Genomic DNA, 144,179 nt, shown 5'->3' on the forward strand with positions numbered 1-144,179 from the left:
CCTAATTTTTTATATTTTCTATTGTTTATATTTTTTATGTAAATTGGGAAAGGGGGTGATTGAAAATTTTATGTTTAGGTGTTTTTTTTTTTTTACTTTTTTATTTAATAACCATTAGCCTCCTTTTGGGGCTAGAACCTGGGATCTTTTCATCTCTTGTCCTATTCACACTAATAGAGATCTATTAGAGTGCATAGGATCTAACATTGTCCCTGCTGTCCTGTGCTTTGTGCACACGGCAGCAGGGAGATTATCATGGCAGCCAGGCTTTTAGTAGCGTCCTGGCTGCCATGGTAACCAATTGGAGCCCTGAGATTTCACTGCTGTGGCTCTGATCAGAAGCTGTCACTGCACCACTAATGAAGAGGGGAGGGGACCCTGTGGCCACTGCCACCAATGGTTATAATACTGGGGGGCTTGGGTGCACTGTGCCACCAATGATTATAATTTATAATACTGGGGTATGGGAGGGGCGCACTGCGCCACCATTGAATGCAATTAACCTCATAATACAAATATAGACTGCGGGTGCCATCCATATCACACAGGCGGCACTCGGCCTCAATGACAGGGATCCCGCCGAACCGTGCCAACTAGCCCCTAAGGTGCCGCATTTGAGGGGTAAATTGCCTTGGTTCACGGGATCGCCGCTTCCTGTCATTGAGACAGTCTATATTTGAATTGAGGGTAATTCTCTTTGGTGGTGCAGCGGCCACAGCCCCTCCTCTCCTCCTCACTATTACCTTCTCATTGGTGGCGTAGTGGCAGCTGGATCACAGCGGGGAGGGACTCTCTCCTTCTCCACTGTGCCAGCTGTAATGTGCGCCGGACGTTTTAGAGGCATTCAGCACTATGATGTGCTACTGCCCCTATGACGTCACTAAAATACTGCTGTAATTAAGAAATGGCGATATCACCATATTGCCGTTTCTTAATACCGCGCTATATCGTTAATACCGATTTATTGCCCAACCCTAGGTCAGAATTAATGTTGCTGTGAACAGTTAAGCAAGTTGAAGATGAAATGATCTCTTATTTTAAGCCAAAACTATTTTTTATTTTCATCTTTTACATTTTCAAAATAACAAAAACATGCATAGAAACACAGGACACCACCTTATCCAGAATAAAGGAGCACTGTTATCTTGGTATTATAGACATTTAAAGTAGAAAATAAATGGTTATCCTCTTCATAATACTAGCTTGAATACTGGATAGTGGATACCTTACTCTGATTAAGCAGTCAGACATGACTAGGAACTATTGACTCCTTTGTTTTGACATAAATGTACAGTATGGTCTGCAGGGAACTGTGTTTGGCAGCTTTACAAGTATTACTTTTATATTGTAATTACTGATACAGCTTAACCAGATGTACAAACAGATATACGCCACTATTTCCCCTTTTCCACCACTCACGCCCGATTTAAAAAAGACAGTGTGGCGTGGGTGAGGAAAAGGGCAGTCTGACAGGCCCGTCTCATTTATCATTTTTTATGCCTGTTTTAGGCAGAGAAAATTGTCTAAATCTATGCCAGCAAGGGATCTGGCATAGTTTTCGACAAGTGTAAAGTTTGCTTAAGTTATGTAGAGGCCGGCACCTACACATAACTTAGGCAGATGAACTGCCAGCGCAGGAGGCACGAAGATTGGCATCTAAATTGCTGTTCTTCATAAATAGTGTATTCCCAGTGTAAAATTATTAAAAAACAACATGAAATATTTTATTTTAACTTAAAGGGAACCTGTCATCAACTGTATGCTGCCCATACTAATGGCAGTATAAAGTAGAGACAGGCGACTTGATTTCAGCAGTCTGTCATTTAAAAGTAAGTGGTTGCCGAGAACCAACATCACAATCATTGCAGACCGGGCCTGGAAAAGAGTCACGGCCATCTGAGAAGAGTCCTGGTTATTCATGAATTCTTGCTCTCCCTGCCCACCTGCTGATGACTGATAGGCTTCTACCTAGTTTTCTCCCTGTCTCTCTAGGAGAGAACTGCCAATCATCAGCAGATGGTCGGGGAGAGCAGGAGACATGAATAACCATGACTCTTCTCAGGTAGACTGGACTCTTTTCAAGGCCCTGGCTGTAATTACTATGATGCTGGTTCTCAGCAACCACTTACTTTTAGCTGAAATCAGCATTTCTGTCACCATTTTATGCTGCCCTCAGTGAGCTCAGTATAAAGTTGATGACAGGTTCCCTTTAAACCATACAATTCTAAATGACTTTTTTTTTGGGATATATCAGATTTTCATATAACGTTAACATTTTAGTTTATATTGCAATCATTTCTTTTCTCCAGTACTGTATGTAGAACCCCTATGAGAATACAGAAAGACAGCAACAAACATGTAGAAACGTTAGAAGCCAGTATAATGGTGTGATTAGCATGCACCATAATACAAATAAAAGATTCTGTTATAATAGGAGATTTCATGCAGATCTTCTGAGTATGCTATGCTAAGTAAAAGAAGCATATTACAGCCACTCTACTCCAACGAGAACGACATGGCACAACATACATGTGCAGTTTGGCTAATAGAAGGGATACAAGAGTACAGCAGATTGATACTTATCAGCCAGTGTATTTATTAGGGGAGTGCTGCCCCCTCCACCTCCCATTGTACAAGTCCTGTCTAGGCATTCACTCCGCAGTCTTCCAGTTATGGGAACACTCTCCTCATAAATACACAAGGCTCAACATGATGAGTCTGATGAATGATTTCATCACTCCTATTAGCCAAGCAGCTCTAAATGTTTAATGTGCCATTCTGGCTACTGGGAGTATGGACCTTTATCTGTAATAAGCTGCCTTTACATAGGACAGCATACTCAGGTGACTGATCTGCTTTAACTGATTCAATTGAACTCTATTAATGTTGCTATAAAATACTAAAATTCTGAAAAAGTTGCATAAGCCTACTACATACAGAAAATAACACAAATGGATTCTACAATATATGATAGATAAAGCTAATGGGAGGGTTTGGGTCATCATTGCGACATATATGTTTCCAATGTGCATGTCAATAACAATACATTATTAATAGCATTAATTCACTTTGTATCTTCACAATTTTTCTTGAAGATTTTCTCCAGGATTGAGTCCATAGGTTAATATATTGTTTTCAACACTAGCCCATGCCATTCTTTTTGTGGTAAATTTTGCCGCCCATTCTCCAGACTTGCTGACAACTATTAGTCCTCCTCTGCCATGTACCTTGTTCTTCATGTATTCCAGAGCATGTTCTGCAGCACCCTGTGGAGTCTCACCTGATTTAAATAAAAGAATTAACATTCAATTTGAAAAAAACAAAACAATAATTGCCTACATCTATTCCATGTATATTACTAGAATAACTCTGCAGGGGATACTTATCCATTGGGTCTGCTGAGTACTATGGGGGTCATTTACGAACAGATACAAGCCATGTTTTGCGGCGTCAAGGTTATTTTTGCTGAAATCTGCGACCTTCTTTCCTTTTCCAACGCTCACACCAGGTCTAAAAAAGGAGGTGTGGAGTGGGCAGAAAAAAGACCGGGGTGGTAGTCTCAATTATAATTTTCTAAGCTGGCGTATCTTTAGACAAGTGTAAAGTCTGCCTAAGTTGTGTAGAGGCTGGTACCTCCACATAACCTAGGCGGATGAATCACCAGTGCAGGAGGGACAAAGACCAGTGTCTAATTAGCCAGCCTTCATAAATGTCCCCCTATATGTTCTACCCCCACTCTTTGTTAATTGTAGGTCATTACATTTATGTCACAGAATTGTTGCATAAATGATTTACTTTGATTTAGGGTCCATTCACACGTCCGTGTGTGTTTTGCGGATCCGCGAAACACGGACATCGGCGATATGCGTTCCGCATTTTGCGGACCTCACATCGCTGGCACTTAATAGAAAATGCCTATTCTTGTGCGCAATTGTGGACAAGAATAGGACATGTTCTATTTTTTTCGGGATTGGAATTACGGACACAGAAGTGCGGTCCGCAATTCCGGATGCGGGCAGCACATCGTGCTGCCCCATAGAAATGAATGGGTCCGCAATTCCGCTCCGCATAATGCGGAACGGAATTGCTGGAGTGTGAATGGACCCTTAGGTACAGTAGGTGTGTGCAATGATGGTAGTGGTTAGAAATTCTTTTTTTTACCTAAAGACACATAGTTGGGTCTAGAATTGTCAGATAAAATGATATCATGACTTGTTTAAATGCTATTTCTATGGCCAAACTAGGATTTATTATAGTGCAGAAAAAATGCAATGGTAAGCAAAATAAAAATGATTTGTTTAACATACAAAGACACAAAATATTAATATTTATTTTATTGTGTCTAATGCCCAAAGCCTTGATGTCATCAATATGTAATATCTATCTTGGTATTATTTTCAACATGAAGGAAACCTCATTAGTTATACAGAAATGGAAATATGGGCCAACATATTGGGCCAAAACAGCACATCAAGAGATGGTTTGGAACCACTGATATATGATTCTTAAGGGTAAAAATGCAATGCATGTGAAGCAATATCATTTTTTTGAGGGGAAGTAAAAATATTAGAAAGTTTTTTGGTATAAACGTTTATTATAATATGTATCTGTATAATAATGGCTATACTAGCAAAGGTCTTCGTTTTCATTATGGTATGACCTACAGTAGTCAAATATTTGACAACTATAATATTTCTCCCAAAATTTGGTGTATTAATTTGCAGCACAAGAGAAAGGGACATTTTGTGGGTTCACAGACGTAACTTTAATGAGATTGTCCAGTCCTTTTATATTGATGACCTATCCTCAGGCTGACAGGGCTCTGACACCCCGCCAATCAGCTATTCTGGAGTAGTTCTAATACCTGAACAACACAGCTCCATCCGTTGTGCATTGGATGAAGCTAGTTACAGCAGTGCAGCTATTATTTGGCACTGGAGCTACTCCTGAACCGCTGATTGGCCGATGTGCAGGGTCTCTTTGCCCCACAAATCAGATATTGATGGCCTATCCTGTGGATAGGTCACTAATATAAAAGGAGTGGACATCTCCTTCACTCTCCTGGGTGTCAATGCTAAATAATAGGGCTCCCACTAACATTCGCTATATATAATACTAAGGTCTTCATTCATGGCCAAATGAACTTTCGTCCCCCTCAAGCACAAGGGTCTGGGTGCAACTGTTACCTCTGAACCACCAACAGCCACACCCCTATGTGGGTGAAAATGTAGCAACCGACTCTTATTTGCTATCTTATGGGTTCCTTAACATTACAAGGTCCATCCAAGAAGAATTGCCTTTTGAAATATTTTTAAGGACATTAAGGACTGTGCACATAATATTAGTGATTACACATACAGGACTATATGGATTTAGCTTATGGATAAAACAATAATGAAGACATTCCAATGGCAGTGGTGAAGGGGCTTTCCAGGACTAATTACCACTCACGATCTGTCCTTAGGATTGGTTATTAATATCAGATCAGCAGTAGTCCGACTCCCTGGACCCCTGCTAATCAACCGTCCTGACTAGCTGCGACGTTGGGACCAGGTATCAGAACTATACCATTGTATTGGTCTAATGTATTGACTAGCTATCTGTGTTATTTCTGAATATGCTTCCAGTTTAAAAAGCCTAAAGTAATTAAAACCAACAAAGTATATGCTCAAAATTAAAAAATTAAGAAAATAAAGGTATGTAGATATATGTCAAATGCAAAGTACATTGCTGCAGTAATACAACATGTATGAGCTTCAGCTGGGGCTTGTTTCTGGACTCACCTTGAGAGAAGTATATAATAATTGATTGGTATATTTTATGCTGACTCTGGAATGAGGTGTCTGATAGTAAATTGGAATCCAGTAAAGAACAATATTAGGTAAACTATTATAAGCAACATGCATTTTGAGAATGCCAACATACGCACACACATCATCACACTTAACTTGATAATGTCATCATACTGTGTCATGACTCATTCAACTTATACTCAAAAATGCAATAGAGATTTTTTAAATAATTTATTATGTAGTTCTGCCATAATTTGTACTGCTTTACATCAGTTCCTCTCCAGTGGAGCTTAGAATCTAATGTCTATGCCCCAGGAAGGCCGGGGCCAATTTTCCTGACAGCAAAATCAAAATTAGAATGCACTTATATATTGAGTTGTTTGCTCCTATGATTGACAGGGAATAGTCAACCAAGGACACCTAATAGACCAGTACTGCCAATACCGTTCCTGCTGAAACAGAACACATGCACTAATAGAAGTAAAAGCAATTTCTATATTTTGCAGAAAAAAAAGTAGTACTCAGGGAAAACTACGGGCACAGAAATAATTGCAGGAAATAATAACTATAATGGCTTATTATTAGTTTAACAGAAATAATTACCTTTTTCCATGTTGAAAAGTACTTGTCTTGCAAGTGTAACTTTCATGATAGACTCTCCATGGCCGGTTGTAGACACAGCCCCAATAAAATTGTCTGCATATGCTCCAGAACCTGGAAAATAAAGACATAAATTGATAAAACTACCGGTATACATATTTACATTTTCATTTTTTCCCACAAATTCTTATACCAGTAGATAAAATGTATTATTGTATACACACCAGGAACAAATTGCTCTACATTTTGGTTCTGGTGGTTAGGTCACTTTGATTTCTGGGATCTTGGTTGCAGGAGCCATAATAGTGATACGTTTTCATTGCTCATTAAAATGAAAATTAAAAAGATTATAAAAATAATGCAAAAAAATGAAATGAAAGATACATTATAAGTAAACACTGCCTTCCCACCAATTGTTATAGTGCTATCCCCAGCCTAAATTGGATATGTGAGATCATTGTGTGACATAAATATAAAGGGGGACATTTATCACTCCAAAAGTGGTGTAAAAGTGTCACAAGTCTTGGCACATGGCTTATGTGCTGTAAAACTTGCGACTTTTCCTCACATGGCAAAAAAGGGGGCATTGCCTGGGTGATGAAGTGGGTGGACTAGCAGGCCAAGCTCATTTATTATTTTCCATACCGGTTCTTGGTGTGGAAAATGGCTTAAATTTACCCCAGCAAGAGGGCCGGCGCAGAGGTTAGTCTGTCGCCCGACAGAAATAGGCTAAACTTATGTAGAGCTATGCACCGCTACATAACTTTGGTGCTTCCTCCGGCAGCGTACACGGGCTTGAGACCAGAAAACTCTGGCCTTAATACATGTCCTCAAAATCTTATTTATATATATGCTGTATACTTGATTTGTCGCCCCCTGCTGTTATTGTGATTTCTCTCAAAATGTCCACCCAATGTGTCCAGTACTGCTGAGAAGAAGCCACTTTTGCTGAGAAGAAGCCACTTTATGTCCTTACTGTAAAAAAATATATATGTGGTAACCTTTTAAAACATTACGTTTATTAAATCAATCAATAAAATAAGCCCCACCACTGTGAATGGTGAATATGAGTACCAGTAGCATACAAGGTGCGTATACACTGTTAATGTGAGACCAAGGGAGGCATAAGAGGTGAAAATGGAAAAGATACAGGATCGGGTCTCTCAGACCTGTAAGTGCCCTGCATCTACCTTATAAACAACCCCCTCAATCTCTCCCTCAGACTGTCCCTGAGTGCGGCGCCAAAGTGGGCTGCCCGATCATTCACCCAAAGCAAAAAGAGGGACAGTAAGATGGTAACAACACTGAGCCGTTAAGGCCTTGATGCTCAGGTACACTAAACAATGAACAAGTAACGTCCCAACGCGTTTCTTAAGCTATATGCCTATTCATCAGGGGACCATAGAGACAATACAGTAAATAATTAGAGCGCGCCTGTAAAGGAAAGATAAGTAGAGAACAGTCAGAGGTTAAGTCTCTCTTAAATACTTATCAGTAAATCCCAGGCCGAGCTCTCATATGGTGCGCAACAGGGAAGCAATGTCCAAATGAAATGCGCTCACGGGGCCTCAACAGTAGTACACCGGAGTTGCCTGTTGTGCTGCATACGGCAAACAAAGTACAGGATCCGCATTAAAGATCAGTGAGCAGTATTCAAACATAGGTGGAGGGAAAGAGGTCTGGACCTAAAGATCTCAAGACCCACCCACTCTATGTATCAATTTTTTTTAAATATCGGGGCAAAAAATTTATAATCGCTACCCGAACATAACTAGATGGGTAAATGGCAGGAGTAAGTATAACGCAAATAGGAAGAGGGAGCAGAATAAAGGAAAAGGTCTAGATGTAACACCCAAATAGCATTTGTTCATTCAGGCCATTAGGGACAAAAGTTCTCAATTCATAGATCCACCACACTTCACGCTGCAAAACTTTTCTCTCCCAGTCACCCCCTCTCACTAGGGGGGTACTTGTTCAATGCCTATAAACCGTACCTTGGAGGAGTCCCCATTATGCATCACTCTCATATGGGTAGCTAGGGGACTTTCTCTCTGGTGCTTGATGTCACCCAGATGTTCCCCCGCCCTCCTCCTTAGCTCACGAGTGGTCTTCCCTACATATTCTAGGCCACATTCACAGGTGGCTTTGTAAATGACCCCTTTGCTGCGACAGTTTATGAAGTATTTTATGACATACGTTTTACTTGTAAGAGCATTGGTGAAACTGCAACCTTGAATAATGTTTTTACATGCAACGCATCCGCTACAGCGGAAACACCACACCACTTGTGGAAGCCAGTTCTTATTATCAATAAGTGGCTCCTGAATGTGGCTATGTATCAGGCGGTCATGCAAATTTCGACCACGTCTGTATGTGATTTGGGGTGTCCCTGCAACAACTTTGCTGATGTCAGGGTCCATTTTAAGGATATCCCAATGTTTACCCAGCACCTGTCTCACTTTGTTCACCGCTATATCATACGTGCCTACTAGTCGAATTAGGCCTAGTGTAGTCTCTCTGCGTTTCGGGTGCAGTAGAGCAGAACGGTTACTACTGCACGCCCTATGATACGCTACAGGAAGTGTAGAGTCTGGATAGCCTTTTTCCAGAAAACGTCTGCGGAGGTCACACGCCTGTTCCTGGAATACTGTATCATTGAAGCAATTTCTTCTCATTCTTAAGTATTGGCCTGTTGGGATTCCTCTTTTCAATGACAACAGATGATGGCTATTCCAGTTCAGAAGTGAGTTAGTGGACGTTGGTTTCCTAAAGGTCTTGGTTTCTAATGGACCTACACCATTTCTAGTGATTTCAATGTCTAAGAATGGAATGACATCCCTCCTAAATTCAAACGTGAAGCGCATGCCAATGTTTTTGCAATTCAATTCTTGCACAAACCTCTCAAAGTCGCATTTCTCACAATGCCAAATCAGGAAAATGTCATCAATGAATCTATTCCAACTAATGATGCTTTCTGTCAGTATTTTGGGGGAATCACAGAACACTAGTGTCCTCTCCCACCAGCCCAGGAACAAGTTAGCATACGACGGGGCACATGAACTCCCCATCGTGATGCCCCTGAGCTGGTGGTAGTAGGACCCTCCAAAAACAAAGAAGTTGGAAGTCAAGGTAAAGTTAAGTAGTTCCAGCACAAATTTTTTATGTGCTCGATGTTGGCAGCCTCTGGTGACCAAAAAGCTACTGACAGATTCTAGGCCCAAGTGATGGGGAATAGAGGAATAAAGAGCCTCAACATCTATGGAAGCTAAAGCCATATCCTCATCCAGCGAAACTCCCTCTAGCTGTGCGACCAGATCAGATCCTTTTGATACCTCGCAGTAGGATCTGATTTCAATCTTTCATATGTGTTGCGATCTCGAAGGAGATCAAGGCACATGTTCTTGTAGTCAATAGTCTTCAAAATCACTATATTGCCCCCCTTATCGGAGGGCTTAATAGTGACTTGTTGATCTTTTTTAATGGAACAGAAGGCATCAAATTCAGCTTTGAAGCAATTGAACACAGGTTTCCTCACTGTTAGTTCTTCCAAATCGCGTGAGACTCGCGCAACAAACACTTCTATACAAGTGGGATCACCCTGTGGGGGCATCAAGGTACTCTTAGGTTTAAAAGTAGAGAAAGGACCCTTTCCCTCATGTGGGCCACTCTCACTCAAATCGTACAAGAGATGTACATCCCTCAGAATCTCAAGTGGTACCCCTAATTCCTTACTCTCACGTTTGTTCTTCAGTGAAGAAATGTAAGTCTTTTATCCAGTTAAAAAGGTTGAAACTGGATGTGAGGACAAAGGAAAGGCCCTTTTGGAGGATACCCATTTCAGATGGTGTGAGTAATTTATCACTGAGGTTAATTATTTGGTTTGTGCTTCCTGGGTCGTGTTGGAGTGGGCGGTTGATGTCTTCGGCTGATTTCGATTGCACAGCTAATATACACCCCCTTCTAAAAAACGTTGTTCCCCTCCATCCCGTCTACCTCTGGACCCCCCCCCCCCCCTCCCTTACTGACTGTCATCACAATAGCAGGATCCACCCATGTACAGGAAGGAACAGAGTATGTCTGTCCACCTGTACTGGGAACATTCTAAGAAGGAATCAAAAGACAGCCAGTGGTGCCATAACAAATGTGTAACAAAAATATCTAGACATAGGAACATGTTTTCAGTTATTCCAATATGTTTTTCATGTTTTCATGATCTGACAGACCAAATTAATATGCACAGTACAGACCAAAACTTTGGACACACCTTCTCATTCAAAGAGTTTTCTTTATTTTCATGACTATGAAAATTGTAGATTCACACTGAAGGCATCAAAACTATGAATTAACACATGTGGAATTATATACATAACAAAAAAGTGTGAAACAACTGAAAATATGTCATATTCTAGGTTCTTCAAAGTAGCCACCTTTTGCTTTGATTACTGCTTTGCACACTCTTGGCATTCTCTTGATGAGCTTCAAGAGGTAGTCACCTGAAATGGTCTTCCAACAGTCTTGAAGGAGTTCCCAGAGATGCTTAGCACTTGTTGGCCCTTTTGCCTTCACTCTGCGGTCCAGCTCACCCCAAACCATCTCAATTCGGTTCAGGTCCGGTGACTGTGGAGGCAAGGTCATCTGGCGCAGCACCCCATCACTCTCCTTCATGGTCAAAAAGCCCTTACACAGCCTGGAGGTGTGTTTGGCGTCATTGTCCTGTTGAAAAATAAATGATGGTCCAACTAAACGCAAACCGGATGGAATAGCATGCCGCTGCAAGATGCTGTGGTAGCCATGCTGGTTCAGTATGCCTTCAATTTTGAATAAATCCCCAACAGTGTCACCAGCAAAGCACCCCCACACCATCACACCTCCTCCTCCATGCTTCACGGTGGAAACCAGGCATGTAGAGTCCATCCGTTCACCTTTTCTGCGTCGCACAAAGACACGGTGGTTGGAACCAAAGATCTCAAATTTGGACTCATCAGACCAAATGTCACGGAAGGTGTACAGAAAACTAGAAGACACAAAATGAAGATCCGACTGACTGGATCCAAAACTAAGGAACAAAAGGGAGAGCCCTGCATCAGACCTGGCTCTCTCTCTAACTGCTCAGCCTATGCGAAAATCCCAATGGTAGATGATCGCATATCCTCGTACCTCGACTGTATAACAACTGAACACCCTATAATAGTGAGGGGACACGACCACTGGCTCCCTACACTTGATACGGAGGGAGTCAGGGTCACCTGGGATCCAGCAAACAGGAAAACACAAATGAACGAACAAAACTTATCTGTAGAAGACTCAGTAGTAGGATCAGCATGCACACACTCCAGGAAGTAATATAAACCGCAAAGTGATGCAGTATGGGGAGGGATTTAAAGGGATGCAATCAGTGCAACTACATGACAGCTGAGAGAGGCTAGCGAGATGAGAAAATGAAAGCAAAACAAAAGGGACCTCAAGGAGGAGGTTCTGAAGGACATCTGTCAGAGCTTCTCAGATGTCTGGTGGTGACACCAAAGCAAAGATTTCCACTGGTCTAATGTCCATTCCTTGTGTTCTTTAGCCCAAACAAGTCTCTTCTGCTTGTTGTCCTTAGCAGTGGTTTCCTAGCAGATATTCTACCATGAATGCCTGATTCACACAGTCTCTTCTTAACAGTTGTTCTAGAGATGTGTCTGCTGCTAGAACTCTGTGTGGCATTGACCTGGTCTCTAATCTGAGCTGCTGTTAACCTGCGATTTCTGAGGCTGGTGACTCGGATGAACTTATCCTCCGCAGCAGAGGTGACTCTTGGTCTTCCTTTCCTGGGGCCGTCCGCATGTGAGCCAGTTTCTTTGTAGCGCTTGATGGTTTTTGTGACTGCACTTGGGGACACTTTCAAAGTTTTCCCAATTTTTCAGACTGACTGACCTTCATTTCTTAAAGTAATGATGGCCACTCGTTTTTCTTTACTTAGCTGCTTTTTTCTTGCCATAATACAAATTATAACACTCTATTCAGTAGGACTATCAGCTGTGTATCCACCTGACTTCTCCACAACGCAACTGATGGTCCCAACCCCATTTATAAGGCAAGACATCCCACTTATTAAACCTGACAGGGCACACCTGTGAAGTGAAAACCATTTCAGGTGACTACCTCTTGAAGCTCATCAAGAGAATTCCAAGAGTGTGCAAAGCAGTAATCAAAGCAAAAGGTGGCTACTTTGAAGAACCTAGAATATGACATATTTTCAGTTGTTTCACACTTTTTTGTTATGTATATAATTCCACATGTATTAATTCATAGTTTTGATGCCTTCAGTGTGAATCTACAATATTCATAGTCATGAAAATAAAGAAAACTCTTTGAATGAGAAGGTGTGTCCAAACTTTTGGTCTGTACTGTATGTGTGGATGATCTCTGTTAAGAGAATTCAAGAAAACAATCAAGGGCACAGCTTTAGGTGGTACAGAGGTAGCAGTGGTACCCAGGTCCGCTACCACATAAGAAGATACTGGTAATTTAAATCTCACATTGTGCCCTGATATATTTTTGAATTTTGCCCAAAAGATTCAAGTTATACCTCTGATAACAAATTTGCCTAAAAAAAATTGAGTATCTGTGAAAGACAATGACAGAACTGAATCATTTAGAAGCCGAATCATAGTAAAAAGATACAAAGTGTGAACATTTACAAGCAGTTCTATTCCAGATATACATTGGCATCTGTCGAGAGAACATATTTCGAGGTAGCAGTAAGCAATGAAATAAAAAACAAACTACTTGTGGACATAATTTTTCTTTTCATCCATTTCCAGATCCCTTCTACACTTGGCAGAGCTGAAGCGGTAGTCAAATCAGTTTGGCAGTTTTCAACTTTTTAAATATGGAGATTTAAATGAAGTATTTACAAGCTACTGGTGGCCAGTGCCAAATGCCAGACTCTCGTATAAATGGGCTTGTCTATTTCAAAAGATAGAACTGAAATGAAGCAATTTTACAATCTTGAAAGTGTTTACAACCTGTCAAATACATGCATTTTTGTATATCATATTTGAAAACAAAATAATCATAGAAATACATGCTGTGTGTAGTTCCTGGAGGTAGCAGTGGCCTCTGTTACGTTTTTTTTTAAATATCTTGTAGGTTTTATTTAACCCCACAAAGTCATGTACTTGCATTCAATTATTGAAGCAAAATGATTCAACACAAAACATTGTCGTTGGTTAGTATAACACACCTGAATCGTTCCTTAAAGGGAATGGTCATCAGAAAATGACCTATTGTTTAAATCAAATTTTTATGTTAAACAAATTTTTAAAGAAATTTTGGTGATGTTATTGTTAATTATCATGTCAATATCGATATTTAAACAAAAAACGTAAAATCCTGCAGTTTACCACTGGCCACTAAGCCTATTATTAGGCGCCACTTCTTGGCCTGTAAATATCACTTTATTGCAGTTATCTTTTTATCAGTTTAGAATGACATGTATCACCTCTGTGTATAGATAACACAGGACCCACCACTCACAACAGGTGATTGTCAAAGCATCAACTCCTTGCTTGTATAATGACCTCTGCAAAGGTCACAGAGAGTGCCTAGAAAACTCTCCCATAAAATGAAATGAAGGGTTTAATTTTGGGTTCATTAATAGAGATGAGCAAATTTTTCAAAAGTTCGATTCGGCTGATTCGCCAAATAAAAAAAAAAAAATTAGATTCATGACTAATTACTTTGTCATGAAGTGCATTTTTTTGTAAGTAAGGGGTGCAATGACAGGGAGCTGCGATAGCGCCGCCCCCCATCATTGTACCCCTCAGATGCCACGTTCATACATGATCGCGGCATCTGAGTGAAAAAACTGTGCAAAATTAACATTAAAAAAATTAAATCAGACTTACCTCCTCCATTTGCTCGCGACAGGCCGGCCGTTGCCATCTTGCTTGAAGATATGGCGCGAAATCTCACGCGGCGCAAAATTACGTCATGATGCCGGCAGACGAGGTGATGTCATACGTCACCACGCATGGGATTTCGTCCGAGATCTTCAATCAAGATGGCGACTGGCAGCCCGTCGTGAGCAAATGGAGGAGGTAAGTATGATTTGTTTTAGTTACACTATTTCAGGTTAAATCGATTCGCTTACATGAAGCACGAGGAAATTCGGCTTCGAGGCGAATCAAATTTATCATGAAATTCAGATCGAATTCCACTTCATGGGATTCGATGCGCTCATCTGTAGTCATTAACCCTTTCAAAAACAAGCCATTTTTCACCTTCGTGACCAGACTTAATTTTGCTAATCTGACATGTGTCACTTTATCTCTTATATATATAAAAATGAGTTTCTGTCTGTCTGTCTGTCTAGACGTTCTTTATGCGCGACCAAACGACTGGACCGATCGTCACCAAATTTGGCTCTCTAGGACGTATCGTTCCTGAGATATTCCCCAAAAATGAACCCCCCCACCCCAAATACAAGCCTGCAATTCTTTCTCTTCAAATCCCAACTGCCATAAAAACGGTATTACTCCAGGTTTCCATAACAACCCAGCCATATTTCTTGACTGCCTAAAGGGGCGGTCACTGTGAAAGTCACAGTTAAAGGGGTGGTCACAGTGAAAGTCACAATTAAAGGGGCGGTCACTGTGAAAGTCACAGTTAAAGGGGCGGTCACAGTGAAAGTCACAGTTAAAGCGGCGGTCACAGTGAAAGTCACAGTTAAAGCGGCGGTCACAGTGAAAGTCACAGTTAAAAGGGCGGTCACAGTGAAAGTCACAGTTAAAGGGGACGGTCACAGTGAAAGTCACAGTTAAAAGGGGGCAGTCACAGTGAAAGTCACAGTTAAAGGGGGGTTACAGTTAAAGAGGCGGTCACAGTGAAAGTCACAGTTCAAGTGGCGGTCACTGTGAAAGTCACAGTTAAAGGGACAGTCACTGTGAAAGTCACAGTTAAAGGGACAGTCACAGTGAAAGTCACAGTTAAAGGGACAGTCACAGTGAAAGTCACAGTTAAAGGGGCGGTCACAGTAAGAGTCACAGTTAAAGGGGCGGTCATAGTGAAAGTCACAGTTAAAGGGGCTGTCACAGTGAAAGTCACTGTTAAAGGGGCGGTCACAGTGAAAGTCACAGTTAAAGGGGCGGTCACTGTGAAATTCACAGTTAAAGGAGCGGTCATAGTGAAAGTAACAGTTAAAGGGGCAATCACAGTGAAAGTCACTGTTAAAGGGGTGGTCAAAGTGAAAGTCACAGTTAAAGGGGCGGTCACAGTGAAAGTCACCGTTAAAGGGGCGGTCACAGTGAAAGTCACAGTTAAAGGGGCGGTCAAAGTAAAGGTCACAGTTAAAGGGGCGGTCAAAGTAAAGGTCACAGTTAAAGGGGCGGTCAAAGTAAAGGTCACAGTTAAAGGGGCAGTCACTGTGAAAGTCACAGTTAAAGGGACGGCCACTGTGAAAGTCACTGTTAAGTGGGCGGTCACTGTTAAATGGGCGGTCACTGTTAAATGGGCGGTCACTGTGAAAGTCACTGTTAAAGGGGCGGTCACTGTGAAAGTCACTGTTAAAGGGGCGGCCACTGTGAAAGTCACAGTTAAAGGGGCGGTCACAGTTAAAGGGGCAGTCACAGTGAAAGTCACAGTTAAAGGGTCAGTCACAGTAAAAGAGGCAGTCACAGTGAAAGTCACAGTTAAAGGGGTGGGCACTGTAGAGGTCACTGTTATGGGGGAAACTGTTGATATTTTTTTACGACACACGGAAATATAAAATGAAATAGATGAAATATACCCGTGCGAAGCCGGGTCCTTCTGCTAGTGTGTTAATAACTTTGGAATGCTTTTATTTATCCGAGCCATTCTGAGACATCTCGTGACATCTTGCAATTGATGTTAGGGGTAAATTTGGGTTCATAAGTTTTACCTTTATATTATAAAAAATCCCAAATTTACAGAAAATTTGGAAGAAAAAGTATTTTTCTAAATTTGAATTTCTACGCATTAAAAGTAGATAGTGATACCACATTGAATAGTTTTTACTTAAGATTCCCTATATGTCTACTTTATGTTGGCATAATTTTGAAAATTGAATTTTATTTTTTTAGGACGTTAAAAGGTTTAGAATTTAAGAAGCAATTTTTCAAATTTTCTATAACATTTTCAAAACTGACTTTTCAAGGAACAATTCAGTTATGAAGTCACTTTGAGGTTCTTACATAAAAAAACACCCATAAATGACCCAATTTTAGAAACTACACCCCTTAAATTACTCAAAACTGGTTATACAAACTATGGTAACCCTTCAAGTGTTCCATAAGAATTAAAGGAAAATTGAGGTGAAATTTCCAATTTTCAGTTTTTGTACAGATTTTTCATATTAATCACATTTTTCCTATAACATAGCAAGGGTTAACAGCAAAACGAATATCAATATTTATTACTCTGATTCTACAGTTTACAGAAACACCCCATTTATGTTTGTAAACTGCTGTATGGGCACACGGCAGGGCGCAGGAGGAATTGAGCAACATATAGTTTTTGGATGGCAGATTTTGCTGGATGGCTTTTTGGTGTTGTGTCATATTTAAAGACACACTAAGGCACCCCTACAGTAGAAACTCACCAAAAGTGACTCCATTTTAGAAACTACAACCCTCAAAGAATTTAGTGAGGTGTGTAATGACATAACACTTGGCTATGAAAAACTTGGCTATGAAAATGAAACATTTTTTTTTTTACAAGAAAAAGTCACTTAAGCCCAAATTTTTTACTTTAACAGGAACAAATGCAGCTCTTAATGTGTTACCCATTTTCTCCTGAATACGATAACACCCCATATGTGGTCATAAATGGCTGTATGAGTAGACAGCAGAATTCAAAAGGAAAGGAGTGGCATCTGCATTTTCTAACATGGAATTTGCTGAAATAGATTTAAAGGACCATAATGTATTTAATTGTTGACTGATCTGTGTGGGGGCTCATGTTTGCGTGATGGGCTGTAATTTTAAATAGTATCATTTTTTTATCGCTTTTTTATAAAACGAATTATGAGGTGAAATGGGCTAATATTGCAATTCTGCCAGTGTTTTTTATTTTTATCTTTTATGGGGTTCTCCATGTGGTATAATATAATTTTATTCTGTGGGTTTAGACTTTTTATTAAAATGTATTTTTTGCATCACCAAATTGAAGACCCATAACTTTTTTACTTTTCCATCAATGTAGTTGTGCGAGAGCTTGTTTTTTTGCAGAATAGGCTGTAATTTTTACTGGTACATTCTGGGGTTTACATGACTTTTTGAGCACTTTTTATTCAATTTTTTAGGAGGTGAAGTTGGCAAAAATTGCATTTCTGTCAGTGTGTTTTATTTTTATGGGGTTCTCTTCATGTGGTACATTTGATATGATAATGTTATTCTGTGGGTTGATACGGTTATGGCGACACCAAATGTGTATTGTTTTTTTCATGTTGTACCATTTTAATATCATAAAGTCACTTTTTGTTAAACATATATTTTTTTGCATCACCAAATCTAAGACTCATAACTTTTTTATTTTTCTGTCAACATAGTTGTATGAGGGCTTATTTTTGTGGGATGGACTGTATTTTTGATTGGTTTCATTTTTGGGATGCATATAACTTTTTGATTGCTTTTATAACATTTTTTTGGGAGGTAAACCAATAAAAAAAACTATAATTCCGCCATTGTTTTTAAATTTTTTTGTACAACGTTCACCATGCGGGATTAGTATCATGATACTTTTATAGATCAAGTCATTACGGACATGGTTATACCAATTATGTGTAGTTTATTTTATTTATTTATTTTTAATTTTTTTAATCTCTTATAAAAGAGCGGCAATTGGAAAAGTCAATTAATTTTATTTTTAATTTACATTTTTATTTATTTATTTTTTTACAATGATTTTTTACACTATTTTTTATTTTTGCACTTTTTTTTGCACTCTTTTTTTTATTAAGTCCCACTTGGATCTTGAAGATTGGGGGGTTGATGCCTGTTCTATACTTTGCAATGCTCTTGCATTGCAAAGTATAAAACTATCAATTTTAGGCCTCATGCACACGGATGTTTTTTTTTGCAGTCTGCAAAAACGGTTTCTGTTGTTCCGTGATCCGTGTCCGTTTTTTCTTCCGTGGGTTTTCCTTGATTTTTGGTGGATCCACGGACATGAAAAATGAAAAAAAAAATTCTAAGTCAAGTTTGCCTTTGAAATGATAGGAAAAAACGGACATGGATCACGGACGCGGATGACAATCTTGTGTGCATCCATGATTTTTCACGGACCCATTGATTTTTCACGGACCCAGGTCATATTTTTTTCACGGCTCATGATGCCAAACGGTGCATTTTCCGATTTTCCCACGGGCCCATTGAAAGTCAATGGGTCCACGGAAAAAAACGCAAAACGGAACAACGGCCGCGGATGCACACAACGGTCGTGTGCATGAGGCCTTACACTGATAGATGGCAACACTGGACACCTTTGCATTGGCAACCATCGGGCCTCTGCCACCGGAGCGCAGCATCTCGATGGTTTAGAGGGAGCCCGCTCCCTCTGTTAACCTGTTGGTTGCCGCTGACTGCGGCATCCAAGGGGTTACAGCAGAGTGTCAGCATACAGCTGACACTCGCTGCAGATGGCGACGGCTCAGAAATAGAGCCGCCACCATAACATACAGCAGGGGGACCTCAAAATGGGTTACAGGTGAGGAATGGGGACACCGATGGGGGCATGGGACACTCATGGGGGCAGACTACATGGATGGGGGCAGGCGGGCACAGATGCATGGCCGGCAAATACAAAGGTTGGAGGCAGGGCGCACAAGGGGGGGGGACAGATTGATGCAGGGGGCACAGATGGGGCCAAAAGATCAGGGGCACAAAGCACACACCACCTGGTTTCAGGCTCTCATCTGCAAAGTGACACGCTTTAGGGCCCCTAAAATGCCAGGGCAGTATAAATACCCCACATGTGACCCCATTTTGGAAAAAAAGACACCCCAAGGTATTCCGTGAGGGGCATGGAATGTTCATAGAAGATTTTTTTTTGGCACAAGTTAGCGTAGATTTTTTATTTATTTTTTTCTCACAAAGTCTCCCTTTCCGCAAACTTGTGACAAAAAGTTAAATCTTTCATGGACTCAATATGCCCCTCAGCAAATACATTGGGGTGTCTTCTTTCCAAAATGGGGTCATTTATGGGGTGTTTGTACTGACCTGGCATTTGAGGGTCTCCACAATCATTACATGATTGGCCAGCTTTAGGAGTTTCTGCTATTCTCCTTACATTGAGCATACGGGTAATGAGATTTTTTTTTCCGTTTAGCCTCTGGGCTGAAAGAAAAAATGAATGGCACAGATTTCTTCATTCGCATCGATCAATGTGGATGAAAAAATCTCTGCCAAAAAATGTGCAAAAAAAAAAAAGGAGGGGAAAGGTGTCTGCCAGGACATAGGAGCTCCGCCCAACATCCAAACCCACTCAGCCCATATGCCCAGGCAAACCCTATTTCTCCATTCACATGAGTCGATGTGGATGAATAAATCATTGCCGGAATTTTTTATTTTTGTTTTTTATATACAAAGTGTTTGCCAAGGCATATGAACACCGTCCCTCAGCTCATAAGCCTTGGCAAACGTATCTTTTTTACTGCAGAGGAGAAATCTCATCTTGCAGTGCCGCATACACTGACTTTTGTGTAATCTGACAGCAGCGCAATGCTTCTGTCAGAATGCACATCAGTGCTGCAGCTGGTTGATTGGTTGGTCCACCTAGAAGGTAAAAAAACAAAACAAAAAAAAAACAGGCCGCAACGCAATAAGTTTATTAACATTAACTTTATATAACATTTGAAACAGAACATTAACTTTTATAAACTTTATTGAACTTTTGGAACATTAACTTTTTTGCTTACCTGTGATTTTCTTTTGTTTTTTTTTGTTTTTTACCTTTATAGGACAAACCTCTCCTTCCCCATGGGACAATGTGCAAAGCACAAATCACCCAAAGATGTGGCGAAGTACATTATGCACTTTGTCCCAGGTGAAAGGAGAGGTTTGCAGCAGCTCTGTGTGAAAGGGCCCTAAGCCCCCCGTGTGCCTGTCCTGTGTCACGCAATCCCTATACTAAGTGTACCTGTGTGTGGTACTTCCAGAAACACTCCCCTAAGCATAGGGCAGGGTGGTCAGGGCAGTCAGGACAGAAATAGCGGGTGTCACGCCTTATTCCACTCCTGCTACAGACACAACATCTTTTTCGGGGTGGTGCTTGGTTTGAGGTACCAGCAATGACATTAGGGAAATGTAGCTCATGTAGACGGCTCACTACACTGATGGTTGGGGCCATGGAACCTCCTGGATACAAGAGGTTCTCGATGATCATTTCCCGAAATTTGAGGAAGGATCTTGTTCTCCCAGCCTTACTGTAGAGAACAATACTATTGTACATAGCCAATTGAATTAGGTATACAGACACCTTCTTATACCAGCGTCTGGTCCTGCGGGAGAGTAAATAAGGAGCCAACATCTGGTCATTGAAGTCCATCCCTCCCATGAGAAAATTATAGTTGTGGACACAGAGGGGCTTTTCAATGACACTGGTTGCCCATTCAAATTGGATTTTTGTGTCTGCGTGAATGGAGGAGAGCATGTAAATGTCACGCTTGTCTCTCCATTTCACTGCGAGCAGTTCTTCGTTACACAAGGCAGTCCTCTCCCCCCTTGCAAGACGGGTGGTAACGAGCCATTGGGGGAAGCCCCGGCGACTAGGTCGCGCGGTACCACAGCAGCCAATCTGTTCTAGAAACAAATGCCTGAAGAGGGGCACACTTGTGTAGAAATTGTCCACATAAAGGTGGTACTCCTTGCCAAATAAGGGTGACACCAAGTCCCAGACTGTCTTCCCACTGCTCCCCAGGTAGTCAGGGCAACCGACCGGCTCCAGGGTCTGATCTTTACCCTCATAGACCCGAAATTTGTGCATATAGCCTGTGACCCTTTCACAGAGCTTATGCAATTTGACCCCATACCGGGCGCACTTGCTTGGGATGTATTGTTTGAAGCCAAGGCGCCCGATAAAATGTATCAGGGACTCGTCTATACAGATGTTTTGCTCAGGAGTATTAAAGTGGTCTATGAGGGGCTGAATTTTGTGGAGCCGGTCAAAAGCTGGGTGGCCCTCTTTGGGTGGTGAAAGAGGGAACTACTGGTGCGGCTGAAGATGGGGGCTGCCAATCAGGGTTTGCCAGCACCTCAGGGACTCTAGGGGCTCTACGGGCCTCTCTGTGCAGTGGCTGCGACGGGGGAACTACTGCACGTGCCACCGTATCAGCTTCAACTGCCCTTCTGGTGCTCGCCACTTTACCATGTTCTATGGCAGTGCTGGTACTAGGTCCAGGATGGGCTGCGCTGCTGGTGTATGCCTCACCACGTAATCCAACAGCGCCAGCCCCACTCTGCTGCCCTTGAAGCGGATCCCACGCAACCTGTGGTCTAGCAACACGGGCCCGGGTACACCTGCCTGGTGGTATCAGGGACCTCAATCTCATCTTCCGAACTTTGGGTTAGACTGCCACTGCTTTCTACAGGTTCGTATTCTGACCCGCTGGATTCGTCAGATGAGGGTTCCCATTCCTCATCCGACTGGGTCAGAAGCCTGTAGGCCTCTTCAGAAGAATATCCCTTACTTGCCATTTGGTCAACTAAATTTAGGGGGTATTCCCTGAGACAACCCAAGAAAAAAAAGTAAAACCTGTCTTACAAATGGGAGGCTAGCGAAGTACAGGAAGCCGCTGCGATTGATAAAAAATATCGAAACAGATTTTTATTATCACCGCAGAGCTTGTGTAGTGATTGTGCAGTGATAAAAAAAAAAAAATTTTTACACTGCAGCGGGGCGGGCGTGGGTGAATGCACGTGTGGGTGAGCGATCAGGCCTGATTGGGCAAACACTGCATTTTGGGTGGAGGGCGAGCTAAGGTGACACTAATACTATTATAGATCTGACTGTGACAGATACTATAAAGTACCAATGCTGATTAGCGATTCGCTGCGATACGCTAATCAGCGATTCAGTGACTGCGGTGTGGTGGGCTGGGCGCTAACTGAAGCTAACTATCTACCAAAGGGGCCTAAACTAACCTAAACCTAACAGTCAATACTGGTGAAAAAAAAAGTGACAGTTTACACTAATCACTTTTTTCCCTTTCACTAGTGATTGACAGGGGTGATCAAGGGGTTAATTGGGGTGATGGGGGGGGGTGATCTGGGGCTAAATGTGTTGTGCTTGGTGTACTCACAGTGATCTGTGCTCCTCTGCTGGGACCAACTGATGAAAAAGGAACCAGCAGAGAGCACAGAAGCCATTTAACACATTATATTTATAAATATAATGTGTTAAATGGCTTGTGATTCGATTTTTTAAAAGTCACCAACCTGCCAGCGGTGATCATTGGCTGGCAGGCTGGTGCTGAACTTCTCCTGCAACTTTTCCGGACCCGCACTTCCCATGTGCGGGCCGGTTTTGCGCATCATCTCGCGTCTCGCGAGATGACGCGCCGATGCGTCTAAGAGGAACAACCCGACCACCCGCAGGACGCATCCCTGCATTAGGCGGTCGGGAAGCGGTTAAAGAGCTGCCATAAGGTTTATATACATGCTATGTGCTTGGGCCATGTGCAAATAGGACGTATATAGCCGTATGGCCGTCGGGAAGGGGTTAAAGGAGTTGTAGCATAGGAGAGGTAGGCTACTTTCACACTATATGAACGGATCCGGTTGTATTATCTTTAACATACCCAAGACGGATCCGTCATGAACTCCACTGAAAGTCAATGGGGGACGGATCCGTTTTCTATTGTGTCAGATTGTGTCAGAGAAAACTGATCCGTCCCCATTGACTTGCATTGTGGGTCATGACGGATCCATTTTGCGCCGCATGACAGGACAGAAAGCAAACAGCAGCGCTCTTCGGTTTGCTCTCCGGTATCAGAATGGAACGGAATACATTTTTAAGCATTCCGTTCTGTTCAGGTATGTTTTGTCCCCATTGACAATGAATTGGGACAAAACTGAAGCGTTTTTTTCCAGTATTGAGACCCTAAGATGGATTTCAATACCGGAAAATATTAACACTAGTGTGAAAGTAGCCGTAATTAGTATCTGACTGGGGTTTGTCTGAGCCCTTGTACTCATGATGATCATAAGAATGGGAGTCCTTGAGTCCCCCTAGTGAATAAAGAAACTGTCACGCATGCGTGCTACCGCTCATTTCATCTCTATAGGACTGTCAGACATAGTGGAGTGCTGTTCTCAGCTTCTTTACAAAAATCCCATAAAGTTGAAAGGAGTAGCTGCGTGCATGCATGGCTGCTGCTCTATTCACTTAGGCAACTAAAGGACCCCCAATTTTATGATCATTAAGAGTCCTGGAAGGTGGATGCCACCGATCAGATACATATAATTAATTTCTTGGATTGGTTAATAGTTGTATGGTTGGACAACCCTTATAACATTTACGGTATGTGTAAAATTCATGTGTTTATTTTTTTTATATTGCAGCCATTTTTTTAAAATATCTAAAACGTTTCTGTTCTGTCAGCTGTACAATTGGAGACTCACATTTTGCATGCATTGTCTGTATAGACAATGCACAGGATGTGTGTGCTTTATAGCAACTGCAATGGATGCTAGGGAATGGAGAGAAGTGTCAACATTCTAATAGAGTTTTCCAGAAGTAGTGGAGTACAGCCCATAGAGATCCTAAAAAGCAATAGAAAATATGGATGCAAAGCCATATCTATGTGTATACCTAATAGTGTTGCTATCCTTATCCTGTCTTATCTAGGTCCCCTACAATGCAATAAAGCTGACATTTAATATCCCATACACTAATGATAATGGGATGACTTTGCTAATAATGTCTCAGTCTACACAGCAAAGCTGACAGGTTGGCAGTAGAAAACAGGAAATGTTATCTTTTTGCATGTGCTCAATGGGCTAACCTAAAACTGCAATATTTCAGAATATAAAAAATATAAACAATATGAACTTAAAAAATGTTTATTTTAAGACCTTACTAAAGCTTACTAAAAAGTACACACCAAGGGATTGATACAGATAAGTCATTGGGCCAGATTTATCATTAGCTCAAGTCAGAGCTTTTTTTGCTCTGCACTATGCTTGCCAGTTTTCTGAAAGTGGGCGTGTTTTCTTATGTAAATGAATATCTAGACAGATTTACTATTGGGACTATTTAAAAAGTCGCAAAAAAGTTGCAATTTCACTCCAGTGAGGACCATGCTTATCTTATGAGACTTTTTAATAGAACATGCGACTTTTTCATAAAAACGTGCGACTTTTTCATAAAAACGTGCGACTTTTTCGTAAAGCTGCTTACTGACGGATAAACTGCTACCGTCAAACCACATTTATTACAGTCTTAAAGGGCCGATCATAAATCTGACTTGGCTAAAACTGACTTTAGCCATATGTTAAAGTGGAGTGAGCTGTCAGAGTCGTCATAAATCTGGCCCATTGTGTCACTGGATCTTCCTCACATTTATACAAAGAATAAATCACCTTTACTTATGCCACTGATATTTCTAATATGGGTTCCTTAGAAACCTGGAGTTCCTGGGAACCTAGTCACCAACTCCCAAGAACACAGCAACATGAAGACCTAACACTTTCATAGCAGGAGTTACAAAGTCAATTTAACCTGCGTATAGATGTTTTCTAAGAGTGTAATCACATCTCTGCCTCCACCTTTACACCAAACTACTTTGAGGTAAGAACAGGAGAACTTGTGGTACCCTGGGAGTGGATATACCGCGTTTCCCCAAAAATTAGACCTACTTCTCGTTTTGCCTCTCGCTGTAATATAAGGCACACCCCCCCGAAAATAAGACCTCCCCGATAATAAGGCCACCCCCCGAACATAAGGCCTCCCCGATAATAAGGCCCCCCTGGAATATAAGGCCCCCGAAGCTACCGTAAGGCGTCTGACTCCTCTGGACCGTAGCGGCGGGCGCCGCCGCGCAGCTCACTTATTGGCCGCAGCGCAGCCAGAGCTGTTCAGGCAGTGCGAGGTATCTTTAAATCAGAGAGCCCGCGCCGCCGCCAGGACAAGCTGCCGCCTGCTGCTCGCTCTGCCCTGATAGAGTCTGGCTGGCTCACAATTGGACAGTGAGTGAGTCGCGCGGGGCACACAGGGGTAACTGAGGTGGGGTGGGGGAATGTCTGATAAAGTGGTGGGGGATATCTGGTGAAGGTGGGAGGGGGGGAGAGACTAAATAATCTACTGTCCACTGGCACAGGGGAGGGGGATCACTTAAAATGACCCCGAAAATAAGACAGTGTCTTATATACATTTTTGCTCCTAAAGATGCGCTAGGTCTTATTTTCAGGGATGTCTTATTTTTCCATGACAGAGCGGGATGAGAGGGGGGAATCAAAATGACACAGGAGGTTCAGAAGGGGGTACTAAAATGGTAATCCCCCCCCTCTGATTCTCCTGTGCCATTTTGATTCCCCCTTCTGATCCCCCTGTGTCATGGAAAAATAAGACATCCCTGAAAATAAGACCTAGCGCATCTTTGGGAGCAAAAATTAATATAAGACACTGTCTTATTTTTGGGGAAACAGGGTATTGACAAAGTTGGACAATGTAAATAACTGAATATATGCCTAAGGAGAGCAGTGCGTCCGAACTATCTTTTCATTTGGCTGTCTCACCATTGTTTAGATTCTGAGATTTAGCTGGGTACATTTAGCTCTTGGGAGGTATTGGTTGTAGGGATCTAGGTGGATAAATTATGTTTAGCATTTAAAATGGAGTAGTAGTCTCTATACAGATTCCAGACAATGACTGTAAAGCCATTAATGATGATGTCCACTGTAAGGGAAAGTGTAAGCCATTTTGTACATTGCAAAGGACTATTTGCAGTCTAAAAAGACGATCTTGAGATTTTGATAATTTGCTCTAAATAATTCATTTTAATGCATAGCACATCCCAAGAGCTGGTGTCTTTCTTTTACAATTTCACCGAACTCATAGTACACTCATTGTCTTGTCTAGCTTGCAGTTTTAGTATTTACAACTATACAAGATTTCCATTATCAGGAAACCCTACTAGCAGAGTCATCATCAGGCATAAATAATCATACAGTGATTCAACTAGCTTAACACATAATTTATTCATTATACAATTAAGGCTGTACCATGTGGTAGTATCTCCCTGTGATAAAATTAGCATTACTGAAGATCTACGGTGGTCATTATTGTAAATATATCTCACTTTATTTGAATCACCATATTATGTTAACCCCTTAACGCAAAACGCCGTGCATGTACGGAGGGGGATGCATTGCCAGAATGCATTCCGCCATACATGCACGGCGGGCTGATCGGGCGGGTGCAGGAGCTGCACCCGCCCGATCACTGCAGGGGTGAGCCCCCACATAGGACAATCGCCCAATATATGTCTCTCAGACTATGGAGACACTAAAGCATGATTTCTTTTGTTTCCAAAATGCTTTTATTGTGTCAAATGTAAAAAAAAATAAAGTATACATATTAGATATTGCCACGTCCATAACAACCTGCTCTATAAAAATACCACATGACATAACCCCTCAAGTGAACACATTGTATGTAACAAAAAATTAAAACTGTGCCAAAACAGCAATTTTTTTGTTACCTTGCCTCACAAAAAGTGTAATATAGAGCAACCAAAAATAAACTGTACCTTAAAATAGTACCAATAAAACTGCCACCTTATCCCATAGTTTCCAAAATGGGGTAACTTTTTGGAGTTTCTATTCTAGGGGTGCCTCAGGGGGTCTTCAAATGTGACATGGCAAGTTAAAATTATCGCGCTGAAATCTGCTCTCCAAAAACTATATGGCATTCCTTTCCTTTTGCGCCCTGCCATGTGCCCTTACAGCAGTTTACGACCACATATCGGGTGTTTCTATAAACAACAGAATTAGGGCAATAAATATTGAGTTTAGCTTTGCTGTTAATCCTTGTTTTGTTAGCGGAATAAAAAGATTAAAATGGAAAATCTGCCCAAAAAAGTGAAATTCTGAAATTTCATATCCATTTTCAATTTATTCTTGTGGAACACTGAAAAAGGTTAACAAAGTTTTGTAAAATCAGTTTTAAATACCTTGAGGGGTGTAATTTTAAAATAGGGTCAATTTTTGGGAGTTTCTATTCTAGGGGTGCATCAGGAGGGCTTCAAATGGGACATGGTGTCAAAAAACTAGTCCAGCAAAATCTTCCTTCCAAAAACCATATGGCGTTCCTTTCCTTCTGCGCCGTGCCGTGTGGCCATACAGCAGTTTACGACCACATATGGGGTGTTTCTATAAACTACAGAATCAGGGCAATAAATATTGAGTTTTGGCTGTTAACTTTTGCTTTGTTAGTGCTGTGCAAGCATGATGCCAACTTGCGCATGCAGCGGGCGTCATGGCCAGCAAGTCTCTGCTGTTTCAAACAGCAGAGACCTGCAGCTAATTACCGCAACCGGCAATAATGCCGATCGTGGTAATTAAATGCTTTAGATGCCGTGATCAAGTGAGATCACGGCACCTGAATGCACAAAAACCTGGAAGCTCATGCTTCCAGGTTTAGTACTGAAGCCCCGTGCCGCCAATCGGGACTTCAGTACATGCGCTGAATGCTCTGAATCTCTTTGAAGAAATTCGGAGCATTAATGCTGCAATTCTTATTTTGGCCACCAGATGGTAGGCCAACATAAGAAATTAGCAAAATGCTAAGAAATTGTAATTTTTTTATCGCTTATAGGTCAAAATAAAATATTCTAAAATATAATTTATAAGATCATCTATGATCCTTATAAATGATAAAAAAATAAAAGTTTAAAAGTATATAAAAAATATATAAAATCACCCCCCTTTCCGTACAATAAAGATATCTAAATAACAATAAATATAAACATCCTGGGTATTATCGCGTCCAAAAACACCCATAAAATAAAAATAAAAATAAAAAATTCCAATATTGTGAATGGTGTAACGGAAAAAAGGGTCAAAATGGACGATTTGCCATTTTTTCATTACTTCTCTTACTAAAAAAATTAAAATAAAATGTTATTCAAAAGTCATGCACACTCCAAAATGGTATCTGTAAAAACTATGAATTGTCCCGCAAAAAATGAGCCCCTAAACAGCTCAGTAGACATAAGTATAAAAAAGTTATGGGTGTCAGAATATGGTGATGTAAAACAAAAAGAAATTCTCAAAGTTTAAATATATTTTTACACTATTTACACATAAAAAAAACTAAACATATGGGGTATCGTTGTAATCGTACTGACCAAGAGAATTAATGGCATGGGTCAGTTTTGCTGTAAACAAGATGCCATGGGAAAAAAATCCGTAAAACGGTTGTGGGATTGCAGTTTGTTTCCACTTCAACCCCATTTGGAATTTTTTTCCCGCTTCCCACTACATTTTATGCCATAATTAATGGTGGTATTAAAAATGACAACGTGTACCACAAAAAATAAGCCCTCATACAGCTATGTGACTGGAAATATAAGAAAGTTATGTCTCACAGAAAATAGGGAAGAAAAATGAAAACACAAAAATGATAAAACCTCAGGTATCCTAAGGGTTTGCTTCTAAACTTCTAAGCCTTCGAACGTCCCCAAAAAATAAAATGGCATTCACAAAATGATCCAAACATGAAGTATACATATAGGAAATGTAAAGTAATAACTATTATATGAGGCATCACTATCTGTTTTAAAGCAGAGAAATTGGAATTTTGAAAGTTGCACATTTTTCTAATTCTTTGTAAAAAATTTTTTTTTTTTTTTAAATAAAAATGAAATATTTTGATTCAAATTTATCACTGTCATGTAGTTCAATATGTGACGAGAAAACAATCTCAGAATGGCTTGGATAAGTAAAAGTGTTTTAAAGTTATCACCACATAAAGTGACACATGTCAGATTTGCAAAAATCTGTCTGGTCCTTAAGGTGAAAAATGACCCAGTTAAAATATTTGATTGGGGTGGACAAAGACAGGAGAGGAGGACCCCGGAGCAAGACTAGTATATAAGCCCCTGGCTCTCCAACCTCTCATTATAGAGCACCTCATAATGCTTCTCTAACAATCAACAAATGCCTGAGAATAAGAAAATACAGTGCCTTGCTAAAGTATTCACCTCCATTGACTTTTTGTTACATTACAGCCTTAAGTTCAATGTTTTGTTAATCTGATTTTTATGTGATGGATCAGAACACAATAGTCTAAGTTGGTGAAGTGAAATGAGAAAAATATATGAATAAAACTATTGTTTAGAAATAGAAAACAGAAAATTGGCATGTGCGTATGTATTCATCCCCTTTGTTAGGAAGCCCATAAAAAGCTCTGGTGCAACCAATTACCTTCAGAAGTGACATAATTAGTGAAATGATGTCCACCTGTGTGCAATCCAAGTGTCACATGATCTTTCAATACATATACACACCTTTTTTTAAAAGCCCCAGAGGCTGCAACACCTAAGCAAGAGGCATCACTAACCACACACTGGCATGAAGACCAAGTAACTCTCCAAACAATTAAGGGACAATGTTGTTAAGAAGTCCAAGTCAGGGTGGCAGAGTGGCCAGAAGAAAGCCATTACTTTCAGCAAAAAAACAAAAGGCACGTTGTGAGTTTCCAAAAAGGCATGTGGGAGACTCCCAAAAAGGTGCTCTGGTCTGATGTGACTAAAATTGAACTTTTTGTCCATAAAAAAAAAACGCTATGTCTGGTGCAAACCCAACACATCACATTACCCAAAGAACACCATCCCCACAGTGAAACATGGTGGTGGCAGCATCATGTTGTGGGGATGTTTTTCAGCAGCCGGGACTGGGAAACTGGTCAGAGTTGAGGGTGCTAAATACAGATGGATGGTGCTAAATACAGAGATATTCTTTAGCAAAACCTGTACCACTCTGTGCGTGATTTGAGGCTAGGATGGAGGTTCTTATTTACCACATGTGGACTGAGTATATATAAAATGTAATCCACACAATGAGGTAGGGGGCGGCATAGTCATACGAGCAATGAGTCAGCCTGAAGCAGTCAGTGCGGATCACAAGGCTGGCGAGGGTGCATATGTTGTGGAATCATATATCTAGTATCAAATGTATACTTGCTTGTATTATATCTAACAGTTTGCTTAACAAAATGGCCCCTGAAGTAGCAGCCAGCTCCCTTAATAATCCCTTACTAAACACTTTATGATATTGAAATTGCTGACATAGTGCTGACATTGCTAAAGTATGGAGTGATAATGTGATACCTTGTCATGGGACTTAGTAATGTGACAATTAGATCATCAAATTAGCCGAGTCATAAAGTTCCTCTTTTTTGCTATAAAAAATCATGTAATCTGAATAAACGCAGCATCTTGCATTGACTGACTTCTCTGTGACAGTCTGTGTGTGATCTCTTTCAAGGCGTACGTATGCCAATCATTTTATACCATTCGGAGCAATACATCAACTCTTCACTGACTATATTGGAGTCAGATCCAGAACCATATCAGTTGGCGCCAAACGACGTGGGGCCTGAGGATTGGACCTCCTGCTGGCGTACCCCCAGAGACTGGATCCAGAGAGACAAGCCAACGGACACCGGGACTGCGCAGCCCGTAATAAGAGGTGAGAAAATATATTCATCTTACCTATTCTGTGTCCCTTGGCTTAGTCTATCCATATTTGTTCTAGGGAGGGGTGCACCGACAGTGAGGCATCCTCAGGGGCATGAGAGTAAGAACCCCATTGTATTGATAAGCTTGATGTATTGTGTTTTATTATTTTTTTGTGTATGGTTGGTTTCTCTGGTCTCTGGGAGAAAGGAAAGGAGAGGCATAGACTGACAGAACAATAGAAGTCTCCTAAAGTGCCTACATTGAGGGGTAACCCTGGTGTGTAACCCCAAGAAATAGTAGAAGGGAAGGAGACGGCTTGCTGATAACCCAGTGGTGTGTTAATCTCAAGCTCAAGGTGTTTGTTTGTCAGTGTCTGTGCTAATCCAACTATCAGAGACAGTCAGTAAGTGAAGGCTCCAGAACGTGTTGAAGGCTCCAGAACGTGTTGTTTTGAAAAAAATGGGTAACCGAAATAGTGTCCCGAAGGGCTATTGTTCACCTGAACAGTACGTGGCGGACCGGAGAGGAAAAGGTTATGTCAAAGGACTAAGCAAGTTAGAAAAGAATTATGGTATTGCAAAAGGAGGTGTATTGTGTTCTGCTATGTGGCAGACATTGTTGACTGAGAAAAGAGGCAAATTGAATGATGATAAGTTGATAGATACAGTCAGGGTATGGCTGGACTGTAGCAAAGAATTTGAACAGACAAAAGGAGAAGCAATGTTTGATGAAAAATCAGGACTCCATTACTATCGGCCTGGCCCAGTCTTAGTACAGGAACAGCCACCGCCCTATAACAATGGCGCAGCTGAAAGAAAAAGGGGAAGTTGGACTTGTACACATTGTGGTCAGCAGAACCCTGCCCCCCGTGATACGTGCTTAGCCTGTGGTGCTCCACGCCCACATAATCATGCTCTTTTAGCCCCCCAGCACGTCTCACCAGTCCCAGCAGTGACGCCATCTTGTCCTCAGCCAACGCCCAAGGCTGGACTTGTAATCTCCCCAAACCCTGCTCTTTCTGTCATGCCACAAGTCACTGCTATATACCCACTTGTAAATCCTGACGGCACCTACATGCTACCCAGTCAGCCCATAGCTCCAGCTCATATAATGGTAGGAGGTAGTGGTGCTGTAGATCAGGAAGATGAGGATGGGGAGAAACAAAAGGAAGATACAGGGGAAGACTCACAGCAGACAGTGGACTATGCACCTGGTACTGCAGCACAAACCCCGGGATATCGCAGCCCCCCACCGCACCTTGGACAATTTTCTGATATTACCCTAAGTAGCCAGCAGGGTGCAGCAAGAGCAATGAATGAGTCTTTTCAAAACCAAATTACAGAGCTGCAAAGAGAGATCCATAACATAGGACAAGGAAATCTTGAAGCCTTAAGGGAAATATATTTGAACACTCGCCCAGTCGGGCCACCTAAGTATGTGTCCTTTACCCCCCAGCAGTTGTTCACCATAGTGAACCTCATGCCTGACCCAGATACACACCCTATGCCCTTTTATAGAAAATTGGCACAAGTTTATCAAACCTACGGGTGTACTTGGTCAGACTTGCAAAGTATTGTGCAAAATAAAACTGGTGAATTTTCTTCACTTATAATGGATCACATACGCCAACCAGAACTCCCTGGAGCAAATTATGACACTCGTGATTCAGAATCTGGCCGTGATTTCATTCAGCAATTATATAAGTGGGCGAAAGACAGACTAGCAGAGCAGTCCACGACCCTGCAAGACATGGTGCAGGATAAAGCAGAGTCAGTAGAAAAGTTTGTACAAAGAGTTAAACAAAACTATAAAGATATGGGATTCAGTCCAAATGAACCTGTGCACTTAAGACTCCTAGCACGGTCATTTGTAGATGGCCTTAGGCCAGATCTGAACAAAGCTCTTGTAACCTGTCGCCCAGAATGGAAATCATTAACATTGGAAATTTTAGAACAAGTTGCAAAAGGGCTGGAGAGTAGTACAAAGAAATCCCGCATATCAGTCATGGCAGTCATGACGGGAGAAGAAAGAGAGGAAAGACCCCCGCCCCGTGTCTGTTATGGGTGCGGCAAACCAGGGCACATTAAGAGAAACTGTCGCTCCAAACATCTGTGGCCAGCAGATCAGAGCCAAAGAGGAACTCCTCCTCCGTGGCCAGCTCCATCCCACTAGGACGTTGGCAAACCAGTGTTGCTGGGAGGGGACACCCCGTGTATGGCAGTCTCTGCCCCTCCTGCAGGCCCCGCCCCTCGAATCACCCTCGATGTGGCAGGGAAGGAACTCTCATTCCTTGTAGACACTGGTGCAGCCCGCAGTGTGTTATGTGAGAACGCCATACTCCCTTCCTGGCTCACAGATATGCATTTACCCTGCTCTGGTTTAGAAGGGGTCACCCAGCACAACCCTGTTACTAAGCCTCTCTTGATTACTCCCTCTACTAAATCCCAAAGCCAATCTCCACAGTTACATCTGCCCACTGGAGTAATGTCACAATTTGTTGTAAGCCAGACATGTCCTTATAACCTATTAGGCTCAGATTTTCTTCAGAAAATACGTGCCAACATCCAGTTCAAGGAAAATGGTACAGTTGTTTTAGGTACGGCATTGAGTCCTGAAGAAACCTGCCTCCTAATGGCATTAAAATCCCAGTCACTTGAATCACATGAGCAAGGGGATTCGCTGCAAAGCATTTTGCACCTCATCCCTGATACCCTTTGGACCAAAGGTCCCCAAGACATTGGGCGTCTCAAAGTCCCGCCAGTCACTGTAACCTTGAAGAATCCTAACTTACTGCCATATAAAGCACAATACCCTCTCTCCATTTCCCAGAGAGATGCTATCACCCTCCAGATACAGGCTCTTCTTGCAAATGGAGCTATTAAAATTACCACCTCACCATGTAACACTCCCTTATACCCAATTAAAAAGAAGAGTGTGAAGGGACAGCCTCCCGTATATCGCATGGTACAAGACCTCAGAGCAGTTAATGAGGCTACGGTCTTTGAAACCCCCATTGTACCAAATCCCCACACTTTGCTTGCTAGCATTCCTCCTGTGGCTGCTATCTTTACTGTCATTGATCTAGCAAATGCCTTTTTCTCTGTCCCATTACATGAAGACTCCCAATTTCTCTTTGCTTTTACACATGATGGAAAACAATACACCTGGACGGTGTTGCCTCAAGGAGCTCATAATAGTCCTTCCTGCTTTAGCAAAGCAATGGCATCCATCTTACAACCATGGCAAGCAGATCACCCAGAGGTGGAACTCTTACAATATGTCGATGATTTACTCCTCTGTGCTGACTCACACCCCGTCTGCCTGAACTCATCTGCCTCACTTCTTGCCTACCTGGCGGATGCTGGATGCAGAGTCTCACGTTCTAAATTACAGTTGTGTCTTCCAAAAGTTGTTTTCCTAGGTCACTGCATCTCACAAGGCAGTAAACATCTTACGGATGCCAGGAAGAAAGCAATTTCAGACATCCCACTGCCAGATACCCCTCACCAACTGCAAACCTTTCTGGGACTCATTTCATACTGTAGACCATGGATCCCTGATGCATCCGTTCTGATGCAGCCACTATTTGATTGCATACCCCGTATTGCTACTGTTCCTTTCCAAATGACTGCAGAAGCCATAAAAGCATTCCAATCTCTCAAACAAATCATTGTCACTGCCCCAGCTCTTGGCATCCCTAACTATCAGCTTCCCTTTCGCCTTTATGTCATGGAACGTCAGGGTCATGCCACTGGAGTTCTCACCCAGAGCCATGGAGGTCGTAGTAGACCTCTAGGCTACTTCTCAAAACGTCTAGACCCTGTAGCCAGAGCCACCCCTTCCTGTGTCAGGGCCGTTCATGCTGCTAGTTCTCTCCTGAACGCTACCGCTGACATCGTCCTGGGACACCCACTCACCATCATGGCTCCCCATGACATCTCAGCTATCCTGCAACAAACACAACCTAAACACCTCACTGCACAACGCCACCTCAGGCTCCAGTGTAGTCTGCTTCTACCAGATAATGTCACCATCCAGAGATGCCACATCCTCAATCCTGCTGCACTCCTTCCTCTCCCAAGGGGGGAGTATACTGCAGATGGAGATTCTGAAGATTTTATTGATCTACGTGCTGAAGAAGATCTTCAGAAAAAAGAACTATGGGCCTCAACCGACTCTCTTTACAAAGAACAAGAACATGATTGCATTACAATGATGGAAGCTGAAGTAGGAACTCCACCATCAATACAGGATACTCCTTTGCAAAACCCACACTGGACACTCTTTGTAGACGGTTCAAGGTATGCCGATGACAAAGGGAAATTCCATACAGGCATGGCAGTTACTAGTGAGTATGAAGTACTGTGTGCAAGGCAATTGCGCCCAGACCAGTCAGCACAAGAGGCTGAACTCATAGCTCTTACTGAGGCCTGCCTCATAGCAAAAGACTCCACTGCTAACATCTACACAGACTCCAGATATGCTTTTGGAGTAGTTCATGATTTCGGAATAATATGGAAGGCCAGAGATTACATTACAGCAGCAGGAACCCCAATTAAACATGCTTTAGCAGTGGAGGCTTTGATGACTGCAGTACTCCTGCCCACCAAAGTAGCAGTAATCAAAGTAAAGGCACATACCCGTGCTGACACACCAGAAGCCAAAGGAAATGCATTGGCTGACCAAGCAGCCAAACAGGCAGCAATGGAAGAGGAAAGAGCACAGCCAGATAAAATCATGCTAGCACAACCGGATGTCAAGCAACAAGAAATATCATGGGATCTACTGAAACAGATGCAGAAGCAAGCCACCCGCTCAGAAAAGGAAACCTGGCTAAAGGAGTCAGCCCTGGAAGAAGAATCCGGACTTTGGACACAAGGGAAGAAAGTGTGCTTGCCTAGAGCACTCTATCCTGTAATAGCCTCTGTGGCCCATGGGCCCACTCATCAATCTAAGACAATAATGAAAGAACTCATCAATAAAATTTGGGTAGCCCCAGGAATCACTCCTGTACTAGTGAAATATGTCCAGTCATGTTTAATCTGTGCCCAATGCAATCCAGGTAGGACTGAGCCCACGCCCAAAAAATGTCTCCCAAAAGCCTTATACCCCTTCCAGAGGATCCAGATTGATCATATCCAGATGCCAATGTGCCAAGGGTTTCAATACGTGTTAGTAGTGGTAGACATGTTCTCTGGGTGGCCAGAAGCCTACCCCGTCAGGAATCAGACAGCAACAACTACTGCTAAAAAATTGATACAGGAAACTGTCTGTAGGTACGGGGTACCTGAGGTCATTGAGAGTGATCAGGGCCCAGCATTCACTGCTAACCTAACCCAAGAGGTCTGGAAGATGGTAGGGTCACACCTGGCATTCCACACCCCTTACAGACCCCAAAGTAGCGGCAAAGTCGAGAGACTGAATGGGGTATTAAAGTCAAAAATGCTGAAAATGACTAGGGAGACAGGGCTCAATTGGGTTCAGTGTTTACCAATAGCACTCTTTGCAGTCAGACACACTCCCAAACCTCCCCATAAGCTGACTCCACATGAGATATTGTTTGGGTCGGGACCCCGGATGGGGCTGTACTTCCCTCAACAGTTGCAAATGCATTATGAATCTGTTGCAAAGTATGTGATAGCTTTGAGCAAACAGTTGTCTAACATCCATGTGCAAGTCTTTTCTTCCATTCCAGATCCTGACTCCCTAGAAGGCAGCCACACTCTGAAACCAGGAGAGTGGGTAGTGGTCAAGAAACACGTCAGAAGTACCCTAGAACCACGCTTCGAGGGGCCTTACCAAGTACTACTGACCACTCCAACTTCTGTAAAGCTCGAAGGGAGATCCACCTGGATCCACGCCTCTCACTGCAAAAGGATAAAGAACCCGCCAGATTCAGAAATAACAAAATGATTTTCTTTTATCTGCTAGCACTGATGACACTCACCAGTGCATACATTCCTCCCCCGGCAGAAATGGATGATGACGGGTGGGACAATAAGTTTGTCAAACATCATCAAGTGTTGTATAAAAGCTTCCCTAATAGTAGTAGCATGGGATGGGTCCCCATGGCTAATGATAAACAGAACAGGACCCTCAGCTCAGAATAGCAATATGCCCTGGAATGACTATATGTGGAGCAATGTATCCTGCTTCCCAAATTGGACCCACTGTTACTGCCTACAGGTACAAACCCATGGTATGGTTTTCAGTTCCCATAACAGATCAGGCTGCAATGATTCCAACCCAGACAGTCCAGTACAGTGCATTGGTATATATGCTGAAGCAAGTGGTGATCTGGCCTGCGCCCGGCGCAGTGTAAGGGACTTGACAATAGGGATAACTAGTAAAACCACAGAGGGTCAAGAAAAGGGGCAAAAACTAGCAGAAGGTATCAAATTAGCCCACTTAATCACTCGTTTGTTCAATAGTACAGTGGTTTCGGTCCCAAAAAATATATACCTAGTATGTGGACACAGGGCATATAAATGGCTCCCTTCGGATTTCAAAGGTTTATGTACAATTGCTAGGCTCACACCAGCCACTTTTACACTGCCTCATGGAAAATTAAATGTCAATGCCATCCCCAAACACACCTTATATAAAAGAGCCGCAGATAACATTCCTAGACCAAATGGAAAACCCCATCTTGTAGAAATGAGTGGTGCCAACAAGTTCTTTAGTACTCTATTAATCTATCCTATGCTTACACAAACATATGACAAGCTAGTAATGGCTACCGACTACTTGGATGATCAGATTTGGGAAATTATGAAACTGATGAATACATCTAATGTTGTCCAGAATCAGCTCATCATAGTCACTAATCAACACACTTTAGTATTAGACTACTTGACTGCAAAGGATGGAGGTATGTGTCAGGTAGTAGGTACTGCATGCTGTCATTATATCGATCCACAAGGTAATCTACAAGTAAAAGCTGGTTTGGAAAAGATGAGTGAGATACGTGATGAATGGCTAGAGGCTCACAGTGCAGATAAGTCAACATGGTGGTCTGACACTTTCTCATTCCTTAATCCCAGTAACTGGTTCAAGGGAATTAGTGGATGGACGATGAGAATAATTCAGGGAATATTACAGATAGCCCTAATATTGATGGTAATCTACATATTTATCAAATTTGTTGTTTCCTGCATTAACCGCATCACCAACAGGAAGAAGCCTGCTGAGGAAGCCATACTACTTCTCTATGAACAAATGGCTAGCACCGCAATAGATGTGGATGTGATTCCTGCATTCCCGACACCCCCGCCTTCTCCAACTCCCGCTGATGAAGCTCCTCCTCTACCCAGGCCTGAAGATCCAAGAGATTATGAGAATTAGGGACAAATGAATCCCAGGGTATTACCAGAAGTCCGCTCAATCGGGAACTTATTCACAAGGGATAAGTTGTCGCCACTGTGGGTGAAGAGGATACGAATGGTATGCCAGGGGATTCGCTAGGTTTAGGGAAAGTCTACAATCAAGTCTACAATCAAGTCTACAAGGGGGGACTGTTGTGGAATCATATATCTAGTATCAAATGTATACTTGCTTGTATTATATCTAACAGTTTGCTTAACAAAATGGCCCCTGAAGTAGCAGCCAGCTCCCTTAATAATCCCTTACTAAACACTTTATGATATTGAAATTGCTGACATAGTGCTGACATTGCTAAAGTATGGAGTGATAATGTGATACCTTGTCATGGGACTTAGTAATGTGACAATTAGATCATCAAATTAGCCGAGTCATAAAGTTCCTCTTTTTTGCTATAAAAAATCATGTAATCTGAATAAACGCAGCATCTTGCATTGACTGACTTCTCTGTGACAGTCTGTGTGTGATCTCTTTCAAGGCGTACGTATGCCAATCATTTTATACCATTCGGAGCAATACATCAACTCTTCACTGACTATATTGGAGTCAGATCCAGAACCATATCACATACACTCGGCGGTGCACAGCTGGAAACAGTGAGTAGAGTACAACTAATACTGATGCGAAGAAAGTGAACAGCGGCACTCACCCACATATAAAATGTAACTTTTACTGTAATTTCACTTAAAAAACGTTGGTGGTAGCAGTGAGACAAAGACGAAAAAAATACATACATATAAACACTTATTTTACCACCATATAAGACCGCGGTAAGGTAATACTGGGTGGGTCTTACCCCGTCCTGTAGATGCACGGTCAGGGTTGGTGGGTGGCGTCAATGCTCCAGTGTGGTCATAGGCACTAGTGTCCAATTGTTTAGTTGGTATGGCAATTTGGATACTCCTATAATGCCCTGGTCTAGAGCCCTCCCTATATGGATGGTCAGGGGCTATCCTCATAGACCTGCCTCAACGACACGGAGCACCCGCCCCGACAGGGGCGACCCCATACGGAACCTGTCCCTGAATGGGGCCTATTCCCTGTAAGTCCCTTACTGTGTGGCCCTACATGCCATGTTTTGTTCCACAATGAATGGAGCTCATCAGGGGCTCATTGAAAACAGAAGGTTTCTCTAAAAAATGCACAAAGAAAAATATGCAAAGTGTGGTCACTATAATGTGCCTATTTAGATATACATTTAGACAGCATTAGGTATGTAGTCTCAACTTACTGTTTCTGTGGAGAGTTTCTTGTAGATACAAGGTGGTGTGGACGGTCAGTGATACATGTCCCTGCCGGGGTATGGAGAAGTGTCCCCAACAATACCCTCGTCTCACCTCACTGCTGAATGTCAGCAATGTGAGAACACAGCCCATTCAGCCTCCTAACCTTTTAAAATCAGCGCCTCCAGCTGTTTCCGCTCTCCTGTTCCGCCTTCCTATGGTGGAACGCACGCCATCTCCATGCGCTCCATTCCACCGGAAGTCGGTATAACGTGATCGCTCGGGCTACCGGAAGTTACATGCCGATGTGTCTGAGCGTCACCCGTCGCCCAGCAACCAGATGACGCGCTGACACTGCACGCTGATTAGCCGTCTCAGATGCCGGACGGCAAATTTAAAGAATACAATCATTTGAAAATGGATTTCTTTGGTAGGTTCCCTTCCATACCTATTCCCACATGCAATTGACCATGCGGTGCGGATGAGGGGAGTATATTAGCCACAGAGATTTATTTCAGAGCGAAGATTATCAGTTTATATCATTATTTTATCATAAAATACATATGACTAGAAAAAGTATTTTTTGCGTTATCCTGATCTTTACTACAACTAGTGGGGGTGTGTTGTAGGTTCCCATCCATACATATTCCCACATGCAATTAACCATGCAGTGCGGATAAGGGGAGTGTATTAGACACAGAGATTTATTTCGGAACAAAGATTATCAGTTTATATCATTATTCTATCATCAGATACATATGACTAGAAAAAGTATTTTTTGCGTTATCCAGATCTTTACTACTTGTTTTAGCTTAAAACAATTATGTCACTCAATAGGACGAATTCCCGCGCATCTATTAGATCTGAAACAGTTGGATCATATATTTAAATGAACAACGAGTTATCATAGTGTTATGGCCGTCATAGTAGCTGGCCATTCAAATAAAACATGTATAGCTCTGTTGTTCGTTAAGGCCGTTGGGATAAAGTGTCTTCAAATAGATCCACCTTGCCTCACATTGGAGGATTCTCTTATCCCAATTGCCGCCTCTTAGAAGTGGCCTCACTTTTTCGATTCCCATAAAAGAAAGGCACCTTGGGTCCCCGCCGTGCTCGGCACGTACATGGTGTGAGATCACGGTGTCCCTGCCATTATGGACATCATTTATGTGCTCACCAACTCTTCTTCTCAACTCCCTTTTTGTTTTGCCGACATATTCCTTATTACAGGTGCATGTGATTTTAGGACGGAGGTTCACCTTCCAGCAGGACAATGTCCCCAAATACACTGCTTAAGCAACACTTGAGTGGTTTAAGTGGAAACATGGAAATGTGTTGGAATGTGTTGGAATGGCCTAGTCAAAGCCCAGATCTCAATCCAATAGAAAATCTGTGGTCAGACTTAAAGATTGCTGTTCACAAGCGTAAACCATCCAACTTGAAGGAGCTGGAGCAGTTTTGCAAGGAGGAATGGGCAAAAATCCCAGTGGTAAGATGTGGCAAGCTCATAGAGACTTATCCAAAGCAACTTGGAGCTGTGATTGCCGCAAAAGGTGACTTTAGAAAGTATTGACTTTAGGGGGGTGAATAGTTATGCACATTGCCTTTTTCTGTTATTTTGTCCTATTTGTTGTTTGCTTTACAATAAAATAAATAAATAAATAATCTTTCAAGTTGTGGGCATGTTCTTTAATTTAAATGATGCAAATCCTCAAACAATCCAATCCATGTTAATTCCAGGTTGTGAGGCACCAAAAAGAAAAAAAAAAGTCAAGGGGGTGAATACTTTTGCTGTGCACTGTATATATAATCCAATAGGCTGCAGAAAGCAGGTTTTATGGTGACAGTGGGGTTCCTACCATCTCAGCCCCTGTGGAGCTTCCAAAGTTGCACATATAATACGTCAGCCCCTTTATTTTTGGAATGGCATATGATGACTGATGTTAACCTTTATTTAAAGCACAAGGTACTTTACAGCTTATCAGACTTTACTAGTTTAGGTAGTATAGTTTACTAGTTTAGTATTTGTTATTTTCTTTCAAAAGATAGTTTGCTCATAACAATATACTACAAAATAGAGTATGGTCTATATTGCTCCAGATATAAAGTTATTAGTTGGAGATATGCTTGGTTGGGGAGTGTATAGTGCAGCTGGAAGGAGCCAAATGTGAGCACCTGTGGCAATTCCAGTGGCTGAAAGATCTTCTATGCTCAGTAATTTGCATTGTCCTAATTGCAAGACCAAGGGTCAAATAATGGGAACAGAGAATGGCATGTTATAGAGCCTAATGCAAGACTAAAGCCTCATGCACACGACCGTTGTTGTGTTCCGTTACGCAAAATGGGGTTCAGTTGTTCCGTGATCCGTTTCCGTTTTTGTTTCCGTGTGTCTTCCTTTATTTTTGAAGGATAACCAGACATGAAGGAAAGTAAAAAAAAGTCTAAGTCAAGTTTGCCATGCAAATGATAGGAAAAAAACGGACGCGGACGCGGATGACAATCTTGTGTGCCTCTGTGTTTTTTCACGGACCCATTGACTTGAATGGGTCCGCAAACCGTTTTCCGTGAAAAAAATAGGACAGGTTATATTTTTTTTACGGACTGGAACCACGGATCATGGACGCGGATGACAAACGGTGCATTAGCTGAGTTTTCAACGGACCCATTGAAAGTCCATGGGTCCGCAGAAAATTACGAAAAAGGGAACAACAGACACGGAATGAAACAACGGTCGTGTGCATGAGGCCTAAGTGTAAGAAATGTTATAGATCTTAGCATAGGCTCTTTTACAATGTCCTTATTAAATGTATTTTAGACTTGCAAGCTCGACTTACAATAAAGCACAATAAAAATGCAATAATGTACAATCATTTAAATAGTACAAATTTAAATAAAGGTATAAAAAGGTAAATAAATGCAATTTTTACAAATTATAGCTATTAAAAATAAAATTTGCTATAAATAATTTAACTTTGTCTTGTTAACATACCTATGATTGGGCTGTCTCCAACCCGTCCAACCATTTTATTTGTTATGCCACCCGTTGATGTAGCACAGGATATGTTGCCCTTTGAATCAATTGCTACAGCACCAACAGTATCATGCATCCTAGGGACAATGGGAAAATATAACACAAAAAATTAAACTTTTTAAATTCATTCAATATGACAATCTTCAAGCCTGAGTAAACCTGAAATAAAAAATAATGGTTTATGTTGATTTTACTTTCCATCAAATACAACCTGTGAAAATTTCCTAATAGCTAACATTGCATCTTCTAAAAATTTTCATCAAAGTCAAATAGAGTGAGAATGATCTTCTGCTTTTCCAAAAGTAATCCTAAACATTCAGAGGATCTCTGGAGTCATTGATAGAGTAGCTTAGAAAACCCTTAGGCCTCTTTCACATGAACGCGTGCGCTCCGTGGCCGTATTGCGGAACGCATTTGCGGATCCGCAATACACGGACTCCGTTCCATGGCCATTCCGCATCATGGATGCGGACCCATTCACTTGAATGGGTCTGCAAATCCGGAGATGCGGAACGGAAGCATGGAACGGAACCTTACGGAAGCACTACGGAGTGTTTCCGCAGGGTTTCTTCCCGTACTTCCGTTCCACAAAAATGTCCTATCTTTTTGAGAAAAGGGTTGATCGCGGACCCATTAAGGCCTCCTTCACACGAACACGTGCTTCCCGTTGCCGTATTGCGGACCGCATTTGCCGCTGTTCCGTGACCATTCCGCATCATGGATGCGGACCCATTTACTTCAATGGGTCCGCAAATCCGGAGATGCGGAATGGTGCAGAACGGAAGCACGGCATGGAACCCTACGGGAGCACTACGGAGTTTCGTCCCGTACTTCTGTTCCGCAAAAAGATAGAACATGTCCTATCTTTTTACGAAACGGCCGGATTGCGGACCCATTAAAGTGAAGAGTGGGTATTATGGGCAATTTTCAAGATCTAGCAACTACTTTTTGGGCGGTCATTAGAATATTAACAACCACCCATTTAGACCGCAAAAAATGTCAGTCATGCCAATACACAGTATAGCTAATGCTGGTGAGAGAACTAGTTGAGTTTGCAAAAGATGAGAAGTGAGCTCAAATACCTCATTATAAAATACAATCAAAGGGCACTGCCACCACATATGAGCTAATGTTCCATGTTCCCCACAATTCCACCAACAGTAAGGCTCGTACTCAGGAATTTTGTGAGCTAGCCGGACCGGTGTCAAATACCACCTAAACTGTATCTTACGATTGTTCCATGCGGTTAATGCAATGTGACCAAGATACAACCCAGAAAAAAGCTTTCTGCCAGTTATCTATAGAGTAAATTGTACTTAGTTCTTCCTCCCGTCATAATGCTGATTCCGTTCTAGGTTCTAATGATGGGCTAAAGGAGAGGTACGCAATTTATAGGCCTTTTATGGAATGGCTAATCCTAGGAAGGAGGGAGGAAGGCCTACAGAGCCAAGTATGTGGCCCATTTGAAGAAATGATAAAACCAGGAATTAGGAAGGAGGAAGGTCTGATGCAGGGTTTCAAAGTCCATTAAACTGCTGTCTGAAAGAAGATTTCTCAGGTCACCCGAGCTAACAGAACCAAGTTAATTCCTTGTATGTGAAATCTAAGCGCCACTAATGGGATTTCTAAGGTTATGGGGGGAAATAATTTACGTGTCTTTAATAAGGTTTTTCAGATACATAAGGCAGTGCGCATGATTGTAAGGCTACATTCACACGTCAGTATTTTTCTATATCCCGAATTTCGGTCCGTTTTTTGCGGATCCGTTGTTCCTGAAAATGTTTCCGTATGTCATCCGTTTTTTGTGGATCCGCAAAAAACGGAAACATGTATAAATTTCACAAAGCAAATAAAGTTGTTTGGATTTCTTTGAAAAAAAAATAGAAAAAAAAAAGTGAATAAGTGATTTTTGTGGGCAGGATTTAATTTCCAGGAACGGATTCCGCATAAAACGGATGACATACGTAATGACATACGAATGTCATCCGTTTTTTGCGGAACCATTGACACTTTGTATTGTACCAGGATCCGATTTTTGCGGAAAAGAATAGGACAAGTTTTATATTTAATCGGACATATAAATTAAAAAATATATAAATGAAAAAAGGAAATTAAAACAAGGAATAACTAAATTAAAAATAAAGGACGGAAGGTATGTAGAAGAGAATAAAGGGCTAGCCGACTGCCTTAATGAATACTTCTGTTCAGTTTTTACAAAAGAAAAAGAAGGAGAAGGACCTCCACTAGAAAGGATGACTATTAAATCGTTTGATGCATGTGTCTTTACAGAGGAAGATGTTCTAAGTTTGCTGTCTAAAGTGAAGACAAATAAGTCACAGGGGCCTGATGAGATACACCCAAAATTATTAAAAGAGCTTAGTGGTGAGCTGGCAAAACCGTTAACAGATTTATTTAACCAATCATTAGTAACAGGAGTCGTCCCGGAAGATTGGAAATTGGCAAATGTCGTGCCCATTCACAAGAAAGGTAGTAAGGAGGAATCGAGCAACTATAGACCAGTGAGTCTGACATCAATAGTAGGCAAATTAATGGAAACCCTATTAAAGGATAGGATTGTGGAACATCTAAAATCCCATGGATTGCAAGATGAAAAACAGCATGGGTTTACTTCAGGGAGATCATGTCAAACAAATCTTATAGATTTTTTTGACTGGGTGACTAAAATAATAGACGGTGGAGGTGCAGTAGACATCGCATATCTAGATTTTAGTAAGGCTTTTGACACTGTCCCACATAGAAGACTTATCAATAAACTGCAGTCATTGAGCATGGACTCCCATATTGTTGAGTGGATTAGGCAGTGGCTGAGTGACAGACAACAGAGGGTTGTAGTCAATGGAGAACATTCAAAACAAGGTCATGTTACCAGTGGGATTCCACAGGGATCTGTACTGGGACCAATTTTGTTTAATATCTTCATAAGTGATATTGCAAAAGGCCTCGATGGTAAGGTTTGTCTTTTTGCTGATGACACAAAGATATGTAACAGGGTTGATGTTCCTGGAGGGAAACGCCAAATGGAAAAGGATTTAGGAAAACTAGAAGAATGGTCAGAACCAGTGGCGGATTATAATAGGGACGTTCGGGTCGGCAGCCCCGGGCCCAGCACCGCTGGGGGGCCCAACGCTGACCCGAACGCCCACATACTGCGGCGGGGCACGGGAGCGCATAGCTCCCTGTCCCGTCGCCGATCACCGGCATTCACCGCATAGGCCTCAGGCCTTGTAGGCCTGAGGCCTATGCGGTAGTGAAATCCCGGCGCAGGCGTGCGTGATGACGTCATCGCGCGCCTGTGCCGGGACGCAGCACTGTGACGCGCCTGACTCATCCCGCCCGCCTTCCTCTGCGAGCAAGCGCCTGGCCCTGGACATAGGTGAGTATTTATTTTTTCATTTTTTGTTCATTTTTTATTTTTTTATTTCATTTGCCTACTTGGGGGGGGGACACAGGAGGACCTATTAGGGAAGATAAATCGATCGAACATGGGGGGGAATGTGGGGGCTGTATGGGGCCAAATTATTATGGGAGGGAATACTATGTGGGGGGAAAATTACTAGATGGGGCAGTGTGGGGGCAAATTATTATGAGGGAATACTATGTGGGGGGCAAATTATTATGAGGGAATACTATGTGGGGGCAAATTACTAGATGGGGCAGTGTGGGGGCAAATTATTATGAGGGAATACTATGTGGGGGCAAATTACTATGTGGGGCAAATTATTATGAGAGGGACTACTATGTGGGGGCAAATTACTAGATGGGGCAGTGTGGGGGAAACTATTGTGTGGGGGCAAATTGCTGTGTGGGGGCAAATTATTATGGGAGGGACTACTATGTGGGGGCAAATTTCTATCTGGGGGTAGTGTGGGGGAAACTATTGTGTGGGGGTAATTGCTATGTAGGGACTATGTGGGGGCAAATTACTATGTGGGGGAAACTATTGTGTGGGGGCAGTGTGGGGTAATTGCTATGTGGGGACAGTGTGGGGTAATTACTATGTGGGGACAGTGTGGGGTAATTGCTATGTGGGGGCAAATTACTACGTGGGGGCAAATTACTATGTGGGGGCAGTGTGGGGAAAACTATTGTGTGCGGGCAAATTATTATGAGAGGGAATACTATGTGGGGACAAATTACTATGTGGGGGCAAATTATTATGAGAGGGACTACTATGTGGGGGCAAATTACTAGATGGGGCAGTGTGGGGGCAAATTACTAGATGGGGCAGTGTGGGGGCAAATTGCTATGTGGGGGCAGTGTGGGGAAATTGCTATGTGGGGGCAGTGTGGGGAAATTGCTATGTGGGGACAAATTACTATATGGGGCAGTGTGGGGGCAAATTACTATGTGGGGAAACTATTGTGTGGGGGAAATTGCAATGTGGGGACAGTGTGGGGTAATTTCTGTGTGGGGTAATTTCTATGTGGGGACAGTGTGGGGTAATTGCTATGTGGGAAAATTGCTATGTGGGGGCAAAATACTATGTGGGGGCAGTGTGGTGGAAATTACTATGTGGGGGCAGTGTGGAGGAAATTACTATGTGGGGGCAGTGTGGGGCAAATTACTATGTGGGGGCAGTGTGGGGCAAATTACTATGTGGGGGCAGTGTGGGGCAAATTACTATGTGGGGGCAGTGTGGGGCAAATTACTATGTGGGGGCAGTGTGGGGCAAATTACTATGTGGGGGCAATGTGGGGCAAATTACTGTGTGGGGGCAAATTACTGTGTGGGGGCAAACTACTATATGGGGGCAGTTTGGGGGAAATTACTGTGTGGGGGCAAATTACTATGGGGGGATTACTATGTGGGGGCAGTGTGGTGGAAATTACTATATGGGGGTGTTGCTATTGGGGAGGCACTATAGGGGCAATTCTATTATTTCTGGGGACACTATACAGGGATTATTGCCTGGAGCACAATAGAGGGTGGTATTATTACTGGGGGTCTCTAGGGGACATTATAGCTGCTGTGGACACTATAGGGACATTTGGGGTAATTTATCAAACTGGTGTAATGCAGAACTGGCTTAGTTGCCCATAGCAGCCAATCAGATTCCACCTTTCATATTTGACAGCTCTTTTGGAAATCCAGTTCTACTTTACACCAGTTTGATAAATTACCCCAATTATATCTATCAGGGTCACTATTTTTTCAGCAGTATAGTTCCTGGGGCATTGGGGAGCACAACGGGCACAGTATTGGGGGTGGCAGGATGACACTGTGGGGACACCAGGATGAGGAGGTTGATGGAAAAATTGAGAAATCTAACGTGTCTGTGTTACAAACTGTAGAGACGAGATGCGGCTGAAAGAATTTGCCATGGTGGTCTGGGTCAAATGGAGGAGAAGAGGAAATAGAAGGTCTACATGACAGGAGATGTCACTGGATGTAACAGGTATGTGGTGCTGTATTCTCCTCCATGTCTTTTTTATTACAATTATATGTATTTTAAATTTGACGACCAAATTTTTCAGTTTAGGACCCAATTTGGGGTATTTTTTTTTTGTCTGAAGATGTCATATGGCCTAAGAAGAGACTGTGGCGCTCATAAAGCACCGCAGCCTCTTCATACAAAAAAAAACTAAAAACTAAACTAAAATGGGGGGGGGGGGGGGCCCAAGTTGGGTAGACAGCCCCGGGCCTATCATGCACTTAATCCGCCCCTGGTCAGAACTCTGGCAACTGAAATTTAATGTGGATAAGTGCAAGATAATGCACCTGGGGCGTAAAAACCCAAGGGCAGAATATAGAATATTTGACACAGTCCTGACCTCAGTATCTGAGGAAAGGGATTTAGGAGTAATTATTTCAGAAGACTTAAAGGTGGGAAGACAATGTAATAAAGCAGCACGAAATGCCAGCAGAATGCTTGGATGTATAGGGAGAGGTATAAGCAGTAGAAAGAGTGAAGTGCTTATCCCGCTGTACAGAACACTGGTGAGACCTCACTTGGAGTATTGTGCGCAGTACTGGAGGCCATATCTCCAGAAGGATATAGATACTCTAGAGAGAGTTCAGAGAAGAGCTACTAAACTGGTCCATGGATTGCAGGATAAAACTTACCAGGAAAGGTTAAAAGTAGGGATGAGCGAACCCGAACTGTATAGTTCGGGTTCGTACCGAATTTTGGGGTGTCCGTGACACGGACCCGAACCCGGACATTTTCGTAAAAGTCCGGGTTCGGGTTCGGTGTTCGTCGCTTTCTTCGCGCTTTTGTGACGCTTTCTTGGCGCTTTTTGAAAGGCTGCAAAGCAGCCAATCAACAAGCGTCATACTACTTGCCCCAAGAGGCCATCACAGCCATGCCTACTATTGGCATGGCTGTGATTGGCCAGAGCACCATGTGACCCAGCCTCTATTTAAGCTGGAGTCACATAGCGCCGCCCGTCACTCTGCTCTGATTAGCGTAGGGAGAGGTTGCGGCTGCGACAGTAGGGCGAGATTAGGCAGATTAACTCCTCCAAAGGACTTGATTAACTGATCGATCTGCAGCTGTGGATCATTGAGCTGCTGATCCTCAATTGCTCACTGTTTTTAGGCTGCACAGACCGTTTGTCAGTCTCATTTTTCTGGGGTGATCGGCGGCCATTTTGTGTCTTGTGGTGCGCCAGCACAAGCTGCGACCAAGTGCATTTAACCCTCAATGGTGTGGTTGTTTTTTGGCTAAAGCCTACATCAGGGTGAAGCTGTGACACCAAGTGCATTTAACCAGCAATAGTCTGTTCATTTTTTGGCCATATACAAAATCAGGGGCAAGCTGCGCCTGTCACCAAGTGCATTTAACCCTCAATGGTGTGGTTGTTTTTTGGCTAAAGCCTACATCAGGGTGAAGCTGTCACACCAAGTGCATTTAACCAGCAATAGTCTGTTCATTTTTTGGCCATATACAAAATCAGGGGCAAGCTGCGCCTGTCACCAAGTGCATTTAACCCTCAATGGTGTGGTTGTTTTTTGGCTAAAGCCTACATCAGGGTGAAGCTGTCACACCAAGTGCATTTAACCAGCAATAGTCTGTTCATTTTTTGGCCATATACAAAATCAGGGGCAAGCTGCGCCTGTCACCAAGTGCATTTAACCCTCAATGGTGTGGTTGTTTTTTGGCTAAAGCCTACATCAGGGTGAAGCTGTCACACCAAGTGCATTTAACCAGCAATAGTCTGTTCATTTTTTGGCCATATCCCAGTCTAATTCTGTCACTAAATCCATACCGGTCACCCAGCGCCTAAATACTAGGCCTCAAATTTATATCCAGCTAAATCTGTCCCTAGTGCTGTAGCTGGGCGAGTTATTTAGTGTCCGTTCAAGCACATTTCTTGTTCTGGGTTGAAATACAATTCCCAATTTAGCAATTTCATAATTTAGTGGTTCCTGCTATATCAGAGCTCTTTGAAATCTATCCCAAAAAGGGTATATAATATTGAAGGTGCACATAGGGTCATTCAGAGTAACTTCACACACACCCGCTACTGTGTATTTCCAAGTCTAATTCTGTCACTAAATCCATACCGGTGACCCAGCGCCTAAATACTAGGCCTCAAATTTAATTCCCTCTAAATCTCTCGTTACCCACCGCTGTACTGTTGTTGCTGGGCAAGATATTTAGTGTCCGTCAAAGCACATTTTTTGTTCTGGGTTGAAGTACAATTCCCAATTTAGCAATTTCATAATTTAGTGGTTTCTGCTATATCAGAGCTATTTGAAATCTATCCCAAAAAGGGTATATAATATTGAAGGTGCACATAGGGTCATTCAGAATAACTTCACACACACCCGCTACTGTGTATTTCCAAGTCTAATTCTGTCACTAAACCCATACCTGTCACCCAGCGCCTAAATACTAGGCCTCAAATTTAAATCCCTCTAAATCTCTCGTTACCGTTGTCCTGTTGTAGCTGGGAAAGTTATTTAGTGCCCGTCAAAGCACATTTTTTGTTCTGGGTTGAAGTACAATTCCCAATTTAGCAATTTCATAATTTAGTGGTTCCTGCTATATCAGAGCTATTTGAAATCTATCCCAAAAAGGGTATATAATATTGAAGGTGCACATAGGGTCATTCAGAATAACTTCACACACACCCGCTACTGTGTATTTCCAAGTCTAATTCTGTCACTAAATCCATACCGGTGACCCAGCGCCTAAATACTAGGCCTCAAATTTAATTCCCTCTAAATCTCTCGTTACCCACCGCTGTACTGTTGTTGCTGGGCAAGATATTTAGTGTCCGTCAAAGCACATTTTTTGTTCTGGGTTGAAGTACAATTCCCAATTTAGCAATTTCATAATTTAGTGGTTTCTGCTATATCAGAGCTATTTGAAATCTATCCCTAAAAGGGTATATAATATTGAAGGTGCACATAGGGTCATTCAGAATAACTTCACACACACCCGCTACTGTGTATTTCCAAGTCTAATTCTGTCACTAAACCCATACCTGTCACCCAGCGCCTAAATACTAGGCCTCAAATTTATATCCAGCTAAATCTGTCCCTAGTGCTGTAGCTGGGCGAGTTATTTAGTGTCCGTTCAAGCACATTTCTTGTTCTGGGTTGAAATACAATTCCCAATTTAGCAATTTCATAATTTAGTGGTTCCTGCTATATCAGAGCTCTTTGAAATCTATCCCAAAAAGGGTATATAATATTGAAGGTGCACATAGGGTCATTCAGAGTAACTTCACACACACCCGCTACTGTGTATTTCCAAGTCTAATTCTGTCACTAAATCCATACCGGTGACCCAGCGCCTAAATACTAGGCCTCAAATTTAATTCCCTCTAAATCTCTCGTTACCCACCGCTGTACTGTTGTTGCTGGGCAAGATATTTAGTGTCCGTCAAAGCACATTTTTTGTTCTGGGTTGAAGTACAATTCCCAATTTAGCAATTTCATAATTTAGTGGTTTCTGCTATATCAGAGCTATTTGAAATCTATCCCAAAAAGGGTATATAATATTGAAGGTGCACATAGGGTCATTCAGAATAACTTCACACACACCCGCTACTGTGTATTTCCAAGTCTAATTCTGTCACTAAACCCATACCTGTCACCCAGCGCCTAAATACTAGGCCTCAAATTTAAATCCCTCTAAATCTCTCGTTACCGTTGTCCTGTTGTAGCTGGGAAAGTTATTTAGTGCCCGTCAAAGCACATTTTTTGTTCTGGGTTGAAGTACAATTCCCAATTTAGCAATTTCATAATTTAGTGGTTCCTGCTATATCAGAGCTATTTGAAATCTATCCCAAAAAGGGTATATAATATTGAAGGTGCACATAGGGTCATTCAGAATAACTTCACACACACCCGCTACTGTGTATTTCCAAGTCTAATTCTGTCACTAAATCCATACCGGTGACCCAGCGCCTAAATACTAGGCCTCAAATTTAATTCCCTCTAAATCTCTCGTTACCCACCGGTGTACTGTTGTTGCTGGGCAAGATATTTAGTGTCCGTCAAAGCACATTTTTTGTTCTGGGTTGAAGTACAATTCCCAATTTAGCAATTTCATAATTTAGTGGTTTCTGCTATATCAGAGCTATTTGAAATCTATCCCTAAAAGGGTATATAATATTGAAGGTGCACATAGGGTCATTCAGAATAACTTCACACACACCCGCTACTGTGTATTTCCAAGTCTAATTCTGTCACTAAACCCATACCTGTCACCCAGCGCCTAAATACTAGGCCTCAAATTTAAATCCCTCTAAATCTCTCGTTACCGTTGTCCTGTTGTAGCTGGGAAAGTTATTTAGTGCCCGTCAAAGCACATTTTTTGTTCTGGGTTGAAGTACAATTCCCAATTTAGCAATTTCATAATTTAGTGGTTCCTGCTATATCAGAGCTATTTGAAATCTATCCCAAAAAGGGTATATAATATTGAAGGTGCACATTGGGTCATTCAGAATAACTTCACACACACGCTTCTGTGCATTTCCAAGTCTAATTCTGTCACTAAATCCATACCGGTGACCCAGCGCCTAAATACTAGGCCTCAAATTTAATTCCCTCTAAATCTCTCGTTACCCACCGCTGTACTGTTGTTGCTGGGCAAGATATTTAGTGTCCGTCAAAGCACATTTTTTGTTCTGGGTTGAAGTACAATTCCCAATTTAGCAATTTCATAATTTAGTGGTTTCTGCTATATCAGAGCTATTTGAAATCTATCCCTAAAAGGGTATATAATATTGAAGGTGCACATAGGGTCATTCAGAATAACTTCACACACACCCGCTACTGTGTATTTCCAAGTCTAATTCTGTCACTAAATCCATACCGGTGACCCAGCGCCTAAATACTAGGCCTCAAATTTAATTCCCTCTAAATCTCTCGTTACCCACCGTTGTACTGTTGTTGCTGGGCAAGATATTTAGTGTCCGTCAAAGCACATTTTTTGTTCTGGGTTGAAGTACAATTCCCAATTTAGCAATTTCATAATTTAGTGGTTTCTGCTATATCAGAGCTATTTGAAATCTATCCCTAAAAGGGTATATAATATTCAAGGTGCACATTGGGTCATTCAGAATAACTTCACACACACACGCTTCTGTGCATTTCCAAGTCTAATTCTGTCACTAAATCCATACCGGTCACCCAGCGCCTAAATACTAGGCCTCAAATTTATATCCCGCTGAATTTGAATACAATACATTGGGCCAAATAATATATTTGTTGTTGTGGTGAACCATAACAATGAGAAAAACATCTAGTAAGGGACGCGGACGTGGACATGGTCGTGGTGGTGTTAGTGGACCCTCTGGTGCTGGGAGAGGACGTGGCCGTTCTGCCACATCCACACGTCCTAGTGTACCAACTACCTCAGGTCCCAGTAGCCGCCAGAATTTACAGCGATATATGGTGGGGCCCAATGCCGTTCTAAGGATGGTAAGGCCTGAGCAGGTACAGGCATTAGTCAATTGGGTGGCCGACAGTGGATCCAGCACGTTCACATTATCTCCCACCCAGTCTTCTGCAGAAAGCGCACAGATGGCGCCTGAAAACCAACCCCATCAGTCTGTCACATCACCCCCATGCATACCAGGGAAACTGTCTCAGCCTCAAGTTATGCAGCAGTCTCTTATGCTGTTTGAAGACTCCGCTGGCAGGGTTTCCCAAGGGCATCCACCTAGCCCTTCCCCAGCGGTGAAAGACATAGAATGCACTGACGCACAACCACTTATGTTTCCTGATGATGAGGACATGGGAATACCACCTCAGCATGTCTCTGATGATGACGAAACACAGGTGCCAACTGCTGCGTCTTTCTGCAGTGTGCAGACTGAACAGGAGGTCAGGGATCAAGACTGGGTGGAAGACGATGCAGGGGACGATGAGGTCCTAGACCCCACATGGAATGAAGGTCGTGCCACTGACTTTCACAGTTCGGAGGAAGAGGCAGTGGTGAGACCGAGCCAACAGCGTAGCAAAAGAGGGAGCAGTGGGCAAAAGCAGAACACCCGCCGCCAAGAGACTCCGCCTGCTACTGACCGCCGCCATCTGGGACCGAGCACCCCAAAGGCAGCTTCAAGGAGTTCCCTGGCATGGCACTTCTTCAAACAATGTGCTGACGACAAGACCCGAGTGGTTTGCACGCTGTGCCATCAGAGCCTGAAGCGAGGCATTAACGTTCTGAACCTGAGCACAACCTGCATGACCAGGCACCTGCATGCAAAGCATGAACTGCAGTGGAGTAAACACCTTAAAACCAAGGAAGTCACTCAGGCTCCCCCTGCTACCTCTTCTGCTGCTGCCGCCTCGGCCTATTCTGCTGCTGCCGCCTCGGCCTCTTCCTCCGCCTCTGGAGGAACGTTGGCACCTGCCGCCCAGCAAACAGGGGATGTACCACCAACACCACCACCACCACCTCCGTCACCAAGCGTCTCAACCATGTCACACGCCAGCGTTCAGCTCTCCATCTCACAAACATTTGATAGAAAGCGTAAATTCCCACCTAGCCACCCTCGATCCCTGGCCCTGAATGCCAGCATTTCTAAACTACTGGCCTATGAAATGCTGTCATTTAGGCTGGTGGACACAGACAGCTTCAAACAGCTCATGTCGCTTGCTGTCCCACAGTATGTTGTTCCCAGCCGGCACTACTTCTCCAAGAGAGCCGTGCCTTCCCTGCACAACCAAGTATCCGATAAAATCAAGTGTGCACTGCGCAACGCCATCTGTAGCAAGGTCCACCTAACCACAGATACGTGGACCAGTAAGCACGGCCAGGGACGCTATATCTCCCTAACTGCACACTGGGTAAATGTAGTGGCAGCTGGGCCCCAGGCGGAGAGCTGTTTGGCGCACGTCCTTCCGCCGCCAAGGATCGCAGGGCAACATTCTTTGCCTCCTGTTGCCACCTCCTCCTTCTCGGCTTCCTCCTCCTCTTCTTCCACCTGCTCATCCAGTCAGCCACACACCTTCACCACCAACTTCAGCACAGCCCGGGGTAAACGTCAGCAGGCCATTCTGAAACTCATATGTTTGGGGGACAGGCCCCACACCGCACAGGAGTTGTGGCGGGGTATAGAACAACAGACCGACGAGTGGTTGCTGCCGGTGAGCCTCAAGCCCGGCCTGGTGGTGTGTGATAATGGGCGAAATCTCGTTGCAGCTCTGGGACTAGCCAATTTGACGCACATCCCTTGCTTGGCGCATGTGCTGAATTTGGTGGTGCAGAAGTTCATTCACAACTACCCCGACATGTCAGAGCTGCTGCATAAAGTGCGGGCCGTCTGTTCGCGCTTCCGGCGTTCACATCCTGCTGCTGCTCGCCTGTCTGCGCTACAGCGTAACTTCGGCCTTCCCGCTCACCGCCTCATATGCGACGTGCCCACCAGGTGGAACTCCACCTTGCACATGCTGGACAGACTGTGCGAGCAGCAGCAGGCCATAGTGGAGTTTCAGCTGCAGCACGCACGGGTCAGTCGCACTACAGAACAGCACCACTTCACCACCAATGACTGGGCCTCCATGCGAGACCTGTGTGCCCTGTTGCGCTGTTTCGAGTACTCCACCAACATGGCCAGTGGCGATGACACCGTTATCAGCGTTACAATACCACTTCTATGTCTCCTTGAGAAAACACTTAGGGCGATGATGGAAGAGGAGGTGGCCCAGGAGGAGGAGGAGGAGGAGGAGGAAGAGGGGTCATTTTTAGCACTTTCAGGCCAGTCTCTTCGAAGTGACTCAGAGGGAGGTTTTTGGCAACAGCAGAGGCCAGGTACAAATGTGGCCAGCCAGGGCCCACTACTGGAGGACGAGGAGGACGAGGATGAGGAGGAGGTGGAGGAGGATGAGGATGAAGCATGGTCACAGCGGGGTGGCACCCAACGCAGCTCGGGTCCATCACTGGTGCGTGGCTGGGGGGAAAGGCAGGACGATGACGATACGCCTCCCACAGAGGACAGCTTGTCCTTATCCCTGGGCAGCCTGGCACACATGAGCGACTACATGCTGCAGTGCCTGCGCAACGACAGCAGAGTTGCCCACATTTTAACCTGTGCGGACTACTGGGTTGCCACCCTGCTGGATCCACGCTACAAAGACAATGTGCCCACCTTACTTCCTGCACTGGAGCGTGATAGGAAGATGCGCGAGTACAAGCGCACGTTGGTAGACACGCTACTGAGAGCATTCCCAAATGTCACAGGGGAACAAGTGGAAGCCCAAGGCCAAGGCAGAGGAGGAGCAAGAGGTCGCCAAGGCAGCTGTGTCACGGCCAGCTCCTCTGAGGGCAGGGTTAGCATGGCAGAGATGTGGAAAACTTTTGTCAACACGCCACAGCTAACTGCACCACCACCTGATACGCAACGTGTTAGCAGGAGGCAACATTTCACTAACATGGTGGAACAGTACGTGTGCACACCCCTCCACGTACTGACTGATGGTTCGGCCCCATTCAACTTCTGGGTCTCTAAATTGTCCACGTGGCCAGAGCTAGCCTTTTATGCCTTGGAGGTGCTGGCCTGCCCGGCAGCCAGCGTTTTGTCTGAACGTGTATTCAGCACGGCAGGGGGCGTCATTACAGACAAACGCAGCCGCCTGTCTACAGCCAATGTGGACAAGCTGACGTTCATAAAAATGAACCAGGCATGGATCCCACAGGACCTGTCCGTCCCTTGTCCAGATTAGACATTAACTACCTCCCCATAACCATATATTATTGGACTCCAGGGCACTTCCTCATTCAATCCTATTTTTATTTTCATTTTACCATTATATTGCGAGGCTACCCAAAGTTGAATGAACCTCTCCTCTGCCTGTGTGCTAGGCCTAAATATATGCCAATGGACTGTTGCAGTGGTGGGTGACGTGAAGCCTCATTCTCTGCTATGACATGCAGACTGATTCTCTGCTGACATGAAGCCAGATCCTCTGTTACGGGAGCTCTCTCCTCTGCCTGGGTGCTGGGCCTAAATTTATGACAATTGACTGTTGCAGTGGTGGGTGACGTGAAGCCTGATTCTCTGCTATGATATGAAGACTGATTCTCTGCTGACATGAAGCCAGATTGTCTGTTACGGGACCTTTCTCCTCTGCCTGGGTTCTGGGCCTAAATTTATGAAAATTGACTGTTGCAGTGGTGGGTGACGTGAAGCCTGATTCTCTGCTATGATATGAAGACTGATTCTCTGCTGACATGAAGCCAGATTGTCTGTTACGGGACCTTTCTCCTCTGCCTGGGTTCTGGGCCTAAATTTATGAAAATTGACTCTTACAGTGGTGGGTGACGTGAAGCCTGATTCTCTGCTATGATATGAAGACTGATTCTCTGCTGACATGAAGCCAGATTCTCTGTTACGGGACCTCTCTCCTCTGCCTGGGTGCTGGGCCTAAATTTATGACAATGGACTGTTGCAGTGGTGGCTGACGTGAAGCCTGATTCTCTGCTATGACATGCAGACTGATTCTCTGCTGTCATGAAGCCAGATTGTCTGTTACGGGACCTCTCTGCTCTGCCTGTGTGCTAGGCCTAAATATATGCCAATGGACTGTTGCAGTGGTGGCTGACGTGAAGCCTCATTCTCTGCTATGACATGCAGACTGATTCTCTGCTGTCATGAAGCCAGATTGTCTGTTACGGGACCTCTCTGCTCTGCCTGTGTGCTAGGCCTAAATATATGCCAATGGACTGTTGCAGTGGTGGGTGACGTGAAGCCTCATTCTCTGCTATGACATGCAGACTGATTCTCTGCTGACATGAAGCCAGATTGTCTGTTACGGGACCTCTCTGCTCTGCCTGTGTGCTAGGCCTAAATATATGCCAATGGACTGTTGCAGTGGTGGGTGACGTGAAGCCTCATTCTCTGCTATGACATGCAGACTGATTCTCTGCTGACATGAAGCCAGATTGTCTGTTACGGGACCTCTCTGCTCTGCCTGTGTGCTAGGCCTAAATATATGCCAATGGACTGTTGCAGTGGTGGGTGACGTGAAGCCTCATTCTCTGCTATGACATGCAGACTGATTCTCTGCTGACATGAAGCCAGATTGTCTGTTACGGGACCTCTCTGCTCTGCCTGTGTGCTAGGCCTAAATATATGCCAATGGACTGTTGCAGTGGTGGGTGACGTGAAGCCTCATTCTCTGCTATGACATGCAGACTGATTCTCTGCTGACATGAAGCCAGATTGTCTGTTACGGGACCTCTCTGCTCTGCCTGTGTGCTAGGCCTAAATATATGCCAATGGACTGTTGCAGTGGTGGGTGACGTGAAGCCTCATTCTCTGCTATGACATGCAGACTGATTCTCTGCTGACATGAAGCCAGATCCTCTGTTACGGGAGCTCTCTCCTCTGCCTGGGTGCTGGGCCTAAATTTATGACAATTGACTGTTGCAGTGGTGGGTGACGTGAAGCCTGATTCTCTGCTATGATATGAAGACTGATTCTCTGCTGACATGAAGCCAGATTGTCTGTTACGGGACCTTTCTCCTCTGCCTGGGTTCTGGGCCTAAATTTATGAAAATTGACTCTTACAGTGGTGGGTGACGTGAAGCCTGATTCTCTGCTATGATATGAAGACTGATTCTCTGCTGACATGAAGCCAGATTCTCTGTTACGGGACCTCTCTCCTCTGCCTGGGTGCTGGGTAGTGTTGAGCGCGAATATTCGAAAAGCAAATTTTTTTCGCGAATATCGCAACTTCGCGATTTCGCGAATATTTCGAATATAGTGCTATATATTCGTAAAAACGAATATTCGTTTTTTGTTTCCCCCCCCCCCCCCCACAAAATTACAGTACACATATAATTGATTGTTTCCCAAAGGTCCAACAGCTCAGATCTTACTCACATTGCCTAGAAAGTGATTGAGGCGCGAATCTTCGTAAGGCGATTTTATTAGCGCACATGTGAATATCGGCACGTCCCAGAACAGAGGCAAAGGGCTTTGCATTCATACATTAGTGAATTGAGTTGCGAATCTTCGTAAGGCGATTTTATTAGCACACATGCGAATATCTACACTTGTCCCAGAACAGAGGCAAAGGGCTTTGCATTCATACATTAGTGATTGAATTGAGCTGCGAATCTTCGTAAGGCGATTTTATTAACGCAAATGCAAATATCTACACTTGTCCCCAGAACAGAGAGGCAAAGGCCTGTGCATTCATATAGTATAGCACCATATTCGCGAATACGTAGAACTTCGTAAAAGTCGATTTACGAATATTCGTATTTTTTATTTTACTTTCCACCTTACAGATTACATTGATCTGTACTCTGTCAACTACTGTCATCACCCCCCACTGTATCTCGATTGATTCCCAAAAGTCTCACATTCCCTAGAAAGTGATTGAGGTGCGAATCTTCGTAAGGCGATTTTATTAGCGCACATGCGAATATCTACACTTGTCCCAGAACAGAGGCAAAGGGCATTGCATTCATACATTAGTGATTGAATTGAGTTGCGAATCTTCGTAAGGCGATTTCATTAGCGCACATGTGAATTTTGCATAGCATATGTATTATGCGATAATTCGAATTATCGCATATGCGAAATAATAACGAATTTGAATAATCGCGAATATTTTACGAATATTCTTTCGAATATTCACAAAATTTCGCGAATTCGAATATGGGACATGCCGCTCAACACTAGTGCTGGGCCTAAATTTATGACAATGGACTGTTGCAGTGGTGGGTGACGTGAAGCCTGATTCTCTGCTATGACATGCAGACTGATTCTCTGCTGACATGAAGCCAGATTGTCTGTTACGGGACCTCTCTCCTCTGCCTGGGTGCTGGGCCTAAATATATGCCAATGGACTGTTGCAGTGGTGGCTGACGTGAAGCCTCATTCTCTGCTATGACATGCAGACTAATTCTCTGCTGACATGAAGACAGATTCTCTGTTACGGGACCTCTCTCCTCTGCCTGGGTGCCGGGGCCTAAATATCTGAGAATGGACTGTTCCAGTGGTGGCTGACGTGAAGCCTCATTCTCTGCTATGACATGCAGACTAATTCTCTGCTGACATGAAGACAGATTCTCTGTTACGGGACCTCCCTCCTCTGCCTGGGTGCTGGGCCTAAATATATGCCAATGGACTGTTGCAGTGGTGGCTGACGTGAAGCCTCATTCTCTGCTATGACATGCAGACTAATTCTCTGCTGACATGAAGACAGATTCTCTGTTACGGGACCTCCCTCCTCTGCCTGGGTGCTGGGCCTAAATATATGCCAATGGACTGTTGCAGTGGTGGCTGACGTGAAGCCTCATTCTCTGCTATGACATGCAGACTGATTCTCTGCTGACATGAAGCCAGATTCTCTGTTACGGGACCTCTCTCCTCTGCCTGTGTGTGTGCTGGGCCTAAATATATGCCAATGGACTGTTGCAGTGGTGGCTGACGTGAAGCCTCATTCTCTGCTATGACATGCAGACTGATTCTCTGCTGACATGAAGCCAGATTCTCTGTTACGGGACCTCTCTCCTCTGCCTGTGTGTGTGCTGGGCCTAAATATATGCCAATGGACTGTTGCAGTGGTGGCTGACGTGAAGCCTCATTCTCTGCTATGACATGCAGACTAATTCTCTGCTGACATGAAGACAGATTCTCTGTTACGGGACCTCCCTCCTCTGCCTGGGTGCTGGGCCTAAATATATGCCAATGGACTGTTGCAGTGGTGGCTGACGTGAAGCCTCATTCTCTGCTATGACATGCAGACTGATTCTCTGCTGACATGAAGCCAGATTCTCTGTTACGGGACCTCTCTCCTCTGCCTGTGTGTGTGCTGGGCCTAAATATATGCCAATGGACTGTTGCAGTGGTGGCTGACGTGAAGCCTCATTCTCTGCTATGACATGCAGACTGATTCTCTGCTGACATGAAGCCAGATTCTCTGTTACGGGACCTCTCTCCTCTGCCTGTGTGTGTGCTGGGCCTAAATATATGCCAATGGACTGTTGCAGTGGTGGCTGACGTGAAGCCTCATTCTCTGCTATGACATGCAGACTAATTCTCTGCTGACATGAAGACAGATTCTCTGTTACGGGACCTCCCTCCTCTGCCTGGGTGCTGGGCCTAAATATATGCCAATGGACTGTTGCAGTGGTGGCTGACGTGAAGCCTCATTCTCTGCTATGACATGCAGACTAATTCTCTGCTGACATGAAGACAGATTCTCTGTTACGGGACCTCTCTCCTCTGCCTGGGTGCCGGGGCCTAAATATCTGAGAATGGACTGTTCCAGTGGTGGGTGACGGGAAGCCAGATTCTCTGCTATGGAACCTCTCTCCAATTGATTTTGGTTAATTTTTATTTATTTAATTTTTATTTTAATTCATTTCCCTATCCACATTTGTTTGCAGGGGATTTACCTACATGTTGCTGCCTTTTGCAGCCCTCTAGCTCTTTCCTGGGCTGTTTTACAGCCTTTTTAGTGCCGAAAAGTTCGGGTCCCCATTGACTTCAATGGGGTTCGGGTTCGGGACGAAGTTCGGATCGGGTTCGGATCCCGAACCCGAACATTTCCGGGATGTTCGGCCGAACTTCTCGAACCCGAACATCCAGGTGTTCGCTCAACTCTAGTTAAAAGACCTTAATATGTATAGCTTGGAAGAAAGAAGAGACCGAGGGGATATGATAGAAACTTTTAAATACATAAAGGGAATCAACTCGGTAAAGGAGGAGAGCATATTTAAAAGAAGAAAAACTACCACAAGAGGACACAGTTCTAAATTAGAGGGGCAAAGGTTTAAAAGTAATATAAGGAAGTATTACTTTACTGAGAGAGTAGTGGATGCATGGAATAGCCTTCCTGCAGAAGTGGTAGCTACAAATACAGTGAAGGAGTTTAAGCATGCATTGGATAGGCATAAGGCTATCCTTCATATAAGATAGGGCCAGGGACTATTCATAGGATTCAGATATATTGGGCAGACTAGATGGGCCAAATGGTTCTTATCTGCCGACACATTCTATGTTTCTATGTTTCTATGCGGAACGGAACAACGGAAACGGACAGCACACATTGTGTTGTCCGATTTTTTCCAGGACCCATTGAAAATGAATGGGTCCAAATCTGGTCCAGATCTGTTCCGCAAAAAACGGAACAGATCAGGAAAGAAAAAACGGACGTGTGAATGGACCCTAAGAGGGAGGTTACATCTGATATTTGGAATTAGCAGTTAATAGTCCCTTAAGAAACCACTTACGTCATAAAAAGATTCTATTTCAAGCCATTTGTGTGGGACGGATGGGGCGAATTCTGGCCATGAAAATTCACTTTCTTCTTCTCAAACGTATTTCCTTAAATCAAGTAGGATTTGGGGACATCAGTGCCTAGAAGGATGATTGAGCTTCTGCAGATCTCTGAGCTATGCAAATGCCCTACTATATTTGTTTTCCTTGATGCTGAAAAAGCAGTCCTTTTGAAATTTGGCTTTGAAGGGCCCATTCTGACATTGTGCCATTTTTAAGGACCCATTCTGTCTGCTATTATGAATCTATACACATAAGCCTCTGCATAAGAGTTTTTTATTCTAAATATTTTTAAATAACTATGGCACCTAAAAGTGCTGCCTACTGTCCCCCCTCGTCTTGCCTTAATGATGGAACCGCAAGTGGAAAAAATAAGCATTGACTCACGTGTTCATGGGGATGACTGATGACCCATTCTCATGTTGTATGTGGATGACGTAATTCTGACACTAACTGATTCAGAAAGATCTTTATCGACGGTTGCCCAGACCGAGAAACTCACTGCATATCCTATTACCTTAAAGAGATTGTTCAGATATTTTTTTTTTACTTTTTAAAATTTCAACCTTTGTACCTGTGGGAAAAACATACTCACCTGCTCCTCATCGCTCTGTTCCCTACTGGTCCCCATCTGTAAACTTCCAGATGGACAAGGTCCTGTTCTCTGCTTCAGCCAATGATTGCGAACTTGACCCTGTCCATCTAGAGCAGGGATCAGCAACCTTCGGCACTCTAGCTGTGGTGAAACTACAACTCCCAGCATGCATGCTTGCTTGACTGTTCTCAGAACTCCCATAGAAGTGAGTGAAGCATGCTGGGACTTTTAGTTTTGCCAGAAGTTGCTGGCCCCTGATCTAGAGGTTTACAGATGTGGACCAGAAGACCAGTCAAGGGAGCCAGGGAACTAGAACACAGTAGCAGGGAGCATGATTTTTTCCACGTGTAAGACACCACTCACACATCCGCAATTTGCATTCCGCATTTTGCGGAACAGAAGTGCAGACCAATTTATTTCTATGGGGCCGCAGAAGATGCGGACAGCATTCAGTATGCTGTCCGCATCCACAGTCCCATTATGCGGATCTGGAAAAAAAAGAGCATGTCCTACTTTTGGCCGCAAATTGCGATCCGTGGCCCCATTGTATTCAGAGGGTCCCCAAAAATGCGGATGACATGCGGAAAGGTGCAAAATGTCATCCACATGTCATCCGCAATTGCAAATCCGCAGGAAAAAGAAAAAAATAGGCCTGCCCCCTGTGACCTTCAGAACCAGGGAAAGTATTGGAAGAAGTGCAGATAGAGGTGATGATGGCATCATTTGACGTGGAGAAACTCATAGTGCTCATCCATGAGTGCCCAGCCCTATGGGACACCAGAGCTGAGGTGTACCATGGTCACATTAGAAAAGACCAGTCGTGAGAAGAAGTTGGGACGGAATTACTTGCCACTGCATGGACCTCAGCATCAGTGCAAAAGAAAGAAAAAAAATTGTGAGTATATAATTTTATTAAAAAGTATGTGTATTTTAGATTGCTTCATACACACATCCATGGAGCACGGTCCGTGTAAACCCGGCCTGCCATGCTCCTGAGTGCAGGAGCGCACAGTGCCATTGGTTGCAGCATGGCAGGCGGGGTTTACACAGACTGTGCTCCACAGATGTGCGTGACACCTTATGTTCCAGGAGTGGGCCATATGTCCTGGAACAGCATAAATAGTGAACTTTTGAGTGATACAGTACTTATGCTCATTTGCACATATTCTATGCTTCTTCATGACTGATGCCAACTCACTTTTGTGTAAAGATTGTCAATTATATATATTGTGTGAAAGAGGCCTAGTCAGAAAATGTCTGGCATAGCATACGTTATAAATTCCCTTTCTGCAATGCATAACTTATTGCATAGCAAGCGATGAACATGTAAATGTTTTTATTTTTTAACTTTAATAACCATATTTTTGACTCTATATTTCTACATTTCTTAGATATGAATTAATAATAGGCATCTTTCACAAAATTGATTATTAGGGCTCATGGAAATGGCAGTTCTGTGCATTGAGGAGTGCCACGGCCGTGCAACAACCATGTGCATGAGCCCTAATACTAGAGGCCTGAACCCGGACATAACCATATTTTCATCCAGGCAGGCCCTGCGATATGGGCATCGGAGCATTTCATGCTCCAATGCTCTCCCTTGCCCTGCGCTTGATCGTGCATGAAAAGGGCTCTTTTTGTAAAATCAACACACTGCCGGGCAGATGCTTCCGTCAAGCAGTGTGTTTGGTGAAGTCACCGGCTATGATGGACCAGCTTTAGCACTGCCCTAGCCTTTTAACAGGCTAGGTCAGCGCAGAAGACCGCACATTAGTGCTGGTGATGTCCCCAAATGCTCATATCGCTGGGTCTGCCTTGATAAAAATATGATGTTGTATACTTAACTTTTCTGCGTATAAGTTTATTCTTAGTGGATTGCGGCCCTGATTACGTCTGGTGTAGTCCTTGTTCAAAGCTGAACGCAGACATATACAATTTTTATTAATAAAAATGGGACATGTTCGTGTTTAGCTGTGAGGGCATACACACATTTAAAATATAAAAATGAATAAAAAATGTTTTTAAGACATAATTAGAAATGAGGTATTAGAAGGTATTTACACCAAATTTAAAAATAAATTTGGATTTTACAAAATACCTCAGCCCGCAAGCCCACGTCAAGGGTCATCATTCTCTTGCAAGTCCTTAATCTAAACTAACAACTAATTTAAATGTTAAACCAGATCCCAGCTGAAATCAACGAATTCCACGGATGTCGTCCAACTGGTACGACAATGCCCCCTCAGGACTGCAGAAGTAGTTGGCATAGAGCTCCCGAACAGCTAGTCCAGCCGTTCCAGGGTGTCCAGGCCGACTCAGGTCTAAAATGACAGAAGATGTCATATTTAGGCCCAATTCTGCATCTGTGGAGGCATCGTGAATCCTGGTGAAGTTGTATAGGAATACACAAGCCTGTATCACCAGAGTGGCATTGTCCTGATTTATCTGTATGGATGACATGAACACTCTCCACTTTGTGGATAGTAGTCCGAAAGCGCACTCCACATACCAACGAGCGCGAGTCAATAGATAGTTGAAGATGCGCTTCTGGTCATCCAGGTCGTGTCTAGGCAAGGGCCGCATCAGGTGGGGTAACAATGCGAATCCTTCGTCTGCCACGATCACAAATGGAGCCGGCGGACCTGCAGATCTCGGGTAGTCTTCTGGGCTCTGGCAGGGCAAGCTGGTTTGTCTGAAGCCGTTGACCCATTCTGGAAGCACTAAAGATGCGAGCATTTGAAGTACTCCCATAGGCCCCGATATCAACAATTACAAACCTACAGAAAAATAATGCTTGTAATTGAAGTACCAGGACCCTGAAGTGTGCGGCTTCTTTACACGGATGTGTTTTCCGTCCAGTGCCCCCATTGCAGATTGCACATTGAAACTGCGCAGATTGTTAAAATCCCTCGGCAATACAAAGCCAATCTTCCGCCTTGGGGGTGGGCTTTACCGCTTCTCCAAGTCGCTGCCAGATGACTTTGCAGGTATGACAGACGATCCCAGAGATCGTTGAGATCCCAAGCAGAAACTCAAAGTGCAGCGATGCAAATGAGTTTCCGGTTGCAAGGAATCTAAAAAAGAAAAAATATATGTTTTAATATTCATTTACATAAGTTAATATTCAAAATATATTATTAACCCCTTAGTGACCACTAATATGCCACTAAACAAAGGGTGTTTTAGCTAAACAGCAGGCTTTAATCAATCATTACATGTACCCAAAATGGTGCATTAAAATCTATAACTTGCAAAAAATAAGACCTCATACAAGTACATTGATGAAAAAAACTAAAGATTTCTAGCTCTTGGAATGAGATTTAAAAAAATGTACCTGGTCACTAAGGGCTTAACTAAAAATATAAAATTCACTTACCTCAAGGTGACTATCAACCTTTGCTCTGTTGCTATGCTGCACCTCATACTGGTGTCCAAGAAAGTCAGGTCAGGATGAAGACAGACCAGCAGGTGATCAAAAGCTTCCATGGACATCCGGCAATAGCTCTTGAATTTGTCGCAGCTTGTTATACAATGTATAAAATTGTCCTTTGTGAAGGCGCTGAGCAACAATAGGATGGACCCACTGTCGTCTCCGCTTCCTCCCCGGTTCTTCATCCAGCATCTCTGACTGCCGTCTGAATCGGTGAGAAAGAATCCAGTGAAATAGTACGTTTTTCAGGTCTTCTGCCATAATGATCGCTGAGGTAAAGGAAGAAAACGATGCCAGCCAAGCAAAGGTTTCTCACACAGCATTGAACGACACCAAAAGCACAATAAAATGGCGCCTGTTCTATCACATGTCCTCTGGTTGATAGGTACCCTATCAACATCTCTTCCTCCTTTTTTTTTTTTGCCGGAAACACAGAACGGATGCACTTTTGTAAAAAAAAAGTAGGTTTTTGCGGAAACACGGATCCGCAGAAAAATGGAATGTAAGGCCTCATGCACACGACCGTTGTTTTGGTTCACATCCGAGCCTCAGTTTTTGCGCCTTGGATGAGGAACCATTCACTTCAATAGGGCTGCAAAAGATGCGGACAGAACTCTGTGCTGTCCGCATCCGTTGCTCCGTTCTATGGCCCTGGACAAGAATAGGCATTTCTACAATGGGCTTCCCATTCTGTTCCGCAAATTGCGGAAGGCACACTGGCGGCTTCCGTTTATTGCGGACCGCAAAAAACGGAACGGTCGTGTGCATGAGGCCTAAATCTGGAAAGAAAAAATACTGACATGTGAATGTACCCTAAAGCAGGCTGAGGTTGAAATTTTAAAGCATATAAAAAGTGGACATCCACAACATAAGGAGAGTCTAATTATCGCTTTGTAATTGTATTTTCATTATCTGCATCCTCACTTACTAGTACTTTTCATTTATGTTTATTTTTGTACATTTTCATCTTCAATGTCACTTTTATGCCTCTAGATAGTAACCTCATTACATCTCAATATGTCTGAGACTCTTGCCAACACAGTACCATTTAACTTGATTGTAATCTGTGGACCATGGTGAACAAAGCAGTCATTGGGCTAATCCAACAAACTTTGAAAGTAATTGAAATATTTTGCAAGAAAGTTTCCCACTTTGTCAAAAAAGACCATCACGTTTTGCAGTTAAATAATCTCCAATGTGCCAACAGTAATTGAGTTCTAAATGTTCTGTGATCAGCGGAAGACGTTTCTTATAGTGGAAACATTACTCACACAAGTGTCATCAGTAATGAAGTTTAGACATAAGATGAATGGTACCAAATTAGCACGTTGCCACAAAGGAGAGATACCAGACTATTTTTATTGTTACCCAGTAGGAAATCACCTTATTTTATGCTATCAGTAGAAGAGCTGTTCACATGTTTTCTGGCTAGCTCCTATCCTGGTAAATTCAAGGTGACAATGAAAGCATACTTCTGTAAAACTCTTCTGGCAGGCTTCCCAGCGCACCTGCTGGTCTACTTTAATCCCATCCCATATGTCTGCAATATGAATGGCATTGCTCTGTTCTATTAGAAAGAAAATGTGCTGTTTTTCTCTCCACTTATCTAAGTAAAATAAGTTAACAGTAGCATACTTTAGCAAATTCATATCCAAACATTTGACGTATTTTACAATTGTACATATATATTCAGGGGAGTACATTGATATCACAGGGGCCCATGGCAAAGCTGAGAATTTTTTCAGCAAAATGTAGCTTGCTGAAGCACTTTTTTAAAAGTGTGTTATGGGCCTGCATTTGCATGGGTAGGTTTGTAGAGTGACCTGCCATTCCTTTACACTCCAGTACATTTTCACCTTACCTGAAGTAATTCCAGATGGAGAGGTTGGGCTTATTATTGTGGGTAGAAATACTGGGCTGAAATGCTCATACAGAGTCAGTGCCTGCAGAACCTGTTGTGGCTGTGCAAAGCCTAATCCCCCTTGGTTGGATTTGGAGTACCTAGGTGAGGTAACATGATGTATAGTTAGCGCCCAGATGGATCACGGAGGTGATTTATTTTATGTTGCGTACATGTGGATGAGTAAAAGTGACTAATGAACTTGAATGTCGCTATCTTGTGTTTGATGGAAGCTAAAAGTTGTTTGGACTTGTAACCTACAGATTTCTGTGAGTCTGTCACTGCAGATCCCACCACAAGCACACAGACCTATATATATCCTAAGGTTTCAGTTCGGTTCAAACTTTGATATTTTTTGGATGCCAGGTTTGTCTCAGACGAAGCCACTAAAACAGCATGTAGTGCCATTTTATTGCATATGTTGGCAGAAAAAAACAAACACTAGGGAGGTAGAAAAAGGGTTCTGATTAGCTCTCAGGCTGGTTAGAATTAGAAATGAGAAGAAGAATTGTGTATGTAGAATATGGGCAACCAGGAAAGCTGTCAACCAGGGAGCGAGGAGCCGAGTCTGGCTGTACCCCCTAGCACAACTGCAGCTGCTGCAATACCTCATAAGCAGCTACCTGCAAAGACTTTACATTTTTTCCTATTTTTATAGAAATCCTTATTTTTGGGGGTAGGGGTTGGAATAGGCAAAAACTGCACAAAATGTAATCTACCATTAATCTAGCATAGCACATAGAATACTAGTGAGAACGCTGTGTCAGGTGATCTCAAATATTTAATTCAACTTTTAAATATTTTTTTTGGGGGGGGGAAGTAGGAATAAAAAACAGAACATAATATACGCACATTTCTTTTTGAAGGTAGGGTTATTTAATTTAATTAAACCAGCATATAGCTGATCAGTAGAACAATAGACAGGGTGGGGCAACAATTTACCTGTGTGCGTTAATGTAAAAATAATTCTGTTTTATTTTTTCAGGGAATTTGGTTCTTTGATTCACAACGAATCAGAATTTTCTCAAGCTTCGTGGTAACGAATCAGGTTTTTCTAAAATGGCAGCTGCACATGTTACAAAGCGAAACTAAGTGTAGAGGAAACAAAGCCTGGAATGCAATATCACCCAAAATGCTGTGCAGCCAGCCAATCCGCAGGTAGCCATTCCCTGTGATGTCACAGCCCTATAAACCTCTCATGCAGCGCGGTCTCCACCATACTCCTGTGAGCTGAACCTAGGAAGAGACCTGGCAATCGCTCATGCGCTAGGGAAAGTGTTGCTGAAAATGATTCATAGAAGACTAGTGATGAGTGAACTATTGAAAAATTCAATTCGGCTGCTTTGCTGAATTTTACTTTGTAAAAAAGTGTATTTTTTTGTAAGTATTGGGTGCAATGACAGGAAGTGGAGATTGCACCCCCGTCATTGTACCCCTCAAATGCCGCGGTCATAGCTGGCCAGTGTCGTGACGCTATGCGTGCGAGATCTTCAATCAAGATGGCAGCGGCTGGCTCTTCGCACTCAATCTGTTGAGGTAGGTATGATTTTTTAAAAAAAAATTTACCGCCATTCAGGGAAAATCTATTCGCTACCACAAAGCACAAGGGAATTCGTATTAAATTCCACTTCATGGAGTTCGGTTCACTCAACCCTACAGAAGACAATTGGAGAGAGAGATTCCAGAGAGAGTGCAGGGAGACTTATGCTGCATCAGTTTTATTTGTTTATTCGTACATTTACTTATTCCCACATCAGCCGTAAATGTAATTCAGTATCAATAAGATGGAAGCCTTTATTATTCCAGTGTGCCAAGCAATATCATTCAGTCTGCACCCCTTGTGGGCCTAGGTCTTAATGATGACCATCCTCATGGAAAAGGAGAAAAAGCAGATAGCAGAAGAAGGCCTCCCTCCTGTAGGGCAGGAGAGAGCTGGGGTTGGAGAAGTGGATATGCCAGAGCTGATTAATATTCAGTGTTTACTGTCAAATAACCTGCAGGAGATTGCAGCGCAGAACAGCAATAATATGCAAATTGTGCCCCACCTATCCAGCCAAACCCCATACCAGCAACAACCTCTGTTTATCCCCTTGGTTTTTTCATTTTTGCATTTTGATTTTTCTTCCCCATTTTCCTGGAGCCATAACTTTTTTATTTTTCTGTTCACGTATCCATATAACGACTTCTTTTTTTTGCAGAAAATTTGTACTTTTTAATGCCACCGTTTAGTATGGTATACAATGTAGTGGGAAGTGGCAACATTTTTTTCAGGTTTTGTCCCTACGGCATTGCCTTTGTGGAAAAAATGTCCTGTGCCCTTATTTCTCTGAGTCAGTATGATTACAACAATACCACAAATGTATAGTTTTTTTATGTCTAAATACTGTAAAAATAGATTAAAACGTTGAAGACATTTACAGTAGTTCCTTTCTGCTGCTGCTGGTGTAAATGGCTTGTAGAGACTAGAGAGTAAGGGGGTGGGCCATTCAGTTCGGCCGAGCCCCAAAACCTCACAGGCCTGCCTTTATTGGTGGCATGCCACTGTACAAATTGAAGAAACAAGTTTGCATTATATCATTGCATTTTCCAGGATTAAAATATTAATCTGCAATCCTTAAGAAAGGCTGTCAATATACAATCAGTGGCAGAGTGACCACAAGGAACCCCACTGATCTGAAGAATTTAGGGTAGCAGTGCATGTTTTCCATGAATGGAACTGAGCTGTAGTACCAGGCACTGCCCCAAGATGAGTCACTAAACGTTGTAGCACATGATTGTTGACTGAAAAACTGTATACAGTATATTACATTTTAGTATGTTACTTATGGTTTAGAGTCAGTTTTAGACAGTAATTCTATTCTCAATTTTATGAGTACCTCGGTCTAATAAACTGTTTGCCAAACAGATGAGCATATTTTCATGTTTTTAGCTATGCAATCACTGCCTTGGGCAAAGTTCACAAGCAATTGGATTCATGCAGTTTTCCCCCTGGTCCTATAAACTCCACTGGTTGTCAATTGTTAAAGATTTTGTGAACTACTGAAGTAACTAAAAATAAAACATATGCCTCTAATAACAATCTCTAGGCATCAAAATCAGAGATGTTTTAACACATTGTTGGCCCGAGAGCGGAGGTATACGTTGGTAGATATTACTATGCTTCAATACTATGCTCACTGAAGCCATGGCACCAGGAGTGAGTTAGTTTGTGGACTCTCACTGCAGTCCTTGGTAGCTGTTTGGCGCTGGTGGTGTTGTGGAGTGGGCCTGCTGTGTAACCTACACTCCCTGAAGTGTATGGTAGCCGTCATGGCACCTAACAGGTAGAATTTAGCGTAGGAACCCGTCTAACAGAGATCGCCTTGAAACTCGGCAGACGGGCTCAAATAATTTTGTACAAAGTATCTTGCACTTATAGTTTAGCACTTGTTATTATTATGCAATTTTGTACTCTATATTGCAGTTAATTGTCTCATTGCATGTCTTTGTCTTTCAATGTTATTCCCTGCCACAGCAATGTGCTCCTGCGGTTTGGTATGTGCTGACTGACCCCCTTTTTTGGTTTTTCTATGCTTCAATACAACAGAATGCACCCCCTAAATAAATACCAATTTAGGCTCGACCCCAAAAGAAACACAGACCTAACCCCTTCCTGACATGTGAAATACATGTCCATACATAGGTCACAGAGAAGTGTGGAGCGTAGACGCAGGACTGAGTGGATGTCAAAAACATTCTTAAAGGAGTTGACCAGCTTCCTATATTGGATTCCTCAGGATTCATCATCAATATGACATTGGTGGAGGTTAGACTTACAGCAAATCAGCTGTTTGAAAAGAAGGCAGCGCTCGCGTGAGTGGTGAATTTCCTTCGCCTGCAGCGAGCAGGTGTCATTACAGCTCAGCCGTCCCATTCACTTCAATGGGATGGAGAAGGTGCACTCTGCCTGCTTCTTCCCATTGAAATGAATGGGATGGAGCAATTGGAATTACACCTGCTCTCCGCTGGTATGTCACAGGCGAGCAGGCAAACAAAGAAGAGAATGCAATGCTCGCATGAGCCCTACGTTCTCTTCAAACTGATCGGCAGGGATGCTGGGAGTTGGACCCCCATAGATCTGATATTGATGACCTGTCCTGAGGATAGGTCATCAATATAGAAAAATGGTCAACCCCTTTAAAGAGAGTTACAAAATATGAAAAGGTCAAGAAAGGCTCCATTTCCCATTTAGTGCTTAAAAATTAATAATCAAAAGTTCACTCTATTAAGATATCATGTTATTCATCCTGCATGGTCAATGGTATAAAAAAAATACACATTCACAAAATTGCTATTTTTTGGCCACCTGGCTACATAACAAATTATTAAAAAGCCACATGTACCCACAATAAACAAGCTCATTTGACAGAAAACAAAAAAAAAATGTTAAGGCTGTTAGAATAAAGCAAGACAAATGATTTTTAAGTATTTTTGTAAGAAGTAGTAAGACATAAACACTGTATAAATTGATATAAACCCTTCAAAAAATATGTACCTCTAAATAGACCCCATATATTCTCCTTTGTGGAGCTTTACTGCTCCCTCTATTATTTGGGGTTGGTTTTGCACAATAAAAACTGATTTCAAAAAGTTATTTGGGGAATGCCGCAATCAGAAAACAATAACTTTATTTTTTTTCCTGTGGGCATAACCATATGATAGCGGGAGCCTGTCTGTGTATTATAGATGAGATCTGTCGCAATCATATGGGGACACTGAACAGCTCCCATGAGATCGTGATGAAGGATAGAAATTATGTCATCATGCGGGACCTAGCACCCAATCAATCAGTTTGACAAATTGGGTGGCATGTTAAGGGCTCATGCACACAATTTTTTTTTTTCCCATTCTGTTTTTTTTACAGGTCCGTATGCAAAAAAGAGCGTAGAAGGATAGGCATTGTTACAATAGATCCGCAAAAAATAAAAATGGATGCCATCAGTACATAGAAAAGTAAGGGCCCTAAAGGAAGGATCAAAGCAGGTCCCCAACACAGAACAGAAGGGTTTCTGCCTAAACCCCTTTCAGTGACCCTTGGGCCATTTTTTCCACTGAAGGGTTTCTGACCAAGTTTTCACCCCAGCAGAAGAGGAGAGCATCCCAACTGGATCCCCTCCTGTCCTGGGCCCCATAGCAGTCGCATGGTCTGCCACTATGGTTGTTACTCCCCTGGATGCAATACAGATGTCACACAGATGTCATTCGTATTTTTTGCGGATCTGTGTTTTGCGGATCGAAAAAAGTACATCCGGTCGTGTGCATGAGCCCTTACATGTGAAAAAGCTAGCTACACTAGAGATTAAGGGTACAATAATTTGGCAACAGGAAAGACATACATGAGAGGAGCCAATCATAAAACAAGACAGTAGCAATTATCAGGAATAACTTTGAAAATGTGAAGGGAACTGTCCAGCTTGTAAGCTCAGTGCGATAATCTGCTGTCCAGAATAGAACAGTTTTGTCAGTCATAGTATTCATTTTTATTCATGCTTTTATTTCTACTCAAGGCAATCATTTTATTTGACCCAGACATAAAGCAGCTAACTCTGAAAAGACAAAGCAATTGCCAAATGGGAGATAGACACTCATTGAGATGGTCCTCCATATAATATCTGCATCCTCTCTATAACAAATATGCTGAGTGACCTAATTTTCCACTATGCCCCATTTCCAGTAATACCCATGGAAGTGGGCTATACGCTCAGAGCAGGGCCAATTTAGTGAAAAAGGTAATAGCCATAATAGTCACTAAAGAAATGTCGGTGTGTTTCGAAGAGCGCTGCAGAGAGATGTCTAGAAGCTAATGTGCTGCAAGTAGTAAAAGAGAACAGCAGTTTGCAATAAAGTATTGGATATGGCAAAAGTACACAAAATGGTTCACTGCGGAAAATGGTAAGCTGTATTGTGATTTGATGCCATTCTCCTAGTCTTCTACAAATATTGTGATTTTTATGCGTCCTTTGCAGAGCCTGTACATGAGAGTGGCATCTCATTTTATGTCCGCATACAGAAATGACATTTTGTTTTGTACAGCAAAATTGTGGCGGACATGCAGTTATTGTTATAAATCCATTCTCTGCTGTATCAGAAGAGGCCTTATCACATTCTTTTCAGAGATGTCCAGTTCAGTTATAGACTCATTCTTATCAATGTAAAATATAATTAAAATAGTTGTATTGAAAAGTGGTTTCATGATGATAGATCATTTAGACGTCATAACAATCATACAACCATTGGGACTCCCATTCATCCTTTTTGAATGGGGATAGTGCAGACAGTACTATTATACCTTAATAACAGCAACAGTACAGAAATGACAAAAGGATATATAATTTTTTTTGCATACACACATCCATTATCTTTAGCTTGGACTTACTTTTCGGTATTAAAAAGACTTGTAACGCTTTGCTTATATTTCTGGAATTTTTCCCATTCCTTCACAGCATTTTCAGTTACCAGTTCCTCTGTTGGGACTTTTTCAATTCTCATCTTTTCAGCAAATTTATTTGCTCCAATTCCAGTTAGCATAAGATGTGGAGTCTACAAAACATGATTAAAGCAAGACCTATGTGAAGTATCAATATACTACTAATATAAAAAATATTATGACAAAAAGGCCTGTTGTCATTCAATAAAACTAAGGCTACTTTCACACTTGTGGTAGACTTTTTAGGGCAGGCTGTTCTGGCAGGGGAACAGGCTGCCGGATCTGTGCTACCGCAAGTACACCGTGCCGCCAGAGGTCCACTCCGACCCTATTCGCTATAATGGGGGCGGGCCGGAGGTCCGACCGACTCTCAACATGACCTCCGGCACGCCCTCATTAAATTGAATGAGTCCGGTAGCACGAATCCAGGCAAAAAAAAAAGGCTACCACAAATGTGAAAGTAGCCTAGAGAACCCTATTCCCTTTATATTAACATCATTAAAAACTAAAGATATGCATTAGCCGAACAGATACATTTTATATTCCATGGATGTATTAAACATGTTCATCGGGAGTCATTCAACATAATAAAAAAAATATCTCGGCTGCGTCAAAGAGAAATTACACCTTATACGCTGGGTCATCATGACAAGTCTAATCTGCAAAGCTTGTGGATATGCGTGTGACAGGTATCTAGAATGTTAGGGATTCAGGAATAATGTAACTGACATGTTGCAAACTGTGTATTTTTGATTCTATATTTAAAATATAGGAAGACATTTACTAGTCCATTCATGCCATTTTTGTGGCATAATCTACATTTATCTGTGGGGCATGTAAAAAAATAACAGAATTATAAGAAAGAAAGTAGAAAAGTTAAAGAGTCACTGTACTGTCACACAACTTCATTTCATTTAATAGAGAATGGTGTAACTAATAACTTCATTTAAAAAATATGCCTGCATCCACCTGAAAAAATCTGTAAAGTCATGGCCACTAGGGTTATTACTTCCACTTAGGCCGAATGCACACGGCTGTTTTTCACGGCCGTTTTTCACGGCCGTGAGCGGTCCGTGGAACCGCGTCCTGGATTCCTGCTGAGAGCAGGAGCGCACGGCGTCATTGGTTGCTATGACGCCGTGCGCTCCCTGCTGCCGCCACTGCACTACAGTAATACACTGGTATAGATCATACCAGTGTATTACTGTATTGTGCCGTCAGCAGGGAGCGCACGGCGTCATAGCACCCAATGACGCCGTGCGCTCCTGCTCTCAGCAGAAATCCAGGCCGCGGTTCCACGGACCACTCACGGCCGTGAAAAACGGCCGTGTGCATTCGGCCTAAATTTGCAGTCAACTGCTTGTTGTCAGGCAAGGTTCATCCTTAGTAACAGAAGGCTGAGAGGAAGTGGGGACACTAATATCCTGAACCTGATGACAGAACTACTTCTACACTGCTTCTGAATTCACAGGAACCCCCTGCCTTTCTGTAAGTGTGATTTCCCCCGCCAGAAGGCAAACATAGTGGGGTGTAAAGAAAAGAATGTCCCAGCACAGTACAGTGTTGGCGTATTTCACAGAAGGGTTACATCCACAGCTTCTGAGTGAAATGCATCTAGCTGTGCAACTGAAATAGGGAGTAATATGGCTGAAAAAGGCATTAGGGAAGCCCTATCGTTGTACAAAGAAGCACAGCCATTTTGCACACCTTTTTTCGTTAAGTCAGATATTAGAATTCTGAGATAAAAATGATTGTGACTTAACTAACAATTCAAATTTTTCTCAAAATTCTGACTGTACTAGGACTGATTGTAAGTGATATTCACAAAAGTCGTCAGTTACTGTTTTTAGTAAAAAATGTTCACCCCTTAATGAATGCACATTTATTGGGGGTACTGAAGAGAGAAACATCCTCAGATGAAAAAATAATACCTGCTGGTAGGAACCGCAAAGTAAGTGGATATTGAACAAAAAAGCCTCAAGGTGTGTAACTCACTTCAACTCACACAACAAAGAAAAAAGTATCCACTATTTTAGAAATATAAAAATGTTCTGTTACGTTTGCCACCCACAGTTATGTCACAAACGAGGAATACCACCTTCACAAAAAAACACAAAAAACAGAACTGTTGGATTAGGGGCATTTTACAAATCACACAAATCAACCAATTCTCAGATGTTTTAAGCAAGGCTGGAAAAGTCCACCTCAGCATGAAAATTATTGGAAATGTTCTCCAGAATTCAAAAGTTCCTACACCACGTGAGATGTAAAAGAATTGAAAACTTTGCAGACTTTTTCTGGAAGGGGTAAGAGAATAACATTGCATTTATTATTTATTAATAAGACAGAATAAATATGGAAGCTTTGTCAGCAATATTTAGAAAATCCATAAGAACCAGCCATAGAGGATGATCGTAGGTGGACTCATGTGTGGTCTTGAAGTTTTTTGCAATGTTGCTAGTGGGATAACTCATAGGAAGGAGATATTTTTCTAAAAAGAAAGATCATGAGATATCTATTGGGCATCTGTCAGCCAGTACCTATGAAACCGGCTTACCTGTTGCAGGTGCCCTTGGTAGCTGAAGGCATCTGTGTTGGTCCCCTGTTCATATGTTGAGAAAAATTATGTTTTAATTTATGCAAATTACCCTCTAGGAGCAACAGGGGCGTTGCCGTTACAGCTAGAGGCTCTGCTCTCTCTGCAATTGCCGTGCCCTCTGCACTTTGAGTAACAGAGTCAGGCCTAATCATGTTTTTACTGCCTGGTCCTGGTCGAGGCGATTTATCATGGTAATTGATAAGTGGGGAGGGCCTCGTTTGAAAATAAAATGATTCTAGTGCATTAAACCTTTAAAATTCAAACATGTGTAGCAGAAGCTTTTGTACAATAGCTTGACTATAAGGCCCCTTTCACACGGGCGAGTTTTCCGTGCGGGTGCGATCCGTGCGGTGAACGTATGGCACCCGCACTAAATCCTGACCCATTCATTTCTATGGGGCTGTGCACATGAGCGATGTTTTTAACGCATCACTTGTGCGTTCAGTTGAAATCGCAGCATGCTCTATATTTTCCGATTTTGACGTGACGCAGGCCCCATAGAAGTGAATGGGGTGTGTGAAAATCCGATGGCATCCGCAAGCAAGTACGGATGCCGTGCGATTTGCACGCATGGTTGCTAGGAGACCATCGGGATGGAGACCCGATCATTATTATTTTCCCTTATAACATGGTTATAAGGGAAAATAATACAATCTTCAGAACATCAATCCCAAGCCCGAACTTCTATGAAGAAGTTCGGGTTTGGGTACCAAACATGCGCGATTTTTCTCACGCGAGTGCAACGCATGACAATGTTTTGCACTTGCGCAGAAAAAATCGCGCATTTTCCCGCAACGCACCCGGCTCTTATCCGGGCAAAAAAAATGACGCCCGTGTGAAAGAGGCCTAAGGCTGAGTTCACACGAGCGTGACAGATTAGGTCCGGATGCGTTCAGGGTGCGTTCAGTTAAACACGCACCATTTTGCAAGCAAGTTCAGTCAGTTTTGGCTGCAATTGCGTTTAGTTGTTCAGTTTTTTCCGCGCGGGTGCAATGCGTTTTGATGCGTTTTTCACGCGTGTGATAAAAAACTGAAGGTTTACAAACAACATCTCCTAGCAACCATCAGTGAAAAACGCATTGCATCCGCACTTGCTTGCAGATGCAATGCGTTATTAACGCAGCCCCATTCACTTCTATGGGGCCAGGGCTGCGTGAAAAACGCAGAATATAGAACATGCTGCGATTTTAAAGCATTGCAGAAGTGATGCATGAAAAAAAATGCTCATGTGCACAGCCCCATTGAAATGAATGGGTCCGGATTCAGTGCGGGTGCTATGCGTTCACCTACTGCATTGCACCCGCGCGGAAATCTCGCCCGTGTGAACGCAGCCTAAGGCCTCATGCACACGACCGTTTTTTTTCACGGTCTGAAAAAACGGGGTCCGTGGGTCCGTGATCCGTGACCGTTTTTTCGTCCGTGGGTCTTCCTTGATTTTTGGAGGATCCACGGACATGAAAAAAAAGTCGTTTTGGCGTCCGCCTGGCCGTGCGGAGCCAAACGGATCCGACCTGAATTACAATGCAAGTCAATGGGGACGGATCCGTTTGAAAATTGAGCCACAGTGTGTCATCTTCAAACGGATCCGTCCCCATTGACTTACATTATAAGTCTGGACGGATCCGCTTGCCTCCGCATGGCCAGGCGGACACCCGAACATAACTTGAAGCGTCCCCATCACCATGGGAACGCTTCTGTGTTAGAATATACTGTCGGAAATGAGCTACTTCGTGAAACTCATTTCCGACAGTATATTCTAACACAGAGGCGTTCCCATGGTGATGGGGACGCTTCAGGTTAGAATACACTGCAAACTTGGTACAAGACTGCCCCCTGCTGCCTGGCACCACCCGATCTCTTACAGGGGGATATGATAGCACAATTAACCTCTTCAGGTGCGGCACCTAAAGGGGTTAATTGTACTATCATATTCTCCTGTAAGAGATCAGGGCTGCCAGGCAGCAGGGGGCAGACCCCCCCCCTCCCCAGTTTGAATATCGTTGGTGGCACAGTGTGGGCCCATCGCCCCCCCCCCTTCCTCCCTCTATAGTTAAAAATCGTTGGTGGCACAGTGTGCGCCCACCATCGCCCCCCTCCATCTCCCCCCCCCCATCATTGGTGGCAGCGGAGTTCCGATCGGAGTCCCAGTTTAATCGCTGGGGCTCCGATCGGTAACCATGGCAACCAGGAAGCTACTGCATCCCTGGTTGCCATGGTTACTTAGCAATAGTACAATTGTAGAAGATTCATACTTACCTGCCTGCTGCTGCGATGTCTGTGACCGGCCGGGAGCTCCACCTACTGGTAAGTGAAAGGTCTGTGCGGTGCATTGCTAAAGAACTGTCACTTACCAGTAGGAGGAGCTCCCGGCCGGTCACAGACATCGCAGCAGCAAGCAGGTAAGTATGAATCTTCTACTATTGTACTATTGCTAAGTAACCATGGCAACCAGGGCTGCAGTAGCTTCCTGGTTGCCATGGTTACTGATCGGAGCCCCAGCGATTAAACTGGGACTCCGATCGGAACTCCGCTGCCACCAATGATGGGGGGGGGGGAGATGGAGGGGGGCGATGGTGGGCGCACACTGTGCCACCAACGATTTTTAACTATAGAGGGAGGAAGGGGGGGCGATGGGCACACACTGTGCCACCAACGATTTTTAACTATAGAGGGAGGAAGGGGGGGGCCATGGGCACACACTGTGCCACCAACGATTTTTAACTATAGAGGGAGGAAGGGGGGGCGATGGGCACACACTGTGCCACCAACGATTTTTAACTATAGAGGGAGGAAGGGGGGGGGGCGATGGGCACACACTGTGCCACCAACGATATTCAAACTGGGGAGGGGGGGGGTCTGCCCCCTGCTGCCTGGCAGCCCTGATCTCTTACAGGAGAATATGATAGTACAATTAACCCCTTTAGGTGCCGCACCCATCACCATGGGAACGCTTCTGTGTTAGAATATACTGTCGGAAATGAGTTTTCACGAAGTGAAAACTTAGATCAGAAAAAGCTTTTATGCAGACGGATCTTCGGATCCGTCTGTATGAAAGCAACCTACGGCCACGGATAACGGACACGGATGCCAATCTTGTGTGCATCCGTGTTCTTTCACGGACCCATTGACTTGAATGGGCCCGTGAACCGTTGGCCGTGAAAAAAATAGGACAGGTTATATTTTTTTCACGGCCTCGAAACACGGGTCACGGGCGCGGTGTAAAAACGGTGCACAAGCCGAGTTTTCTACGGCCCCATTGAAAGTCAATGGAGCCGCAGAAAAAAACGGAAAATGGCACAACGGCCACGGGTGCACACAACGGTCGTGTGCATGAGGCCTAAGGCTGAGTTCACACGAGCGTCACAGATTTGGTCCGGATGCGTTCAGGGTGCGTTCAGTTAAACTCGCACCATTTTGCAAGCAAGTTCAGTCAGTTTTGTCTGCGATTGCATTCAGTTGTTCAGTTTTTTTCCGCGCGGGTGCAATGCGTTTTGATGCTTTTTTCACGCGCGTGATAAAAAACTGAAGGTTTACAAACAACATCTCTTAGCAACCATCAGTGAAAAACGCATTGCATCCGCACTTGCTTGCAGATGCAATGCGTTAACGCAGCCCCATTCACTTCTATGGGGCCAGGGCTGCGTGAAAAACGCAGAATATAGAACATGCTGCGATTTTAAAGCATTGCAGAACTGATGCATGAAAAAAAACGCTCATGTGCACAGCCCCATTGAAATGAATGGGTCAGGATTCAGTGCAGGTGCAATGCGTTCACCTACTGCATTGCACCCGCGCGGAAATCTCGCCCGTGTGAACTCAGCCTAAGGCCTCTTTCACACTACAGTATGTTGAATTCAGTGTTTTGCGTTCCGTTTTTCACGGATCCGTTGTTCCGTTTTTTGCTTCCGTTGTGGTTCCGTTCCCGTTCCGTTGTTCCGTTCCGTTTTTCCGTATGGCATATATAGTATACAGTAATTACATAGAAAAAATTGGGCTGGGCATAACATTTTCAATAGATGGTTCCGCAAAAAACGGAACGGATACGGAAGACATACGGATGCATTTCCGTATGTGTTCCGTTTTTTTTGCGGACTCATTGACTTGAATGGAGCCACGGACCGTGATTTGCGGCCAAATATAGGACATGTTCTATCTTTTCAACGGAACGGAAAAACGGAAATACGGAAACGGAATGCATACGGAACACATTCCGTTTTTTTGCGGAACCATTGAAATGAATGGTTCCGTATACGGACCGTATACGGAACGCAAAAAACGGACCGCAAAACGGAAAAAAAAAACGGTAGTGTGAAAGAGGCCTAACACTGTGGATAGACATAGAGTTTGTTTTTTTTCAGATCAGGCAATTGCTATTGATTTGTGCTTCTACACAGTGCTATGAATAACTTGGCTTTTCTGGGTTTACTGTCTGCATGTGGTAGCCTGGTATTTGAAGAAAGGACAGCACTTTGGTCACTCTGAAGTCTCTGAACTATTAAAATTTTTTTTTTTTTTTAAAAGGTCAGTGCACTAAGAAGTAAAAAAAAAAATATTCAAGAAAGCTACATTTTGTCTTTTTGATGAAGTGGCTAATAGATTATTTATTAGCAGTTGTTGCAAAAATAAAGGCTCATGACTGTGTCCGTATTTCAGTCCGCAAACCACAAATCCGCATTTTTTCTCACTCCCATAAATAAAAATGACATTTGCAGTTCACAATGTGAACCAGAATAAGACATCTTCTATAATTTGCAGAGCAGACACGTGGATCCACAAAAAATACATATGCGTACAAGCCCTCATAGAAATGAATTGGTCAGTGTGCTATCTACAAAAAAGTACAGATAGCATACAGATGAAGAATACGGTCATGTGCATGAGGCCCAAGGCTAAGGTTACTCAGTGGCTATTGGTCACCCATGAGCTGCAGTATAATTAAACCATTAGCGTGATTGCAACCTCAATGTTGCCAGTGCCCTCCAGACCTATGCCTCATTCACACATCAGTGTTTTGGTCAGTGATTTCCTACAGTGATTGGGAATGGCTCTAAACACAGAACAAGTGCAGATCTTTCCCTTACGCTGGGTTCAGACCTGAGCGTTCGGAAACGAGCGCTCTGTATGCGCGATTGTACGGGCGTTTACAATCGCGCATACAGAGACTGGCGTTCACACATTGTCGCGCGTTCCCGAATTTCTATGTGCGGGAACGCGCGACAAACGCCCAAAAAAAAGCTCAAGCACTTGTTTGAGCGTCGGGCGTTTTACAGCGCGATCGTAGGCGCTGTAAAACGCCCAAGTGAGAACCATTCCCATAGGGAATCATTGGTTCTTGCCTGTTGTGCGTTTTACAGCGCGTAGGAACGCGCTGTAAAACGCTCAGGTGTGAACCCAGCGTTAAGCCGAATGCACACGGCCGTGAGTGGTCCGTGGGAACCCGGCCTGGATTCCTGCTGAGAGCAGGAGCGCACGGCGTCATTGGCCGTGCGCTTTATGCCACAGCTGCACTACAGTAATACACTGGTATAGATCATACGAGTGTATTTACTAAAGTGCAGCAGCGACATGAAGCGCACGGCGTCATAGCAACCAATGACGCCGTGCGCTCCTGCTCTCAACAGGAATCCAGGCCGGGTTACTACGGACCACGGCAGTGGGCATTCGGCTTTATGCCTTATGTCTGTGGATGCTCCAATCCTGCTTTTGGCTCACAATCAGGCTTGGACTTGGCCACAGGGGTACAGGTGAATCCCCCCAGTAGGCCCCTGAGCAAGGTGGGCCCCTAGTCTCCCACCCCCTGCACTACATACATATATTCAGTGTACAGCACCTGAATCAGCCTATGTTCATATAAATTTTTTTATAGATTGTTAAAGAAACTCCCCAGTGTATTATTATAGACACGATCCGATACAGTAGCTGAGATGTCTTCTAGGTACAGAGGAAACCTGCCAGTATCCTCTTCTCCCCAGGACCTACCTTCTCAAAGGTGCTGCAGGAGCCCCCATATTCAGTCATCTGGTAGCATCTTGCTGCTGTGTGAGCAGGTAATATTTGAATGCAGTATATCCATACTGTGGGCCCCCAAAATAAATGTACTGGTGGGCCCTAGGCACCCCAGTCCGACACTGCCCACAATCACTGATGGGAACCACTGACCAAAGCACTGACGTGTAAATGAGGCTTTACACAAAAAATAGAATGGGCCTGAATGTATACAATGGTCACCAGGTCACCCATGATTTTGCTTCTCATGGTAATGACTCAATTTTACAATTGCTCTTATGAAACCACTGGTTGAAGTGTAGCACCAGCTTAAACAAGCTCAGATGGTAATATTGTAGATATATTTCATTGCATTACAACCATATTTCTCTAAAACATTGCACTTCTGGAATTTTTTATATTTTTTGGGTCTTTGGATGCTTCTGATTTACATGCAATTTGCCTCCTAAAGACAAAGGATTAAGAATAGCGTTGTACCTGCTCCATGATGGTGCGTGCAAACATGACAGGGTTAGCAATATTCTTGATGCAAGAAACTGCACCTACAGCAAGATTTTTGCCATCCATTATAATTGCATCAAGTTCCACATCACCGTCCGCATTCAACACAGCCCCATGACCTGTAGGAAGCAATTCAGTTTGAAACATAGGAAACATTACTGCCCTAAAGCTTTGGAAAAAATATTAGAAAAACCATTTCAAAGCTATTTACTACAACTATCCTGGCAGCTATTAGACTTGATTACAGTGAAAAATATTTGCTTTTATTGTCACAAGCTTTTAAGTAAATACGCTGCTGCTGGCAATATAATAATATCATTGCACCGTTTTAGTCATAAAGATTTCACTCTTGTATTTTTTTAATCATAAAGTCCGCAGGGCATTGGTCTCATTCATTCTGCAGCTAAATACAGGAAGCTGGTATTTTTCTCACCAGATGAGAAGACATAATATAAAAAACAACATCCTCTCATAAGCAGGATAGAAACAGCTTCTAAGCATATTATTTAGGGTGGGAATATGAATGTAATGTTATTTTTCCTGTGGTTTATAAAATGATTTTTCATTTTTATTATTACCACACATTTTATTAGAAATAATGACTGCAAATTTTATCCTTCAGTTTTCTTTGTGTCATACAGTATATTGTGATATTTTTCTGTGTACCTCTATCAACACTACCTATTTAACCCCTTCCAGACCCATTCGTTTTCTACTACCTGCTTTCCTGAAGCCATAACTTTTTTATTTTTCTGTTCTCTTAGCCACATGAGACTATGGCATACAATGTAGTGGGAAGCTGGAAAAAAAATTCCAAATGGGATGGAATTGGGGAAAAAAAATTCTAGTGTTTTAATGATTTAAGAAAAAATTTAAACTTTGGAAAAATTCTTTTTTTCTTTGCATTGCTGTATTCTGTCCCCCATAACTTTATTTTTAATTTAGATCTATTTATATGTATTTTTCCCTAGGGGACTTTAACATAAGATCCCTACAACTTCCCTCCAAGCATTTAGCAGGCACTGCACAGTTTCCCACCTCTGCCTTCACTGGTAACTGCCATGTATAAAAGTCCATCAGAAAATACTGTAAAGTGTCGGGAAAACTGTTCTTTCCATGACAACAATTGCAATTTGAGATCATAACTATGTGTAATTTGTTGCAAACCCCAATAATGTAAACACAAAATTAGACAACAAATATGAAATAAAATATACTTCTAATTAATACAGATAAAGCAAGTGCTTACTGATAAAAGTGAAAGAAAACTACTGGAAGCTGTAATTCATTATGCTGAGGACAGGAGCTTCTTCAGGATCCTGTGTAGTACAGTAGCCTTCACTTGGTGACCAAAGATGTAGCACCAGTGTGATGGCATCAGTGTCACAATGTAATACTGGCTCTAGTGATAATAAAGGTTACATCCATAAAATGTATGTTGGCTGGACCAACTGATTTTCTAATGTGCATGGGGTTCTCCTAACTCTCTATCGCAGCAAATGATAGGGGAAAGATGCAAAAGAGAAAAAAGGAAAATGTTTTATATCATTCATATTAATACCTGCATCAAATGCCATGTTGTCTTCTAGGATCCGAACAGCAGCTTCTACGGCTTCCAGAGAACTCCCACCATTAGCGAGTATTGAAAAAGCAAAAGTTGCTGCATTTTTAACACCCATTTTGCTGCTGTCTGCGAGATCATCTGGTATTGCCCATGCACCACCATGGACTACAATGACTGGCTTTATGTTCATTTTACTGTGCTGCAAGTGGTAAACCATAGAGTTATTATTTCAGTAACAAATTCTCAGTGCAGTGTAACATGAAACACATCAGTTGAATTAAAGAGGACCTGTCACTGCTCCTGACACGTCGGTTTTTATAGCTTCATGCATTCCCCATGTGATAACACTTCTGGAGCATCTATTTCATGGCTCTATGTTCTGCCATTATTTTATTATTTCTACTAGAAGTTATGAATGAATTGCTAGCAGTCTGCAGTAAGGGTACAGACGGAAAGTAACCAGTTGGGGGTGTGTACCTGCACAGAGTCACTCTATCCAATCAGTGCTGCCATTGTCAGTCTGTGCAGGTACAAATCCCCAACTGGTTACCTCCCCTCTGTACCCTTACTGCAGACTGTTAGCAATCCATTCATAACTTCTAGTAGAAATAATAAAGGAATGGCACATCATACACCCATACAAATAGATGCTCCAGAATTGTTAGTACGTGGGGAATGCATGAAGCTATTAAAACAGGCATGTCAGGAACGGTGACAGGTCCTCTTTAAATAAATAAAGATGGCCTCTTTCTTCTAGAAACAATGGATGTCCTTGGGCTGCATCTGCCTTACCTCTCAGCAAAATGCGGGCCGCAATATACCAGCACAGTCCGTGGGGCCGCCTCAGTGGATTGCGGACCCATTCACTTGAATGGGTCCGCGATCCGGCCGTTCCGCAAAAAGATAGGACATGTTCTATCTTTTTGGGGCACGGAAGTACGGGACGACACCCCACTCCCTAGTGGTTCCGTTCCGTGGTTCCATTCCCCACCATTCCGCATCTCCGGATTTGCGGACCCATTCAAGTGAATGGGTCCGCATCCGTGATGCGGAATGCCCACGGAACGGCACACGCCAGTGTGAAAGAGGCCTTATTCATCTGAGCAGAGTGGAGAAAATATTAAGTTAATTGTATAATGGCACATATGACATGATGTATTGCAATGGCTTTGTTTCCCATAAGTGACCAATCTAGTGCACATTTCATTTTTAAATTTGCAAAATAAATGTTTCATTATGGGAAATAAGTCACGTGCACATGTGAGTATTGCAATTTAATTCACTATGTAGTTATTTTATGAGGAAAATAATGCAGGTCCAGCTAAGTAGAAATTTACACTATCGTGTATCTGCCCTTAAGCTACTTTTTCATTTTCACCAAAGGTACGTCCACACAGGATGTATTTTGTGGCTGAACATTTGCCAAGGATTATGCCATGGACCTGTAGCGAAATCCACAGTGAGTCGACATCAATATCCACATGAGTTTCATGTGTATTTTGGTGCACATTTTGCTGCAGATTTGCTACAGGCTTTACTTCATGCATCGAAAAGGTAAAAGCTACAGTAAAAATCCACAGCACAAATCAACTTGCCGAGGATTTAACTCCCAACTGATCATCCTGAACAATATTCCTACATGCAGAAAAGGTCAATATTGTTTTGAAAGCAATGTTCTGGGGCTATATGGCTACAGAAGGAGGGCCAATAATAAGGTCTATTTCTTAGGCTGTCATTAGGATACAGTCACAATTTTATTGGTCTCGTTTTAAAGCTGATAACCTATGCTTTTAAACAAGACCAATGTTGTGGTATTAGCTCTGGAACATTGCAAGATACAGCCCTGTATATACAGCCCTGTATATATTTGCAGCTTTCACTCCCAAGCGGTTGCTGTATCTCTCCATGTATTTCACATACCATTGTGATCATAGTCTTTGTTAAAAGCTTAGATTTTCAGCATCTGTTGGTGTTAATCAGTCCAAAATATGAAAGGTTAAAGCAGCATTCCTTACTCTTTTCAGCTGGCTGTGATCTCAGCCAGACAGGATGAAGGAGGGCACTGGGGAGTACTGACAGACTGCAAGATGAAAGAAAAAAAAAGATTCTGTCACCCTGTTTTACCTGTACCTATCCCCAGGGGGTGGCATCATGGACCTCTGTGCATGCTATTAATCCCCCGTTAGCCATCAAAATCAACAAAATAGTAACATTTTCAGAAGGGCTTTCCAATTTTGTTGTGACTGTTGGGATGGGGGGTGTTAAAAAAACCCACACTATATGCACATTTCTTGTATTTATTATCTCAGTATCAGTGCCTAATGAATGTAAAATCTATATGACTAACTTACCATGTCATATGTACTTTACTAATCTATTTCTTATGTATAGTGCTGCCCATAATTATTCATACCCCTTGCAAATTTTAACTTAAAGTTTCTTATATTCAACCAGCAAGTGATTTTTTGACGGGAAATTACATAGGTGTCTCCCAAAAGATAATAAGACGATGTACAAGAAGCATTACAGTGAAAAAAAAACTTTCTCAGCTTTTATTTACATTTGAGCAAAAAATACAAGATGTTCCGCACTGTGGAAAATGTCAGAGGACGTGGTCAGAAGCCAAAAGTGACACCTGTGCTGGCCAGGAGGATAGTTAGAGAAGTGAAAGAGAACCCAAGGATCACCACCAAGCCATCCTGGTGAATCTGGGCTCTCAAGGCAGACAATCCAACGGACACTGCACACTGCTGGGTTCCACTTCTCCAGATAAGGCTCACAAAAGCTCGCTTGGCCTTTGCAAAAGCTCACCTGGACAAAGAAGAAGACTTCTGGTCTTCTGTGTTATGGTCATATGAAGCAAAAATTTAATTGTTTGGTCACAATGATGTTTCCTTTATTTGACGTAAAAAAGGAGAAGCCTTCAACCCAAAGAACACCATCCCCACTGTCAAACATGGTGGTGGGAACCTAATGCTTTGGGGGTGTTTTTCAGCCAATGGACCAGGGAACCTAATTACAGTAAACGGCACCATGAAAAAAAAGCAATACACGAGGATTCTCAATGACAACATTAGGCAGTCTGCAGAGAAACTTGGCCTTGGACACCAGTTGTGCTGCCGTGAATTAAATTGCCATGCAGCTTTTACTGTCTAGCAGTTGTTATTATATGTTATTTTACTATACAGGGAGTGCAGAATTATTAGGCAAATGAGTATTTTGACCACATCATCCTCTTTATGCATGTTGTCTTACTCCAAGCTGTATAGGCTCGAAAGCCTACTACCAATTAAGCATATTAGGTGATGTGCATCTCTGTAATGAGAAGGGGTGTGGTCTAATGACATCAACACCCTATATCAGGTGTGCATAATTATTAGGCAACTTCCTTTACTTTGGCAAAATGGGTCAAAAGAAGGACTTGACAGGCTCAGAAAAGTCAAAAACAGTGAGATATCTTGCAGAGGGATGCAGCACTCTTAAAATTGCAAAGCTTCTGAAGCGTGAACATCGAACAATAAAGTGTTTCATTCAAAATAGTCAACAGGGTCGCAAGAAGCGTGTGGAAAAACCAAGACGCAAAATAACTGCCCATGAACTGAGAAAAGTCAAGCGTGCAGCTGCCAAGATGCCACTTGCCACCAGTTTGGCCATATTTCAGAGCTGCAACATCACTGGAGTGCCCAAAAGCACAAGGTGTGCAATACTCAGAGACATGGCCAAGGTAAGAAAGGCTGAAAGACGACCACCACTGAACAAGACACACAAGCTGAAACGTCAAGACTGGGCCAAGAAATATCTCAAGACTGATTTTTCTAAGGTTTTATGGACTGATGAAATGAGAGTGAGTCTTGATGGGCCAGATGGATGGGCCCGTGGCTGGATTGGTAAAGGGCAGAGAGCTCCAGTCCGACTCAGACGCCAGCAAGGTGGAGGTGGAGTACTGGTTTGGGCTGGTATCATCAAAGATGAGCTTGTGGGGCCTTTTCGGGTTGAGGATGGAGTCAAGCTCAACTCCCAGTCCTACTGCCAGTTTCTGGAAGACACCTTCTTCAAGCAGTGGTACAGGAAGAAGTCTGCATCCTTCAAGAAAAACATGATTTTCATGCAGGATAATGCTCCATCACACGCGTCCAAGTACTCCACAGCGTGGCTGGCAAGAAAGGGTATAAAAGAAGAAAAACTAATGACATGGCCTCCTTGTTCACCTGATCTGAACCCCATTGAGAACCTGTGGTCCATCATCAAATGTGAGATTTACAAGGAGGGAAAACAGTACACCTCTCTGAACAGTGTCTGGGAGGCTATGGTTGCTGCTGCACGCAATGTTGATGGTGAACAGATCAAAACACTGACAGAATCCATGGATGGCAGGCTTTTGAGTGTCCTTGCAAAGAAAGGTGGCTATATTGGTCACTGATTTGTTTTTGTTTTGTTTTTGAATGTCAGAAATGTATATTTGTGAATGTTGAGATGTTATATTGGTTTCACTGGTAAAAATAAATAATTGAAATGGGTATATATTTGTTTTTTGTTAAGTTGCCTAATAATTATGCACAGTAATAGTCACCTGCACACACAGATATCCCCCTAAAATAGTTAAAACTAAAAACAAACTAAAAACTACTTCCAAAAAAATTCAGCTTTGATATTAATGAGTTTTTTGGGTTCATTGAGAACATGGTTGTTGTTCAATAATAAAATTAATCCTCAAAAATACAACTTGCCTAATAATTCTGCACTCCCTGTATTATTTGGTATGATCCTTACACCGCTGCTGTTTCTGGCTAGTTGGTTGTTCCCACCCTCCATTTCCTGCTGTAACTCCATTTTGTATAGTTGTTGTGAAGAGACTGCAGAGTGAGGGAGCTGTGTAACTTCATTAGAAATTTACCTATGAAAAAGCCTCTATGTTGATATTCTTGCTACCTTGAAGCATAAAGAAGCATTGAAAGTTACCTCTGGAGTCTTTATTCATTGAGTAAGCTATCTGTTAAAGTCATCATTCAACCTGCCGCACACATCCTTACAGACTGGGTCTACAAGAAGCTTGTCGCAGGTACAACCGATGCTGAGACAGAATAGTAAATTTCTAGAAGAATCCATCACATGGCTATCTCTGCAGCCTCAGAAACGTGAGTAACCACGCGCCTGTGTGGAGAACTAACCCCCTAAGACAGGAAGCCATCTTCAGGCTGTGCACTGAAAGTTCAATGCCTGTGTGTCACTGCCGCAGTCACCAGAAGCATTACTCTGCATATGAAGCCAGCCACCTACTGAATGCTCCATAACTGTTACAGCCTTTACTGCCAGGGATTGCTGGTCTGTGGACCCATTTCTCTAGTAATACCAGCTTATACAAGTTTTGCCTTTATTGGGGAGCCATAAGTACCTTTTGAACTGTGCAAGGACTGTGTAATCATAGCTATATCAAGTCTCAATGATTCATAATTGTCAAGCAGTTTGGGTTGTGAATCCAATACCTGAATCTACTGAAATACTGTATATTCCTGCCTGTATTAAGTGATAGTGAACTGTGCACTGAGCTGAGCTATCCAGTCTGGACCAGTTGCAGCACTAGCTGGCTCATTGTCACAAATATCCAGCTCCTCCGCTCAGCCTGCTTACTAACAGAAGTCACTACCTACAGAGCTGAGCTCTGGCAGATTTCTAACAAGACACCAAAACTACAGCACTTGTCATTATGTCTGACAGAGATCCCACAGAGTTACCTGTATTTAATCAAGATAAAGCAAACTCCTTACTTCATTCTGCTCGTCCTGTTAGAGCCCCTCATCCATCCTTGAAGGCAAGGGAGGCTTATGAAGCAAGTAAGGAAGAAACATCTAGTAACCTGACTGCATTATGGGAGAAGACTTTAAGTTGTATAACAGCCACTAATGAAACTAGCAACTATTCTGAGCAATTAAACACTGCTCTCTCAATGGTTAAGATGGCATTTGAGAACTATAAAAGACTTTCTGAGAAGTACTATTCCCTATTGTCTTATTCCAACACAGAGGAAGCTGCATTGGAATTAAAGGACTTTACTTCCACTGACCAGCAGAGGCATAGCACATATCTTGAAGCAAAGGCACAGATAGAAGGTAGATTAGCACAGCTACATGAAACTACATCCTGTATATCTGCTTCTTCCAGACACTCAGGAAAATCATCTAGATCTGCCCGCTCCTATAATAAATCCTCTTCTAAGTCACTGCGGTCCTGTTCTGTAAGGTCAACGCTGAGTGACCAAATAGTCAAAGCTCGCCAGAAGGTTGCAGCAGCCCAGGTTCAAGCGGCCTGTTCTGAAAGAGAAGCAGCCATCAAAGCAGAAGCTAAACGCATTCAAGCAGAAACAGAGGCTCAGCTAGAAATCCTTCAGAAGAAGAAAGAAAAGGAAGTAGCCTTAGCTGAATTATCTGTCTTGGAACAAGCCCTATTGGAAGAAGAAGGAGCAGCTTGTCCCAACTTGGCTGCTTGTCAAGACACTGTTGAAAGGACCCTACAGTTTGTCTTAACCCAGAACCAAGACAATACAGTCCCACCTACAGTTGGAGATTCTTCTCATGATCATCCAGCAAATGGATCAGAAGGCAACATGTTGCCAAATCAAGCTGGTCAACTACACACACCTACTAACAGAGACACTCCACAACTACTGCATGTCACAAAATTAAGTGAATCAACCTACGCAGCTCATGTGCCACCACAACCCTATGTGAATAGAGATTACAAAGGCACAGCAGAAGACTACAGAATGAACTCTATACCCCCTGTGATACAGCTCTCTTCAGCTTCAAATGCTCAGAGACCTTCAGACGACAGACCCTTACCTAGTTTGAACCCATCTGCAACGCCTTTCTCTCCACCTACCAGCCAACATCTGATACCAACCATGGTCCAAGTCGGTGCACCATCAGTATCCCCTGTGGCTATAAAAACCGAAAGCACTGATGCTGCAGAGTTCAGCAAGTATATGATTCGACGAGAGTTGATTACTATTGAACTGTCTAGATTTGATGACCGCCCAGAGAACTACAGAAGTTGGAGATCTACATTTAAGGCGGTAACCAAGAACTTGGACGTTGAACCTCAAGCAGAACTCGACTTACTAATAAAGTGGTTGGGGTGTCAATCTTCAGAACAAGTAAAGAGACTTAAATCTGTTTACATTTATAACTTTAAAGCAGGCCTTGATGCTGCCTGGGAACGTCTAGAACAAGACTATGGGAGCCCCGAAGTCATTGAATCTGCCTTATTCCAGAGACTAAACGACTTTCCTAAGATCTCTGTTAAGGACAATCATAAGCTTAGAGAGTTAGGTGACCTCCTTCATGAACTTGAAATTGCAAAGTTAGATCCTAGTTTACCAGGTCTTAGCTATTTAGACACTGCTCAGGGAGTAAATCCTATTGTAGCAAAGTTGCTTAGTCATCTTCAGGAAAAGTGGACTAGTGTAGGATCAAAGTATAAGTATGAACATCATGTTTCCTTCCCTCCCTTTTTTTATTTTGCAGAGTTCGTGCGGAAGGTTGCAAGGTCCAAGAATGACCCAAGCTTCTTCTATCCAGATACAACCACCATTCCTTTAACTACTTCAAGGGGTATTGCCACCAACAGTAAATTTAAGAATTTAAAGCATCCTATTGCCGTGAGGAAGACCGCGATAGCATCCAACGTCTTGGCTACAGACATTAAGGCAAGCAATCTTAATCAACAGTGTCCTATTCATAATGCGCCACATTCTCTCTCCAAATGTCGTGCATTCAAGGATAAGCCTATTGAAGAACGCAAGTCATTTCTCAAAGAGCATAATATCTGTTTCAAGTGTTGTGCATCCTCTAATCATTTAGCTAGAGACTGTAAGATCGCCATCAGATGTTCCCTGTGTAACAGTGCCAAACATGTGGACGCTCTTCATTCAGACCTGTTCAAAAGGAAACCTTCACCCGGCAGCAACCCCAAGACTACATCAGATGATGACGGGGAGAGAACTGAGCAACGTGCCAACCCCGTAACCACAAGGTGTACAGAGGTATGTGGAGAAGGGCTTCATAGCAAATCTTGTAGCAAGATATGTCTTGTAAGGGTTTTTCCTGAAGGATGTCCACAAAATTCCATAAAAATGTATGCCATACTCGATGATCAGAGCAATCGCTCATTGGCCAGTACAGAATTCTTTGACTTATTCAACATTCATGGAGAGACTTGGTCCTATACCTTGCAGACATGTGCAGGAAAGATCAATACTTCTGGAAGAAGAGCCAATGGCTTCATAGTGGCATCAGAATAGGAGGACATAGAGTTTCCTCTTCCAACTCTAATCGAATGTGATCAGCTACCGAACAATAGAGAAGAAATCCCCACACCAGAGGTTGCACGTCATCACCCTCATTTGAGCCACATTGCTGACTACATTCCACCTCTTTACAAGGATGTTAAGATTTTGATTCTACTAGGGAGAGACATTCCTAGAGTTCATAAAATAAGAGAGTTATGTAATGGTCCAGATGATGCTCCTCAGGTCCAGAAACTTGATCTTGGATGGGTGATAATAGGAGAAGTCTGTTTAGATCAATCTCACAAGCTCTTGGACGTAGCTTCCTACAAAACTAATGTTGCCTATCGGTTGATGAAATGTCCATTGCACTATTATGTGAAGGAAAGACTTGATTTTAAAAACAAAGTCCCATATCTAGCACTCCAAGGTATAAACTGCAAGCTCACTTCTCAGAAGGACCTTGGTGATTCAGTGTATCAGACTACTTGTGATGACAACAAGATTGCCCCTTCAGTCGAAGACAAGGAGTTCATCAAGATTATGGATGAAGAGTTCTTCAAGGACAATTCCAACAGTTGGGTAGCTCCATTACCCTTCCGAGTACCAAGGCTTACTCTCCCTAACAATCGACAACAAGCTTTAACCAGATTTGCTGCACTTAAGAAAACTCTCTGTAACAAACCTGAGATGCAAGAGCACTTTCTAGAATTTATGCAGAAGATTATAGATAACCTTCATGCTGAGCCAGCACCAGACCTTATGGAAGGTAAAGAATGCTGGTACCTTCCATCCTTTGGAGTCTACCATCCTCGTAAACCGGGGCAAATCAGAATAGTCTTTGACTCAAGCGCTCAGTTCCAGGGAACCTCTTTAAATAACGTTCTTCTAACTGGTCCAAATCTAACCAACAACCTTGTAGGAGTGTTGATGCGGTTCAGGAAGGAACCAATTGCCGTGACAGCTGACGTCCAACAGATGTTCCACTGTTTCATAGTCAAAGAGGACCACAGAAATTATCTCAGGTTCTTGTGGCACCGCAACAATGACATTAATGATCAGGTGATAGATGATGCCATGGCAACTTATGGACTGAGAAGAACAGTGCAGGAAGGTGAAAAGGAATTCGGATCTGACACCAGGCTATTTATTGAGAGAGATTTTTATGTAGACGATGGCCTGAAATCCTTTTCAACACCTGAAGAAGCCGTCAATTTGATAAGAAGAACTCAACAGCTCCTGTTGACTGCTAACTTAAGGCTTCATAAGATTGCATCTAATAGCAGTGAAGTAATGAGGTCTTTCAATCCAGAAGATCATGCTAAGGATTTGAAGGATTTGGACTTGGGAGCAGATGCCCTACCCACTCAAAGGAGTCTCGGTCTTCTCTGGAATATAACTTCAGATACATTCACCTTTCAGGTCTCTGACGCCAAGAAGCCGTTCACCAGACGAGGAGTCCTGTCAACTGTTAATAGCCTTTACGATCCCCTAGGCTTTGTGACTCCAGTTACCGTCCAAGGGAGATCCATACTTCACCAGCTTACTGAGAGAGTGACAGATTGGGATGCCCCTCTGCCAGTAGACCTACTGCCTAAATGGGAGAAATGGAGAAACTCCATGAAAGTACTGGAAGAACTTAATATCCCACGCTGCTATTCACCCACTTCAATTTCAAGAAGTCTGAGGAAAGAGATTCACATCTTTTGTGATGCATCTACCGAGGCTATAGCGGCTGTGGCTTATCTCAAGATCATAGATCCCTCCGGGAGATCCTATGTCGGTTTACTACTAGGAAGAGCCAAGTTAGCTCCAAAACCTGCTCACACTATTCCAAGATTAGAATTGTGTGGCGCAACCCTAGCTGTCAAAGTCGCAGAATTCCTGCAAGATGAAAAGGACATATATAAACGTCAGTGGAGATACGCTCAATACCTTGCAGATTGTTTCTGGGACAGATGGAGGAAGGAATACCTCACACTTCTTCAAAGACGTAAAAAGTGGCAAACCCAGAAGCCTAACTTAAAGGAAGGGGACCTGGTCCTGCTAAGAGACGAGCAAGCTCACCGGATCCAGTGGCCAGTTGGACTTATTACAAAGGCCTTTACTAGTGATGATGGAAGAGTACGAAGTGTGGAAGTCAGGATCGTTAAGGATGGGGCTTCAAAAACCTTCCTGAGACCAGTCACCGAGACAGTCTTAATTATGCCTGCTTCCAAAAATTCAGATTCAGCGTTATGTGAAGGAGTCACTTAAGACCTTTAATATAGCTAGCTTATATACTTGAGAAGGTTAAATAGCATGTTACTGTGTGCAATGTTAATAGTATGTTAAAATAAAATAATGTAGTGTATAGTGGTATCTCACGATACCAGGCGGGGAGTGTGCTGCCACGCAGCTTTTACTGTCTAGCAGTTGTTATTATATGTTATTTTACTATATTATTTGGTATGATCCTTACACCCCTGCTGTTTCTGGCTAGTTGGTTGTTCCCACCCTCCATTTCCTGCTGTAACTCCATTTTGTATAGTTGTTGTGAAGAGACTGCAGAGTGAGGGAGCTGTGTAACTTCATTAGAAATTTTACCTATGAAAAAGCCTCTATGTTCATATCCTTGCTACCTTGAAGCATAAAGAAGCATTGAAAGTTACCTCTGGAGTCTTTATTCATTGAGTAAGCTATCTGTTAAAGTGATCATTCAACCTGCCGCACACATCCTTACAGACTGGGTCTACAAGAAGCTTGTCGCAGGTACAACCGATGCTGAGACAGAATACCAGTGGACATTTCAGCATGACAATGAACCAAAACACACAGCAGAAGTGGTGAAGAAATGGTTAGCAGACAACAACATTAACGTTTTGGAGTGGCCCAGCCAGAGTCCAGACTTGAATCCAATTGAGAATCTGTGGAAGGAGCTAAAGATCAGGGTGATGGCAAGAAGACCCTCCAACCTGAAAGATTTGGAGCTCATTGCTAAAGATGAATGGGCAAAAATACCTGTGGAGACATGCAAAAGCTGGTCTGCAATTATAGGAAGCGTTTGATTGCTGTAATAGCCAATAAAGGCTTTTCTATTGATTATTGAGAAGGGTATAAATAATTTTGGACTGGACAATTTTTGCTGAATTGTAAATAAAAGCTGAGAAATGTTTTTTCCCCACAATAATGCCTCTTGTACGTCGTCTTATTATCTTTTGGGAGACACCTATGTCATTTCCCGTCAAAAAATTACTTGCTGGTTGAATAAAAGTAGCTTTAAGTCAAAATTTGCCAGGGGTATGAATAATTATGGGCAGCACTATATGGGTTTCAGTTACACTTACCCTGCAATATCTAGCACTACAGAAGAGGAAGGGATGAATTTGAATGGTAATTAAAACAGAGTTATAATCTCAGCATCAGTGCTGCATACAGTAAACCAGTCTAAAGGTGTTACATGTATATAGGCCAGCAGGCATAAACTCGGTAGCTAGTGAGAAAGCTTCCAAAAATACTATTGAATAGAAAAAAGATAACACGTACAAAAAGTACTTTTCTGTTTGAGGTTATCAGATCTTCAAGAGTTTTTCCACAGTGCTCTTTTTATAAATTGCACTTGCAGCATCAGCAGTGCACTCTGATAATTTATCAGAGTGCACTCTGCGTGTTTTCACAATTTCCTAGAGAGACAGGCCTATAATTTCTTGAGCCATTACTCTAAACATTATAAAAATTCCAGAATTATTGGGACTTTAGTTACTGTGACCTTTTACAATCCAGTATCTATCAGATTTAGGTGCTAAATTGAGTATTAGAATATGTCACATCTACATTTTTACTGAACTTTTGAGCAACACTAATCAAAGCAGTTGAAGTTCAATATGCTCAGTATACATTATAGATTATATTATATAACATATACATTACTGCATTTCCCTGTATTTCAGCTATGCATCTCTTCACTCAATGTCTGCCACTCTCCTCCCTCTTAGATGAGGCATACGCAGGATATCATAAAGGGGTGGAATTGAGCAAAAGTTCATTATGAAGCTTTGACTGGATTCAAGATATTGTGCTCACTAAACTCTAGGACAGGCAGGTCAGGCTGTTCAGTACAGCAGGCTCTGTTGAAGAGGATGTGGCTGCCGGTATTCGGGGAGAAAGGCAACCGTGTCCTCTGCCCACCAGTTTCTGCTATACTGTAGACAACTTCTAATTAATATAGTCATACAATTACCATGTAATACTAATCTACAAGGGCCAAATAATACCTAACGATCCACCATGGCCATAAATTACTGCCACATAATTTTTTAGTAAAACCATCATACTGATACCAAATAATACCTCTACACCACGACCACATACTGTATTCCCACTTTAATGTGTCTTAATAATACCTCTATAGTTATCAAATAATACCTCTACACCACGACCACATACTGTATTCCCACTTTATAGCGTCTGAATAATACCTCTATAGTTATCAAATAATACCTCTACACCACGACCACATACTGTATTCCCACTTTATAGCGTCTGAATAATACCTCTATAGTTATCAAATAATACCTCTACACCACGACCACATACTGTATTCCCACTTTATAGCGTCTGAATAATACCTCTATAGTTATCAAATAATACCTCTACACCACGACCACATACTGTATTCCCACTTTATAGCGTCTGAATAATACCTCTATAGTTATCAAATAATACCTCTACACCACGACCACATACTGTATTCCCACTTTATAGCGTCTGAATAATACCTCTATAGTTATCAAATAATACCTCTACACCACGACCACATACTGTATTCCCACTTTATAGCGTCTGAATAATACCTCTATAGTTATCAAATAATACCTCTACACCACGACCACATACTGTATTCCCACTTTATAGCGTCTGAATAATACCTCTATAGTTATCAAATAATACCTCTACACCATGACCACATACTGTATTCCCACTTTATAGCGTCTGAATAATACCTCTTTAGTTAACAAATAATACCTCTACACCAAGACCACACATTATCACCAAATAGTGATGTAATAACGCCACTATAGTGCTAACGCTTGTTCCCTATAATTGACTTGTGTAAAGGTGCCACAGATCACCTGATGAACAAGCGATCGGATCGATCTTACATCCTCCATTTGCTCGCGATGGGCCGCCAGCCTCAATCTTGCTTGAAGATCTCGGCTGAAATATCGTGAGGCACGAGATTACATCATCGTGCCAGCCGGTCTGATGACATCATACGTCACCACGCCAGCCGGCGTGATGACGTAATCATGCGCCGCACAGGATTTCGGCCGAGATCTTCAAGCAAGATGGTGGTAAGTTTGATTTGATTAAATGACGGGGGCGGCACTATCGCAGCTCACTGTCATTGCACCCACTACTTACAAATACATTTTTTGTGAAATTTGGCAAATCAGTGGAATTGAACTTTTAAGAAATTCGCTTATCTCTACTGATAATGTTCCATTATCATTTTCACACAGTAATTGTTGCCTCTCTTCCCATCTAAAAGTCATATTAGTCCGTTCCCTGTGGCATCAACACAATAATATGGTCTCCTTAGTACATCTATGCATTAATAGCACCCCTTTAGTGTCCGCCTCACGGTAATAGTGCCCCACAGTTTAAAGTACCACTAATAAAAAAACATCAGTTATTTTGAGCATCAGTTATGATCAGTTTTTTTTATCAAGTACTTAGAGAGGGCTCACCTACTGCTCAGGCAATGAAAGGGTGCACCTACAAAAAGGATTCACCCAATCCTTTAGAAAAATTTCAAAAAGAGGTAAAGATAGTAGGGCACACCACCACTTGATGTCACACGGATATTTATTATAACTTATACTGTCTAGAACATATAAAATACAATCAAATACGGTAAAATTGTTAAAATATAAATACTAAAATATAGTCATCAATACAAATTAAATGTAAGTAAATGGATTCGGCTACGGCCGCAAATTTCCTTATATGATGGTAGCTTCAATACATGTCTTTGAAGATTACAATTCAATCCGTGTGACATCAAGTGGTGGTGTGCCCTACTATCTTTACCAGTTTTTTTTATCAGTTTGTGTCACTTCCATCAGACATGTTATTTTTGATAGAAAGAGTACTTTTTTCAGGACTTTTTCTCCCTTCAAAAATAACAGATCTGTGACGGAAGCAACACAAACTGATGATCATAATGATCATAACTGATGCTCAAAATAACAGATTTTTTCTGTTCTTGTTAAAAGGTGATGTGCACTCAACCTTAGTTCCCCATACATAGTTAATGTGCCCATTAGTGCCCCCACACACAGTTAAAGTACCAGTTAGTTTTTTGGGGCTCATGCACACAAACATATGGGTTCCGTTTCCGTATTGCGGACCGCATGTGCAGATCCGCAACCAACGGACTACGGTTTTGTGTGCATTCAGCATCACGGATGCGGACCCATTCACTGCGGAACATGCGGAACAGTGCGGAACAGAAGCACGGCACGGAACCCCAGGGAAGCACTACGGAGAACATGTCCTATCTTTTTGCGGAACGGAGGCCTCACAAACATTCTCCGTGCATTGGGGACCACAAATTGCTGCCCCAATGCACAGAACGGAACACATACATTCGTTGTGCATGAACCCTTAAAGTGCTGCCACAGTTAAAGTGCTCCCTTGTTGCTCCTACAGATATAATGTGCCCCTTAGTGAACATTATATCCCACAGACAAGTAAAGTGTGTCTATAAAGTTAGAATAACTCTCTTGTGCTCCACACATAGAGTGCCTCTATCATTGTAGTCAAATACATTTGCACCTTAAGGAACATGCATACAATTGAAAGGGAAGCAGGGTGAAAGGCACCGTTTTTACCATATAACCACTCCTTGGCCTATGCCCCTTCCATACACCTTCAATAACTATCGGACAAACACTAGCTTGGGTGACAGTTATCTCTCTCAACTTCCCCATACACAAACATGCTCAGCAAAGTGTATATGTGTTTTCAATAGGGACAAAAGGGAAATCATTGCCTGAGACCTATACCTGCAGGTTATCTACTGGGAGAACAAAAGTATCAGGTGTTAAGAGTCTAGAACTCCCCATATATATTATATTTTAATCAGACCCCTCCAAAAAAAGACCATATTCTATTATGTATGGTGGGCTTTAGAAGGAACCATATTTATTATCAAGACTAGTATATTCATTAACAGGCACCACTCATGAGGCTGGGAGATTAGTTGTCCAGCCTTTTCTGTGATGGCCTGTTCTCAGGATAGACCCTGGGGATCTGACACTCTGAACATCCACTAATCAGCTGTTTGGGTGTAACTCTGTGCCCGGAAGTTTGTGGCAGAAGTAGACAGCACTGTGAGGAGGCTCACTCCTACACCACTGCTCCCAGTGAGGTCAATGGGCGAAGCACTCCACTGATGAGCGCTGTCCACCACAATATTGATGAACAACTAATCGGAGGGGGTGCAGGGTGTCGGATCCTCGTTGATCAGTTAGAGTCCTGAGGATAGGCTGTCACTTAGAAATGGCTGGACAACCCCTTTACTGCAACATGAGTCACTAGGGAGCCAGGAAAAGCAGGGAAAATATGTCCTGCTTTGTAATTACACCAAAGGTAGAACATGAGCAACTATATAGCAAGTTTCTATACACCACTATTGCTCTCAATGCCTACTCTTGCATTATCTGTAATATCCCTTTAAGAAGAAATAATGATTTACAATGAAAAAATAAGAAAAGTACTAAAAGTGGCTATAAATATCCAGACACAAATATACACTGAAAGCTATTGGCAAGGTAGAACAGTATATTTACTCTAATGAATAACTTAAGGATAAGATAGTTTCTTATGGAACCTAAACTTTGAACTTTGTTTCCTTTCTTATATATGTTAGTAGAAGACAGCTTGAGTAAGGTTGAACGATCTGAAATTACATTTTGTAAAAAAAACTAACAAAAAAACCCATAATTTTAACTATAACACTGTAGTCTATAGCTGCAGTTTGTTTTATAAATGCAACCAATACATATATGTATAATAGAACGTAAGAGCTTTATCCCCTAGACTCATACTTAAAATGGATTAAACATACCTGCTGATTCTTTGTGCACCTTCTCTTCACAATATTTATCTATAGTGATTAAGAAAATGAATTAAGCACGGCAAGCAAGCTTTACTCTTTCTGCCGGTTACAGTGGGTGGGCAGCGGACACTTGTACATAAGAGACAGAGCACAATATCTAAAGTATTCAAACCTGTTAATTATTGACAAAGGGCTCTATGTTAATCTGCCACTCTTAAACCGGCTTACTCAACAGTTTAGAGGAACATGCTAGAAAAAAGAGGCAAGGAAAACTGGGAATAAAAGCAAATAAAATGAAGAAAACCAATATTTAAATATGGTAGAAGGTAGTTATGCACATAGTAATATAACAAAATAAATGGGTTTGTGTATTTCAAGTTTACCAGTTGCCATTTATGCTGGTACAGTGATTCCAGGCCATCTGATCCTGTTCGGTTTGTGCTAGCTACGTCGTGCACCAAAATAGATTGGAATTTGGAGCTTGCATACAGTAGCTATATATATATATAGTCAACATATGTAAAAGTCTGCGCGTAATACATGCACCGTTAGGTTACAATAAGCCGGGTCAGGGTGGCTCTAACGCCCCTTAGGGAGAGAGCACCTTAATCGGCGTGGGGAGACTTATAGGCCATACATGCTCCTCTGGAATTCTGGGAGGGAAGGAATGCAAATGAGGTCTTAACAAGCTTTGACTCTAATGCCACCAGATGTAAGGCACCTATCCTATAAGTCAATGTTCAGCTCTTAAAATAAGCCTTGAGACATGACTTGGATATTAAATAAGCCAGCAACTCATCTGAAACCATGTGTTTCAGGCAATTACCCCTCATCAGTACAGAGCAGAGAGTACTGGCTTAACTGGTTGAGAGGCCTGTGTCCGGGTCAGGGGGAACTAACTCTCCTTAGGGAGAGAGCACCTTAATCAGTGTGAGGAGACCTATACGCCATACATGCTCCTCTGGAATTCTGGGAGGGAAGGGATGCAAGTCTCCTCACACTGATCCCAAAAAACTGCAGGGGGGCACAGTGGGCGAACGTATCAATGCCCAGACAAACTAGTAAGCAATATTACATCCGAGCACAGTGCCCTACAAAACCTGCTACAGTAGTTTATTTTTTCATAATGTCTGGACCCATGAAAGGTCCTCTTTGGGGTGAAAAATGGCAGGGTCCTAAAGGGGTTAATAACATGTGGCTTATATCGTTTTATATTATTTCAGTAGCTTCTCAGAATTTGGCAACAAATTGTCACTCTAAACACATACTAGGAAAATTACAATCTTTTGGATGCTAAGGCTGAGTTCACGTCATCATTGAGCTTTCTGTTCTTCTGATCTGTTCCATTCAAACATAGAACATGTCCTATTATTGTCCGCATAATGGACAAGGACAGTGCTGTTCTATTAGGGGCCAGATGTTCTGTTTCGCAAAAAACGGAATGCACACGGATTTCATCAGTTTTTTTTGCAGATCCGTTTTTTGCGGACCACAAAATACATACGGTCGTGTGCCAGAGGCCTAACAGATACTTAAAATATAGGATCCATTTTTTGTTTATTTTTCAGTTCTTCTCATGGATCAGAAGAACAGAAATCTAAATGGTGATGTGAACCCGACCTAAAGATCTACTGTCAAACCCAAAAAATCCTACAGATGTTGGCAGAAGTGGCTTTGTGCTTTAATAAAAACATGGATTTTGAGGTGTATCTAATACTATCAGTACAGTCGTGGCCAAAAGTTTTGAGAATTACATAAATATTGGAAATTGGAAAAGTTGCTGCTTAAGTTTTTATAATAGTAATTTGCATATACTCCAGAATTTTATGAAGAGTGATCAGATGAATTGCATAGTCCTTCTTTGACATGGAAATTAACTTAATCCCCCCAAAAACTTTCCACTGCATTTCATTGCTGTCATTAAAGGACCTGCTGAGATCATTTCAGTAATCGTCTTTTTAACTCAGATGAGAATGTTGACGAGCACTAAGGCTGGAGATCATTATGTCAGGCTGATTGAGTTAAAATGGCAGACTTGACCTGTTAAAAGGAGGGTGATGCTTGAAACCATTGTTCTTCCATTGTTAACCATGGTGACCTGCAAAGAAACGCGTGCAGCCATCATTTCGTTGCATAAAAATGGCTTCACAGGAAAGGATATTGTGGCTACTAAGATTGCACCTCAATCAACAATTTATAGGATCATCAAGAACTTCAAGGAAAGAGGTTCAATTCTTGTTAAGAAGGCTTCAGGGCGTCCAAGAAAGTCCAGCAAGCGCCAGGATCGTCTCCTAAAAAGGATTCAGCTGCGGGATCGGAGCGCCACCAGTGCAGAGCTTGCTCAGGAATGGCAGCAGGCAGGTGTGAGCGCATCTGCACGCACAGTGAGGCAAAGACTTTTGGAAGATGGCCTGTTGTCAAGAAGGGCAGCAAATAAGCCACTTCTCTCCAAACAAAACATCAGGGACAGATTGATCTTCTGCAGAAAATATGGTGAATGGACTGCTGAGGACTGGGGCAAAGTCATATTCTCCGATGAAGCCTCTTTCCGATTGTTTGGGGCATCAGGAAAAAGGTTTGTCCGGAGAAGAAAAGGTGAGTGCTACCATCAATCCTGTGTCATGCCAACAGTAAAGCATCCTAAGACCATTCATGTGTGGGGTTGCTTCTCATCCAGGGGAGTGGTCTCACTCACAATTTTGCCCAAAAACACAGCCATGAATAAAGAATGGTACCAAAACACCCTCCAACAGCAACTTCTTCCAATAATCCAACAACAGTTTGGTGAAGAACAATGCATTTTCCAGCATGATAGAGCACCGTGCCATAAGGCAAAAGTGATAACTAAGTGGCTCGGGGACCAAAACGTTGTCATTTTGGGTCCATGGCCTGGAAACTCCCTAGATCTTAACCCCATTGAGAACTTGTGGTCAATCCTCAAGAGACGGGTGGACAAACAAAAACGCACTAATTCTGACAAACTCCAAGAAGTGATTATGAAAGAATGGGTTGCTATCAGTCAGGAATTGGCCCAGAAGTTGATTGAGAGCATGCCCAGTCAAATTGCAGAGGTCCTGAAAAAGAAGGGCAAACACTGCAAATACTGACTCTTTGCATAAATGTCATGTAATTGTCGATAAAAGCCTTTGAAACGTATGAAGTGCGTGTAATTATATTTCACTACATCACAGAAACAACTGAAACAAATATCTAAAAGCAGTTTAGCAGCAGACTTTGTGAAAACTAATATTTGTGTCATTCTCAAAACTTTTGGCCACGACTGTACATGCTCAAAGCTGTGATCAAGCTTTAATAGACTCACTTCTTTACAAATATAAAGTTGCCTAAACAATAAAAGGACAGCATTTAAATGATCCACAGATATTCAATGCAATCATTACCACATTGATTAAGTATCTCTCTTGAAAGCAGAAAGGTTATCCGTCACTTATATCTGCTTATACACAGTCAAAAAGACATGTAAAGCAATACACAATCAATACATAACTAACATATGCTGATTTCCATCATTGACTTGGGAAAAGGCCGATATATTCACATGAATAATTGAACACCAAACACCCAATATACATATGATGCATATCTCATGTACTTAAGAAGTACGGCTAAAAAATATTTTTATATAAGTGCATTAAATAAATAAATACATTTAGACCAACCTTACTTAAAAAGTCATGAAAGGGAATCAAATAAAATAGATAATATTAAAACACAGCCTAGAGAATATAGTAGAAGAATGCAACATTTTTTTAAAAAGATGAAACGAGTAGTCCTCTTTTGGAAAATACCTTTTTGTTTGAAGGATCCCCCAATGATACTACAAGGATCTTGCTACTAGGACCCCCAACGATCATCTGAAATCTGTAAGAGAACGAAATAGTAAGGGGGAGATTTATCAAAACGGGTGTAAAGTAAAACAGGTTTAGTTGCCCATAGCAAATAATCAGCTTCCAACTTTCATTCTTCAGAGCTTCTTTGGAAAATAAAATTTGGCATCCAATTGGTTGCTATGGACAACAAAGCCAGTTTTCCTTTACATCGGTTTTGATAAATCTGCCGCTAAGTGTTAAGCCCCTCCCCTTGGCACATGGTGCCTGCTCCAGAAAAAGCACCATAGCCGCTGGGTGCCTGCTGTTTCATACAGCAGGTACCTGTGGCTAATGTCCATGACTGGCGTTAATGCTGACCACAGACATGTAACCACTCAGATGCTGTGATCAAATGTGTTAAAGAGTGTTAAAAACTGTAAGCACACGTTTCTGGTTAAGGCGTGCTTTCACCTGGCAAAAATTGGGGAAAACACCCTGTTCTAATAATGAGCCGGAGCATGTACGAGGCTTCCAGGTTCATTATTAGTATATGACACTGAATAAATGCGTTAATGGTGGTTGTATAAAGAATAATCTATCACAGAGAACAACTGCCTAAAAAATAGTTTTTATTAGAAAATATTAAAAAATTACCATAAATCCCTCACGTGGGGACAATAGAAAGACAAATAGACATACAAACACAGGTGGGCTGAATCAGTGATGGGTAGGAAGGATGGTATATCAGGAAAAAAAAAAAATGGGCAAGCCAGAAGGGTCCCTAGTATAACCCTAAGGTATCCCTTCCTAGTGCTCAGCCCAGAGATGCACCCTGATGGTGGGAGCACTCTGTCCCCGTACCTGCCCTATCTGTCCTTAAAACAGCCCTAACACACTCAATAGACCCTTATGGATGACCGGGTCATATAATACAATAAGATATAAATACCAGAATGATTGTAAAAATTCAAGTAAAGGTACTCGTCTCAACGCGTTTCCCCATTTGATTTGGTTCTTCAGGAGACAACTAGAGAGAAATCAACGCAGTGCATACACACCTCTATGTCTATACAGATATGATTCAAACTACAATTTAAACAAGGGATATAAACCAAAATACTGGAGCACCAAAGAAATTCGCCTTCAAACCGCCTGACAAACAGCCAAGACTACAAGGACAAAGGAACACATAAGATGATGTAAAACCGAGGCATGCGGTAAATGAGTACAATAATCCAACTAAAAATTAGTCAACGGTGCTGTAATAGTCAAATAAGCAGAGCATGCGACGGAGGGAAGAAAAAATTGTGCTGTTCTTATCTTTGTGAAGTGTGTCCAGGCGGTTTGAGGTGCTCCAGGGGGCACTAAGATGAGGCCTCATCTTAGTGCCCCCTGGAGCACCTCAAACTGCCTGGACACACTTCACAAAGATAAGTACAGCACAATTTTTTCAGGGCAGACAGACAAGTGAAAAATAGACAATGTCCCTACACGTTTCACTGGCTATACGCCAGATCATCAGGGGACCAGACAATACCAGGGTTGCAGGCAAACAGTAACAAGCAATTTATGCCTGTCACAGCCTAAATTATAGGCTACAGCAATAAATAAGACAATCCTATAAGTGTAACAGTGGTTATATGGGATACAAGTTGCAAACTCATAGCGACATACCCTGGCTGAATTCATCCTTCTATGTATCCATATGAGATTTTTCCTATAAACCCCCCCCCCCCCCTCCCTCTCGGCTTCGTATCAGTCCATTTTGGGACCTACTTTCCTAAAGATTAATATTGTTATTGTTCACTGCTAGATGTTTTGTCTTTTGAGTACCCTGACATATAATATCAATATCTATATTTATGGGGAGAATTAATTCATCCATCGACATGCATTACCTGTACACCATTGATATGTATCTATCCAGTCTCTAACCTATCAAAGTTGCTATTTAAATACCCAAGGTAGTGCCTCCTGTGACAGTACAGAGCGACGCACCTCTATTTGGCTACTCTAGCCGGAATATTTGGTGACTGGTGGGGAGTGGAATTAGCCCACCTCCATATCGCCACTAGTATACTTTGGCATCCGCCCCCCTGTACTGCTGGATATTGAAGAGATTCGGCCGCAATAGAATGGACGGCTCAGTGCCGTTCCCGATCATGTGATTCCAGATAGTGACGCGACCGTATACGTCATGAGTCACGTGATGGATCATGTGCTGCGGGGGGAGGAGCCTAAGTGACGCGCGATGTTTAAAAAGGACGCCAGCGCTAGTGATCCGCTCCCACTGCCATACGCAGGAGAGGTGCGGACCAAGGATGCAAGCAAACAACATAGCAAGCTAAGTACACCCTGTTACACTTATAGGATTGTCTTATTTATTGCTGTAGCCTATAATTTAGGCTGTGACAGGCATAAATTGCTTGTTACTGTTTGCCTGCAACCCTGGTATTGTCTGGTCCCCTGATGATCTGGCGTATAGCCAGTGAAACGCGTAGGGCCATTGTCTATGTTTTCACTTGTCTGTCTGCCCTAGCAGGTGACTGGCCTTTATTGCTTCCGACGAAGCTGGGCAGTCAATGGATAGGTCTGAGGGCCATCTAGGGACAGTCAGAGAGGGACTTCATTCATAGTTAGGACAAAGGGACATTTTTAGGGGAAGAGACCCAGCATCTGTCTCCCTCTTATTATCTATCCCTATTTCTTCCTAACTCACCCTCCAAGTGAGCCAGTGAACACACCTCCTGGCATTTTTTTTGCTTCCACTACCAGTTCACCTTGGTTGGTTCACCTTAACCTCCTAGTGAGGTATTTGTTATATTCTATCTTTGTTGGGCCTATTATTTTAAACGGTGCTATTAAAAGGATATTTTTTTAGGCTTTCCAGTATTCAATTTATGAGACTTCTGATTTTGGGCGCCATTGATATTGATTTGTGTGACCAGCTTTTTACCTAGGTTGAGTTCATATACATAATGAACGCTGTAAAAAAAAAAAATGTAAAACTGTTGGAGGAATTGTTTTTTTTTTCCAATTCCACCCCATTTTGAATTTTATTCCCACTACATCCTATGTAACAGTAACTGGTAGCATTAGAAAGTACAACTTGTCCCACAAAAAACAAGCCCTCATACGGCTATGTGAACAGAAAAATAAAAAAGTTATGGCTCTTGGAAGGCAGGGGGCGAAAAAGCAAAAATGCAAAGACAGAAAATTGCCATGTCAGGAAAAGGTTAAAGGGCCATCACTTATCATACATTGATCTATTGTTTAAATCATTTTTATGTTAAACATATTTTTAAAGAATTATTAGTTATTTTTAGTTTATGACTTTACTATCTATAATTTAAAAAAATCCTAATATCCTACAGTTTTCATATTTGTGACTAAGCCTAGTAATAGGCTGATACCTCCTGCTCTGTAAAGATCATTTTACAGTAGTCATCTCATTATCATTACAGGCAGATATAAAATGACAGATTACCCCTATGTATAAATGAGACAGGATCCACTATTCACATTAGGTGATTGATTAGGCTTTTCTCCCCGCAAGTCACAGAGCTTGCCTAGAAAACTCTTCCATAGAGGTCAATGAACATCTCTGTGTGGTCCATGAGGTTGCTGTAAAACTCTAAATGCTGTCAATAACCAGCAAAATGGCCGCCCCAATATTTTTGAACACACAAAAAAAAAATACAATCAGAAAATGAAAAAAAAAAAATAGAAATGAAATATGTTTCACTATCTGTATTTAGTTAGTAAAAAAATATAGATGATAGATGTTGTTTAACCCTTTTGGCCCCAGAGGATTTTTTTGTTTTTGCGTTTTCATTTTTCACTCCTTGCCTTTCTGGGGCCATAACTTTTTTATTTTTATGTTCACATAACCGTATGTGGGCTTTTTTGTTGGACAAGTTGCACTTTCTAATTCCACCATTTAATATTTCATACAATGTAGTGTGTAGCTGGAAAAAAAATCCAAATGGGGTGAAATTGGAAAAAAATGCAATTCTGCAACAGTTTTATGGGTTTTGCTTTTGCTGGATTCCTTATACCCATTTTGATGCTGAAAAAAAATAAAAACCTTGAAAAAAAATGTATTTTCTTTATTCTGACCCCTATAACTTTTTTGTAGTTATGTGTACAGAGTTATGTGAGGACTCATTTTTTGCGGGACAATCAGTATTTTTCATTGATCCTATTTTGGGGTGTGTATGACTTTGTCATCACTTTTTATTACATGTTTTTTGTGAGAGGTGAAGCGACCAAAAAAGGCAAATCGCCCATTTTGACTTTTTCTCCATTTCGCCGTTTGCCATATGGGATAAATATATTTTCTATTTTAATAGTATGGGTGTTTTCGGACGTGGTAATGCCCATGATGTGTATTTTTTATTGTTTATGTTTTTTTATTTTTACTTTTTGGGGAAAGGAGGGTGATTTGAATATTTATATTTTTTCTTTTTTTCTTCTTACAAATATTTTTTTTTAATACTTTTTGTATAGTTCCTTTAGGACTCTTTCACACGAGCAAGTTTTCCGTGCACGTGCGATGCATGACATAAATGCATAGCACTCGCACTGAATCCTGACCCATTCATTTCAATGGGTCTGTGTACGAGTGTTTTTTTTTTCATGCATCAGTTCTGAAAAATGCAGCATGTTCTATATTCTGCGTTTTTCACTCAGCTCTGGCCCCATTGAATTTAATGGTACTTCTTTAGAAAAGCATTGCATCCGCAAGCAAGTGCGGATGCAATGCGTTTTTCACTGATGATTGCTAGGAGACGTTGTTTGTAAACCTTCCGTTTTTTATCACGCGCGTGAAAAATGCATCGAAACGCATTGCACCCACGCGGAAAAAACTGAACAACTCAATGCAATCGCAGACAAAACTGACTGAACTTGCTTGCAAAATGATGCGAGTTTCACTGAACGCACCCGGAGCCAATCCGTCATGCTCGTGTGAAAGAGGCCTAAGGGAACTATAACAAGTAATTATCAGCCAGGAGGCCGTAAGACAAACTTAATCCTATGCCAGCCCTCTTGCAGGGGTAGATTTAAGCCATTTTCCAAAAACCGTGCCCTTGCCCCCTTTTCTTGCCGCTCTGGAAAAGTGGCATGTGTTAGGAAAAGTCACAAATTTTATCACACAAATGGTGAGTAACAAAATTTAGAACGTATTTATGCCACAAAATGGGCATAAATAGATTAGTAAAGGCCCCCTTTATTTAGTTCTATTTGTTATTTCTAGTTTTCATAATATGCACAGATTATTTTACTATAATTTCATTGCAATAGTACTGTATATGTGAATTTTTGAATGTTTGTTTTGTGTGTATTTTTTATGTCCACCATAGCTTTGGCCTTAAAAAGCATGTTTATCTGCAGTATGCACTCTTCTTACTTTGTGTTAAATAATTTGTAATTCTCCATGTACCACAATAGATTTCCACTCTAATATTTCCTGTGCTCTTCAATGTTTGTACAGTGAAACTAAACAGAAAGGAAAGCATTTTCTCGATTATATTAACAAAAGCAGTCAGCCTTGAAACCTACAATCTATTTCAGAAGTAACCAATTACTCAATTAAATATTCGGCAATTCTCAAAAACGACATGATATTTTAAAGGTTTATCAAACAATGATCAAGTCAATTATTATTGTTATCAAGTGTTCGCATTGCACCTTTAGCAATATAGTCACGGTAACTCGTATGTGAAATATTTAATCTTAATTAATAAAATCCTTAGGCAACTATGTAATAATACAGATGGAAAACAAAGTGTCCTCCCCAGGTTCTTACTAAAAAGAAGTCTTAGCTACTCCATAGAAAGATAACAATTGGTCACCAGGGGAGATGGCAATAGTTTAAGACGTTTAATAGGGAAAACTTAATAGATCTTTTTAAAGTTTTGCACAATGAAGGAATCCTTAATAGATGGGCATTGTAAAATTGCTGAAAACAGATATAGACTGGGAAACTGAAACCTGTACATCTCATAAAGGAAACAGGTTCTTGGCAATAACCAAAGACAATTACATTTCCCAACTAGTTCAGGACCCGACTAGAGGGACGGCCATACTGGACTTAGTATTAACCAATACACCTGACAGAACAACAGATGTGCAGGTCGGGGGACACCTGGGAAAAGTGACCATAAAGTAATAGCCTTCCAATTATCATTCAAAAGAGTGCTTTTTATGGAATGAACAAAAATACCAAACTTCAAAAAAGCTAAATTTAGCCAACTAAGAGAGGCCATAGGCCTAACTAACTTGAACGAAGTCCTCAAAAATAAAAATACAGCCACGAAATGGGATTTTTTAAAAGCATCCTAAAATCTAATTGTGAGAGGTACATACCTTATGGGAATAAAAGATTAAGGAACAAGAAAAAACCAATGTGGATAAATAGAAATGTAAAGAAAGTAATAAATGACAAAAAGAAAGCATTTAAATCACTAAAACAGGAGGGTTGCGAGGAAGCACTGAAAAACTATAAGGAAAAATATAAAATATGTAAAAAACAAATAAAAGCAGCCAAACTAAAGACCGACAGATTAATTGCCAAAGAGAGAAAAACTAACTGTGGCGAAACCAACCTCGCCACTGGGTTTTGGAGGGGCCTGGCTACCAGCCTCTTGCTGAAGGATTATGGGCCCTCTCATCAGCCAGGCCTCCTTTGTTCACAAAGGACTTGGACTAACTTGAACCCCTGGTCTAATTCGTGCCATTTTGCGATGTTAAATGTCTATGTGTATTGAAAAGGGTGGGATATTGTATACGTTGAGTAGTGAGGTCTGTTCCATTGTCTCTCTGTGTGTATTGGCGATGTCCTTTGTCCTGAGAGATAATTGAATTACTTCTCGGTTGTCTCCAGGACAGAGGATATTGTGTATTCGCCTGCCTGTGATGATTACATCAACCCAGTGTGAGGTAATTGTATCACGGGCAGAGGGGAGGATTTTGTGTGGGAGTGTCTGAGTGTATTGTACGTGGTTATTGGCTGTTTTTACAAAACCCTGTGGGTGGTAACCTTGTTGGAAAATATGTATAAATCAATGCTTGTGTGTTCAAATAAAGAGTTAACTGTTTTACCCTTTACCAAGTTGAGGCTGGTGTTTGGGTAACTGATCGACACTGGGGGATCGTTATACGCTGAAGAATTGCTATACTCCCCTGGCATAACTACTAGCTCCTGTAAGAGATGCTCCTGCTCTCTGGATGTAGGAGAAGTTCATCCACTTGAGCCTGGAGCCTTGTCGTAGGTCCAGGGTGGGTAGGAGAGGGTAAGACCTCAACCAAGCTTCGGCGGTTCGTGGGGTCTGCAGTGCGTACAGTGTCAAGTGGAGTGCTTGGAGTCCTCGGAAAGCACTAGGAGCATCTATCGAAGGAGGTACCCGGTCGGGGTGCCGGGAGATCCGTTACATTGGTGGCAAGCAGTGGGATGGCGTCCTAGTGAGAGGAGAAGCAGCTCGGAGACACCGTTCGTGGATTTCACAATTTGAGGGCAACGCATGTCCTAGTACAGCGCTCCTGGCTACAGCAATATGGATGCAGTTGGTTCCTGCACAGCATTCCATGAGGAAGATCGCATGGATTACAGGGATTCCGAGCGGAAAGGCGTATGGCACCAGGCCCTGGAGGATGTGCAGCGTCGGAGGGGTGAGAGTCTTCCCAGTGAGGAGCAGAGATTACGAATGCGATTGGCACTGCGACTACCTCTACTGGGAGAGCAACCATTGACGGAGTGGGTGTCAGAGCTTGAGACACTGGTATGGCAGGAAACCTGGCTGGATGATGCTTACCAAGCACTATGGTGGGACACAGTACGACAGTCTTCATGGATGGAGGAGTACGCCAAGCCCGAGGGTGAGGAATATAATGGCCCTGGTTTATTGTGGGAGTCTTTTGAAGACATTGACTTTGGGAGCACAGAAGAGTCTGGATTTTGGGACATTACTGACTACGGGGGGACTTGCACAATTGGCCTACAACTAGTAGGGTGAGGGCAGATCTGACCTTTCTGGTCCAAAGGGAGTGGGAACTAGAGCAAGATTATCAACAGTTGTTTTGCTCCATTCAAGCCCAGCGCAAGATACAAGACAGTTGGATACCAGGCCCAGACCTGCAGCCCTACCCCTAGCAAGTCACAGCTGAGGTATACCCTACTTCCTCACCAACTGTGGAGGTAGGGGACTTCATAGACTGGTACTGGGAGGAACCCCAGTCGGCAGGTGGAGATGGGACCGTAGTCACTCCACCGGCCCAACAGGATTGGCGCATAGCAAATGTGGTGCCAATATTCAAAAAGGGTCCAAAAACAGAGCCTGGAAACTATAGGCCGTGGGTGAACAGTGGGTGAACTATTTGAAGGTTTTCTAAGAGATGCTATCTTGTTGTGCCTCAATGAAAATAAGCAAATAACACCATATCAGCATGGCTTCGTGAGGGATCGGTCATGTCAAACTAATTTAATCAGTTTCTATGAGGAGGTAAGTTCTAGACTTGACAGCGGCGAATCAATGGATGTCATATACTGTATCTGGACTTCTCCAAAGCATTTGACACTGTACCGCATAAAAGGTTAGTATATAAAATGAGAATGCTTGGACTGGGAGAAAATGGATGTATGCAGGTAAGTAACTGGCTCAGTGATAGAAAACAGAGGGTGGTTATTAATGGTACACACTCAGATTGGGTCACTGTTACTAGTGGAGTACCTCAGGGGTCAGTATTGGGCCCTATTCTCTTCAATATATGTATTAATGATCTTGTAGAAGGCTTGCACAGATGACACTAAACTGTAAAGTAATTAACATGAAAGAGGACAGTATACTGCTACAGATGGATCTGAATAGATTGGAGACTTGGGCAGAGAAGTGAAACCACTTTACAAATCACTAGTCAGACCACACATGGACTACTGTGTACAGTTCTGGGCTCCTGTGAACAAGGAAGACATAATGAGCTGGAGAGGGTTCAGAGGAGGGCAACTAAAGTAATAACTGGAATGGGGGGACTACAGTACCCTAAAAGACTATCATAATTAGGATTATTCACTTTAGAAAAAAGATGACTGAGGGGAGATCTAATAACTATGTAAAAATATATCAGGGGTCAGTACAGAGATCTCTCCCATCATCTATTTATCCCCAGGACTGTGACTGTGACAAGGGGACATCCTCTGCAACTGGAGGAAAGAAGGTTTCTACACAAACATAGAAGAGGATTCTTTATGGTAAGAGCAGTGAGACTATGGAACTCTCTGCCTGAGGAGGTGGTGCTGGTGAGTTCACTAAAAGAGTTCAAGAGGGGCCTGGATGTACAGTGGGATGCGAAAGTTTGGGCAACCTTGTTAATCATCATGATTTTCCTGTATAAATCGTTGGTTGTTACGATAAAAAATGTCAGTTAAATATATCGTATAGGAGACACACACAGTGATATTTCAGATGTGAAATGACGTTTATTGGATTTACAGAAAGTGTGCTATAATTGTTTAAACAAAATTAAGCAGGTGCATAAATTTGGGCACCACAAAAAATAAATGAAATCAATATTTAGTAGATCCTCCTTTTGCAGAAATTACAGCCTCTAAACGCTTCCTGTAGGTTCCAATGAGAGTCTGGATTCTGGTTGAAGGTATTTTGGACCATTCCTCTTTGCAAAACATCTTTAGTTCATTCAGGTTTGATGGCTTCCGAGCATGGACAGCTCTCTTTAAGTCACACCGCAGATTTTCAATTATATTCAGGTCTGGGGACTGAAATGGCCATTCCAGAACGTTGTACTTGTTCCTCTGCATAAATGCCTTAGTGGATTTTGAGCAGTGTTTAGGGTCGTCGTCTTGTTGAAAGATCCAGCCCCGGCGCAGCTTCAGCTTTGTCACTGATTCCTGGACATTGGTCTCCAGAATCTACTGATACTGAGTGGAATCCATGCGTCCCTCAACTTTGACAAGATTCCCAGTCCCTGCACTGGCCACACAGCCCCACAGCATGATGGAACTACCACCATATTTTACTGTAGGTAGCAGGTGTTTTTCTTGGAATGCTGTGTTCTTTTTCCTCCATGCATAACACCCCTTGTTATGGCCAAATAACTCAATTTTAGTTTCATCAGTCCACAGCACCCACAGCACCTTATTCCAAAATGAAGCTGGCTTGTCCAAATGTGCTTTAGCCCACCTCAAGCGGCACTTTTTGTGCTGTGGGCAGAGAAAAGGCTTCCTCTGCATCACTCTCGCATACAGCATCTCCTTGTGTAAAGTGCGCCGAATGGTTGAATGATGCACAGTGACTCCATCTGCAGCAAGATGATGTTGTAGGTTTTTGGTGCTGGTCTGTGGGTTGACTTTGACTGTTCTTACCATTCGTCTATCCGAGATTTTTCTTGGTCTGCCACTTCGAGCCTTAACTTGAACTGAGCCTGTGGTCTTCCATTTCCTCAATATGTTCCTAACTGTGGAAACAGACAGCTGAAATCTCTGAGACAGCTTTCTGTATCCTTCCCCTAAACCATGGTGGTGAACAATCTTTGTCTTCAGGTCATTTGAGAGTTGTTTTGAGACCCCCATGTTGCTACTCTTCAGAGAAAATTAAAAGAGGACGGAAATTTACAATTGACCCCTTTAAATACTCATTCTCATAATTGAATTCACCTGTGTATGTAGGTCAGGGGTCACTGAGCTTACCAACCCAATTTGAGTTCCACTAATTAGTTCTAAAGGTTTTGGAATCATTAAAATGACAACAGTGCCCAAATTTATGCACCTGCCTAATTTTGTTTAAACAATTATAGCACACTTTCTGTAAATCCAATAAACTTCACTTCACTTCTCAAATATCACTGTGTGTGTCTCCTATATGATATATTTAACTGACATTTTTTATCGTAACAACCAACGATTTATACAGGAAAATCATGACAATTAACAAGGTTGCCCAAACTTTCGCATCCCACTGTATCTCTGGAGTGTAATAATATTACAGGCTATAGCTAGTAGAGATAGGTCGTTGATCCAGGGAGTTATTCTGATTGCCTGATTGGAGTCGGGAAGGAATTATTTTCTCATTAAGCTGGGAAAATTGGCTTCTACCTCACAGTTTTTTTTTGCCTTCCTCTGGATCAACTTGCAGGATAACAGGTTGAACTGGATGGACAAATGTCTTTTTTCAGCCTTATAAACAATGTTACTATGTTATACATTGAATTCCTTCAATTACTGTCCTCCTTAATCAGTGTGCAATACAAAATTATCTGCAAATAAATCCTTAAGACAGTATCCTCTATAGAAATCCCATAAAAGTGCACACAGTGGTATGTTGTACATGTAATGATCCTTTATTATTTGCTTCTTTATACCTCCTCAGAAAACCTTAAAAATGTTTTCAGGGAAGAAATAAAAAATGAAAAAATGGTCCAGAAAATATAAAAAAACAAAAAAGAAGCATTATTCACCTCTACAGATCCCATACTGTTGCTGCTCTACAATTCCTATCCTAGGTCGACACATTGGAAATGCCAGGAGTGGCCAGCTCAGCCAATCACTGGCTGGGCCAGAGCATCACTAAGGCCAATGATTGGATGAGAAGGCCTTTCCCGCCATTTCTCATGTGCCAGGATTGGAAGTAAAGAGTTTTGGGGACTTGGGCAGGTTTTCGAACAGAAATGACTGGGGATGGTGGATGTGAGTAATGCTTGTGCAAATAATATTTGCCTTATTCTGTTTGAAACCTTGCAGAGTTATGTCACATTCAAGTATTCAAGTGTGGGAGGGAAATACCACACAGAACATAGGAGGGAAAGGGGTGAGGGAATAAGGCCTGGAAACTTAGGAAAAGAGATGGACACCTCCTAGTGAAACCGTAATCCTAGTCCTGACTAACTACCAGTATGAACAGTCCCCCGAGGTAGGTAAGTTCATACACAGGAATACCTAATCTCCTAACTCACCCTATGGGACCATGGTACTGATGTCAGGACTGAGACAACCTGTTCCTCCAAAAGGAAGGACAAACAGAAGTCTCCCTCAATCCATAATACAAATGACAGGGAAATACAACACAGAAAATGAACCAAACAAAATACAAAAGGGAAAGTAAACACTTAACTTCAAGTGGCTATGGCAGTACCAGGAACTCAGCAGAGATCCACACACCAGCTATCCACAACTCAAACTGAAGCTATAAACCGCATAGCATCGTGGGAGAAACAACAATAAATAGAGAACGTTAAATGACCATAATAGTCACACCTGGAGAAAGAAGGTGTGGCAAGCACCAGAAACAACATAGACATCATTTGATCCAAACACAAAACATGTCAGACCAAACTACGTGTTGTCAGTCTCACCGATCTCCTGGGACCATCCGTGACATTATATTTGTCCTTGTCACATTGACCTGTAAACTGCCATAACATATTAGGTTACTCTATAGATGTGGCCATTTTCGGCACAGCAGATTATCTTTAATTAAGGTATATTCTGCTTGTCATAAATGTGAGTAGACCTGTACATAACACTGTCTGAACCAATCTTTCATATTCTCTCCTATTTAAAAACAAAATGAGAAATAAGAAATTGCCTTGAGGGATTGTTTGGTGGATGGAACAAACTGCAAAACATCCAGTGAAGACATGCACACCACAGGGCGGATTAATCAATCACTTTTTAATCATACTGGCAAGAGCACTAGTCTATAAAAATAAAGCAACCTGCTTTTGGCTGTAGGTGATTCATTTTGCCATTAAAACAAGAGTTGCTCTTTCTGTGGCCTTTTTATTGTCTGTATTAATTTCTGTAGAAGAGCAACTCAGGTAATCTGGAAAGGCGACATTTACTCATTAGTGACTTCGAGTTGCACATTCATTTCAACGGATTCAGAATAAACTCACTTTAAAATCTCAACTTTCCTGTTAAACTAGTCTAGTACTTCTCACTAAATATTAGTGTAGCTAAAAGCAATGTCATACAGTGTGCAGAAAAACATTCCAACAGTGCCCAAGTATATGCTCCATATACTATGGATCCTAGATGACATGCTATGCAGTGTAGTAATCACATACCCCTATGAAAATAATATACTGCACAGAGCAGTAGAGCCCAGATCAACCTAATAGCTCCAGATCTAAAGCAATCTAACAACAATGCTATAATATAAAAGGGACACTACCCTCAGAAAGTGATGTTTTTTAAACCCAATGAGAGGTACTTAAGCATGGCTTTTGTGCCAGTTCTGTGGCAACAATTTAGCACCTTTTTTCCAGTCATTTATCAAACTGGTGTAAAGTAGAACTGGCTTAGATGCTCACAGTAACCAATCAGATTCCACCTTTCATTTTTGACAGCTGCTTTGGAAAATGAAAGGTGGAATCTGATTGGTTACTACGGGCAACTAAGGAAGTTCTACTTTACTCCAGTTTGGTAAATGACCCCATTTGTATCTTATGCCACTCACTGCTATTTTTGAAAAAGTGGGCCAGAAATCTGGCCATAATATTCTCTACCAGCCAGCATGTTCTCCTACCCATTATTGTTTAATAAAATTAGATATGATATTCATATATTGCTTGCCAGTATGCGAAAAAATTCAAGGAAGCGTTCATTTAACCCTTTAAGGACCAAACTTTGTCGCATTTCAAGTGCCATAACTTTTTTTTTTTTCTATCAAGGTAGCTGTATGCAGAAGAAACATGATACCAGCAATACTATATATAAGTATCTGCCATTCCTGGTATCATGCAAAACCTTAGATAAACAAAAACAGCTAAATTTATTAATTCGGGTTATTTGCTGATGCCAATTATGTGTATTCTTTTTTTTTAATGCATTTTTAAAGGGAGTCTGTCACCTGCTTTTAGCATTTTAAGCTGGCACCATCGCTATGTTGACTAAAGTACCTTATTTCCAGGACTCTTCTTTTTACTTATTTTCGTTTGGTAGTTTTGTTATAAAAGCAATTTTTATGTTATGCTAATTAGGGTCCAAGGTGCCCAGAGGGGCGTTTTTTTCACGCCCCCCTGCAGTGCCCAAGACAGCCTCCTGATCATCAAAACAACACCCACAGCCCGGCAAACGGTTCTGCCCCCTCCGCACGTCATAATCTACCTTATAGATATGCCCCGTCCTCCTTCCTGTCTGCGGCCAGAAAACTCGCGCAGGCGCAGTACCGCCTGTGGCCTGCGCCTGCGCCTGCGCGATAATCAACCTCCTGACGGCAACAGCCTCAAAAGTCTCACTGGGCATGTGCCGAGCCCAGTGATGTGACTTGAGCGCTGTTGCCCTCAGGACGTTGATGATCGCGCAGGCTGCAGGCGGTACTGAGCCTGCGCGAGTTTTCTGGCCGCAGACAGGAAGGAGGACGGGGCATATCTATAAGGTAGATTATGACGTGGAGGGGGCGGAACCATTTGCCGGGGTGTGGGAGGTGTTTTGATGATCGGGAGGCTGTCTTGGGCACTGCAGGGGGGCGTCACTGGGCACCGGAGAGTGAAAAAACGCCCCTCTGGGCACATTGGACCCTAATTAGCATAACATAAAAATCGCTTTTATAACAAAACTACCAAACGAAAATAAGTAAAAAGAAGAGTCCTGGAAATAAGGTACTTTAGTCAACATAGCGATGGTGCCAGCTTAAAATGCTAAAAGCAGGTGACAGAATCCCTTTAAATGCTGAAAATGTTTTTTGTGTGTTTTTTGTATTTTTATGTTTTTTAATCTTTCATTTCCCCACTTTCTTGTAGTGTATGTTGCAGACCTATATGACCCCCTTACAAAGTTCTGGGTATGAATACATGTAAACAGCATTTCATTATAATTATATTGTATGTTTCTTAACAGGGAATGCTCCTAATTTGGTGAATTTTTTCCACTTTGTGTCTACAAACTAAGAACAAAGGGGGTCATTCATTAAGCTGAAATACGCCTATATTAGGCGTATTTCAGGCGCAAATTGCTGCACAATAGTAATCTGCGACTTCTCCCCACTCACGCCAGGTCTAAAATTATGGTGGTGGTGTGGGCGGGTAAGGCGACAGGCCAGTAGGCCCATCTCATTTACCATTTTCTATGCCAGTTTCAGGCGTAGAAAATAATCTAAGTGTAAGACAGCAAGGAAGCTGTCTTATATTTAGAAGTGGTGGAGAATCCGCCAAAGTTATGAAGAAGCTTAGGGGTTTAATATGACCGGTGTCTAAAACCCTAGTCTTAAAATATGTGCCCCAAAATCTTTCATCCGTGATTTGTATGTATCAAAACTGTCTGGAAGAGAACATGCTGTACTATCAAAGCAAATGCTAACTGAGTGTACATAAGACTCAGATGCAAAGTGACCTTATGCCTATGGCAGGGGGGACAAACATTTAGAGTGTAAAAATAAAGTATTTATGAAAGCAGCACCAATGTCCCTTCTCGACTCCCTCAGTTTGTCGGCAAGCATAGATCCTCCGGTCGCTCCATATAAAATACAAAGCAGAGTAGACAGCAGCATGTCCTTCAAGGTTTCTTTATTCAAATTGGGTCCATAAATATGTATATGTATATGCTTGAAAAAGACTAGGATATAGTCGAAACGTTGCACTATCCTTGGCACTTTTTGTACATTTTTATGGACCCAATTTGAATAAAGAAACCTTGAAGGACATGCTGCCGTCTACTCTCCTTGGTATTAAACATTTAGAGTGTGTCCTTCAGGGCTTCATTGTTAGGCCTCATGCACACGACCATTCTGTTTTTTTGTGGTCCGCAAATTGCAGATCCGCAAAACACGGAAGCCGCCCATGTGCCTTCCGCAATTTGCGGAATGGAACAGGTGGCCCATTGTAGAAATGCCTATTCTTGTCCGCAAAACGGACAAGAATAGGACATGTTATATTTTTTTTGCGGGGATATGTAATGGAGCAATGGATGCGGACAGTACACGGAGTGCTGTCCGCATCTTGTGCGGCCCCATTGAAGTGAATGGGTCCGCACCTGAGCTGCAAAAACTGCGGCTCGGATGCGGACCAGAACAACGGTCGTGTGCATGGGGCCTTACACTGTTAGGCTACTTTCACACTTGCGTTTTGTGCGGATCCAGATAATAAATCTACATCCGTTCAAAACAGATCCGTTTGTATTATCTTTAACATAGCCAAGACCAGGGGCGTAGCCAGAAATGCATGGGCCCCATAGCAAAAAAAATTCATGGCCCCTTCCCCCCATCTATCTATCGGGCCTCCCACCACCCCTTCCAGAGCTCCCACCCGAACACCCATCCTAGATCTCCCACAGCCATGAGCTGCGCCGGAGCTCCGCCCCCGTCCCCAATATAGTCAATGGGGACGGAGCAGAGGTCCAGCAAAATAGCGGCAGGACGTATCCGACAGGCTGAACAGCCTGACGGATTCGTCCTGCCGCAAGTGTAAAAGTACCCTTATTCTGTCATATAAGAAGGGGGGGGGGGAGAAACCCCAGAACTAGAGTGTGCCCCCCAAAAGAAGGACGGGGCGCCCTCCTTATCACTGCTGGCATCTCTTTTTAACTTCAGATCATCAGACTCTCACTTACTAATTACAGCACACACCCCTGTAGTGTCCACCATCAGACAGGGGAGGGAAGAAACCCCAGTTGGGGGGCACACTCTAGTTCTGGGGTTTCTTCCCTCCCCTGTCTGATGGTGGACACTACAGGAGTGTGTGCTGTAATTCTGAAGTTGAAAAGAGCTGCCTGCATACCTGCAATAATAAGGAGGGCGCGGGGGCCCCCACACCCTCCTTTACTTCAGGTCTGCAGGCAGCTCTTTTTAACTTCAGAATTCAGATAATTATCAAGTTCAACATCATCACGATACTGTACTGATCATCATAATCTTCTGAAGCTTAGTTCTAAGTTCTCACATTTCTTTTTCACTTAATCACTTACTTTTAGACTGAGGCACACTGGCACAGTCAGAACAGAAGCAGGGCAGCTGTTACAGCAGGCACTTGGCAGCCGCAGGCACAGAGGCAGGACTGGAGACAGTGGAGTGGACGCCGAAGTGGAGACCACTGACCAGTTGAGGAGGAGGGAGCAGACTGGAGAAGGGTCAGACTCGGACCGGTCACCGGTCCCACCACAGCGCAGGCAGGCTGAGCTGAGGCACAGGCTGGCAGCAGTGAGACTGACACTCTCAGTCAGTCTCAGACACTGCTGCGGCGGGAATCGAGGCCACTCCCTCCTAGACTCCAGGTCCAGGACCAGGTATAGTACACACCCCCGTGACCCCGGCCCAACCTCCTCCACCGCGGCCTCTCTCATCTGCTGCCCTCACTGCCCTGCTCTCTCCTGACTCCTCCTCCTTTTTTTAAATCAACAGGCCCGGGCGGGCCCCCAGTGGTGTAGGGCCCCATAGCCACTGCTTTGGTTGCTATGGAGATCCCTACGCCACTGGCCAAGACGGATTCATCTTGAACACCATTGAAAGTCAATGGAGGACGGATCAGTTTTCTATTGTGCCAGATTGTGTCAGTGAAAACGGATCCATCTCCATTGACTTACATTGTGTGTCCGTTTGGCTCAGTTTCATCAGACGGACACCAAAACGCTGCAACAGCGTTTTGGTGTCCGTCTCCAAAGCGGAATAGAGAATGAACTGATGCAAACTGATATATTCTGAGCAGATCCTTTTCCATTCAGAATGCATTAGAATACAAACTGATCCGTTTTGGACCGATTGTGAGAGCCCTGAACGGATCTCACAAACGGAAAGCCAAAACTCCAGTGTGAAAGTAGCCTATCATGTACATTGCTATTTGCAAAAATTCCAACTCAATTTTACATCAATTTATTGCAATACAACAGGACCCCCAAACCAGTGAGAGCAAGGGAACCTCAAATACAGTGCTTGCCACAGGATCCCTATTACAACATAAGCCAGAGATATCAAAAGGACCCTTCACATAGAACGTCAGCCACATGACCCTGTTAACAGTGTACGCCACAGTAACCCAAGAAGTAATAATACAAAATGCAGTGGAAGGATGGAACCGCATACACTGCAGTGTTCCTCAACTCCAGTCCTCAGGAACCACCTGCTGGTCGTGTTTTCAGGATTTCCATAGTATTGAGCAGGTGATATTTATTCTGTGGGATATTCTCAGATCATGACCAGCGGGTGGTCCCTAAGGACTGGAGTCGAGGAACACTGGTAACCCACGGCAAGAAAAGAGCAGTTACTTCAGCTTTTGGCTGGATGTCCCAACCATGCAAGGTCACACTTGCCATGGGTGGTCAACAGGACCTTCTTTTTCTCTGAAAGTGTTTTGATACATAGGACCTTTTATACGTTTATATAATACTACTTTTCAGTCAATCCATTCAGACATCGGCTCTTCACTGCAGCTTAATTTAGAAAGAGTCATTCTGTCTTTTGTTCCTTTTTTCAGTCTGCCAACATTATTCTTCCTTTTAACTACATTACTGTCCTTAAGCAAAATTCTCTCTTTTGAGCACATCATTCACACATGCCACACAGCTACGGCTGTGATTTCTGAGATGATATATATATATATATATATATATGGCTGTTTAGCATACATTCTAGAGGTCATTGTTGGAGTATAGAGACGTAAATATTGGAAGGATTTCACAATGGCTATAACGAGAGCTATGCTTCAAAGTAGGAAAACAGTGCAGTGCTACAAAAGGCATGCTGCTTGGCACCCACTTGACAGGTATAATATAGGAATATAACTATTGCTCACAGCATCTGCTTGCAACCATCCGAAATCACCATGGCAACTACTAAAGAATTTTGAAGTAAATGCTAGAGTCTTAAATCAAATTGATATTTATTTATTTCTTTTTTTCCCGATGTACATTTCATAAAATGTCACACAGGCAGTAAGGGGTATTTTACCAGTTAATATTTTATTTTTTGCCAATTTTTTCTAGAGGCTGGTGAGTTATGGATCACTACTACTACAACATTCTGGGAGTGATGAAATTAAAACTCTACTTTCAATAACATTTGAGAGTTGAACACTATCTGAAATGATGTTCTGCTTTACTTATGTACTTTTTAATGTATATGATTTATTTGTTTTCATTCATTTGCCTAGCTGTGTAAGGAATACTGTATTCAGCTGTATTTCATACAGGAGAAAGAAGGTTCCCATTGAGCACTCCATGGTCCCTTTGTATACCTCATTTCATACTGGGTTATAAGATCTTTTCTGTTAGACTCCTTACAAATCCCAATCATCCTCTGCATGCATTATTCCTATAGAACCTGTGTGGCAGTGCATGAAGACTGTTCATACAGGATCCATATAGGCCCCGTGCTCACGGCTCTGCCATATTCAGGAGCTCCTGGGTTTGCTTGCCTCATCAGTAAATGTTCCTTTAGTCAAGCACTCTGAGATCACACAGCCTAGCTCCTGCCGCAGTACCCAGGTTTGGAGACGACTCCAAGCATAGATGTTTAAACTCTTAGATGGCACTGTCAATAATGACTGCGGCATGTGAGTGTTTAGGCAGAGACGGGGGGGGGGGGGGGGGCTTCCTCTGTCATGTCATCAGTCACAAAAAATTTAATTAGGGTGTGCTGATGGGTTATCATGGCAGCCAGGGACTGGTCTACTATCTTACTGCATCTTTTAGGCCCTCCTTACTGAGTCTAATAGGCCTCCTGTTAGCTTTACTCTGAAGTATTGCATTGTATTATATCGGCGATCAGGACAACAAGCGTTCAAGTCATTGAGCAGGAATAAATTAAAAAGTTCAAAATAATGTTTGAATAAGCAAAGAAGAAAAGGTCAACACTCTGAGACATTACTGGTATATTGCAAGTATTTGCCATCAATGTCAGATAGGTGCAGGTCCCACCTCTGGCACCCTCTCCTGTCTCCAGAATGGGGACCCAGAAGTGAAGTAGAGTACACCATGCTTGGGTATTTTTGGAACTCCCATAGGGGGTGAATGGAGGGCGACTGCGCATACACAGCTGCTCTCTGTTTACTTTAAGGCCCCTATTCTGGAGATAGAAGAGGGTACTACACATAGAACTTATCTAACATTGGTAGCATAGGATGGGACGGCATGCTTTTCAAAGTGGAACTCACGTAACCGGAAGTGGGTGGTTACATAGGGGCATAGGGGGTATTTAGGGGCATGACATGCAGACAAGGGCAGCACCTACATCTGACATGCCATTGTAGATTTCCTCTGTGTACCTTTATTTACAACTACTTCATTTGCTATGAAGAAATACTGACCTATGGATGTATTTTTTGATTAGGAATGTCAGGAAAACACATTGGGACACCCAGAGAGCGAGTTTCAAGGCAGGGATACTGAAGGATCAAGTGAGGGTTTAGCCAAGAAGTGGGGTCATCCTTCTTGGGGTAGGTACTCTGCCGGTAGGCAGGAGTAGTGTAGGGACACCAGAGGGAGAGGAGTAGCTGTTCCTGACTACGTGATATCGTTATCATCCACAACCGACATGTCACCTGCTCAATAAATAAAATGAGAAAAAACTATGAAATGTAGCAAAACAAAAAAGTTCCAGTAAAAATGTAAACCCATTTTAACAAAAAAACAAGCTTCATTGGTGAAATAATAGAAAGGGTATAGCTCTCAGAATATGATGACAGAAAAATGCTGTTCATTCAGGGATAAATATTGAGTTATCTGATGTACGTTCGTGTTGGCACACCATTTTTGTATATTTCAAGTATAGCTGTAACTACATTGCAGGTTTCTGTTGCTTGGGTTTAATGTTGGAAAAAATACAGTTTTTTGTAATAAAAAAAAAAGCTTTAATATGTCTCTTTATATGTGTATCCAGACTGGCTTTCCAATAACTGTAAAGCAGTTTTACAGAGCATTGAAAGCTGCGCAACTGGGTAATGAACTAACGTGAGTAATTTTACCTTTTACAAGCTGCATTGAAATATGTGTGCCAGATACAGGGCAAAACCATAAAAAACAATATGGTGCATCCTGATACTTCATTCATCAAAAGATGGTCACTTGGCAAAAAGAGATTTTACCTTTCCTAATGTAACAATGAGGAGCTTCACAAAAGAGTGGTATAGTAATGGCTAATTTTGATGTTTTGAGGATATTTTGTGTAAATTTATTTAACAGGGGAAAAATTGGGTCAATGGGATTTTAAGACAAAAGAACAAACAATCGTCAGCAAGTGGTCAAACTGAGCTCACATGTAAATGTCTAGCCGTCAGTCGCCTCCACTCCGTTAATATATAGTCATACAAACTCTATGCAGATGTTTCCCTTTCTTTGGATTTCAACCCAGGCCCCCAGCATTGCAGACCAGGACCTGAGCTCCACAAGGCGACAGTACTGAATGCCCATCGCAAAGTGTGGCATTTCCTGCCAAAATGATATCAAAATCTTGATGACTATGGTCCATCTCTTTGTGAATTTCACTGTATTAACCCTGGCTTGCCTGACCCGTTCTGTCCATACATAATAGCAATGGTTACTGCGCTCCCCATATGTGAGAATGTCGACATGTACAGACGTGGACAAAATTGTTGGTACCCTTTGGTCAATGAAAGAAAAAGTCACAATGGTCACAGAAATAACTTTAATCTGACAAAAGTAATAATAAATTAAAATTCTATAAATGTTAACCAATGAAAGTCAGACATTGTTTTTCAACCATGCTTCAACAGAATTATGTAAAAAAATAAACTCATGAAACAGGCATGGACAAAAATGATGGTACCCCTAACTTAATATTTTGTTGCGCAACCTTTTGAGGCAATCACTGCAATCAAACGCTTCCTGTAACTGTCAATGAGACATCTGCACCTCTCAGCAGGTATTTTGGCCCACTCCTCATGAGCAAACTGCTCCAGTTGTGTCCGGTTTGAAGGGTGCCTTTTCCAGACTGCATGTTTCAGCTCCTTCCAAAGATGCTCAATAGGATTGAGGTCAGGGCTCATAGAAGGCCACTTTAGAATAGTCCAATTTTTTCCTCTTAGCCATTCTTGGGTGTTTTTAGCGGTGTGTTTTGGGTCATTGTCCTGTTGCAAGACCCATGACCTGCGACTGAGACCAAGCTTTCTGACACTGGCTAGTACATTTCTCTCTAGAATTCCTTGATAGTCTTGAGATTTCATTGTACCCTGCACAGATTCAAGACACCCTGTGCCAGACGCAGCAAAGCAGCCCCAGAACATAACAGAGCCTCCTCCATGTTTCACAGTAGGGACAGTGTTCTTTTCTTGATATGCTTCATTTTTTCGTCTGTGAACATACAGCTGATGTGCCTTGGCAAAAACTTCGATTTTTGTCTCATCTGTCCACAGGACATTCTCCCAGAAGCTTTGTGGCTTGTCAACATGTAGTTTGGCATATTCCAGTCTTGCTTTTTTATGATTCGTTTTCAACAATGGTGTCCTCCTTGGTCGTCTCCCATGTAGTCCACTTTGGCTCAAACAACGACGGATGGTGCGATCTGACACTGATGTTCCTTGAGCATGAAGTTCACCTTGAATCTCTTTAGAAGTCTTTCTAGGCTCTTTTGTTACCATTCGGATTATCCGTCTCTTAGATTTGTCATCAATTTTCCTCCTGCGGCCACGTCCAGGGAGGTTGGCTACAGTCCCATGGATCTTAAACTTATGAATAATATGTGCAACTGTACTCACAGGAACATCTAGTTGCTTGGAGATGGTCTTATAGCCTTTACCTTTAACATGCTTGTCTATAATTTTCTTTCTGATCTCTTGAGACAGCTCTTTCCTTTGCTTCCTCTGGTCCATGTCGAGTGTGGTACACACCATATCACCAAACAACACAGTGATTACCTGGAGCCATATATATAGGCCCAATGGCTGATTACAAGGTTGTAGACACCTGTGATGCTAATTAGTGGACACACCTTGAATTAACATGTCCCTTTGGTCACATTATGTTCTGTGTTTTCTAGGGGTACCATCATTTTTGTCCATGCCTGTTTCATGAGTTTATTTTTTTACATAATTCTGTTGAAGCATGGTTGAAAAACAATGTCTGACTTTCATTGGTTAACATTTATAGAATTTTAATTTATTATTACTTTTGTCAGATTAAAGTTATTTCTGTGACCATTGTGACTTTTTCTTTCATTGACCAAAGGGTACCAACAAATTTGTCCACGTCTGTATGTAGAGACTGCCATTTAAGTGTTGTCCTAAGGGCTCATGCACACGCACGCATTTTCTTTTCGTGTCCGTTCCGTTTTTTTTTGCAGACCATATGCAGAACCATTCATTTCAATGAGTCTGAAAAGGAACTGAAGTTACTCCATGTGCATTCCGTTTCCGTATGTCCGTTACACAAAAAAGTAGAACATATCCTATTATTGTCCGCATGACAGACAAGGACAATACTGTTCTATTAGCTGTTCCGTTCAGCAAAATACGGAGTGCACACGGACGTCACCTGTATTTATTTGCTGATCCATGTTTTGCGGACCGTAAAAAACATACGGTCATGTGCATGAGGCCTAAGGATCAGTTCACACCACCAGTATATATTTGCATTGTTCTGTTCCATTAGAGGAGCAGAACAAGAAGAATTGTGGAAGTGCTGGATTTGGCACATACAGACGTGGACAAAATTGTTGGTACCCTTTGGTCAATGAAAGAAAAAGTCACAATGGTCACAGAAATAACTTTAATCTGACAAAAGTAATAATAAATTAAAATTCTATAAATGTTAACCAATGAAAGTCAGACATTGTTTTTCAACCATGCTTCAACAGAATTATGTAAAAAAATAAACTCATGAAACAGGCATGGACAAAAATGATGGTACCCCTAACTTAATATTTTGTTGCGCAACCTTTTGAGGCAATCACTGCAATCAAACGCTTCCTGTAACTGTCAATGAGACATCTGCACCTCTCAGCAGGTATTTTGGCCCACTCCTCATGAGCAAACTGCTCCAGTTGTGTCCGGTTTGAAGGGTGCCTTTTCCAGACTGCATGTTTCAGCTCCTTCCAAAGATGCTCAATAGGATTGAGGTCAGGGCTCATAGAAGGCCACTTTAGAATAGTCCAATTTTTTCCTCTTAGCCATTCTTGGGTGTTTTTAGCGGTGTGTTTTGGGTCATTGTCCTGTTGCAAGACCCATGACCTGCGACTGAGACCAAGCTTTCTGACACTGGCTAGTACATTTCTCTCTAGAATTCCTTGATAGTCTTGAGATTTCATTGTACCCTGCACAGATTCAAGACACCCTGTGCCAGACGCAGCAAAGCAGCCCCAGAACATAACAGAGCCTCCTCCATGTTTCACAGTAGGGACAGTGTTCTTTTCTTGATATGCTTCATTTTTTCGTCTGTGAACATACAGCTGATGTGCCTTGGCAAAAACTTCGATTTTTGTCTCATCTGTCCACAGGACATTCTCCCAGAAGCTTTGTGGCTTGTCAACATGTAGTTTGGCATATTCCAGTCTTGCTTTTTTATGATTCGTTTTCAACAATGGTGTCCTCCTTGGTCGTCTCCCATGTAGTCCACTTTGGCTCAAACAACGACGGATGGTGCGATCTGACACTGATGTTCCTTGAGCATGAAGTTCACCTTGAATCTCTTTAGAAGTCTTTCTAGGCTCTTTTGTTACCATTCGGATTATCCGTCTCTTAGATTTGTCATCAATTTTCCTCCTGCGGCCACGTCCAGGGAGGTTGGCTACAGTCCCATGGATCTTAAACTTATGAATAATATGTGCAACTGTACTCACAGGAACATCTAGTTGCTTGGAGATGGTCTTATAGCCTTTACCTTTAACATGCTTGTCTATAATTTTCTTTCTGATCTCTTGAGACAGCTCTTTCCTTTGCTTCCTCTGGTCCATGTCGAGTGTGGTACACACCATATCACCAAACAACACAGTGATTACCTGGAGCCATATATATAGGCCCAATGGCTGATTACAAGGTTGTAGACACCTGTGATGCTAATTAGTGGACACACCTTGAATTAACATGTCCCTTTGGTCACATTATGTTCTGTGTTTTCTAGGGGTACCATCATTTTTGTCCATGCCTGTTTCATGAGTTTATTTTTTTACATAATTCTGTTGAAGCATGGTTGAAAAACAATGTCTGACTTTCATTGGTTAACATTTATAGAATTTTAATTTATTATTACTTTTGTCAGATTAAAGTTATTTCTGTGACCATTGTGACTTTTTCTTTCATTGACCAAAGGGTACCAACAATTTTGTCCACGTCTGTAACTGACGCTAACGGATCCTATAGAGTCTTTCAGTTTTGGTTTGGGATCCTGTTTTTTACCGGACAAAAAAGTCCTGCATGTACGTAGTCACTACACACATATATGTGTGCTTATATTCAGCTAATTGCATGTGCTGTTTCTGTTTCTCCCCTAGTTTCCTATCCAAGTGCACTGTATGGCAGTATTAGATTGAAATCACATGCAACAGATTTGTTGCCAAAAAAAACAATTCACATGAATATGGATTGCAGAAATGAATCAACCCCATTTAGATGAATTTCTGCAATAAATTTGCCAGTGGTGAAAATATTTTTATTTGACATTTTAGTACTGTAGTTTGCTAGGAAGTCCAGTATTTTCTAGGTGTGCCCTTGGCCAACTCACAACTGTAGAATATTTGTTGAAGAGTACATTTTAATGTTCTACTGTAGAAATTGGTTGAATTGGTTTTATGAAAGCAGAGTTCTAGAAACCTAGACCATTCCATTAGTACTGTTCTTTCTCTCCAAAGGTCTAAGCCTGAGGCCTCTTGCACACGACCGTATGGCTTTTTCAGCATTTTGCGGTCCGTTTTTCACGGATCCGTTGTTCAGTTTTTTGTTTCCGTTGTGTTTGCGTTTCCGTTCCGTTTCCGTCCCACAAAAAAATCTCTGTATGGTTTCTGTATGCAATCCGTTGTTTGCAGATCGCAAATGGAAACATCACATTTTTTTATCATTAATCTAATGTACAGTAATACACATACATATGGGTAAAGTGGGCATGGATCTGCAAAAAACATGTGACATACGGATGTGTTCTGTATGCATTCCATATTTTTTGTGGACCCATTGACTTGAATGGATCTGCAAAAAATAGATCATCAGTTTAAACAAAGTGCAGAACCCTTTTAACTGTATGGGGTGTATCAAAAGGTGTTTAGATACTCACGGGGCCGGCATTGGGGGGGGGGGGGAGGGGCAAACAGGGCAATTGCCCAGGGCCCCCATCCCTAATTGGGGCCCCCTGCTGAGCTGCCCAGACAGATGTGTAAGAGAACTGGTGGCCGCACCTGAGAAGAGCACAGACAGCACAGCAAGGAGCTGGGTGCTGCATCCATAGCTCCACAGCCGTCAGGCAGACCTTGGCCCCGCCCCTTCCTCTCTCACCTGAGGCCCTGCACTGTGAAGGTAATGGCCTCCTCTAGCCTTCTCCCGAGGTTTACTGGTGAGTTGAGAATGTCACCCTCTAATGACCTGACATATGTGCTACCGGGCCCTCTCTCTTCTCTTTGCTGCAATAAATGACAAGGGCTGCTTGTTGGCAGACAGACCCCGGAGTAACAGGAGGGGATACAGCCTGCAGAGAATGTACAGGACCTGTCCTCTGCACCCCCCACACACACACTGTAGCAGTTTTTTTCTTTACTATTTGCTGCCTGGAATACAGTTATTCAAATATAATGTATCTAATGCTTGTCTATATCTTTATGTCTGCATCCTCTCTCTACCTATATATCTTTATCATCTGTATTTCATCTATTTCATATCTATCTATCTATCTTTGCAAAAGAAAAACAAAGGCAGCACAGACTGAAAAACATTCATATCATTTATCTATGTATATCATCTCTATCTATCTGATATCTATCTATCTATCTATCTATCTATCTATCTATCATTTATCTATCTATATAATATCTATCTCATATCTACAGTGCCTGGCAAAAGTATTCACCCCCTTGACTTTTTTTTCGTGTTTTGTTACATTACAGCCTTAAGTTTAATGTTCTGTTAATCTGAATTTCATGTGATGGACCAGAACACAATAGTCTAAGTTGGTGAAGTGCAATGAGAAAAATATATAAATAAAACTATTGTTTAGAAATAGAAAACAGAAAATTGGCATGTGCGTATGTATTCACCCCCTTTGTTAGGAGGACCATAAAAAGCTCTGGTGCAACCAATTACCTTCAGAAGTCACATAATTAGTGAAATGATGTCCATCTGTGTGCAATCTAATTGCCACATGATCTGTCATCACATATACACACCTTTTTTGAAAGGCCCCAGAGGCTGCAACACCTAAGCAAGAGCCATCACTAACCAAACACTGCCATGAAGACCAAGGAACTCTCCAAACAAGAAAGGGACAATGTTGTGGATAAGTACAAGTCAGGGTTAGGTTATTAAAAAAATATCCAAATCTTTGATGATCCCCAGGAGCACCATCAAATTTATCAAAGGCAAATGGAAAGAACATGGCACAACAACAAACCTGCCAAGAGATGGCCGCCCACCAAAACTCACAGACCAGGCAAGGAGGACATTAATCAGAGAGGCAGCACAGAGGCCAGGTAACCCTGGAGGAGGTGCAGAGTTCCACAGAAGAGACATAGGACGAAAATAAGCCGTATTCTCCATAGAGTTGAGAAGAAAGCCATTACTTTCAGCAAAAAACAAAAAGGCACGTTGTAAGTTTGCAAAAAGGCACTGTGGGGGACTCCCAAAATGTATGGATGAAGGTGCCCTGGGTTTATGAGACTAAAATTGAACTTTTTGGCCATCAAAGAAAACGCTATGTCTGGAGCAAACCCAACACATCACATCATCAAAAAAACACCATCCCCACAGTGAAACATGGTGGTGGCAGCATCATGCTGTGGGGATAGGACTGGGAAACTGGTCAGAGTTAATGGAAAGATGGATGGTGCTAAATACTGGGATATTCTTGCGCAAAACCTGTACCACTCTGTGCGTGATTTGAGGCTAGGACGGAGGTTCACCTTCCAGCAGGACAATGCCCCCAAACACACTGCTAAAGCAACACTTGAGTGGTTTAAGGGTAAACCTATAAATGTGTTGGAATGGCCTAGTCAAAGCCCAGATCTCAATCCAATAGAAAATCTGTGGTCAGACTTAAAGATTGCTGTTCACAAGCGCAAACATCCAACTTGAAGGAGCTGGAGCAGTTTTGCAAGGAGGAATGGGCAAAAATCCCAGTGGTAAGATGTGGCAAGCTCATAGAGACTTATCCAAAGCAACTTGGAGTTGTGATTGCCCCAAAAGGTGGCTCTACAAAGTATTGACTTTAGGGGGGTGAATAGTTATGCACATTGACTTTATATGTTATTTTGTCCTATCTGTTGTTTACTTCACAATAAAATAAAATAAACATCTTCAAAGCTGTTGGCATGTTCTGTAAATTAAATGATGCAAATCCACAAACATTAATTAATGTTAATTCCAGGTTGTGAGGCACCAAAATACGAAAACAGTCAGGGGGGGGGGGGGGGTTTAATACTTTTGCAAGGCACTGTATCTATCTATCTAGCTATCTATTTATCTATCTATCTATTTATATCATATCTGTCCCCTATCTATCTATCTATCTATCATTATGGAAGAAAGGCAGCATTCTGACTTCAGTGAAACAAGTGGATTCCTTTATTCACTCAACACTCAATGCCATTGAGTGGAGAATAAAACGTTCAATTTTTAACAGTAATTTTTTTAAAATCAGATGCCTTTCTGAAAAACTGCCATTATAAACAGCCCCCTTGAATTGCATGGGGGCTCCTAGTCCATGAAAATGGATAAAATTGGACATGTTCTACTTTTTGACAGCCATTATTCAAAGCCCATTAAAAAGCCATGTGAATAGACCCCTAGACCTCAATGGTTCTGAAAATGGTTTAGAAACATTTTAAGGCCTCGTTCACACCAGCGTTCAGCCTTTCCGTTCTCCTGCTCCGTTCTCCTGCGTCCTGCATGCAGTACTTTTGTCTGCTCCAAAATCATCTTCTGAGCATAAACCTAACGGACCCCATTATAGTCAGTTATGTGCCCAATCCGTCCTTTCCGTTCTCCTGCTCCTATAACGGAGCAGGAGAACGGAAAGGCTGAACGCTGGTGTGAACGAAGCCTTAACTTTCGTGTGAATATACCCTAATTACTCTTAGTAATTTCAGTTTTTGGCTCCTCCACCAATCTAGCCCTCATAGTATATCCAAGTTATAACTTCAGATTACCCTATTGATTTGGACACATTTTACATCAACTATGTACAGTAAAATAAATTAAGAATCTTAAAAAAAGTTATTGCAGCACGATCCTTTTTAATTAGTTAATTTAAACTTACAAGAACAAAGTGTTGTTTTTAGAAGTTTAAGAAGTTTGATTGATTACATTTGTTATCTATGTTGCACAGGAAACAATGATGAACCATCATATTTCTTCCTTAGAATAGTGTCTTAGTTAATTGCAGATCATCAATTAAAAAATGCAATCTTTCGTTCTGCTAAGGTAAAGCCTAATTTCATGATAAATTGTTTTTTTCCATGACTTACCTAGTCTCATGGCAGCATCTGATCTCGGTGGTGTATGTATTTAGCAGCCTGCATGTAAATTTTAGGAGAAATTAGGATGGTTTAAATCCAGTAAAGACAAGATTAAAACACCTTCACCAGTCAAAACGAGCAGGTAAAAATGAAATGCCATGGCTTGACACAAATTACCGGCAGCCATTTACTAGCACATCTCTTCACCGATGCAGTCTGGCAATAGTGGCAATCAAAAGAGAAGCTGCAAAATTAATGAGAAAGAGGCCAGCAAAAAAGGTGAACTAAGAAAGGTCAAGCAAATGGCAATACCATGCAGTTTAAATGATAGGAAAAAGGCACGAAACAAAGACATTCAATAATCTTGAAACACATTTTTCTCCACTGCAGTCCATTGCTGGAGGTTTTCATGTTAATGTTTATGTTCTCAGCGCCATTTGTGAATGCTGCTATTTATAATAATATGCAATGGACTATGAATAAATTAGCAAGTATTTTGGAGCATAAAGAAACGGATAAGCCACAAGTCGGGGAGGCAAGTGCATACAAAAATTGGAATTCATTATATAATCTATTGCCTTGAAATTCATACAGTAAGTAGTAGAAAAGAGTTGCCTAAAAACATGTGCAAAATGTCAGTAGTTCAGAGCAGATAGAACATCTGATCTAACGTTACATAATCGCTCTAGTGAACTGCATCAGAGCTGATTTTTGGGCCAACTTACCTATTAAGTGTACCCTGAAGCCCATTTGTCATAGACTTATGTGGTGTCCTTGTATCTGGTTATCCTATCGCCCTAATTGTTTGTACTCTCTATGCTTTTGTGTGTTTTATAGGGGTTGTGCCAAGTTTTGAGGTTATCCCCCTGTCCTATTTGTGTCAAGTCAACCCTAAACCTAACGAACAGGTAGGTGAGGGTCCCAATGGTCAGACACCCACCCATCCCAAGAACAGATGTTCCCTTTCCCTGATCCGATGGAGCGGCAGGTCAGTCTTGCTCCCTGCTGCTCTGTTAATTCTCTTACAAGTACAGTGCCCACTTATTTCCAGTGGTCCCATAGAGAATGAACGAAGAGGCAGGGAGCATGCCTGATATGCTTCTCTACCAGATCAGGAAATGGGATGCCAGTGGACGGACCTCCACTGATCAGTTAGTTACTGTATCTCCTATGCTGTGGATAGGGGATAACTTTAAAGGGAACCTGTCACCAGGATTTTGGGTATAGAGCTGAGGACATGGGTTGCTAGATGGTTGCTAGCACATCCGCAATATCCAGCCCCCATAGCTCTGTGTGCTTTTATTGTGTAAAAAAAACGATTTGATACATATGCAAATTACCTGAGATGAGTCAGAGCTTGAAAATATGACTCTTCTCTGGTCACACAAGTAAGATATGACTCTTTTATGTTAATTTGCATATGTATCAAACCGGTCTTTGTACACAATAAAAGCACACCGAGCTATGGGGACTGGATATTGCGGATGTGCTAGCGGCCATCTAGCAACCTATGTCCTCAGCTCTGTACCCAAAATCCCGGTTACAGGTTCCCTTTAAAACTTGGCATAACTCCGTTAAAGAGGTTTTCCAGAAGGATGAATTTATTTAAAAAAGGATGACGTGGAAATTCAATCAGTGCTTACCTCACTGATGCTCAGCTATTGCTTTCCCCCCGCTGCTCTGGTCCCATTCTGTCCACTTCCGGGTCTAGAACATGACATACAGGTAACTTTTGGGCTGTTCACTCAGCCAGTCACTGGCTAAGGCAAGTCATCTATCTGTAACAGGGTCGATCGTGGCCCACCAGAGCACCAGAGGATCCTCCATTGGGCCCAAGCTCTGACAATAATGGACCCCTAATAAAACAGGGCCGTAACATTCCTATATACATGGAAGGTGGGCCTTCAGAATCATTTCCTTCAGTGGGCTCAAGGGTCTTCGGTCCCATGCTGATCTGTAAAGCCTGCTGTTCACTGTGAGTGCATAAAGAGTCTTTTCTGTCACTAGAGGCATCTGCCTGGATCAAGTATCCTGTGTATTCCCTCTGGATTTCAAATACAACTTTTTATTTATTTTTAAGATTTGAGGATTGTTTGCCATGGAATTTCATTTCAAGATTCCTGGCTTTCACAAGTCCTCCACAAAACACTTTATATTTTTTAGGAATGCAGGTGTTTTTCCTACATGCCTTGAGACTACTCTGTTAGTGTTGACTTCCATAAGTGGAGTTATGTAGCAAATCAAGACTGTGCTGTCACAGTTAGTCAACACCACAACTGGTGTACTGTAACTACCAGGCCCTGTGCCATACTATTGTGTGTAACTCTCTTTCTGAGAGACCATTACTGTATGGTCATTGCCTCAGTTTGAAATCACGGTGCAAGGGAAACCTTGCTGTGTCTGTATGAGTCACTGTGCCAAACTGGGTACCTTGTAATGGTCATGGGTCATACACATAAGTTGGAGACTGGAGATTCTGCACACAGCACTGCTGCATCACATAGGAATACATTGAGACTGTCAGAGGTAGACTGGCCATAGACCCTACAGGGAAATTTCCTGGTGGGCCAATGCCCAGGGGGCCACCAAAGCCCTCCTCAGAGCACACAGTGATCTGATACTCTCAGCATTAAAGAAGTTCTTCGGGCATTGAGAAAATTAAAATACATAAATATTACTTCATTATAAATATATTCCCAAATTCCTTTCATTATTTATAATGACTCTTTTTGTCTAGGCAGCAATCATTAGAAAAAATGAAATGAATTATGATTTTATTTAAAAACAGGGATGACCTGCAAATCCAATCAGTGCTTACCTCACTGATCTCCAGCTATTGCTGTCCCCCAGCTGCTCTGGTCCCACTCTGTCCATTTCTACTTCCTTTTTGTCTAGGCAGCAATCATTAGAAGAAATAAAATGGCCGCCATCCTAGTAACATAGAAACATAGAATGTGTCGGCAGATAAGAACCATTTGGCCCATCTAGTCTGCCCAATATACTAAATACTATGGATAGCCCCTGGCCCTATCTTATATGAAGGATGGCCTTATGCCTATCCCATGCATGCTTAAACTCCTTCACTGTATTTGCAGCTACCACTTATGCTGGAAGGCTATTCCATGCATCCACTACTCTCTCAGTAAAGTAATACTTCCTGATATTACTTTTAAACCTTTGCCCTTCTAATTTAAAACTATGTCCTCTTGTAGCAGTTTTTCTTCTTTTAAATATTCTCTCCTCTTTTAGCTTGTTGATTCCCTTTATGTATTTAAAAGTTTCTATCATATCCCCTCTGTCTCGTCTTTCTTCCAAGCTATACATGTTAAGGTCCGTTAATCTTTCCTGGTAAGTTTTATCCTGCAATCCATGTACCAGTTTGGTAGCTCTTCTCTGAACTCTCTCCAAAATATCAATATCCTTCTGGAGATATTGTCTCCAGTACTGAGCACAATACTCCAAATGAGGTCTCATTAGTGCTCTGTAGAGCGGCATGAGCACCTCCCTCTTTCTACTGGTAATGCCTCTGCCTATACACCCAAGCATTCTGCTAGCATTTCCTGCTGCTCTATGACATTGTCTGCCTACCTTTAAGTCTTCTGAAATAATGACCCCTAAATCCCTTTCCTCAGATACTGAGGTTAGGACTGTATCATTGATTTTATATCCTGCTCTTGGGTTTTTAAGCCCTCAGGTGCATTATCTTGCACTTATCAACATTCAATTTTAGCTGCCAGATTTTTGACCATTCCTCTAGTTTTCCTAAATCCTTTTCCATTTGGTGTATCCCTCCAGGAACATCAACCCTGTTACAAATCTTTGTGTCATCAGCAAAAAGACACACCTTACTATAGAGGCCTTCTGCAATTTTGCTGCTAAAGATATTAAACAATATAGGTCCCAGAACAGATCCCTGAGGTACCTCACTGGTAACAAGACAATGGTCTGAATATACTCTATTGACTACAAACCTCTGTTGTCTTTCCCTCAGCCACTGCCTAATCCATTCAACAATATGGGAGTCCAAGCACAAAGACTGCAATGTATTGATAAGCCTTCTATATGGGACAGTATCAAAAGCCTTACTAAAGTCTAGATAAGTGATGTCTACTGCACCTCCGCCATCTATTATTTTAGTCACCCAATCAAAAAAATCTATAAAATTAGTTTGACATGATCTCCCTGAAGTAAACCCATGCTGTTTTTCTTCTTTCAATTCTTGGGATTTTAGATGTTCCACAATTTCCATTAATTTCCCCACTATTGATGTCAGGCTTACTGGCCTATAGTTGCCCGATTCCTCCCTACTACCTTTCTTGTGAATGGGCACAACATTTGCTAATTTCCAATCTTCTGGGACGACTTCTGTTACCAGTGATTAGTTAAATAAATCTGTTAATGGTTTTGCTAGTTCACAGCTATCCCAGTCATTACTCCCATTGAACCATGTCTCAGTAACAGCCACTAAATCTATATTCTCAGATGCCATTATAGCCTCAAGTTATTTGATCTTATTCCCTGAACTGTGACCATTTGTAGACAAGACTCTAAGCTTGTCATTTCTTAACCTATGTGCTACTGGCATCTTCTGGCATTGTTCCGGGGGGCAGTCGGACTGCTGTATTATCACTCTTTTGCCCCCCTTTCCTAGTTTAAATGCTCCTTAGCAAATACTTTGAACTGTTCACTGAGGACATTCGTTCCCTTGAAAGAACATGCAAACCATCCTTCTTGTACAGTTCTTTTCCATTCCAACGAGAGCTAACATGAGACACAAAGCCAAACCCATGGTTCAGACACCATTCACCAAGCCATACATTGAATTCCTTAATGCGCATCTTCCTGTCATGCTGAAGGTTATGCACAGGCAAAACTGCAGAGAATGAAACAGTTGATGCAACCTCCCGTATATCATTACCAAGTGTGTGAAAAGCTTCCCTCACCTTTGAAACCTCAATGCAAGCCAGATAATTTTTCCCAAGATGGACAACAACATACACCTCTTTCCTGCTTTGCTTGCCTAACAATATTAGAGATACGTCGTCTATCCCTGCTAGCGGTAGCACCAGGGAGACATCTCACAAAACCATTTTACCCAAACCAATGAAATGAACCTGAAATAAAAGCACAACAATTCCTGCATTAAACCAGGTCTGCTATTTTAAAGAGGGGAAAGATTTTAAACAAGCAAATCTTACTTTTTTAGATTGTATCTACCTCCAGATTACCTCCTGACTATATCCTGGATATCTCAGATGCACTTAGTAATGCTGAACTTGAGAATGCTGCACGCTCTAATTAGGCAAGCTATTACTATTATGCTATATATACACACACTCCCACAAAAGCCCCTCCCCCAACAACAAATTTAACACCTTAATCACCTATGCTCATTTGCAATCAGACAATTGCAAAAACCTGTCTAACAAATTCCTTACCTATTTTGAAGCACAGTGTCTGAGTAGCCACCAAAAACACAGCTGAAGTTATGTTTTGAAGCACAGTGTCTGAGTAGCCACCAAAAACACATCTGAAGTTGTGCTGTTTTGAAGCACAGTTTCTGAGTAGTCACCAAAAACACAGCTGAAGTTCTGCTACAGTGGAAAAGCTCTAAGTTAGTCTCCTGAATATCTCAGATGCACTTAGTAATGCTGCACTTGAGAATGCTGCAAACTATTGAACCATGTACAGACAAAACCTGTCCTAATCACACAGGAGGACAAGTTACTTCACAACACTGAGGTAAAGAGCTGCCTCATCCTCATTTGCTCTATTTATCATGGATTATGATCCTAAATGCAGCTGAGAAGTTGAAACCTCTATGGGAATGAAGTTCATGAGGAGACACAAAGTACAGAGAGGAGGTGGGAGTGTAGCTAATGGGCAGCAGCACAGTATGTTCTGTCTGTCCTCTCTGTACATCAGCTGTCTTCTCATGGACTCCATTTCTACAGATATCCAGATAAAATATCACATAATTCCTGACAATTAGAGCATAGAGGAAGATGAGACAGCTTTTTACCTCAGTGTTGTGAAGTAACGTGTCCTCCTGTGTGATTAGGACAGGTTATGTGTGTACTAATATGCCAGTAGCCATTTTATTTCTCCTAATGATTGCTCCCCAGACAAAATGAGCCATTATAACTAATGAAAGGTATTTGGGAATATAATTATAATAAAGTAATATTTAAATATTTTTATTTTCTTAATTCCTGGAGAACCGCTTTAATTAATTCTACACGCATCAAGTATATATGCATCTGGCTAGCGGTGGAAAGTGCCCTGCTGCATTCAACTGTATTGCCGCTCTATGGAGGATGAGACAGTTAAATAATGCAGCTGGGGGGGGCAGTATTTTATGCTGGACTGTGGTATTTGGTTCTGTTTAGGCAGTATTTTGTGCTGCACTACAGTATTGCCGACCCCGCCTACTTATGTTGGCCCTGCCTTCTGTCAATTTGCATAAGGCCACAGTTTTTTCCAAGGCCACTTTAAGTTCCCAGTCTACCCCTGGAGACTCTGCAGTGTGAGTTAGGGCACAAAACTTCTTTGTCACTGATCATTTGCTGCCCTTAGAAAGCATTCAGGGCAAAGCAAGAACAGAGAATGTCATGAGAATGTACCCATCTGTCTCTGTAAGGTCAAAAAAATGTCCTGTGTCAGAGACTAGAGAGTTGGTTACATGACACAGCTAAGAATCAGAAGGGAGGGGATAACTCACAAATACAGTCATTGATGAGAAGATTACACACACTACAGATTGAATCATTCACATTTCTAACCGGTCAGAGAACCATTTTTTTGGGGGGAGTGCTACTTTAACTAGAGTTATGCAAAGAAAAAAATGTATAGGCTGCACTCACCAATCGGTGCAATCTTCTATTATTTCCTCCAAAGCTGGGTACATCATGGCTGAATACATCATGGCTGAACCTAAGTAGGTTGCCTAAAAATGTACCAGCGCAAGTGAGGGAGGTTAGGGAGGCTGAGAAACCAGCGGCCATAGGACCACTTGGATTCAGTATGACCGCGGGCTTCAACTCTACAGAGATTTCATGTTTGGAATGGATGACAGGTTCTACATGGGACACTCCTCCACAAACACAGCTTCAAGAGGACTTTACAGGGGGTATCAGGTCCACATTTAGTCCCCCCTTGCAAGCTAGCAGTAATATAGATATATTCCAAAGAAAAGTGGTTGAAGGAGTAAAAGCCTTGGTGTACCCTCAGGCACGTAAAAATTTAGATATAGGGGAGGGGAAAGCCCTTAGATGGCTACAATCCTTTGATAATATAGCAATTAAACCGGCGGACAAGGGGGCAATGTGGCCCTTATGACTAAAGATTATTACTTGACAGAAGCTCGTAGACAATTAGAGAATAAGAATGTATATGAAGAGTTGCAAACAGACCCTACATATAAAATACAGGGCCATTTGAGAAGCCTATTATATAGGCAAGTAGAGCGAGAGGTACTGTCACGTAGAACAGCAGAAAAATTGTTACCAAAGAAAACCCACATGGTACTGTGTACTGAAAATCCATATATCACTGACCCAACCGCCCTGGAGACCAATTGTCTCGGGGGTTGGGTAAGTGACTGAACCCTTGTCTAAATACATTGATTGGCTGCTCAGACATATTGTGCAGCAGGCTCCTTCACATCTTAGGGACACGGCTGATCTACTGCTGGCGCTGGAGTCCATAGAAGTGGCAGGAAGGTTTTCAGCTGGTGTCCCTAGATGTGGAAAGCCTGTATACGCGCATCCCACAAGATGAAGGCATAGAGGCAGTGATAGAGGTCCTAAATAATACTGACAAAAGTGTGTTTTTTTTGGACTTCATCAAGGAAGCATTGGGCCTGATTTTGAAAAATAATGCCTTCACGTTTGGGGATAGGTGGTACAGGCAGAAGTTTGGTACCGCAATTGGTACTCCTGTCGCATGTAGATTTGCAACCTTATATCTAGCGAGATTTGAGGATAAATATGTATACTCTCTATTCCATTCCTTCCTTACATACAGACATATTTTAGGTTCATAGATGATATAGTTATAGTATGGTCAAGTACAGAAATTATCTTTAGGGATTTTGTAGAGTACCTCAATCAGGAAAACAAAATTAATATGTGGTTCACATATAAATTTGGGGGTTCACAACTTGAGTTCTTGGATGTATTAATAATGGTGAGAGATGGAGAGTTGGTGACTGAGGGATATCGGAAGCCCACAGCCACCAACTCAATACTACACTATTCCAGTTACAGCCCACACAGTGTTAAAAAGGCGGTTCCATATGGTCAGTTTGTGAGACTAAAACATATTAATAAGATAGGAGGATTTTAGGAGACAGGCCCTGGATTTAAAAGGACGCCTATTATCTAGAGCAGGCATGCTCAACCTGCGGCCCTCCAGCAGTTGTAAAACTACAACTCCCACAATGCCCTGCTGTAGGCTGTTCAGGCATGCTGGGAGTTGTAGTTTTGCAACAGCTAGTGGGCCGCAGGTTGAGCATGCCTGATCTAGAGGTTATCCCATAGATTTATTAAATGATCCAATGATAAAGGCCACAAACCCTTATTACCAAAAAGAGCCAGCCAAAGTGAGGAATAGTAAATTGGGATCCCAGCAGGCTAATTTACAACCCTTTGTGTTTTCATAGCCCCATGGCTGATCAAATCAAAAAAATTGTCAGAGATAACTGGGATATACGGGAAAGTGATGATAATCTCAGAGATATAAAGGGAACTCACCCAATAATAGCATACAGGAAATGTCACACATTAAAAGATAGGTTGGTCCGGAGTCGCTTAAAAGAGAATTCCTCTTCCCTCAATGGAGAGTTCTGTCCTTTGGTGGGTTACAACATCATGTCAACACTCTAATTACATGCAAAAGCAAGTTTGTAGTCTATTTAATATTGTGTATATGCGG

The 144,179-nt window shown here is 42.3% G+C and overlaps 1 protein-coding gene across 3 annotated transcripts; it reads right to left on the reverse strand.

The window, feature by feature from the left end:
• Positions 1-2,148: 2,148 nt before the first annotated feature.
• LOC122935633 (isoaspartyl peptidase/L-asparaginase-like) lies at positions 2,149-102,005 on the reverse strand. Of its 3 annotated transcripts, none has more exons than XM_044291425.1 (8): positions 101,882-101,996; positions 87,503-87,567; positions 85,485-85,686; positions 83,900-84,042; positions 74,767-74,930; positions 42,667-42,785; positions 6,396-6,506; positions 2,149-3,280 (listed from the first exon to the last, which is right to left on the reverse strand). In XM_044291425.1, the coding sequence occupies exons 3-8, from the start codon at positions 85,675-85,677 to the stop codon at positions 3,078-3,080; spliced, it is 933 nt and encodes a 310-aa protein (XP_044147360.1). In that variant the 5' UTR covers positions 85,678-85,686; positions 87,503-87,567; positions 101,882-101,996; the 3' UTR covers positions 2,149-3,077. The 3 variants fall into 3 exon arrangements, with proteins under 3 accessions (XP_044147360.1, XP_044147358.1, XP_044147359.1); XM_044291423.1 differs by having other exon boundaries at positions 87,408-87,567; XM_044291424.1 differs by lacking the exon at positions 87,503-87,567 and having other exon boundaries at positions 101,882-102,005.
• Between the last annotated feature and the right edge of the window lie 42,174 nt (positions 102,006-144,179).

Source organism: Bufo gargarizans, chromosome 4 (genome assembly GCF_014858855.1).
Source record: "Bufo gargarizans isolate SCDJY-AF-19 chromosome 4, ASM1485885v1, whole genome shotgun sequence".
Classification (NCBI taxonomy): Eukaryota; Metazoa; Chordata; class Amphibia; order Anura; family Bufonidae; genus Bufo; species Bufo gargarizans.

Excerpts from the sequence above, each read along its gene's own strand:
- LOC122935633 (XM_044291423.1), bottom strand. Across the intron at positions 84,043-85,484 it reads CAACATGGCATTTGATGCAG|GTCATGGGGCTGTGTTGAAT; the intron begins GTATTAATATGA and ends TGCTTCCTACAG. Across the intron at positions 74,931-83,899 it reads CACGCACCATCATGGAGCAG|ACTCCACATCTTATGCTAAC; the intron begins GTACAACGCTAT and ends CATGTTTTGTAG.